The 144179-nt window shown below is 42.6% G+C and overlaps 1 protein-coding gene and 1 pseudogene across 2 annotated transcripts; one reads left to right on the forward strand and one right to left on the reverse strand.

Moving 5' to 3' along the window:
• Positions 1-45253: 45253 nt before the first annotated feature.
• On the reverse strand, positions 45254-107857 carry LRIG2 (leucine rich repeats and immunoglobulin like domains 2). Its single transcript, XM_080802747.1, has 18 exons — positions 107384-107857; positions 76480-76545; positions 74807-74881; positions 74513-74647; positions 73843-73986; positions 73588-73731; positions 72785-72928; positions 72436-72579; positions 69791-69871; positions 69008-69079; positions 68801-68869; positions 63506-63669; positions 56657-56977; positions 55346-55627; positions 53086-53535; positions 52090-52239; positions 50189-50479; positions 45254-48019 (listed from the first exon to the last, which is right to left on the reverse strand). Exons 1-18 carry the CDS (start codon positions 107620-107622, stop codon positions 47793-47795), a joined length of 3198 nt encoding a protein of 1065 aa, XP_080658873.1. The 5' UTR covers positions 107623-107857; the 3' UTR covers positions 45254-47792.
• Positions 76943-79357, forward strand: LOC308340708 (small ribosomal subunit protein eS27-like; annotated as a pseudogene). Its single transcript has 2 exons — positions 76943-76950; positions 79043-79357. The product of its transcript is annotated as a small ribosomal subunit protein eS27-like (transcript).
• Positions 107858-144179: the final 36322 nt, after the last annotated feature.

The following is a 144179-nucleotide window of genomic DNA, read 5'->3' on the forward strand; positions in this document are numbered from 1 at the left end:
CAGCACAGACTACACCTGCCCAGAGGGGGCTTCTTTTCCTGGCTGGCCCAGCATCTGCCACAGACCCCAGCGAGCACTAAATAAAGCTGCATAAAAGAAGAAAGAATTAAGACTGAGGACAAAGGGCAGACAGGTCCTCAAGATGAGAAAGCAGCCCAGGGCAGATCTGTGTTCAAATCCCCACCCAAGCAGGTCATGTGGGGAAAAAAAGGAGCCACATGTGACTCCCAAGACATATCCATGCACTAAAGCAAAAAGAAAGATGAACAGTGTCAGGATATGGGGAAATCTAAGCAGGATTTTCAAGAACACACACCACACTGCTTTGCACTCTGGTTGCCCCCAGCCTCATTTCTTCTGTGACGGAACTAGGGAGTCTAATCTGATAAAGCAAATCCCTATGGATGGAAAGGCAGCACCACTGCCTCCTCCCACGCTGACAAGGAGCATCATCATGAGTTGACCCGAATCTCTTTACACAGGCAAACTCTTGGGCCTGGGCACTGGCCACACCCTGCAGCAGACCTCCCAGGTGAGCTCAGGATTACGGTGTTACTCTACTTACTTCCCTTTGGCCAGTCTGCTTCTGACTCTTAGGAATTCTGCAGCTGAAGAGAATGGAAATCGGATTCTATAAAGCTACAAGACTCTCAAAGCTGAAAAATTAGGATTAGTGAAAATCCCTAACCCTCCCACGCCTGGGCCCTCCACACTGGCTTCCTTATACTTGGCAAAACAATCAAAAGGGCTTTTGCTTTAGGATCTAAGAGTCAAAACTGCAAGTGTATCTCACTCCTGCTGACGAACATTCTATTGATCTGCTGATAACTCAGATCTATTCAAGAATTTAACTCACGGTAGCACTAGGAAAGGATTGCAACCTCTGTTTACCAGCCCAAGGGGTTCAGATGAAGAATTTTATAAGTATTTTGCTTTGTTCAGTGTAATGCCTGGGAATAACTATTACAATAAACCAGAGGATAGATTTTTACTTCAGGCCCACTGCTCGTAAGACACATGGACACAAAATTATATTAACAAATGCAATCAACAAAAACTACCCAATCTAACATAAACTAAGCAGGTGTTTCCAGAAGCTGATACAGCCCCTCAACTGCCACCCACTGGGGACGGCAGCTGACTTTATGGGTGAGCTGTCACTCCAGGGATAGCTGGGGACTAGCAAGCTTCTCACACAGGCCACCTTCCTCATGTTCCTTCTCTGGGTTAGCTAGAATCCGGGAAGCTAAAGCAGAGAGCAGACGTCTTCTCACTGGATCCTAGTGGCTGCACAGGAACTCAGGCCTGTGTACTCAACACTTGGAGCGAAGACTGCTTCGTATTCACATCACTGGGGCCTGGAGGCTGGACATAGACTGGAGAAAGGTACCAGCTCTTGACCCACAGAAGCAGGTGAGGCTCTTGGAATAGCAGATCTTCATCAATAATAAAAAGCTTTTTATACAGATAGGGCAAAAGATATGTAGCCACTTTTTTTTTTTTTTTTATCTGCTTCAAAGAAAGGACAAGAAGCAACCTTTACGGAAGGTGCAATTTGTCAATAACACAAACAAAAACATTAAAGGAAGAATAGCTGGGTTTTTGTCCAAACCCTCATGATATGTCACAGAGCAGGGAGAGAACCCCAAGTTGTCCAAGTACCCCGTGCAAAACGAAACAGAGGATCCCGCAGATCGAATGTTCAAGGGGCGACTCTGTTTATTACCTCTGAAAATTGAGTTAGAAAAGCTTCATTAAGGCTTTGGAGTCAGAACTCTCTCTCATTTTGCAAACCTAAGTGAAAGTGAAAATTGGAGAAGCCATTGCCCTCCGCGGATCTGGAGCCCCAGTCGCAAACCAAACCCAAATATAAACTGTCCTTGTCAATGGTGAGATAATGCTGGGGTGAATTTGGTCTCCATACTCGGCCCATAATTGGTTTTATAAGAGTCAGGGCTCCAGCCAAAGGGAAACACGATAGGCTGATATCTCCGAGGAGGCTTGGTACAAATCCTGCCCCACCAGCCAGGATTCATCCCTTTGCCAAGTGCCAGCAACCCAGCCCTAAGGAGTGTAAGCAGACGAGGAGATACATTGTCTCTAAGGTTTCCTTTAGCGTTCCATCTTTCAGCTCAGTTTCTCTTTCACTTCGGCTTCATTTACTCCAGGGAGGAGATTTCCTCTGTGACTCTGTATCTTGGGGGAGAGGACTCCATGCAGCTCCAAAATTCCCCAAAGGGTTCGTTAGCCCAGAAGAAGGCAGAGCGCCCCTCCCCCTGCTTCCATAGCAACGCCTGAGGCGGACTCTGATTGGCAGTGCTTCAGTGACAATACTAACTCTGCACCAATCGCTGTATCAAACACAAGGGGGCTATTGTCATTGGCCAGACTGAGGACAAGTACAGGAAGGGGAGGTCAGCTCTGCCCTGACCACATGGAATGGGTTCCTCAAAGGAAAGTGCGATTTTATTTCCAGGAGCAGCAGGAGGGAAGCTGGGTAGGTGAAAACAACAGAGGTCCGCTACTTCGGGGCAGGAGGAGAGCTCCGGTTGATGCAGTGGGAAGTTGATACGAGTAGATCCTTTTCTAGAATAAATCTAGATATTTGGAAAGAGGGCATATCTATGGGCCTTAAATTGGAATCCTGATTTCCATGAAGAGTGCTAAACTCCCTCCCCACCCCCAGCACCTTGGAAGACCAACGTGATTGCATGTTGGGATGGGCTGCTGGGCCACTAAGAGTCAGCAGGCTGGTAAACTGGGCACATTCACAAAAACAAAACAAAACAAAACAAAACAAAGATAATGTGGCAGGCCCAGACAGCCTAATTTACTGACAGAGGCCCTCCTCCACTTTACCTGCAGTTCCTGAATTCCCAGCTCCGGCTGCTGCAGGCTCTCTGCCCTCCTTCAGGATCAGGCAATGTCTGTGTTTACTACATAGGCCATACATTCATTCCATTCCCCTGCACAGCCCCAGGCACCAAGGAAGTCCTCACAGATGTTTGTTGAGGCCCTTTCTGGCAGCTGAAGTAAATACTTCGGGAAGAATTTGGAGGAAAGGTGACCGACCGGGCCTCCCTTATTGGTAGTTCATCCTTCAGCTGATGAGAGCTCCTCATAGGACCTGGATGGGATGTTCCAAAAGACACGCACACCTGTTTCCCCCTGTGTTGGTAGCTGTTAAGAACTGACAATTCGTTTGCTACACAAAAGCATTTCAAACCCAAAAGGAAGACAGGTTTATTTGCTGAACAAGACTGAAGGCAGAACAGCCTCCTCAGAAGATTCCAGCCCCTCAGCAGCAGGAAATAAGCTCAGAGGTTTTGGCAGGTATCTCTTCTGCCTCTTGATGCTATAATGGAAAACAGTCAACAAGGCTGTTTCTTACTGTGTCCTAAATGCCCGTCATGCGTGGTGCTGAGTAAGTCCAGAAAAACACATATGCTGTTATGGGCTGAATCTGCCCCAGATTCCTATGTCAAAGTCCTAAACACAGTACTTCAGGATGTGACTATTTGGAGATAGGGTTTAAAGAGATAATCAAGTTAAAATGAGGTAATTAAGGTGGACCCTAAACCAAATGGTGGCTGTCCCTCAAGAGATAAGGACACAATGGAAAGATTATTTGAATACGCAGAGAGAAGGTGGCCATCAATAAGCCAAGGACAGGCCTCTGAAGAAATCAGTGCTCGATCTGATGCCTTAAACTCGGATTTCCAGCCTCGGGAATTATGAGAAAATAAATTTCTGTTGTTTAAACCACCCAGTCCATGGTCTCTTGTTTGGGCAGCCCTTAGGCAAGTAGTACATAGCTGAATGTTGACCAAGGTGGTTTTCATACCTGAGCTGCCTTAATCTTCACAACAATCCAGTTGAGTAAAGTGTTTTCCTCATCTTATTGATGAGGGAACGAAAACGCTATTAGCCTCAAGTGGTAATGAGTGGTAGAGCCATGGCCTGAACCCAAACTTCCCGACTCCAGATCTGGCGTTCTTTCCAACACACTTGCTTCCTATTTGCAAAGCGCTGGATGCCACTGTTGTCATTCATCTCCCCACCCTCAGTATCTAGAGGCGGGTTACAATGGGTCCCCTTCGTCTGGAGAGTTGGCTGAGTGATTCCCTCTGCTTTACACAATGGCTTGGTGGCAGGAATGGTATTAAAGTGGCTCCTGAAATTCTGGGTCATTGTTAAGTGGTGATTTTTTATTTCTCCCATTCACTCATCAAATCCAAAGTGTCAAGAGCTTTTGAGCTGGCAGCTTTGTTCCAGGGTGAAACAGTAACGGGCCCCACCTCTCATGCCTGCATCAGGTGAGTCCGGAATTCAGATGTTGAGCACCTGAAGGTTCCTACGGTGTTTACAGCCACAGTGCAAGGGTGGGATTGATTTGGCCCTGAAGGAACTGCTTTCATCAGTCACCACCCGCTGGGAGGTGAATTGAACAGGGAACCCAGTTCATCTGGGGTTTACTTTCAACCTAAAATAGTCCTTTCTTTTCCTAAGAATGTTGATTGAAAAGTTGATATCAAAATAAGCACAGGAGGGGCACCTGGGTGGCTCAGTGGGTTAAGCCTCTACCTTTGGCTCAGGTCATGATCCCAGGATCCTAGTATCGAGCCCCGCATCAGGCTCTCTGCTCAGCAGGGAGCCTGCTTCTCTCTCTCTCTGCCTGCTTTTCTGCCTACTTGTGATCTCTATCAAATAAATAAAATATTTAAAAAAAAAAAAAAAAAAGCACAGGAGCCAGACGAGCAAACTCCAGTGGTTCGGCTTCTTTTTCCTTTTTTGGGGTGGGATGGAAGTACCACGATTAGGGCAGCAAGCAAGATTTTAAAATAAGTCTCTTATTTAGTGTGCCAACAGAAATCGATAGAATACATTTTTAGAAAGGAAAAATTGTATCCACAATCTTATCAGCCCATTTTTTTCCTCTTTTGGTGTTCCTTTCTGTCCTTCTCCAGATGCATAGATAATCTTTACAGTTCTACTTACGGCAAAGATGAGATTTCATATTTCCCTTTATCATGGTATAAGCGTTTTTCCGGGTCACCGCATAATTTTTGTGATTATATTAAATGGCCACTTGTTATCCCTTGAAGGGATAGAACCTTCATCTGCTCAACCATTCTCCTCTTAGCCATTTAGGTTGTTTCCAGTTTTTCACTTCAAGTGATACACTCCCTTATCGACTGCCAAAAAGCAGCAGAGCTTCATTTTGCTGGCAGTTTTCTGGTTTCAAGCAGGGGCTCCATTTACAGGTGGGTACGCAGGAGCCGCCCTGCAGCCATGGTAACTGATGGAGGGGTCATCCTGGAGGGAAGGCTGAGCACGAAGAGCCCTTGGGAGCCAGCAGGCGAGAGCAGGGCCAGGATCATCCACTTTCCCACCCAGTCTTTGTGGCCTCGCAGGGACCCCTGGCAGATACTCAGCTGGGTATCTGGGTATCAGCTGGGTATCAGACACCCAGGTGGGAAGCAGCTGGTGAACGCAGAGGGTAACAAAGGGTCCCGATTCAGCGCCTGCAAGAAGCAGAACCAACCACAAGCTACCTGGGGAGGCTGTGTGCCTTGCAACCTTCCCACTCCTTGAGCGCTGGGTCTTCTGAGAATAAACACACGGGATCCTCGAGGGACCTAACCACTAATCCCAGGAGACTGAGCAGAAGAAAAATGGTGTGTTTTGCTCATTTTATCAAGCTGCAGTCTGTCTGGCCTGATCCTGGCATATTTTCTGCCTCCCCTGCAACTTCTGCCCGAGGGGACAGAAGTCCCAGCCCAAATACAGCCGCAGCACAGCCCCGTGGGTCCTGCTGGGGCCAGAAATTATTTCTTGGGAACTCCTCATCCTGGAGCTTCTCACCTGACCCCTTTGGGGAAAACGGCCTGTAGATGAGAGCTGCTGACTGCTTTGGGAAATGAAAATAAGCAGGAAGGCAGATGATGTTCCCGTTGCACTTAAAGTCAGCTCCATTTGGAGACAATTCAAAATGCAAACGTACTAATGCAGGCACTGTAGCCCAAATTAATTATTGCCTCTTGTGTTACAAAATCGGTCCCACCCCCTTGGAATGAGTTGCATTTGGGGCAGAAGCCTGTTATCCTCTTCATGGCCGAACTCAAGGTCACTCAGGGCTTGCCTTGACTGGTAATAACAGAAGAAGCCAACAGTGACAGAGAATTTATTGCTAGGTACTGTGCTAACTGCCTTACATAAAATATGTAAATCCTCACAACAACCCTATGAAGAGTTATTATTAGTCCCTTTCCACAGGTGAGAAAACCAAGGCTCAGAAAGGTCAAGTAACTAACCCCAAGTCACAGAGCAGGTAAGCAGTACTGGTTAAGACAGACTCAGGGGGCGCCTGGGTGGCTCAGTGGGTTAAAGCCTCTGCTTTCGGCTCGGGTCATGATCCCGGGATCCCGGGATCAAGCCCTGCATCGGGCTCTCTGCTCAGCAGGGAGCCCGCTTCCTCCTCTCTCTCTCTCTACCTGCTTCTCTGCCTACTTGTGATCTCCCTCTGTCAAATAAATAAATAAATAAAATCTTAAAAAAAAAAAAAAAGACTAGGGCAGGCTGACTTGAGAGCTCAGCTCCAAGCTGGGGACACCTCCCCCTGCTGGCCTAGCCCCACTAGTAATAGCAATAACCGAACACTTAGTAAATGCCAGGCACTTTGCTAAGATATTTGCTTGCATTCCTTTAACTCTTGAATGAGGAGACTGAGAATCAGCTTAATTCACTTCCCCAAAGTCACAGAGTAAGTGAATATGGCAGAGACTGTTTTTCTCTAAAATCCAATTTCTCCTTCTTAGAGAATAATAGACTCTCATTACTAGCTGAGCACATGGCCTTCTAGAATTAAAACTATATTCTCCAGGGGTGCCTGGGTGGCTCCATCAGTTAAGCATCCAATTCTGGATTTCGGCTCAGGTCATGATCTTAGGGTCACAGGATAGAGCTCTGTGCTCAGCAGCAGGGAATCTATTACTCTCCCTCTCCCTTGCCCCGCCCCCACTCACACATGCGCATGTGCTTTCCCACTCTCTCTTTCAAATAAATAAATCTTAACAACAACAACAACAACAAAAAAGACTACATTCTCCAGACTCTACTGAAGCTAGGCGTGTCCATGTGACTAAATTGTGGGGAACAGGATCTAAACAAAAGCAACTTCCTGGACTTGTGAGCATCCTCCCCTTTCCTCCTTCCCGCCTCTGGGCCACAAGGTAGAAGGAGCCTGGGCCCCCCAAAGACTCCCTGGGAGTCAACTCAGCCATCTTGAGGTGACCACTTCTAGACTTCTGACATGAAAGAGAAATAAGAGAAGTGAACACCCAGCTTGTTTAAGCCATCATTGTTTGGGGTTTTCTGTCATTTACAGCCAAACCTAATCCTAATTAACATAGTGGTGGAGCTGGAATTTAAACCAGTTTGACTCCAAAGGCCACACTTAACCCCTTGGCCTGCTATTTCTACCATAAAACTTTATGTTGCCTCATCTTAATATTTCCAACATCTCCCATTCCCTTCATCTGCAGAGTCATTCAATAGATACTTGACAAGTGCCAGGTTCTGTGCTAGCGCATACACCAAGAATATAAATACAAGTAAGATTTGGTCAGTGCCCTCGAGGAGCTGGCAGTCCATCTTGGAAGACAGATGGCTCGGCAAATAAATAAAATACAGTGCAGTGAGTCCTGTAATAGAGACACGAGCCAAAAGCTGTGGAGCACGGAGAGGAGTGACTCACTGCCTGAGGGTCAGGAAGGCTTCACCGGGATGCAGCAGAGAAGCTGGACATGCTAAGTGGCTGCAAGAAAGCGTGAGGTACACTCGGCGATCCTACACCACTTTTGGTCTAGAAATGCAGCCCACCCTCCTTACCTGGAATTTCCGACGAAATCTCCAGCACTCTCTAGCCCTCTGGGAATCTGGACGGCTTCTGCTTGCTGCACCCAAGGTCATGAAGGAAAATGGACGTGGGACCCGGAATGCCAACAGCCATCACGACAAGGAAGAAAATGGAGGCGGGAAACCAGAAGGCCCCAGCGGCAGGGCCGGATAGATAAAGATTCCTCAGCATAGCCACGAAAGCCAGAAGGAGTTCTGTCTGTAATTACTCTGTGCTTGGAAATACTGTTTCCAACGTGACCTTTCTACCTGCAATTCTAACGGCAGAGCTGCTGTCACTGTTAATAAAGCCCAGGCCCGGCTCTTCCTGATTGGAGCCAATTAGAGTTACCTGGAGAGGGCAGCCAGGGCTCCTCGAGGCTAATGAGGGCAGCTGAGGTGCTGGCGTTGGCTTATTTGCCCAGCGATGAGGGGATAGAAAGCTTATCCCACCGAGTGGTCCCTCCACCCCCACCCCCCTGGCATTCAATAACTCTTCTCAACTATTCCATGCGCACCAGCCTTAAATCAAAGCAATGAGATCTACTCAAAGGCTCTCTCCTGAATGAGGCCAAGCAACGCTTTCCCTCACTGAGCATCTGTTTAGTAAGCAACTACTATGTGCCCAGAGCGGTGCCAGGGGCAGCATGTCGTAGTGAATAAGATATAGACAGAGGCAAACTTACCATGAGGTTGAAGAAGCTCAAGTTTCAGGGCCTCCCATTGGCACAAGTTCCAAAAGGGGCCCTGGCAATGTGGTCAGTCGCACGTTTTTGTAAACTCTGCAAAAGCGAACTATTTTCACCACACTGAGTAGAGAATGCTGTCTCTTTCCACTCAGGCTTCCCCTCTGTCACATTCCCCCCCAGGGTGGGATGGCACTGAAGAGACCAGGGGCATTTGTGGGATCTGGCAAAGGGGAAGTAAAATTAGGGATATAACTGGGTTTGTGTTTTGTGGTTTGTATTTAGGGGGTTGGCAGTCACTTTTGTGTATAATAATTTTTAGGTTAGTCCTCTCGGTGTGGAAATGGCTTCCAGGAATCCTCCTTACTGCTCATGGTGCCGACTCACTTGGCATTGTGTCACTAAGGAGCGCGGCCAAAGATCCTATCAGATTGGAGAGTGTCCTATGGAACTTGGCACTGGGAAGCATGGGGGTAGTGGAGGAGAAACAAAATTTGCATTGTATAGCGCCAAATGCTAGTCTATGGGAGTTTCTTCCAATCATCCGATGTGCACAGTTCTACGTGCAAGATTCAGTTCTCACGGATATCTCCTCAGATATACTCAGGATATTCAATAATACAGTGATACAACTCTGTGCTATACTGGTTTTTCTTTTCTGATGGGAATTATGTCAAATGGGATTTATCAGAATTCCTGTGTTTGTAGGGTACAAACTATAGCAGTCCTTCCTACAAACAGCAAGTATGTCTGGTTGTGAACTCACATGCTTTATGCATCCCAACTATTAATAATACATAAAAATTTTTTGTTATTCTGGAGGAAAGACTTCATTCTTTCCTTTCTCTACATAGAAAATGTTACAAAATTTTTGTCATGTGAAAAGTATTCAGATTAGAGTATTCAGCCAAAAAATGCAGAGGAAGAAAGATTACAGCAGTGTGCTAGGGTGCTAATTAATAACAACACGGTAGGAGCACCTGGCTGGCTCAGTCGGTGGAGTGTGCAACACTTGATCTTGGTCTTGTGAGTTTGAGCCCCACACTGGGTGTTGAGATTACTCAGAATAATAAAATCTTTAAAAATAATAATAAAAAGGGATGCCTGGGTGGCTCAGTCAGTTGAGTACCTGACTCTTGATTTTGGCTCAGGTCATGATCTCAGAGTCATGGGATAGAGTCCTGTGACAGAATCCGTGCTCCATGCAGAGTCTGCTTGAGATTCTTTCCCTTTCCCTCTCCCCTTCCCTGCTGACATGTACATGGTCTCCAAACTAAATAAAATCTTTAAAAAAAATAAAATAACAAATGCATTGTATTATTTTTCTGTATTTGTGATACTTTTGGTAATTTCAGCTTTGCAAGTCTTACAATTTGTTATCATTTCTTTTCACAATCTAATAAAGATCCACTTTCATGCTGAATTTTGTTTTTATAATTTTGTATTTTACTTAAAGAGTAAAATTTACTTTGCAGTCCCTTATTCTTTGCCATGGTCTAATGGGAGAACACTATTGCTTTCCTCTCCTCATCACATATGTGATCAGAGCTCACTGCATGCCAGTCTCTAAGCTAGGGATGGGCACACAGGGGTGGGTGAAAGAGATCGGGCCCCTTCGCACATGGAGAGGGGGACACAGACATCAGATAAACCAAATCACATAGGATGCTGTTCAGGAGAATAAAAGGGAAGAACTTTTTTTTTAAAGATTTTATTTGTTTGTTTGACAGAGAGCACAAGCATGCACAGGGGCAGGGAGGTGGCATTGGAAAGGGAGAAGCAGATTCCCTGCAGAGCAGGGAGACCAAGGCGGGGCTCAACCCCAGGACCCTGAGATCATGACCTGAGCCAAAGGTAAACGCTTAAGCAACTGAGCCACCCAAGCATAAGGGGACAACTTCTTGTAGGAAATAACATTTCAGCTGAGGCCCAAAGGGTAAGAGTTAGTCAGATGAAGAATTAAAATATATGTCAAGCAGAAAGAACATCGTAAGTGAAGGCCCTGAGGTGGTAAGAGCTTAACGCGTTACAGGTATTCGGTAAACATCTATTGAATTTTAAAAATAAATATGGTTTGGGCAGGGCTAGGGTATTATAGGAACATATGAGGAATAAGAAAAAGTTAGGTCAAAATTGACTTCCTGGGGCACCCAGATGGCTGAGTCGGTTGGGTGTCTGCCTTCCACTGGGGTCATGATCCTAGGGTCCTGGGATCGAGCCCCAACATGAGGGTCCCTGCAGGGGACTCTGCTTCTCCCTCTCCTGCTCCCCCTGCTCGTGCCCTCTCTTTCTCTCTCTCTCAAATAAATAAAAAAACCTTTAAAAAAAATTTGACTTCCTGACTTTTAGGGAAAAAAGGAGCATGTGCCACGCCCTGGGGTCAGAGAGAGATCAGAAAGTAGTTCTATATCACAGTGCACGTGATTTGGAGAGAAAGCTTTGGCTGAGGGGAGGTTGAAAGTAGAAAGGGAGGAGAACTGGGGTAGAACTGGCAAGAAATGAGGCCAGACCATGAAAATCCTCACAAGCCATGTTAAGATGTTTGCACTTCCTGTTGGCTGCTATGGTCACGTGGCTTTAGGAAAGGCAATGACGTGTTGAGATCAGCATGTTGGAGGCAATGACGTGTTGAGATCAACATGTTAGAAAGACTGGTTGCAGGACAGAGAGGACTGCCTTACGCAGCCAGGCGGGAAGACCAGTCCAGAAGCTGTTAGAGAAATACAGTCACAAGAAGGTAGGGGCCAGAGGTAGAGGCAGTGGGGATGGGAACAAGAGGACAGAAGCAGAGAAGAAAATTATGGTACTTGATGACATCAGGCAGGCAAAATAAAGGAATGACATCAGGGGGTTGGTACCAGGCTGCTTTGTAGTTCCTCCACCTTCTGAAGCCAGCCAATCTCGAGGGACACAGGCACATGGTACTTGTTTACAAGGGATGGATTCTTTCCAGGAAGAGGATTGCCTGCGTCCTTGGCCACGGGTCACTCTGTGCTGTGTGTCTTCTGTTCGCCCCTCAAACCTTCTATCCTCTCACTTCTCACTGGGTTTGGCCAAGGGGGAACCGATAGAAGACCGGAGAGCAAGGAAGTAAGGTGAGAGTGTTCCCCATTGCCTCCTTGTGAGGACGCCCCAGTGTCTCTCAAAACAACCTTTTCATCTCTACCTTTCCCTAAGCGATTCTTCTTCCTGGTTTCCCATCCACTCCCCCACCCTTCACTTAGGGCTGACCAGGAGCAGAATCACCCCAACAACCCCGTGGTTCCCCGACTCCTCACCCACACCTTTGTCACTTCCTCTTCTTGGGTTATTCTAATGAAGATGTCATCTGTTTCCTGTTGGGACGCCTCCGGAGTCACGGGCCTCCGCTCCCCTCCTGACACAAGGCTGCGGTTGAGGGAACACCACCTCGTGCTCTTAATGTCAGGCCACGCCCCCTCGAACCCGACAGCCAATGAGGCAAAGACCACGCCCATCAGCCCTCTCCTAGCAGCCAACCAGGACTTCCCTGCGCCCCTTCTCTCCAGCTGCTCGGCGGTTACCCCTAGACTGGAGTTAGTCGCCTTGGGGCTTTCCTTCCGCCCGGGTGAGACCTGAGCAACCAGTTCTCAAGTGACCAGTGACCAAGATGCCCACCTGCCCCTCCCGAGAGCGCTGGATAAACCTCCCGAATTGTTGTTCTCAGACCTAGGCTCCCTTGCTGACCTGTAATCAGCTTCCTTATGCCTGTCTGGATACACGCGTGTGACCTATGGCAGTAGCATTTTGCTGTTGCCTCATTCCCCACCCTGAGGACAGGGACATCGCCATGTTCATGCTGTATCCCAGTGCCCAGCCCAGGGCCTGGAACACGGTAATTACTATTTGCCAACCAACGGTCCGACCAGCTGGCCTCCCGTCGTCTGTCACAGTCTGCCCCCAGGCAAGATAGGGCACCATTAATTAGGCTTCAGGTCTCCTCGTTACAGTCCCTTCTAGTCTTGCCTCCCTAAGACCAGCCTCTTCATCATCACGACTATTTCCAGCCACTGCTCCGACACACACGGGTAGTATTCTTCTGGAACACTTCCAGGGCCCAATTAATGTCTTTATCAGCCCTAACCCCTGACAAGTTTACAGGGACTGACTTCACATGAAATTCAAAATAAAATTTTATTTTTTGATCTAACAAGAAACATTAATTTATGCTAAATTTTTTTTTAAAAACCAGCTTTCTGGGCTCAGTTGTTCAAGCATCTGCTTTCAGCTAATGTTATGATCCCAGAGTCCTGGGATCAAGCCCCAAATCAGGCTCCTCGCTCAGCGGGTAGCCTGCTTCTCCCTCTGCCTGCCACTCCCTCTCCTGTGCTCTCTCTCTTGCTATCTCTTTCTGTGTCAAATAAATAAAATCTTTAAAAAGAAAAAACTTTCTAGATTTTGCAAAATTTGCCTGCAAAATTGTGAGTAATCTCAACGCAGCTGAACTTACCCTTCTTGCTGGCTGGTGCCCTGTGCTTTGAGTCTGCCCTTGGGCACTAGTTACTGTGACACAAGACTAATTCCATTCACTATGTGTGTATCGTACTGGTTTGACTTGGCAAAGTCAAGCCAAGGTGGGGTTGGGGAAAGATGACCCCGGTTTTCAATTTCTTGGGAAGATGGAGATGGCAAGGAGGAATCAATTACCACATATGTTTTTCAACCTTGGTGCTACAGTCTGGACAATTCTTTGCATGAGACTAACCTCGTCATTGAAAGATATTTATCATTTCTGATTTCCGGGCACTAAATGCTAATAGCACTCCTCAGTCATTGTGACAACAAAAAAACCTCCAAAATCTCCTAGGAGAGCAAGGTGAAAAAAACGTGAGAAAGTGTCATGACCTGTGTGCTTGAGCACAGGTTGAAAGAATATTCTTCGAATGGTTCTGTCTTACCCTGTTTTTGTCTGGAATGAACACCCCTTTCTGCCCCTGCATGTGCTGATGCATGTTCCACAAGACCTTCCCTGGGCAAGAGGGTGCCCAGCTTCTCCTCACGCCGAGCAGGCAATGGTATTGGTAAACCCACTCCCTCATTTAACATTTTGTCATGTGATATGACTCTTGTTACATCACCACCTTTAATTTTAATTAAGTCTCTGGATTTGTTCCAGAACATTTCAGAACCAGTGTGCGTGTCTCTCTGACTAAAATATAAACTCCCTAAGGGCAGAAACCCTGTTTCATGCCCTCTCTGTTGTGGGAGGAGATGAACAGGCATTAGGTGGAAAGTGACCCAGATGGAAGCATCCGGTGAGCCACTTGGACTGTGGGCTGAGGGCGAAAGGGAGCTTGGAGCTGCCCACAGGGATAGCCTACAGGATGGCAGGAGAAGGCATGCCGTTGGCCCACAGGCACTACTTGGAGGAATGACCAAGGGTGTGGGGGAAGAAAATAAAGCCAGCAAAGGAAAGAGGTTGTGGGAGGTGACGGGAATGTTGCAGAGTCACAAGTCATGAGAGAGGGGACTGGTCATCAGGACCAGACTAGGCAGGAGGAAAGCTGAGAAGTTCACGGTGGCCTTCTGGCCCCACACAGTGCAGTGGGGAGGGTGGGCCATGCCATAGGGGCTGACCAGCAAGGAAACTAAAGCCGAGAAGGCAGTTTTCAAGAATTCCAGAACTGAAGGGAAGGGAGGGCGCCACATGAAAGGACAACTTGGCACATACGAGGCATTCCACAAACATGTCCGTTTATGTAAATGTGTAATCGATATGTATATTTATTTTCATAACTTTCTGAATAGTATAGAAGAGACAAACAGTGTTTGTGGGCAGAGGTGGAAGTGGAGTGTTAGCAGATGGAGCCCTCAGGTCTGGGAGGGAGAACTTGGGATCCAGAGAGCATGGGGGCCTTGGCCTTGGGAAGGAAAAGGGCGTTCCTGGAAGACAGGAAGGAAGGCATGTTGGAAGGATTATTTTGAAAAATGGGTATTTTAACGGGAATGAGTTGCTTTCCTAGTAATTTTACGAAAAACATGAAGTAACTGACCCTTTCTTATTTAGGCAGAAGCATTTTTGGTGGATCCCAGCAGCTCCTGAGCCTTGCACAGAATGCAGAATTTCTGTCACCGGCTTTAAAATACCTTTTCTTCATACCTGATCACTCTAGCTTGGATAGGTCATGTGAGGGCATCTCAGAAAAAGGAGGTAACATTACCGAAGTGTCCAGAAAACCAAAATGCCTCTTCCATTCCAAGCATGGAGTTCAGTAATAAAAAAGCGTTTCTCATAGATTTATCCACAGCCTGAACACAAAGTTTACATTGGGGGGGGGGGGAGAGAAACCCTAACCTAGATGACATGCACTCTTCCTTGTTACAACCCTGGCAAAAACAAGCAAGAGACAAATCCTATTTACAAGGACAGCAAAGCCCAGTCTCCTCTTTGACCCAGGCCCTCTCCATGCATCATAAATATTTCCATAGTCATAAATATCACTGATGAGGAAGCAGAAGGCTCTTAATTGGCTTCAAGTCATTTCATGGTGGAGGAAGCTAGGAAGAATGCATTGAATAAGAATAAGACAGGGTGAGAGATCTCCCAGGAGGAAACTAAAATTGATTCTTCCATCGACATGATGCTGTCTCTATGCACTGACTTCAGCCAGGAAAGAGCCGGCTGAGCTGAGAAGAACCTTCTCCCACCGGCTCAGGGCCTTCCTGTCTCAGACCTGCCGGAATGATTCCTTCAGGTCAAGTTTTGCAGTGGTTGGTGTCATTGATGATGAGCTACTGTAAGGAAAGTAGGGAAACAACTAGAATTTATTAAAAATGAGTTGCAGGGGGTGCCTGGGTGGCTCAGTGGGTTAAAGCCTCTGCCTTCGGCTCAGGTCACGATCCCAGCATCCTGGGATCGAGCCCCGCATGGGGCTCTCTGCTCAGCAGGGAGCCTGTTTCCTTCTCTTTCTGCCTGCCTCTCTGCCTACTTGTGATCTCTGTCTGTCAAATAAATAAATAAAATCTTTAAAAAAAATAAATATAAATAAAAATAAAAATGAGTTGCAGGATAATGGATCAACAAAAGAGGGTGTGTTCATCCAATGGAATCCTGCCCAGCAGTAAAAAAGAGGGACCATTAATCTCACATCATGGATAAGCTTCAAAAACATGCTGAGGGAAGGGAGCCCTGCAGAGAATTCATACTATATGAATCCATGTATACAACTTTCTGTAATAGATGATCTAGGCCAAGGGCAAAAACCCAAATGATGGTTGCCCCTAGGAGTGGGGGAGGGATGAATAGGGAAGGGGTTCGGGGGAACTTTCTGTGGTGATGGAGATGCTCTGTCTGTCCCGATGGGGGTTTGGATTACACAGGTGTTTGCATTTGTTAAAACTCAGTAAATGTACACTTAAGATTCATGCATTTCATTATAACTAAATTTTACATCAGATGAAAAACTAAACAAATATTGAACCCTAGTTAATGATATGCACGCTGAAGTATTCAGGAGAAAGTGTTCTGATGTCTGCAATTTACTTTGAAATGCATCACTTAAAATAAAATAGACTCATGGATGGATAGAGGGATGGAGAGATGGATGGGTATGTGGAAAAGCGGTGTTCGATGTTAATGATGGAATTTCGGTGGTTAGTAACAGCTGTTCTCTGTGCAATTCTTTCTTCTTTGTTCTGTGTTTGAAAATCTTCACAATAAAATGGAAGAGATAAGAATATGGGGCCTCTGGGTGGCTCAGCCGGCTGAGCATCAGACTCTTGGTTTCTGCTCAGGTCATGATCTGGGGCCGTGAATGGAGCCCCACGTTGGCTCCTCCCTTCTCCGGGAGTCTGCTTCCTCTCTCCCTCTCCTCTGCCCCTCCCCTGGGTATACACACTCTATCTCTCAAATAAATAAAGAAATCATTATATATATACACATATATATACACATATATATGATTTTTTTTAAAAAAAGAAGAGAAAAACAACCACTGATGGAATGTCTACATCTACCAAGTGCTGTGAGTCCATTTCCCCAATCCTCTTATGAACCCAATTTTGCAGACCAGAAGGTTAACATTCAGAGAAACACAGGTTCGAAATGGAGGGATGTTTCTTGACCCTTCTTTTCCGAATGCCGTCCAGAGGCAGGGTCTGGGGGTGGCCAGTCCCCGGCACCTGTATTTTGGGTAACAAACGTTCTCTTCCAGAGCTGCTCCCTCTGGGCCTTCATCTCTGCCCTGGCTTCTGGATTAACCTCAAAAGTGAAGAGCAGTCCTCAACACCAACCAACCAGTGACTCCACAAACACTGACTGAACACCTACTGTGTGGCGGAAATTCAAAGGACTGTAAAACACAGTCTCTGTCTTCACGGAGCAACCATAATATGAAACCCAGCCTGGGGTTTCTAGAGATCTGGCCCCGAGGTGGGTGACTTTGATCCTGAGCAAGTTACGTCACCCCTAAGGCTTCTATCTCCTGTCCTGTCCTCTGAAATAAGGGTTTGAACTAGCCCATCTCTCCGGTCCCTGGCAACTCTCATGTGTTTGTGACTTTTGATCCATGGGAATTTTAAGGGTCAGTGACTGGTCCAGGTGGAGTTTGCTAATGGAAGACTGAGGAGGAGAAGTCCCTTGGGCAGGGAGTTGCCTCACAGGGAGTGGGATCTAAGTGTGCCTAGTGGATGGGAGGAGCAGATGGTGTTCCAGGTAGAGGAGATGCAAATGCCGGGCCTAGAAGGGGGGGACACTTGGGGGCAGTAAGGAGAAAGTGACTGGAGAAAGTGACATGTCCATGTCCGGGGAGCAGAGAGAACCCTGGGAAAGACGCTTTGACATTAACTTCTGAGAAGCAGCATCTTGTGGGGGATGGTGAGCACAGGAAGAGCGAGATGAGACGGTATCTAAGGAAAATTAATCTAGTCACTTGCAGTCGTGGAGGAAAATAGCAGCGCCAACAATCCCAAATGACAGATTATTATAATACAATGTGGCAGACTCCGGAACGTTCTTCATCAGTGGTCTTCAAGCTATGATCTTCAGAATGTGAGGGCGGCTGGGAAGGGCCGCAGGGACAGTGAGTGGGGCAAGGGCGGGCCGAGGGAAGGCAGGGCCCGGCATCCTCTCTCGTTCCTGCCCGAACTGCAATAGCACGACATGTACCAGATGGCTTCCTGGGAGTTCCAGATCAAATTTATTTTGAAACAAGAATTCAACAGACCTCATTTGAACCATATCAATTAATTACAGAAATAAGTAGCCAAACAAATGTGTCAGGAGGGGGTTGTTTGAGGATAATTTGCTGGGCATGCGCCTCACACCTCTAACCGAGATGACAACATTTTCACCTGTGAGACGCCGGCTCTGACAAAGGCGGGTAGTGCCGGGAAGAGGGCAGAGCCCTCAGCCTCCCAGAGGATGGCTGAGCCTCACGCCCCAAGAAGTTACCAACATGGTCTCACTCCCCGAATCATCCAGATGCGATGGGCTTTTGACTATCAGGCCCCGAGGACCTGCCAAGGGCCCTGCCAGGCTCTCGGTCCTGACATGATTCCCTCCACACCTGCTCACCTCCCCTCCTGGTAAACTCCACCGAAGTAGCTTCGGGTGGGGCACTGTCTCTCCCCGACTCCTCGTTGTTTATCACTCTAACCAAACATTCAAGAGCATTTCACTCTGTAAAACTGGACCAGTGTCACCAAAACAGCCAAGTTGGGGAAGTTACACAGGTTCTAGATTTTGGCTGATATTTTGGCTGAATCCCCTGGCTCCTGGCTCCTTCCCAGGAGGGAACTGCCAGACTCTGCCCTCCACATTTAGTCTTCAGTCATCTCATCAATGGTCTCTTCTGACCACCTGCTCTCCGCTGCCCTAAAGGCAGCGCAACGGCCCGCCCCTTGCCTCAGGCGTCCCTCACCCTCTGTTCCACAAGGCAGGGCTCCCTTTGAGGACTTCCTCATGGTTGTGCTTCCACCCGTACCACATGCGTGACCTTCTGCTAGGCGTTCTGGTTATCTGTTACTGCCTAACATATCAATGGCTTAAAAAAAACAATCCTTTGTTCCCTCTGTTGGTGTCTGTCGGTCAGGAATCAGAGGAGGACTCGGCTGGATGAGTCTGGAGCAGGGACAGTTACAGTCATATGCCCCTCCTAGTGCAGGAGGGCCCACTTCTGAGGTGGCTCCCCTCACCCGACTGGCAAGTTGTTGCTGGCTCTTGGTGGGGGACTCAGTTCCTTTCCAGGTGGGCCTCTCCATAGTGCTGCTTGAGTGTCGCATGGTGTGGTAGGTGGCCTCCCTCCCCCACAGTCAGGAAGCCACGATGACTTTCATGGCCTACCTTGAGGGTCATACACTCTGCCTTCTCCCTTATGTTCCTGCTCACCTGGGACAAGTTCAGATTCAGTGTGAAAGGAGATACACAAGAGGGCAAGGGTCATTGGAGGCTGGCCCAGCACACAATAGAAGGGTCAGAAGAAGAGGGGTCCCTGCTTGAGACATTAAGTGGCTTGTGACTTATCTATAGGGAGAAATCTTACATACTTGTACCTATAATACTAAATATTATATTAAATACTTGTACAAAATTATATTGTGTTAAATGTTGTACTAAATACTAAATAGTGACAAGGCAGACAGCACATGTCCTGGAACGCCACCTACGTATTGAGTGAGCAAGACAGATAGAGACTCTGCCCTCTTAGAGCTTATAATCTAGCAGGAACAGGAATGACAGGTTTCACATAAATAATTGCACTTGAAATAAACTCCTATCCCCTCAACCTTGCCCATCTACTCTTTCCTTCTACTACTCATCTCCTTTGTTACTGGAGCTTCAACCAGTCACCTTTTCTCCAGTGCTCCAACAGACTAAGTAATCCCCTCCCTGTCTCAGGGCCTTTGCACTTGCTGTTCCCTGGAACGCCCTCCAGGTCTTCTCGCCACTCAGGTCTGTGCACTTAGTTGCCATCTGATCTTTTCTTGCGTGCTTATCATACACCTCCCCCGGCTAGAGCTGCATAAGAACAGAGACTGTGAAGTCTCCCTTGCTGCTGTGTGTCCAGACCCACATGGCTAGCACTCGTGGGAGAGTAAGTGGTAGACCAAATGGCTAGCACTCGTGGGAGAGTAAGTGGTGAATACATGTTGTAATGAGTGAATGAAGTACCCACTTTCTGGGCCATGTATGAGATCCTCCCTCGAGGATCTCATTGAAAACATAAGTGCCAGCCCTGCCACCTGGCCATCTCCTAGTCCAAACCGAGGCCGGAGAATTGCTGACTCCTTGACCCAGAGCGAACAGTGTACTTCTGCCCCACCTGAGTTTTCACCCACTTCTGGATTCAGTTGATCCAGCTCTGGCTGACTGTGTTCTTCCTACTTCTCCTCAGGGACGGTCCTCAACCTCTGACCACCTTCGCTCGGCTTCCTGGACAACTTCCCTCTCCTCCAGAGAACTTCCCTCTCCTCCAGCTTTCCTGGGCAATGGGAATATTAAAAATGGTTGCTCATTCACATCCCAGCTTTCCTGCTTTTCAGGAGAAAGAACATGACAAACGGGAGACCCACACATATTTATTTTGAAAATATGTTTTGTAATTTGCAAGCAAATGGACGCTGCTGGTCTGCAGGTCATTTCACCTGCTGTGACGTGCAATTAGCGAGGCCTTTTCTCTCTGGGTGGTGAGGCCAGCTAATGGTCTCACGCTCCCTGTGTATGTTTATCTTCAGTTAATTACAATTTTGCCAAGTCTTCCTCACAGCCCCTGTGCCCAGCAAGGCTGAGCCTTGGTTTTTGGCAATGATCTGGGCTGGCAGCCTGGGAGGGGGCGGTCATCCTATCAAATATTAATCCAAAAGGGCAATCAGGCCTGTGGGCTTCCACCCCTGACGTTCTCTCCCCAGGAAGTCACAAACTGATGGCAAAACACAATGCCTGTGACAACTCTTCCTGCCAGCCCTGAGTCAGCATCAGGTACAATTTTTCAGAACTGTTATTTGACAATAAATCCGAGCAGGACTCTGGGAGATCACTCTTAAAAACGGGAATGAATTACACGCACATCCACCTTTGAAGGGGGTGTTAACCATCGTGTGAAACATTATAAATGATGAACAGGCCAATTTGCCAGCATTAATTTCAAAGTTACAGGTCAGGGTAAGACTAGCTCTTCAGATGTTGGTTTTGAAAACCTGACTTCACCAGGAATGGGGGAGGCTAGTAAGGACTGAGCTGGCACTTAAGGGATCCATTGCCCCATTTTTGACAATGTGGAAGTTGCTCCCCACAACTTCACCTTCCCATCCCCCTCCCCTTCCTTCAAGCACTGTTAGTTAGGTCCTAACTATGGAATCATTTCTGCAGACACCTTTGCCAGCAAACTTGGAAGAGAAGAAGAGCACTCTGTCGCGGGTTGAATTGTGTCTCCCAAAACAGTAAGTTGAAGTTCTAATCCCCAGGACCAGGGGGGCTGTGACCTTATTTGGAAATAGAATCTTTGCAGGTGTGATTAGTTAAGGTGAGGCCATCCTGGATTGGGTGGACCTGATCCAACAGTTGGTATCCTCATAAGAAGAGATTAACAGTGATAAAGAGACACACAGGGAGACCACCACGTGATGTCAGAGACTGGAGTGGTATATCTACCAGCCAAGGACACACCAAGGGTTGCTGACAATACCAGCAACTAGGAAGAGGCAAGGAAAGATCTTCCCCTAGAGCCTTCAGAGAGAGCATGGCCCTGCCAGTGCCTTGATTTTTTTACTTCCAGTCTCTAGAAATGAGATGATAAATGTGAGTTGTTGTTTTGGTGTTTGTTTGTTTTTAATAATTTTTTATGATGTTATGCTAGTTTTAAAGCACCACGTGTCTGGTACTGTGCTCCAGCAGCTCTGGGAAACTAATACACACTCAATCCGGGCCCTACTGCTAACAGCCTCCACTGCCTTGCCTGCTAACCCCACTGATGGGCTTGCTCACCCCAACTCGCTTCCCTGCCTGGGAGGTTAGCCACAATGAAGACCCAACTTGCTGGAAGGCTTAGGAAGTGGGACATCAGGCTAAAAAGAAAATCTCCTCATATCTTACAGCTTGCAGATGAAATTAGAAACATCTCAGTCCACATTCTTGCCTGAGCGGAAGTCAGTGTACATAATAAGACGGCTTTTTGATGATGGAGGGTGCCACTTGGCCTCAAGGGTCATCACTCCAAATTCAAGTTTCCCTGGCTGGCATCACAGATGCACAGAGAGTGAGACTTTGGTGTGACTTCATACGATCCCAGCACGGACTCTGGAAATTGAATTCTTACCATCACAGTCCTGACTAACTGAATGTAACGACGACGACAAAACCAGCAACCAAGATTCTACAAAATTCTGTTGGCTTAAGAGAACTGTGGGAAGGGCTATTGAACTTGAGGTCACAAAACTTGGACCTGAGTTCCAGCTCTGCTCATCCTCACAATGGGCTTGCCAGGTGAGCATGATCATCCCCCATTCCCTGTGGCAGGAGGACTGAGGCCATCCTGTCCACCTGCAGACAGACACAGTCAAGGAGAGGAGCTTGGGCTTGGTCTTTGTTTGGCCTAGTGGGGCACACCTGCTGAGGGGTAGGCATGAACTGCTCTGGACAACAAAAGGGGTTTTTAAAAAGTCCTAGAGGTGAATCAAAGGAAAGGGAGAAAAGATGATTGGCAGGTAAGAGGAATTTGGGAGATGCCTGATGGAGAATTTGATTTAATTTCTATGGTGTGGTGTGTGATCTGTATCTTCTTCCCCACACCACCCCCCAAAAGATTTCTAGATGGAATTGGATCTGCTTTGGGAGGTGGGCATCAGACAAGGAACAAAGACCACCCAAGAGGATCCAATCAGCCGATGAGGGGCTGACTAGGACATTGAGTTCCTTGCTCAGGGTGATGCATGATGCAGCCTTGGGTTGCAAAGTCAGATCTGTGTGACTCCACACTTGAGGTCTTTCCTCTAACATAGGGTGAACTCACCACCTGATTTCAAGCCCGGGGGTAGTCCAGATTGAAAATTAAAATATCCCAAAATTAGGGGTGCCTGGGTGGCTCAGTCGGTTAATCGTCTGTCTTTGGCTCAGGTTATGATCTTAGGGTCCTCAGATCAAGCCCCAGGTCATGCTCAGCAGGGAGCCTGCTTCTCCATTTCCCTTTGCCTCTCCCCCTCTTGTGCTCTCTCTCTCTCTCTCTCAAACAGCCATCTTTAAAAAATAAATAAAATGAAATATGCCAAAATTATTTGTATAAGAGCCCTGAACAACAAAAATAATAATTTACTAATTGCAGTTTTTATACGGCTAGAGCTTTGCAGTCTGGAGAAATACCTTCTGTTTATTGAGCATTTACTAAATGTAAAGCTCTTTCATTTGCATGATGTGATCTAATCTTCTGAGTAGACCTGAGAGGCAGACATTTTTATCATCATTTCACAGATGAGGAAACATTCAAGAGTGGCTAGCCCAGGTCGCTGTTGGGAAGCAGTGGACCCAAGACCTAAATGCCAAAAACCGTTTCGTTTATTTACTTTCTGAGTAGGTAATACACACACATACTATGATGTTTACCAAGGAAAAGGCCAACAGTGTCTTCCTCTCCCCAGTGACCAGACTCCCTTTGCTGCCACACTCAGATCACCCACTATGACCAGTTCTTGAGTGTCTTTCCAAGATATCCTTGGTATTCACAAATATGACCACGTTCTTCTGAGAGCACAGTTGCCTCACTTGGGGGAAAAAGAACATTTGAAGTTGACCCAAGGAGACAATGCCTTCCCTCAGCCCTCCTGGTAAGCTTCTCTTTAACCTCTGGAGCTCAAATACCAAATGGAGTATGTTTTTGTGTTTCCCTGGGAGCTGGTGGGTGTACTGAAAAAGCATGGGGTCGGGAATCTCAGGATACCAAGTTCAAGTTCACAGCCAGAGCAGATGACTCCACCTCTTGGAACCACTTCCCTGTCTCAGAAATGAGGCACATGTCCCACCTACCTGCTGTGAGGATACTAGAAGACAGAAGAAAGGGAAAACATCTGGCACATCTGGCATCCTCCTTCCCTCTCCTCCTGAAGGAGAGCCTACAGTTTCCCCCATGCTCCTTTCAGAACACAGAGAAAAGGAAAAGCAAACTCCCCCAGATCTACACACTGTTTAATGATCAGCTTTGACCTAATTCTACTTCAAAGCATTTCTGTCTCCTTCCTACCTCCCACTACCTCCCACCCAGCTGCCAAGTATAGAGAACACATGAAAACTTGGGCCAAATGGGAACCTGGAATGTTCAAGCCTTTGAGAAAGCAGCTGTTTGTTTGTTCGTGTATTACCCTGTTTTTGCCCCTGTCTTGTTTGATTACAAGAGCCCGCGGGGAGGACGAATCCTTGGCGCTTTGGTCTACACAGTTCTCTCCCACCCTTCATTTCACTCCCCAAAAAAGCTGTGAAAACAGCGAAACTGGTTCAGGGGTTCATGCTTCGGCTGGGAGGCACGAGGCAGAAATGGGGCTAGAACCCAGGTCTCCCCCCGATCGCCTTGCCTCCCACTGTCCCTAGTAGTTCTTCATGTGTCCTCGCTAATGCACTGGGCTGCCAGCGACAGAAAATCCAAGCCACACCTGCTCAGGTAACTGGAAACCTAGAGGTTGGACGACTTCAGGATCAGCAAGATAGCAGCTCTGTGCTCTTTCTCTGTTCGCCTCTTGCTTTTCCCCTCCTCTGTGTGTTGGCTTCATTTCCAGGCTGGCTTCCCTCATGCCGGAATGATTTATTGTACTCCAGACGCCACATCAACACGTCACAGTGTGCAGAGAAAAGAGATTCTCTTCTTGTGTCCCTTTTATAAATAAGGACAATTCTTTATAAGAAGTCCCAACAAACAACCCCCTTGCGCCTCACATTCTCAAACTGGAACAAATCTTGTGGTAGACATCTGTCATACCTGTGGTCACTCGGGCTCTTTTGAACACTCATCCTTTGTTAGGACAAGTTCAAAATTATAAGTTCCACCTCTCTGAGGTAGAAGCCAGATTTCGCTCTTCCTCTGTTAGGACAAGTTTGAAAGTATAAGTCCCACCTCCCCAAAGTAGGGGCCAGACTTTGCTCTCCTGACACAGACGTGGGTCTTTTACTCAAGAGTGAGTGATGCAAGAAGAAAAGCATGGAGTATGCCTTCTCCTAGTCCTCCCCTCTACTCCTCCCTGCATGCCTGCCCGCCACACACACACACACACACACACACACACACACACACACACAGTGGAGGTATTAGTGGTGCAGAGTAAAGTCAAAGCACAGAAGCAGCTGGAAGGCAGGCAGTCTGTAGCATGGGCATCCAGATCGTGGTGACTGGGGCCGTTTTCTTGTCAGCTCTGACCCGTGGAACGGTTTGGGCCAGCTTGGTCCGGAGCCTGGCTTTCCAGCTCTCCCTATGATCTTACAAGCCACCCATTGTCCTTTCTATAAACGTTGAAAGTGCTGAATCACCCAGACTCGGCTTCTGTTGCTGGGCACATGGCCGGGGCTGGACCCGTGCCCTCTGCTGACCAGTATACACCTGAATTCCTGAGCCAGTGGGCGGCAAGAAAGTCGGGATTTCCCTTATGCCAGTCAAGACCAGCTCTGAAGTTCAGGGTGCAGCCAGCTTTCCAGGAAGCTCAGGGGGACATACGGGAAACCTAAATAGAAACTGGGATTATGTGAGAAAGGGGCACTAGCCATTTCAAGGGCAGCCCACAACATCGCCGAGCCCTGCTGTGTGAGATGCTCTGTGGCCGACCACCTTCACCCTCAAGCAACTCTAAAGGTAGGGGTCGCCCCCACTTTACAGTCGTGGAAACAGTCATGGAAACATCAAATAACAAGATGATAGAATTCATAGGATGGAATTCAAACCAGGCCCATTTGACTCCAAAGGCACTTGTACACTTATACACAGAGTCTTTTTCCTCACGGGTCTGTGGCTCAGCTGTGGCTCTCTCGCATTTGGCTCCAGCTGCCAGTTGGGTTCAGGCTGGCTCTAGGAGCCTCGTCATTTTTCTTGGACCCGTGGCTACTCAGTGGCCACCCAGATTCTCAAGGTGGCAAGGAATTGTTCTGAAATGTGCTATTGGTCACACAAATCTATGAATCTACTAAAACCCACTTAATGATACACTCTCGAAGGGTTGAATTTTATGGTATGTGAGTTACATCTCAATAAAACTTTTCTTTAATCATAAAAGAACCCTAATCAAAGCATCTTCTAGTGGAGGGAGCCCAGCAAAGGCAGGTAGCCCAGGCTGCTCAGAGAAACTCCACCTGGAGATCCCAAAGATCTGGTTGTAATCCTGGTCTGTTTCTTGCCATCCTTAAATGTCATCATTTCGGACCTCAGCTCCATCATCACTGATGTGAAGAGGCTTTATTAGATCAGTGTTTCCCAAATTTTTGTCATTTGTGAGCCCACTGCATGATTTAAAAAAAAATTTTTTAATTAACATATAATGTATTATCGCTTTCAGAGGTACAGCTCTGTGATTCATCAGTCTTCTATAATACCCGGTGCTCATTACATCACATGCCCTCCCCAGTGTTCATTACCCAGTTACCCCATCCCTCCAAACACCTCCCCTCCAGCAACCCTCAGTTTGCTTCCTATGATTAAGAGTCTCTGATGGTTTGTCTCCCTCCCTGTGTTCATCTTGTTTCATTTTTTCCTCTCTTCCCCTATGATCCTCTACCTTGTTTCTTAAATTCCACATATCAGTGATTGACATATTTCGCTTAGCATAATACTCTCTAGTTCATCCACATTGTTGTAAATGGCAGGATTTCATTTTTTTTTATGATGGCTTCATAGTATTCCATTGTATGTATGTGTGTACCACATCTTCTTTTTCATCCATTCACCTTCATGATTTTTGCTCTGTCACCACACCAACCAACCAAATGATTATTTACTCATTTTTTAATTCACCTTTTCTTTTAAAACCTAACATCACTCTAAACAAAAATATTCATAAAATCATGGGTTTGCTGGGCTGCTTGTATTTTCCCCAAACACATTAAAATCAACGAATAGATAGCAAACTTAGAAATGCACATCCACTCCCCATGGCACCAGTCTTATTCCTCCCATTTGGGAACCCTGATCGAAGGGTCTCCAAGCCGTGTCTACAAACTAGCCCACTGGAGGGAGGACAAGCTCTGACCTTGCTCCTCCATCAACCAACCAATGTGGACATTTAATCATCGCTTCTTAGGACTTGGCCTTGCCTGTGGCCTAACATTGCTCTGGGTGTGGGGCTTCCTGGTCTGATCCAAGAGGAGGACTGTCCCAAGGCTAACTCTGTTTAGTAACCCAACCGTGAGTTCTAGGAGGTGCTTGCTGAGTAAGTAAGTAAACGGAGTCAACCATGCTAGGGATGGTTATTGTTATTCCCATCTTACAGACTGGGAAGATGATCTCAGAAACACGAACATCCCAGAAGAGGAAGAGGCAAGATTGGAAACTAGATCTTTTCTTAATTCCTAGAATTTTGTAACTGTCTCATAATACGCCCTGGGGCTGGACATTTTGGGGTGGATATACTTGGAGTCTCCATGAAATCAGTCAATGCCCCATAACTCCCACCTTTGCCTGTGGGCGGCATCTGCCTGGAGGAAGGGGACACAAGGGCGGCTTCTAAGATAAAAATTGTATCCACTGAATATCTAGTATTTCTATGTATCAGCAACAAACAGTAACAATCTCCCGGACTTCCTCCACTACACATCCCACTTGTAGCTGCTAGTGCAAAATCTCTCTTCCTGCTAGTCAGGGACCATGTCTTTCTCATTAATTGCTGTGTCTGCCACACTCAGCACTGTATTTGGCACAGAGCAGGCCCCTGAGAAGTCTGAGTATAATTCACTAACAGCCCCTTGCCCCAGAGATCCTCTAGCCTGGGGAGGTGGAACGGGGTAGGCTGAGTCAAGCCCACAGACAGGGGACAGGATTCACTGCTGTGTCCAGGCACCTGCTCTGCAGGCAGGAGGACACCGGTAAACCCATCAGCCGTGTACCCCACATGATCGACATGTATCTGCTTCCCTTTCCCTGGAGCAGGCCGCAGCCACCACCTGAGTCCATCTGTGGAGGTGGTTTCGATCTGTCCAGACAGGAGAGCAGAGCAGAGCAGGGATGCCCCTATTCCATCCAACAAATAACTACTGACGAGCAGCCCCATGCAGAGCCATGTGCCAGGCACCACGGAGGAGACGAATGTAACTCAGGCCTGCAGTGAGCCCCACGCAGGGCTCCTGAGTACAGAAACCACCAGGCAAGGCCTGCCAATTCCTTGGGCGGTGTTCTTCCACAAGAGCACAGCCTTCCAGAGGAGATGCCCTCGCTGCCAGGAAGGAGGTTTCTTCTAGCAGCTCGCTCTAGAAGGCTGCAACTGAGATTTCTGGATGAGGGGCCTGCAATGGGTTAGGTGCGAGGCTACAATGGAAACAGGACTCATCCCACCCTACGTCACTATCTAGATAAGATGGGGGATAAGAAGGACCTGCTCACAGACATCTGGACCAGGCGGATGCAGAGTTAGTGTCTGGGAACCTGGCAGAAAGGAAGCCACAGGCAGAGGGAGGGAGGAGCAGATGTGCAGGGGCACAGAGAGCACTCCGTCTGGGGCTTCAGTAACCTCAGGCTTTCTGGGTGGTCCTTGTCATGGAATGGGGCACTGCTCCCTAACAAGGCAGCAGCTCCTCCTACAGCCCCTGCCCCTCACTGGACCTGCAATAACAATGGACCGGAAGGCTTTCTGGGTTTTGCTTCCTGCCTTCAGAAATCTGTCCCCATGAGGTTTATACTCTTTGGGGAACCCAAGCACCAGAGTGTGCCCTCTAGAATGCCTATGCTCCCTCGAGCGGACTGTGCCACTATGGCTACGGTCACCCAGCCCATCCCATTTTCAGTTATCCGGGCAGATCAAGGACAGAGAACCAGGTTAAAGAGCTTTGGGGAAGCCTAAGGAAATGATCCATTGGTAATGGTTGGTCTACCAACCTCTGTGGGTATGTCTCAGCATGATGAACGTTTGGCCAGATCATCCTTTGTTGGGGAGGGAGAAGGGCTGTCCTTTGTGCTGTAGGATGTTTAGCAGTGTCCCTGGCCTTGACTCATTACATAATAGAAGCAACTCCCCAGTGGTAACAACCAAAAATGGCTCCAGACATTTCCTATGTCCCCTGGGGGTAAAAATCGCACCTTGTTAAGAACCACTGGTGTACAGGCTTGGAGTCTGCATCCCGGCTCTACCGTCCGGTTGCTGTGTCGGCACAGCAAGTTCGTTAGCTACTAACCTGGGCCTCAGTTTTCCTGTCCGTTAAAATGGGGATGATAATAGTAACTTCCTTGTAAGACTGTTGTGAAATAAGTTAATACATGTAAGGAACAGTGTCTAGCACATAATAAGCACTCGCTAGATGCCAGCTATTGTTCTTACCATAGAGACTAAATTGCATCATCCAAGTGTGATAATCCAAGCTGCACTTTTTTGGACTTTTGCTCGCCTGTTTTATCTCCCTCGTATGATTGTGATTTTTTTTTTTCAGAAGTTGGTTTTAAACACTATTCTAGTCTGTCCTTCATCTGAACTATTAGTTGTAATTAAAATTCACTGCTAATGAAAAAAAAGAAAAGGAAAAAGGAACCAAACTGCAGATAAAGTGGATGGTCAGAAGGACTGCTCCATAAATACTCGTTGAGTACATAAATAAGAAATTTATTTTTTTTTAAGATTTTATTTATTTATTTGTCAGAGAGAGAGAGGGAGAGAGAGAGAGCGAGCACAGGTAGAGGCAGAGGGAGAAGTAGGCTCTCTGCCAAGCAAGGAGCCCGATGTGGGACTCGATCCCAGGACGCGGGGATCATGACCTGAGCCGAAGGCAGCTGCTTAACCAACTGAGCCACCCAGGCGTCCCAAGAAATTTAATTCAATCATTCATTTTCTGCCCTGCTTATTTCTGGTAAACTATTTGAGGCAGCTTAAAATAAAAGCACAGGGTACCTGGGTGGCTCAGTCAGTTAAGTGTCTGCCTTCTGCTCAGGTCATAATCCCAGGGTCTTGGGATCAAGCTTTACATCTGGCTCCCTGCTCAGTGGGGAGCCTGCTTCTCCCTCTCCCTCTGTCACTCCCCCTGCCTGTAGTCTCTCACTCTCTGTCAAGTAAATAAATAAAATCTTTTAAAAATAAAATAAAATAAAAGCCTACACTAACAGGCAATTAAAAAAAATTTTATAACCCAAGGGTAAATAATTTTAATACTTGAAAATTCATATAGGTCAAGAAATGAATCATTAATATCACCTAGATTAATAAGGACAGGAGTTTATAAAAGTTTATAGGAGAAAATATAGGAGAAAAAAGTTTATAGGAGAAAATAACATGGAAAAACGCTCAACAAAGACATAAGAATTTAAATAGCAACCAAAAATAACCTATTAAAAATGTCAATTAGAGGATGGTAAACTGGCACTCTCATATATTATAGTTAGAAACGTGGCAAATTAAAATTAATTCAGAGATCAATAACCATTAAAACGGGAGGAAAAACTGAAGGGAGGAAGTTAATTTCATCACAAACTCAAAAATCAGACGGAGTGTTCGCTTAAGCGACAAATAGAACCCTGAGCTTCCTAGCAGCCACTGAGAAAATAAAAACAAGAGAACTTCTGGCCAGGACCTCTAGGAGAGATCAAATTTGTTCACTATGCTGAAAAAGAACTGTGAGTCCTAACACAAGGGCCTTGAATAACAAAATTAGACAAAGTTTCAACAGGGATATAACAGGCAGCTCAGTGGCAACATAAATAACATACTTTATGTTTAAGACACCATACATCTCTGCACCCCCTAGACTGTGCCCTCACCCACCCACTCCCAGCAAAGAATGAATTCCCTGAAAATGCCGTCCCTCCAACAGCAACAGAGGGCTGGCGGGAGAAGCAGCCTCCTCCCCCTGCCTGCCTGGCTCCGGGTGACCAGCACATGCTGCAGCCCCTCAGTAAAGGGAGATCCATAGTGGAGCTTGGCACCGGGGAGATACTGCAGCCAACCCTCCCCCGCCTTCCCCTGGCTCAGTTCTGAATGGCGCCCTGGGCTGGAGAAGGAGGCAGTGTGGAGGGGAAGAGGCCAGCTCTATATGAGCAGAATAAAGGAAGCAGGAGCTCTGAGCACCCCAAGGAGAGGAAAACAATCACCTGAACATGACATGGTGAAAGCAGCTCCTTGCCCCTGTAACTTCCCTGTGCCTCCATTTCCTCTTCCGTAAAATGGGGAGAATATTCACCTCACAGATTGTTGAAAGGTTTAAAAGAGCTCTCCATGTAAAGTGCTTAGAGCAATGACCAGCACACAGTACATGTTAGCCGCTATTATTGGTATAATTCTTGCCCTGGGTGCACCTGTGTGTATTTTCCAGACTTAAGCAACATGTCTCCGGGGGCGCTCAGAGGGCACGGGGTGGGACAGGAGAACTTTCTGAACTTTTTCATTGCTGTGTAACCCTCAGCCTAAAGCCAAGCAATGGGACCAGGTATTAGTTCATGATGGACTGATTAGAGGAGCTCTAGCTGGAGGTACTAGTCCCGGCCCTGCCACTAACTCCTGCCCTCTTGCGAGGGTCTGGTGCAAGCCCTTGCTCCAATCTGGGCCTCAGTTTACTCATCTATAAAATGAAGTGATGGGACGAAATAATTCCTAAATTTGACTAACCCTCAGAACCACTTCAGGACATCATAAAATGCAGATCCCCAGGCTCTGGAAACGGAGACTGAGAATCTGCATTTTAATGAGCTTTTTGAAGGTTCCTGATGTTCAGTCAGATTTGAAAGCCACTGACTAGATGAGCTCTGAGGCCCCCCTCCAACATTTACACACTCATACTTAAAGGACTCATGGAGAAGAAAGGGGCTGGGCATGGCCATAAGCCTGGCGGTCCAGGGCAATGGCCGTAGCCTGTGAGTGAGCTCCTGAAGTCATGCTAGTGTTCTCGGTACTCTACTAGGGGTTAATCATTCTCAGAAACCAGAGACAAGAAGTTATACTTCCTGTCTAATCAAATACTCCATCTCAGCATTCTACCTCCCACTCTGTGGGTTTTGCTCTTGGGTTGTAGGAAAGAGCTGGTCGGTGCCTTACAGCACAAGCCCTCATGAACAGCCTGGTCCTGCCAATACTCCTAGTGAGAGAGCTCTTGACCTTGGCCCTTCTCTTCTGTTCCCATTGCTACCTCCCTAATGCAGGCTGTTAAAACTTCTTGTTTGGACCATATAACAGTTTCCTAGCTAATCTCCTGCCCTCCAGTCTCTCTCCTCTCCAAGCTTTTCTTCATGGTATCAACAGTTATTTCTGATTGCGTTATGTCCCTAGCACACAGCCCTCCACATCTGCGCACCCAAACCTAACTACTCAGACTGTCACTCAAGGCCTTTCAGAGCCTAAACCAACCCACATTTTTGCTTTCATATTTACATTTCTCTTCCATAACCCCCTCTGGCCAAGAGCCACCTTGGGCTAGTTAACTCTCTTGAATTTTTTTTTTTAAGATTTTATTTATTTATTTGACAGAGATCACAAGTAGGCAGAGAGGCAGGCAGAGAGAGAGAGGAGGAAGCAGGCTCCCTGCTCAGCAGAGAGCCTGACGCAGGGCTCGATCCCGGGATCCTGGGATCATGACCTGAGCCGAAGGCGGAGGCTTTAACCCACTGAGCTACCCAGGTGCCCCTCTTGAATTTTTTTGATAGAGGATTTCCCAAGCTTGTATACCGTGGAACTCTACCTCTGTCTATATTTTTTTTAAATTTATTTTGGGAGAGAGAGAGCATGAGCGCAGGGAGGTAGGGGGAAAGGGAGAAAGTCTTAAGCAGACTCCACATGGAGCACTGAGCATGGAGCCCAACGCAGGGCTTGATCTCGGGACCCTGAGACTATGACCTGAGCTGAAACCAAGAGTTGGAGGCTTAACCGACAGCACCACCCAGGAGCCCCTACCCCTGCATATTTATCACGGCAAAATACCCGTAACATTTCATGGATACTAAGTGATTCATGGTACTCAGTTTGGGAAACACTCTCTATGCTTTTCCATTTGTTTGTCAACGGCTTGACTCTCTATTCTAGAATCTGCTCAGGTCTCAAACTCCAACTGAGAACAACCATCTAATGTTGTCATGCCTGCTCTCTCTCCATCTGACTGTTTCTGAAGACCATCAGGGATCTACAGGGGCGTGGAAGCCAGAACACTGACCCATCCACCCCCCTTAACCCTTCTTTGCCTTCCTTCCCGAGCTGGTACCACATTTCTCCTAAAAGCTGAACTGCTCAAGGTCTGTCCTGATAGACTTAAATGAACATAGTTGACCATTCCACCATATTCGTTTTACCAACTTCCAAAAAAACAGCCTGTGCTTCTCCTTAGCAACTCAAGCAATTAAGTCTCTACCTCTCCCGGGGCTACTCCCTTTCCTGCATCCTTGACAGCCATTGTTGACTGATCACAGCACTTGCTCCTGAGTCCCAGATGTGGGGTATAGATTCAGAATCCTCCTCTGACACCACTCCCCAGGCACGTATTCTCCATCAATCAGAGTTGGCATGCCAGTTGAGACAGTCCTACTTACATCAATGACCTAATTGATTAAATAGCAAATGTGTTTACTAGAAAAGCTCTGTTGAGTTTCAGTTTCAACTCCCTTATGAAACCTCAGACTACAGTGGTCTCCAGTTACACTCCATCTACTCCAAGCTTTCTAGGCTAGAGGATCTGGGCTGTGGGCGAGGATCTATTAGGAGTCTAATTTGACATGAGAACTGGAATAAGACTGCTAAGGTCAGACGGGCTTTCACTAGCATTGTCCATCTCCCATCTTTCTCTCATGCCAGACCCCACAGAAGTGCCTGGTGAGCTGGCTGGTCTCTAGACATAAAGAAGAGCACTTGAGAGGCTACAAAACAAATGACCAACTACCCCTAGAAAAACAACTCTCTGGGGCAGGCAGCAATTGGAGACTCCTTCAATGTCTCAGAGCAGCAGCCAGGTTTTCAAGTTGGCCTGAGCTGATGCAACCATCAGCAATGGAACCATGTACAGTAGAAGGACTGGTATCTTTGGTCCGATAACAGGCTGCTCCAGTTTCTTCTCTCTCCTCTTCCCCCTCCTTCTCTTCCAAGCTGATCACATTTCCTTGGTGATTTTCATGCTTAGTCAGTAGATCTTAGGGGACAAGTGTGAATTCCACAGGGACCTTGTCTGTATAAAGTACTCTGTACTAATGTTATCATCTGTCTTCCTTCCTCCCTTCCTGCCATGAACATTTATTAAACACCTACTAAGTGCTATGTGGCAAGCACCACTATAGAAAAGAAAGCCCTTGAACTTGGACCGGAGCCACCAGGAGAGGCTATATATTAAGCAAAGATAATGCCACTGCTCTGATCAGCAGAAAAATGCATTTCAAGTTGCTTCCTCTCATTTTAGACCTCAAAAGAGCTATAACTGTGGGAGAAAACTGAGAGCCTGGAAGCTACAATGCAGGAATGCTAAAAAATCATGAAGAGCCCCCACAGGGTAAACACAAGCCAGTTCTCAAATCCTGGATACTATAAGGAGAGAGGTGTGGAAAACTTCTTCGCCTTGAGTTATTGTCAGGGACTGTTTTAATTGTTATATAGTTATCCCCTAAGTCCCTAAAATATCACTATGAATTAAATACTCTATGGTCATCACTTAAAAGATGAAAAATCGAGGTGTGAAGAGGTTAAAGGTCTTGCCCAAGGCAGCAGCTAAGAAGTGGCGGAGCTGGGATTTAAACTTATATGGTCTCCTTGCAGAATCCTAAACTATCTGAAAAATGTACATTTAAATCAACAGAGTGCTAATTCATGGATCAGAGTGGGGTGGGATGGATCACTGGATGAGCTTTTTACCCCCAGACTTCCTAAAGCTAGAGACAGGAAGGTTTTGATAGATGGGAGCACAGAGTGCCTAGCATCCCCATCCCTCACACTTTTAAGGCAGGCTTCCGAAAGGATAGCCACGCCCCCAGACCCACCCACATCTCCTAGTGTCCGCCTGACAGCAAACTGGTGCTCCAGGGTCTGACCTGAAGTTAAGTCTTCATGTTCTGGATTGTCACACATGGAGAAGATCTGCATGGGTCCCTTTATGTACTTGGAAACTCTATTTCTGCCTGGAAAAACACATGATGTAACTGGTACCCAGAGCAGCAATGTCACTGCTCCTAGAAGTCCGAAGCCCTAACTTTTAGACTGCACTCTACCACCTACTGTCCCTTGATTAGGTTTTTTTTCACCCATAAATATACATTCATTCAGCAAACCATTTTGAGCATTTCCACCGTGCCAAGCACCCCAGCCCTAGCCTCTGAAACCACTAAGTAGAAATCAGTAGCTGCCCCTAAGGAACTCAGGATTTGCTGGTAGAGACAGACCAGGAAGGGGATCTTTCTGTTGCACTGTGCACTGCATCCTCCCAGGGCTCCTGAAAGCAAGGGAGGGGCCCACCTGCCCCTCCCCCCAATGAGATCACACAGGGGAAAGCGCTTTGTAAACAGGAGAGGGTGAGAATGAGGTTCATGGGGAGGGAGAGGGAGAGGATTTCAACCCAGATGCTGTCCGCCATGTTTGCAGACCTTGGGCAGGCAGGCAGCTGACCAAGCTAAGTGCTTGGCCTGGGGCTGTGAGCCTGGGCATAGCATCCTGGGCAGAGCCTCCTGGATGAGTGAGGACAAAGCCTGAAGCTCTGGACTCATTATCCCAAAAGGCCAAGCCCAAACCTTGCTACGGAGGCCAAGCTCCTCTGGGCTCTGTCCTGGCAGGAACCTAAACCTATGGATGTTATTTTGCTTGGGGCTAGAAGGTTTTGTCACCCCACCCCACCTCACCCTGTTCCCTGACCTCTCCAGGGTCCCAGCTTGAACAGTGACAAAGGCTAGATCTTCCCTCCATTGTGTAGCTGGAGAAGCCCGATTTCCATGAATCCCTTTATATAACAAGATGCCGAGAAACAGTGGCCAGAAGTGACGCCAGCCACTGTCGTTCGCTGTGTTGAAGCGCCACCTGGAGGCCAGTCCTAGTTCAAACGAATGGGTAGGTGTGCTTACCAATCTGCCTCAGCAGGGGAAACAGGAGGAAAAAGAGATGCTCAAGCAAGAAAATGGCAGAGGACCCCTAAAAGGACCCTATCAGTCCCTTCACCAGCTCCGCATCATTCACCGGTGAGACAGTCGAGAGCTGATATGTCTCAGCTTTTCACTGAGACAGGCTCTCCTCCATGGCCAGGAACCAGCGTGAGACTGCCACTGTTTCTCACAGATTCTAAAATCTGGATCCAAACAGCAAACATGCAAGAAAACCCTCCAGTTTGCCCTACAGCCCAGACCCCCCCCACCCCCCACCGTCCATCTGATCTCCTATCCCACACTTCAGACTCTCCGGCTAGCTTGTCAGAAGGGACTTTCAGTGGATGAGGTCTCCTTTGGGGGAGAGTTTGTTGATTCTCCTTATATTTCTGGAATTGCCTGCCCTACACCAAGGAGGAACACACATTTATTACAAGCCATTTTTTCAGCAGTAGCTGGATGAGTCTATAAAGACATCAACAATAAGCCAATAGTTCAAAATCAGCATGGAGTTATTTTTGCCTGAAGAAAATCCAAGCCAGATGGTAGCAGAGGATCAAGAAAAGTAAGCCAAGCTCCCAAACTGAGCAAGGACTTTTTTTTTTTTTTAAATCATCCTCCTTTAGGTTTTTCTGCTCAATCTTTTGCCAGACCAACAAGTTTGCGTCCTACCAACTGTGTTTATTGAACTCTTCAGTATCATTGGAAAACAAGATACATAAAGTATTTAAGCTCTCGTTGTCCATCAGAGCTGTTGGGGACAGCCGCTGTGCGCAGTATCTAAGGAGTACCCTCAGAGGCGACAATATGTCTTTGTCTGCAAGCAGCTGCTGTTCCCTCTTCAGACCAGCGACAATTCAAACAAGGGGCACCCTTGAGAGTAAACCCTGAGGAGACTTGGGGGGAACCAGAAAGGTGTTTGAATCTATTAAAAAGCTACTGCTGTCCCTCATGGGTAGCTTGTAGTCCACTGACCAGCCAAAGGGCCCAGAGGAAGTGAGGTTGCTGTTTCCTTTAGCCATACTCCCAAATAAGTCAGATTTACTGAAGCTGGAAGGGTTTGCTTCTCCACAGTAGAAACAATTCCACTTGGTGCTCACAGCAGTCTTGACGTAAGACCTTGAGGTGAATATGATCATTGCTGTCTTGCAGAGGCCAAAAGAAGTTGAGTAATTTTCCTGTAAGCCAAGTAGCCAAGATCTGAACCAAGTGTTCTGCTTTCAGTTCTTCCAATGCCATCATCTACCATGGCATGAAGCCAACATATTAAGTACTGAAGAGAATATTCTGAAAAGCAATCCAGTTTGCCACAGATTGTTGCAAGAATTCTTACACAATCATGAGAACTATGTTACAGGGTGAAATTTGTAGACCAATGAAGACCCCCATGGAGAAATAATGCTCACTGGAGGTCAGCTCACACAATATACTTCCTGGGAGGCTCAGAACTTCTGGACTGAACAACAAAAAATTCTCCTCTGTTTCCCACTTCCTTCCTTTCATTTAAACCAGACAGGCTCTTTGTCCCCTCTAAAGTCTCATGCACATGTTTATAATTCTTCTTCTTCTGATAAAGTGAGTTCCCTCTCCAGAGAGTTAAGAACTGCTAAACAAGTGCAAGAAACAGGCACAACAGGGATAGTGATGAGGGTGGGTCTATGCCCCTGGAAAAACCATAGTGAAATTCAGAACTGGAAGGGGCTGCTGAGAGCACCTGATAACAGTCCAAATTCTCTTTTGGCAGAAGACATTGAGACCCAGAAGACAAGTGAGTGGCAGAGCCTGTCAGAATCCCAGTCCCACTGACTCCTACCTGAAGGCACTTTTCACTTAATCATCGTTTAGGAGACTATGTCTTGTTTCTAAATAAAATCCAGCTAGCAATCCAGCTCTCCAGCATTACCCCTAAAAAGACTCTTTGGGGAAACTGTTGACATTCCCCATCTTGAGCTGTCCTAGATAGGGAAAGGAAGAGAAGAGTAAAGAAAGAAAGGGAAAAAGAAGAAGCAGCTTTCCATCCGGAGTCCCCATAACAATAACTAACAGCAGCCAAAATTTATTGGGCACTGTGCTGGGCACTGTGCTTAGTATTTTATATGTATTAGTTCATCTAATCTTCTCAACAACCATATCAGGTATGATTATTTCCACTTTACAGATAAGGAGAATGCGGCCCAAAGGACCTAAGGAAGCTGCTTAAGCTCCCACAACTGGTAAGAGTAAGGACTGGAGGGTCGTAGTCCAGCTCTGTTCTGTATTAAAGCCAGTACTCTGAACCACTGACTTTTAAAACCATATGGTAAGGCAGGGCCCAGGGAGACCCAAATTAAATTTTGGCTAACCACAGAGAATCCTGATGCATTGGCCAGCTATCCCTGCCAAAAACTGCAGCCCCCGCCTAGCTAAAAGGGGGAACTTCCACCCCAGTGGCAGATTTGGGACTTGAGTTTCTTCCTTTTTCTGCCCAGACTCTCTAACTGGGAGGCGGGGGAAGAGTAAGATGGGCAGTGAGGAAGTAAACCTTCAAGACTGGAGGTTTTAGTAGGGAGAGAAAGAAAACAGACAGGTTTGTTTTCTAAACCAAAGGTATTCTAAAAGCCACACCCTGCCTTCAAGAGCTACAGAAGAAATTCGATGCCATTCTGAAAGTCTCCCACCACCGTCAGCCACATTTCTCTAACAAGTCTTGCATCCTCTAGAACTTAAGACACAAGAAAAGGACTTCAGGTCAAAAGGAACCAGTCTTCTCTCAACTGGACTTCTCTTTTTTTTTTTTTTTTTTTAAGATTTTATTTATTTATTTGACAGACAGAGATCACAAGTAGGCAGAGAGGCAGGCAGAGAGAGAGGAAGGGAAGCAGGCTCCCCGCTGAGAACAGAGCCTAATGCGGGGCTTGATCCCAGGACCCTGGAATCATGACCCGAACCGAAGGCAGAGGCTTTAACCCACTGAGCCACCCAGGCGCCCCTAGAATTTCTCTTTATAAAACCCCTTTCCCCGAGTGAAGAAAGTAACATACCCGGCCAGCTCTCAGGTCTTCTCAAAATGGAGGCTGCCCAAAGGAAGGAGCACTGAGACTTTCCGCGGGGTAGATCAGGAGGTAGGTACTCTGCAAACTTCTTACTTCACTGGGTATTAGTCTTTCGAGCTCAAGGAACCTTTAGGAAACGGTACACCTTTGGCAGGTGAGACAGGCAAGTAAGGTCTACAAAAGGTGTGAGAAAATGCCGGTGCTTGAGGTGGAGTGGGCCCAGGAGGCAAAACTCCCGCCAACATGATGCATCACTTTTTCTCCAAATCTGGTATTTATTGCGATTTTGTGCTTCTCCAAAATTCTCAGCACCACACACTTGAATCTTAACCTTAAAAGTTCCTTTTCAGTGAAAGCGTATCAGTGTGGTCCCCGAGCCACCCCCAGGTTACAGGTATAAAGAACAGGGCCCTGGAAGCAGTAGGAATTTACTGTTTGACAATAACAGTGTTTCTTCTCTGCACGGTTTCTGGCATAGAGCATATACTCACACACTTGTCTCTGGAGCTCGCCCAGAAGTATAAATAATTCAAGCTAGCCTCCATCACAGCCGACCTTAACCACATGCCTATTGTTTTTGAGACAGAGGAATTCGCATCGGCTTTGATGGAGCGTTTAAAAGGTACACAAAATTAAACTACTTGATCCGGCATATAACTCCAGAGCTACCAGTCATTCCACACACAGGATTCTACTTACAGATGTAAAAACCTGGTTTCTTCTTGAGAGAAAAGAATAAAATAGGAGCTTAAAGGCACTTACTTTTGAATGCTCCAAACAGCCTGCTTCTTTGTTCCCAGATGCACTCAACTTGAGGGTATGCTGTGAACATGTGCGGCTTCTGGCGCTCTGGCAAGCATGGCTCAGAGCTGCCGTTGGTGAGGCTCACGATGTGCGTGCCCGGCGTTGGAACTACAAGCATGCCGGCCAGGGTTCATCAGTTTCATCTCCAGTTTCTCTACAGGGCTTTTCAGGCTAGAAAGCACCAACTGGGGCAGAAGACAACGTGGCTCAGTACAAAGAACATGGGCTTTGGAGTACGTGGTTGTAGGCAAATCACGCAGCCTGTGTTCTAAGAAAATTCTGCCAACCTGGCTCGGTTACTGGAAGTCTGTGTTCATCTGTTCGGGCTGTCATAACAAGATACCACAGATGGGGTGGCTTACACAACAGCTCTTTGCACAGTTCTAGAGGCTCGAAGTCCACGATCAGTATGCCAGCAGGCTTGATTACTTCAGAACTCTCCCCTGTTGGCCTGCAGAGGGCTGCCTTCTTGCTGTGTCCTCACATGGGCTTTCCTCTGTGAACATGCGTGTCTGCTGATTAAATTTCTTCTTATAAGGACACCAGTCATATTGGATTAGGGCCCACCCTGGAGATCTCATTTTAACATCATTACCTCCCTACGACATTATCCAGTCACATTCTGAGGTACTGGAGATTAGGGCTGCAACATCTGAATTCAGGGGACACCCAATTCAGGCTGTAACAAAGACTAAGGGACAAAGGTGATAAAAGTTCACATTCTTCCTGTCTTTGGCATAAGGAAAAAACTTGTGCTTGGAAATCATAAAGCATTACTTTTGGGCATCTTGGTGGCTTAGTCAGTTAAGCATCTGCCTTCGGCTCAGGTCATGACCTTGGGGTCCTGGGATCTAGTCCCCCATCGGGCTCCCAGCTCAACAGGGAGCTTGCTTCTCCCTCTACCCTTCCCCCTGCTCATGATCTCTCTCTCAAATAAATAAATATGTTTAAAAAAATAATAAAGCATTACTTTCAGCTCCTGGTTCTATTGCTTGCTAATTATATAAATTTGGGCAAGCTGGTTTCATCATCTGTACAATGGGAGTAAGAGTATCTCCCTCAAAGGGATTGTTGTGAAGATCAAATGCTGAAGTGCTTAACATACTGGAAGGAGTAGGCAGAATGTATCTGCTCTTACTGCATTATTTCATCCTAGCAATAATTGTGTACTAATGCTTCCTATTTGCCTCTTTTTGTCAAAGTGCTTTGGCAGCTAGCCTTGGTGATGACCAGTGAACCAAATAAAGAAAGTGAGAAATTTCTTTCCTAGGGATTTCGAGAACCGTTTCTTGAATAAAGACAACAGCGGAGGTGGCAGCTGAAATTTCCCCAAGGGAGCCTTACTACAGGGATTACACAAGTCCACATCAGCCCCCAGCATCAGACCATGTCCCTCCCAGTATGACGACCCATGCTCTTCCTCTTCCCTTCCCCTTGTGATGACACATGCTCTTCCTCTCCCCCTTAACTAGCTCATGACAGTTTCCCTTGTAACAAAAGTCACAGAGCTCTAGCCAGAAAGACAGCAGGACTAGAAAACAAGCCACATGCTACCAAAAACTCCAACATGCAAGCGAGGAGCTTCAGGGTAGGGGTTGGTGGCTGAGCTGAAAAGGTGTTTTAAATCATTGCTTCCAGTCAGGATGGGCTCAAGGGTCAGAAGGGTCAGAAGCCCAGTTCTCCAAACCTGCAAGAATAAAAGGAACCTCCAGAAATAAGTAAGATGATCCCCATCATGACACATTACACGGTTACAACTCCTGTGGTCTGCAGATCTGTGGCTATCAATAAACTATTTGCTGCTGGTCCATGACAAAGCACAGAAATCAAGAGTAACATTTAGAAACTTTAACAGCAGTTTGACAGTAATTTTATGTCCGTTAAATCGAAAATAAAAATTTATGGTTGTATTTTGCCTTTTTATTTCATTTTTCTAGAAATTCATTCTCACTGTCCTTTACAAAAGCATTGGGGGGGTGGGGGGAGAGCATTGGTCCACGGCCACTAGTCTGGCAGCAGACAGCTTCAGTGCTGGGTTACAAGCGTCTAAATAGCTGAGTGGGTACAAATCTCTCTCCTCATTCAGCAGGATGTGGCTACTTGGGCTATATCCCCCTCCAGATCAAAAATACAGTAAAACCATAGCATTTTTCTTCATTCCACCCATTAGAAAATGATAGTCTGTTTTCTTATCAGGACTGTAATAAAAATCAGCTTCCAATATACAATCCAGTCCAAACTTCACCACAATGGAAGTCATCAATGCCCAGAGGGCTTTTTCTTCAAGCGTTTCTGAAAACCACAGACACAATACTCTATTCAGAACTAGAAGATATCAGTGGGGGAAATTCTGAATGTGAGACAGAAAATCTGGCTTTACTGCCTAAAGACTTAACATTGTGTTAAGTGATCATCTCACTGAGCAATTTCATTAACTACAAAAAAATGGAGATTAAAATCATCTACCCAATCTATATCTTAGGAGACTCAAATAGATAATGTCTGTGGAATGCGCCCCATAAAGTACATGATGGGAAAGGGACTGTGGGCCCAGCCAGAGTAAAACAGGAGCTTCTGACAGTCTCAAAAGAAATAGTTCTGGGGCACCTGGATGTCGGTTAAGGGTCTGCCTTCAGCTCAGGCCGTGATGCCGGGGTCGTAGGATCAAGCCCTGAGTCGGGCTCCCTGCTCAGTGGGGAGTCTGCTTCTCCTTCCCTCTCTGTTGCTCTCCCTGCTTGTGCTCTCATGCTCTGTCAAATAAAACCTTAAAAAAAGAAAAGTCTCTAATATAGTAGAGTGAGAAAGTTGATCAGAATATTGACATTCTTCAAGTATTTTCTTAATTTTGAATTAGAAAATGATGCCTTCAAATCCTTCCCTATTTAGAAAGCACTCTTATTTTCTAAAGATTTTATTTATTTATTTGACAGACAGATCACAAGGAGGCAGAGAGGCAGGCAGAGAGAGAGAAGGGAGGAAGCAGGCTCCCTGCTGAGCAGAGAGCCCGATGTGGGGCTTGATCCCAGGACCCCGAGACCATGACCTGAGCCGAAAGCAGAGGATTTAACCCACTGAGCCACCCAGGCACCCCACTCTTATTTTCTAATGAACTATTAAGTGTGTTTGTTTCCATCCATACTGCCAGGCATCTAACACCACAGTGGACACGATGACAGGCAAAGGGCACATGGCGCAGGCCCTTGGGAAGCACAGGGCTGCAGGGTGTTCCGATGGCAGGCTCCAGACAGTATGTGACTCAAACACAGCAGAAACGAGAGAGGGGCCATAACTTGTACAACTCTTTGGCGACCCTCTCAAAGGACCAGAAACTTAAAAATACACCACTTCACTCCTATAAGTCAGGCGACAGAAAACCAGAAAATCATAATGTATTTTAGCTTTATTGGAGACATATTACAGTAGACAAACAAGTAGACAAACACATGCCTTATAAAATATACATTCTCATGTGTGAGAAAATATAAATAGATACTAGGAAAGGACCACACTGAAAAACAACTTGGCTTAGAACTCTCTTTCGGTACATCTGGTATCAGGGCTACTCAGAATAACATCCTCTGATGGGAAGAAGAGGGAACAGGAGAGGGTAGAAATAGTCTCTCTATGGATCAAGAGGCCACTTTAAGTAGCCAAGAGATATACTCCAAGAGCACTTGACCACCTGATGATCAATTTCTCTTTCAAGACGGTTTAGTTGATAAAGGATCACTTTACTCTTTCTAATCTAAAAACAGGCTCAAATCAAGTTTTTTTTTCCACCCTCACCCCACTCACTGGTGGAGATTATTGGGACCGCTAAGAAACACTCAACACACAACCTGAAGGGAGCAGGTCCAAATATTACTCTTCACACACACATACACACACACCAACACATGCACGTACGTGCACACAGACACACACACGTCCCTACCTCTTATTACCGACAACATCTTCAGATGATTCATGGGCTTGCAGGTGTTATTTTGTAAAGAGCAGCTTGTAATATATCTCTTAATTCAGAGCTTGTTATTTTTATCAACAAACCAGGCAGTTGTCCGGAAAAGAAAAAAAAAAATTTAAGGCTAACTGATATTGGTTGAGATGGCACTCTAAACAAAAAAGTTCTAAGTTAGAAGCAGAAGGGAAAAACATCTGCCAGACTGAACTGGGAAAGAGGACACGTCAGAGAAGAATGAGACATTCCTTGCAGGTTGCCAAAAATCTCAGCTCAACCTTGGAAGGCCCAAGTACTTCACATTACCTCTGCAATCGGCATTAAGAAGCAAACTCAAAAATGGAGCACATAGCATGAAATGGCAGTAAATTTACCTCTGTTGCTCCATTACCTCCTGGTATTCCTGTGAATATTAAAATGATTGGAAAGGCTCCAACACCCTTAGGTAAAATACTGGGTGTAAAGCCGAACACCGCAATTCCAACCCCATTCCAACTGGAGTCCTGCTGATAAGAAGAAACAGGCATAAAAATTAAAGAGTAAAAAGGAGGGTCATAATACATTACATAGGCTCTTTTATTATGGTAATGCCATTTCTGTTACTAACCAGTTATAGATTTCTTCAGAAGCGTAAGCCCAGACTTTCATGTTTTTAGCCATTAACAGAAAAGTCTCCTTTTGTCAACCAAACACCAAAACTCTTGAACTGAAAAAAATTTAAGTACTCTATACTTACTGTATATAAAGGATTTTGAAAGGAAAAGTTTTAAGACTGTCAGATTGCTTCTGGAAATTTCCAATGATAAAATTGAAAGAGACCCGAAAGTCATCTTGCCCATATTCCATTCTAAGTGCAGAAATTTCTTCAACGCTATTAACAGATGATTATCTGGCTTCCACTGTGACTTTTCCCACAAAACAGATTATTCCAATTACTGGGCAAAACTAATTGTAGAGAATTAGTTTATACAGAATTACTAGCAAGCGTTTACTGTACCTCCCTTTTAACTTCTGCCCCACAGAATGGGAGCAGACATGACCTCTGTCCTCAAGAATAAAAACAGTGAGTTTAATCCTAATTCATGGCAACACTTCAAGGTATTAAAGACTTTTATCATATCTCCCATCTCTTAGGAAAATGGATAAGAGCCCAAGTTGCTAGACATCTTAATGTTGCCTTTACAACCCCACAATGGGCAGTGTGAAGGCAACTATTTTTAAATAGGAAAGTTACCTTTCAGAAAAATACACATAAAACACCCGGAGATGGCACATTAGAGGGTTCCTGATACTTCGTATCCCACAGAGTAACTTGCACAACTAGGGAGAGCAATTCAGAAGCTGCCGAATGACAGAAAGCCAATGGCTTATATAGAGACCACGTGCCAGTGCGGAGTTAAAGGAAGATGCTATTTCTTCTTCCAAGTAAGACTTGAAGAATCAGTGTAAGAGGGGCACAACTTAAAGAGAATTTATATATCTCTACTGATACAAGGTGGTAACTGGATGAGGGGCAGAGAGTATTTCTCCTGGCATTTTAGTTTGCCTTGCTTAACAACAATCCTGATTAAAAGAGACATTAGGCAGACATCACACTGCAGGGAAAGAACACTGATGAGCCACTAACCCTGTTTACAGTAGACGGATAAATCACTACTCGGTCAAAAACACGCAATAACAAAATATTTCAGGAAGCCCTTCTCCTAAGATTAGAATTTATTAAATTTATTTTTTTTTAAGGCCAGTTTTGTTAAACTTCACGTTTAAACAAATTCCTGACTAGTTCTTTAGTTACTTTGGCAAGCTAGGAGCATGTGGGAAGGCGTCTCACCATTGGTGCTGACGGAAGGGAGAACCTGGCCATTCAGGAGACCAGACTCTGACAGTCCTAAGAGGAAGAGGACCACCATATTTTAAGTTTTCTAGAACACTGGTTCGCACCCTGGTTTTCGGTCCTGTCACCCATAAGAGCTGATACTCACCTGTAGCCTCGCTCTAACTACCCCTTTTCACTCAAGAGAAGTCTGTCAGAATTTGAGTGAGAGTATCAGATAGTTACAGGATCACCTGCATGAATGAAGACATCTGAAAGGTAAGGGAGTCACAAACTAGCTACAGATCAGCTGCAGCGCACCTCTCAACTGATTCCATGCTCTGGCGTGCGGCAGCACTGGCATTCAGACCCACTGCCCCAGAGCGCAACTGGTGGCTTCCATCGAGTCAACAGTCTTCCTTTACTGAGCCGGTTTCAAAGCAGAAGAGCTCTTCTCACAAATACATCTTACACTGTCCCTCCTGCTAAGGAGGAAGTGAATCTGGCTCAAGTCAGAGTAAGCAGCATCACTCTTGTTACTCTAACAAATGTTTCATGAAAGCAGCTTTGTATTAGAGTAGCATAATCCTCCCTGGTCCTTGGAGGGATCACAAATTCACAGAACGTTACAGTTGGAAAGGGCTTTGGAGCATCTAGGAGAATGCCCTCATTTCAGAAATGAGAAAATCAGGCTGCGAAGCAGAAACTTGCCCCTGACTGCACAGCCACTAAGGGGCAGAGCTAGGTCTCCTGATTCTACGTGAGCCCTGTACAGATTAAAGTACAACCTAGTAAGGAAGAAGAGGAATCACAAATTGAAAGGATGGGAAAATAGTGATATTTAAGAAGTTCGAAGTAAAAATGAACCGAGGCTGACAGTTCAAAAAAGGAAACAGAGAATGGCTTGATGGTACAAAACCATTAGAGACACTACTGCCTATGGGAGAAAAAAACTAGGACTGAGAACTAGATGCAATTCAACTTTCTGGCAAAATATGAGTTTAGAACCCTTGAAATGCACAATAACTTAGAAATAGATATTTTCATTTAAGTGATGGATGTTATCCAGCACGTAACTAGTACTCACTAGACTGAGAGGACAGAATCTGACAGCCTAGGTAAGGAAATCTGAAAGCACAAAGAAAAAAAGAACTTTAGTTCACTACATTCCATTACAAAGTCCTTTGTTCACATAAAGCTTTTTGCAATCAAAAATTCAAGAGAACTTTTTGGCTTAAATAATCACTTGCATAAAACAAGGAAAACACTCTAAAGCTTTGTAAGAATTTGTGCACATTCAACTTATTGCCAAAAGCACTCTTCCCTTCTTAAGATACACTGTGCATTGGTAGTAGAGATTTAAAAAAAAAAAAAAAAAAAAAACCAGAAAAGAAGCAATCTTTGGTTTCCTCATCTCCTAAGTACTTTGCTGAAAGAAGATATTCCCAAAAGAAATTTTCCTTTGTCTATGTGCACATGACTATGATAAGACTGACTGCTAGTCTTTTGAGTCTTTTTATGCTAGAAACGTAATACTACCTGGCACTTGTAAACAGATGTTAAATGATTAGACGTATGAACTTTTAGGTCTGAGTAAAGTAGCTAATTATACCAAGACTGTGTTTGTGTGTATGCAATCACTAGGTTCCCTGCCTCTATACATACACTTCTTAACAAACATATTTTTAAAACTTCAAACAAAGTCTTTAGGTTCACTAAACCAAGTCATACAAAATCTGTGGTCTGAGACGCTGCTGTCAATATTATTAACTGGATATTATATATAATTTTGGCATATCAAAAATATTTACAATGCAGCCAACACATATGGTCAATGAATACAAAAATTATTTATAAATGCACATATATTTACAATGAGATCCCTGGGTGATAGGGACCAAAAAAAAAAAAAAAGATTCACAAGAATACAAAACCCTTTGATGTGGTAACAATTGGTCAAGCCTGGGATTCTTGTCAAAGACCTTGAATATCAAAGCCCTGGTCTCAACTAGATGCTTAAAACCACTGAAGAATCCCAGACACACTTCCCAGAGGGCTCCAAAGTTATTTCTGTTCCTCGAAGACACACCAGAACAGTGATGTTTTCTCAGAATCATTCTGCAGGTTGAGACAATCCAGCATGTTAAGCAGCAATGAGACTCTCCCTAACAGGCAGTGCACAGCTGGGCACATCCCCATGGAACCATCAGCAAGCACGTTTGTCTTGTATTTTCCTCTGCCAGTGTTGCACAGGTTTTATTAGATGTACCCATTTCTGTCAGCCGTTTCCCCTTCTTCATCAGGAATAAGCCCAAACAAATGCCTGGCGTACCTCGGTGGGGTCAGATGTAATTGCAGACAGGGTAAAGCAAATGCTGACTTTGGGGTTTCTTCTGAACTGAGGTAGTAAATACAAAATGAAGTAACTTGAGTCTCTGCCCACATCTCCTTCTGGAGTGAGTTTCATGTGCCCTCACTACCATCTTGAATGTTCCGAGTCCTACCAAAATCAAAAGCATGGTCGTGCAACCTGTGACAAGGCGTGGGGGAGGCAGAACAGTCTGGGCCACTCTCTGCCAGACCCTCATTTTGATGGACTTGTGGTGGCTCAAGGACTGGCTGCTGGGAAAAGGGAGGATGAGGCAGGCCTAGCTCTTTGCTTATGTTCCACAGAGGCCGCGGCAACGTTTCTGAAAACGAAAGACAACAATCAGTGGTGAATGGAAGTTCAAAATTAATGGTTTAAAACTTCATTTTCTTTTATCCAAATTCTCCCAGAAATAAAGATACCCAGTATTCCTGAATAAGGACACTGAGAGCAAATGTACACGTGCCATCTTCTTAGCAACAGCTAACAAAAGAAAACAAAATAGAAACTAGAACCATGGTCTTTCAACAAGCTTAACCAATTATTTACTGAAACCATATGATATGTCCTCTGCTTTCATCTACGATTAGTGCTTCTGCTGCTACAAAAATTTAAAAATACAATTCTTTAGACACATGGAAAAAGACTAAAATAGTATCCTTACTGTAGTGAAAGTTGCATGATACAAAAATCACTGATTTAACACAGCCATTACATCTTTAAATAACAAATGAGCATGTTAAAAAAATTGTTTTAAAAATAAACCATTTCCCTCCAGCTTCTAGCATGCCAGTAATCCTAACAATAAAATAATAACGAAAAGCAGCAATTTTAAATGAGATTATTATACTTTCGTTTCAAAGATCTACATCTCTCATTCACCTTACTTACTGCAGTGGTGAGCTCTTTCCCCAAAGAATATTTGCTGAAAGCTATATTAACTTCATGGGGATACATTTCGGAAAAAGTCAGGCAAACGTTCTGGAAACAAACACTCAGAAATAAAAACAAAACCCATGTGTTAAAGTAAGCTAAGGCAGGGTTTCTTAAGCTCTGACATGCATACAAATAACCCAGGGATCTTGTTAAAATAAAGACTCTGGTTCACTGGGTCCGGGGTGGGAACCTTAGTCTGCATTTCTAACAAGCTCTAGGTAATGCTGAAGCTGAGACCACACTGTGAGTAGCAAGGAGTGAGAGAGCCCCAGGTAGGAATGAGCAATGCACCAAAGCACTCATTTGCTGATCTCCTCACTTACAGACCAAGGCAACAATTAAGACCTCTCCAAAATGAAGAAAAAGGTGCACTGCATTTTTCGTTCTACTTAAAGCCTTTTTAGGTGTGTAACTCTTTTAGGATGGGAACACAGAATTAATGTTGGTGCCCTTCTTTCATGGACAATGAACTTTAAAACCAAGAGACTAGCTTCAGTGAGTGACAGTACACTTTTCTCTGACTTGTACCGTCTTTGGAAATCTTTGGAGCTGGTCTCTGAATTAAGAACAACAGAACAGGGGCGCCAGGGTGGCTCAGTGGGTTAAAGCCTCTGCCTTCAGCTCAGGTCATGATCCCGGGGTCCTGGGATCGAGCCCCATGTTGGGCTCTCTGCTCAGTGGGAAGCCTGCTTCCTCCTCTCTCTCTCTCTCTCTGCCTACTTGTGATCTCTCTCTGTCAAATAAATAAATAAAATCTTTAAAAACAAAACAAAACAAAAAAAAGAACAACAGAACACATCTTAAAAGTCCCAAGTCAGATCATTCCCTCCTACCAGAAGCACCCCTGGAAGCACCTGCAGGCCTCAGGCCCACCCAATTTCCTGTGCTCTTCCATTTTAGGCTGACAAGAGGGTGACAGCTGATGAAAAACCTGGACGGCCAGAAAGAAATGCTCAGCAGTGCCCTTCATGATCTAGAAAGAGTTCCGTTTTACTGACCAAGTTGTTACCAAATGCCTTCTCTGCACAATGTGACATGTGTTTCTTTTCCTGGGTCATCCCACAACTGCTTCCCCACTTTGGGACCTGGATCATAAGGCCTCACAGATGAAATCAAACACTGGCTAAGTGATACTGTCATTCAGTATTTACCCTCTAGAACAGCAACCAAATCATTTTTAAATCTTCTCAGGAAAAATCTCCACCAAATTATATCCTCAGCATTTCCAATCTCCATTATTTAAATAAAGATGGAAGAAAAAATTAAACCTATATGAAACTTTTTTAAAGCTTTTTCTAGATGGCTTCTGAATTTTTAGAAGTGTGATCTTGATACTCTCACAGAAGCTGTTTCCATCCTACTGATGCAGACGTCTCTAATTCTAATCTCTGAAAATCTATGGCCCTAGTTTATACCAGCTAGCTGTAGCTAATTACTCTATTATTCCAATTTGTTTGCTTCCTGTCAAATCAGAATGCTACTTATATGACAGAAGGAAAAATCAAGTAGGTGAGAGAAAAAACAAAGTAAACAAAAAAGACTGTGTGTCCCTTACCACTGTTCATCTGTGTGGAGGGAAGTTTCTTCTCATTTATCCTCTCATGGTTGGTGGGAAAGGCAGCCATCTCTTTGTCTGCTGATGACACCAGGCTCTCCAGGGTAGGGGCATCTGGGGGAGGATGTGCCAAATACGTCTCTTTGGGCATCTGGACCATGAGGCTGGACAGTGTCTGATCTAGAACATCTTCCTCAGCAATATACGTGTACGGACAATATTCTCGGGTCCTGGAGTAGATGTTGGCATTGTCATAACAATCTGAGCAAATAACCCGGGTACCAGGACCACCTGAGGATGACACAGGAAAGAATCCTTCAGTTAAGGAGTCAGCTTTGCCAATTACCAGTTTTCTGCACCAGCCATCCCCATTTTCACCACAGCTGGCATCGACTGAGCACTTACTTGATAAACCAGGTAAAGTCTCAAGGTCCTTATGTGCATTAACTAATTTAATCCTCATGGCATCCCTATGAGGTGGGTACTGTTATTACCCCCATTTTGCAGACGGGGTAACTACAACACAGAGACATGAGGGAACTTGCTCCAAAACAGGGCTGAAATCTAAACTTGGGCACTCTGGCTCTGGGGCCCATGCTCTTGAACGCTACAGTAAACCACTTCTGTCCAGCCTGGATAAGGTGATGCCCAATTCAAGGGAATGAAGATGCGGCTACACTGTGCTACAAGACACAGGTCTGGCTGAAGCGAACTAAAGCAGAGAACAAGGACTTAGGAGGACTTCACTTCATAAAGCCTGCATTACTTTCATGAGTCAAGGAATTAAGCAACACTCATGGCTTAAAGTACCCCTAGAGAAAGCCTCTGATGGTCAAGAGTCCTGTCTGACACATGTGCATGTCTGGCAGAGGTAAAGTTTAATAACGAGCTCCCCAGACTGTTATGTGCTTTGAAAACTGTTCAAAGAGAAAAAAGAGAGTGAGAAATAAAGAGCAAGTAACTTCCTGATCAAGCAACAGTGTTACAACTGGAAGTTAGTTTGGCCCAGAAAGCAGTGTTATTTCCCACCAATTTCAAAGAGCAGAGGCATTTAAAGATTCTTTTAAATGCTAGAAGTACCCCTCTTTCCATGGAAAGCCAAAATAAAATCCAATTTAGTGATGAAACCGATAAATTCTGTTAACGCTCAGACTAAAAAAATCTCCGTATGAACAGAAAAGGCCTTTCATTTGTACAGTGCTGGAAGGACTACACCTATTTGTTGAAAGGCTCTGTGAGAATCCTGAGGGAAGTGCTTTATAAAATATCGCTTCTTTACTTTAAAAATGAGAAAGTTAAAGCTCAGATTTCAGTAACTTGTTCATGGTCCCAGAGCTGGAAAAAAGGAACTAGGAATCAAACCCAATTATTCTATCCCTTAATTCACCTCCTTGAGTTCTGTCACTCCCTGAGGGAAGGGGGGAGTGGGGAAGAGAAGTAGTACTGAGAAGCCAAGTTAATTAGGGAACATCTTGTATCTTTCTGATTTCTCCAACATATGCTGAGAATCATCACTGTCCTTTAAACTTCAGCGACTATCAACCTGTCAGCAGGAGACACAAACCTCCCCTGGATATGGTCTGAAGAATGCTCATGCCTTAAAAAGATAAGACACCTCAAAAAAGTTTCTAGAACACCTCCTTCTCATAATAATACTTTGGTTTGGGAGACTTTGCTGGGTAAGCCAATCCCTTGTTTTGGGATGTGTTTCTTCTGTCAGATGATTTTCTTCTCTGGTACGATTTCAGTCAATTTCCATCCTATTTTGCATGCAGTCAAATGTTTTCACTGAGTATCTTACTTGAAAATGTTGTGTCAGGTTAATGGGAAAACTATACGCTGACAAATAAACTCAACAAAATGGGCCAAAATTGTAAGCATATACAACAAAGAGTCAGTACCATCAGCGCCTTTGTGTAAATATCCATTGGCAGGAGGCATAAGTTGCTGATGACTGCCTGCCTCAGAGTTGCTGTAGCCTTCCTGCGGCTCTGACAGTGTTCCTTGGGAAGACAAGTAGCTGGGAATGTCTGCAGGCAGATTAAGCTCCTCTGTAAAAGAGACATCTGTAACTTTCAAATAACATTAGGCAACACTCAGAAGACTATAGTGCAAATGTGCTCCACTTTGATATATCCACTGGCCAGGAAAATGTTATCTAACTAGGAACAGGTCTTAAGATTTTCCCCCAAAACTCTTTCTTGCTAAAATTCTTTTCACAGATTCATTTTAAAAGTATTACTAAAAGAGGCAAATCCTAAAGTCTAAAATCTAATCCATAGGCGTACTTTCACTGTCTGACTGAGCCTCTTCTCTTTCAGGGTTTTGGGGAAGGGGGGTGAAAGGCCAATCCTAGTTAGAAGGGCTCCACTCTTCCCCCACAGAGAAGCTTCAACAGAAATGAGCCTTAGGCATTAACGAAAGAAGGTGCACCTGTAACATGTTTATAAAAAGTTTGTTTATAAATGTTTAGCAAAGTTTGGGGGAACTGTCTCAAAATTCTTAAAATTATTCATCGGAGGGGTGCCTGGGTGGCTCAGTGGGTTAAGCCTCTGCCTTCAGCTCAGGTCATGATCCCAGGACCCTGGGACTGAGCCCCGCTTTGGGCTCTCTGCTCAGCAGGGAGCCTCCTTCCCAAACACCCTCCCCCCACCCCAGCCTGCCTCTCTGCCTACTTGTGATCTCTGTCAAATAAATACATAAAATCTTTAAAAAAAAAAAAAATTCATTGGAGACATTCCATTATTTCAACAAAGTTGGACATTTTAACAAAAAAACTCTTCCTTCTACCATACATAAAGGATCAAAGCTCCATAGCTTTTTCTATTTTATAATAAATTGTATACTACATTCCTGACTCAAGTACAAGCTGTAGGTATCAACTGGGTACCACTCACCTGTGTTTGTGATACTATAGTCTTCATTCTTCCTTCTCATGTGGTAAATAACAATGACCCAGATCAAAGAGGTGCCCACAACACAGCAGACCACAACAATGATGACAATGCCAACTGTGGTCCAGCCATCATCTTCATGCCCAATGCTACTCTGGGAAGAGTCACAATTGGGAGATGAAATGACATTTAGGTAAATGTGACCACGTTCTGTCCCAAGGGTGTTAGACATAATGCAGGTGTATTTCCCAGCATCTTCCAGGCCAGCATCGACAATGATGAGAAGCTGGTTGGCTGCCGCAAAGAAGTGCCGTTCTGTCACCAGCAGTGGTCCGTCATCTTTGGTCCAGTTGAGACGAGGGGCAGGACTCCCTCCAGCTATGCACTGTAATACTGCAGTCTCACCTCGGGTTACTGTCTTATCCTCCAGGGGTCTGATAAATGAGGGTGTCTCTAACAGAAAGATTGTATAAAAAATCATGTTAAACAATTTTATTTCTTAAATCCTACTGAATTAGATGAATGAGGTAATGATGCAATAAGTAAGCAATTTCAGGGGCGCCTGGGTGGCTCAGTGGGTTAAGCAGCCAACTCTTGATTTCAGCTCAGGTCATAATCTATAGATCCTGGGATCAAGCCCTGCATCGGGATCCGCACTCAGCATGCAGTCTGCTTGAGATTCTCTCTCTCCCTCTCCCTCTCTTACCCCCTAGGATAAATAAATAATCTTAAAAAAAAAAAAGTAAGTAGGGGTGCCTGGGTGGCTCAGTGGGTTAAAGCCTCTGCCTTCAGCTCAGGTCATGATCCCAGGGTCCTGGGATCGAGCCCCACGTCGGGCTCTCTGCTTGGCAGGGAGCCTGCTTCCCTTCCTCTCTCTCTCTCTGCGTGCCTCTCTGCCTATTGTGATCTCTATCAAATGAATAAATAAAAAAATCTTTAAAAAAAAAAGTAAGCACTTTCATATACTCATGGAAAGATTAGAAGTTAGTGTTCAGAAAAGCAAAAGCCTCAAAAATCTTATCTTACTAATTCCACCTTAGGCAAGCTATCCTAAGCAAGGAAGTCAAAAAGATTTATACACAAACAGGTTTATTATGAAATTAGTTGTAATTTTTAAAAATAAAGGAAAAGATCTTTAAATCTAGCAGGAAAGGTTGTTAAATAAACCATAATACAAATACATGATATTTTTTGAAGACTTAATGACAGAGTAACCCTTGTGATACAGTATTTAAGAGGAAAAAAGTAGGTACAAAACTTCATGAAAATGTGTTTTTAAAAAAGTCCAGCATATGCCAAAATCTTAAACAGTGTTTTAGTGATTTTCCCTTTTTCTAATTTTCTATATATCCTAAGTTTTTAAAACAATATACTTATTTTTCTGATTACACAAGGAAATAACACAAACCAACAAACTTTTAAAAAACCTAACATCAGGAGCACCTGGGTGGCTCAGCAGGTTAAAGCCTCTGCCTTAGGCTCAGGTCATGATCCCAAGGTCCTGGGATCCAGCCCCGCATCGGGCTCTCTGCTCACCAGGGAGCCTGCTTCCCCCTCTCTCTCTGCCTACTTGTGATCTCTATCTGTCGAATAAATAAATAAAATCCTTTAAAAAAAATAAAAATTAAAAAAAATTAAAAATTAAAAACCTAACATCAAGGGGAAACAGAGAACTAGAAAGCAGAATCTGCCTTTGGGTTGCATATGAAGAAAAGTATTCTCATAAGAGAAAAAAAAATAGGTTTGTCAGAAAAACTTAGGAAAAAGACATTTTATTTTACCCTAACACAGAATCAAGAGGAGTACACTGGAAGGAGAAGAGGAAATTTAACCAAAAGATGGTAATTTTTATGCATTAAATTTTTTTTCAAAAATGAGCTAGAGGAGAAACAAATTGTCTTGAGTGGTCTGTGAAGCAACTGCAAACCCACTGGTGAATACTAGAAAAAATATGTATGAATTAGAAACCTCCAGAGGGCAAGGTAACAGGATAAGGGCAAGGTAACAGGATAAGTTGAATTTTCAACTCATGTGATGAAGATCTCTAATTCTGCCCTCACTGCTTCTGCAGATTTCAGTTCTCTGATCCACTAATATCCTAGGCTGACATGACCCAGCCATGTATTGGCAAAACACGGTGACCAAGATATAAGGATCACTATTAAAATCTCAAAGTTGGATCTTCTTTGCCATTAAGACCAGAGTAGACCCTTAAATATAAAGGCTCCAGCCAAACCAAGGACCCATGGGGCAGTACACATACCTAATACTGTGAGAGAGGCATTTGCTGAGAGGCCTCCGGCTATATTTTGTGCCATGCAGCTATAGATTCCCATGTCTTCTATTTTCACGTTGGCAATGAAGAAGACATCATCCTCAGGCATGACATGCATGCGTCTTTCTCGAGCTGCAGGAAAGTCGGTGCCACCATCTTTCTGCCAAGAAATCTGAGGTGCAGGGTGCCCCTCTGCAGCACACTCTAATCTGGCCATGGCACCAGTGCGGATAGTGAGATCCATTGGAGTCTTCAGGAAAGATGGCATCTCTGTTTCAAGAAAGATTACCGAAACAAAGTGGGTGGAGTGGTGGTGGTGGGAACACACACACACACACACACACACACACACACACACACACACAGTACCAACTTGTAATATTCTATTTCTTTCAGAAGGCATGCTCTCTGGATTGACAGAGCCCATCTTTTCTCTTTGAACCTCAGAATACTTAGAGTACAGTGATGAATAAATTCTTCTAGAATGCATGACACATCTACTACCTGATCTCTCTGATGGGGACAGGAAAGGCAGAAGGCCACAAACCTTTTAGAACTCCGTACATTTATTATGACTCCCTTACTTAAGAGACTAAATGGTGCTTTCCAAGCTAACATCTACAAAGCTGACATGGCAAATGCATGTTAAAAAAATTTAAACCAAAAAATAAATAAAATAAAGAATACAAAAAATGTATGCCTTCAAAAATTTCATAAAACAACCTTGAAGTAAGAAACAAATATGTCCTTTGGTTGCACAAAACCTAAACTGTTTTAGTGATTCAATCCGATAAGTGACTGATTAATCAAACTGTTTTGGAGAAGTTCTTTTTTTACAACCACAGTGAAAAAGAGCATTAATTTAAAAAATGATTCTGTGTGACTACATTTAGACAATGATAACAATCACTGCACCCAGAAATGTCCTAAATACTTCATTATTATAAAGTCCTGTGAACAGTGGCAGGAATACATTTCAGTTTTCAGAACAGAATTATGGTTCTAGAAAGAATAGAGAATTTCAAAAGAATTTTTTCAAAAGCAGAAACAACAAGAAAAGCAGCCTATCTCCTGGGGCCATGAAACTCCCCCCATCGCTTCCAACCAAGGACCAATTAGGGACATAACTGGACAAAACGGTAACCCAGTCTATGTATTATCAAAACCTTAATTAATACAAAACACTAAAATCTCCCCTCAAATATCAGGCTTAGCCTCATTTTCTTGTCCAAGTGGTTCAAAAACTGAACATGAAAAATCCTTCTAACTATAGAACCATCAGGGACCAGAACTCCTTACCATTCACAGTCAGTTTGGCTTTTTGAGAATAATTAGATCCAAAGTGATTAGTAACGATACACTGATATCTTCCTTCATCTGTGAAATTCACATTGAAAAGATGTAAGACACTCGTATATTCTAGAGCTTCTCCAGCTTGCTGCTGATAACGAACAAAATTCTCAACGTCGATGTCATTCAGGATTTCACTGTCTTTGCGCCACATGGTAGACATGGGTGAGTCACTGCTGCTCACTGCGGTGCACCTCAGAGTCACATTCATGCCTCTTAGAGCAACTGTATTTTCAGGATGCATTTTTATCTGTGGCTTGAGAAAATCATCTAAGAGAAAAAAATGGGGCAGGAGCCAAATCATTCATTTTTAATTCTACACATTTTGAAACAAATAATGTAAAATTACTTGTTCTGTTTATAAAATGGCATATTAAGATTGACAAGAGACTACAGGGCTAGAATTCAATTCCTTTCTGTTCAAAGATGTGGGAAATGAGGCCCAGAGGGTCAAACAACTTGTTCAGAGACAAAGCATGGATGGGGAACCCAGGTTTTCAGACTTCAGGGTTTAGCATACTTTCTACTACCACTCATGACCACTTATGCTTAGAATGTATTTCTTAAGTACTACCAGTTACTAGGAAAAAAGAAAAACCTAAATTCAAATCTCAAGACAAGTTCTAATCCTGTTAGCTCTTGTGAATATGTAGAGGTTTCATATACAAACATATATATGATAAGACCCATTATCTTTTCCTTGCCAATAAAGAAAATGGGGATTACAAATTACATTTTACAGTGTGTACCTACTAATAAAACATTATTTGTGAGCACGTGGGTGGCTTGGCTGGTTAAGTGTCTGACTCTTGGTTTCAGCTCAGGTCATGATCTCGGGGTCCTGAGATCAGGCCCCGCATTAAGGGTTACACTCATACGGAGTCTGCCTGTCTCTCTCCCTCTGCTCCTTCCCCTACACACTCTCTCTCTCTGAATTAAAATCTTTTTTAAAAAATTAAGCATTACTGGAACATACATCATATATGCATAACTCTCCCTTCAAATAGTGAGAAATTCCAAATAGGCTTAGGAATGGCTAATAAACTACAGATTCATAAATAATAGTATATTGTTAATATGTAAAAAACAACATAAGTATTTTGTGGGCCTGAGCTTCCAAGTGTTCTAAGTATCTTTAAGTAGATTATAAAAATAGATCTGGCAATATATGGGTATCTAAATAATCAGATACTAGTGACATGCAAGACAACTACGCTGATGTAAAAGTTCTAGTGCCTAAAGCTAGGAATCAGTTATTCTACTTTAAAGGAAATTTAAGGGGCACCTGGGTGGCTCAGTGGGTTAAAGCCTCTGCCTTCAGCTCGGGTCATGATCTCAGGGTCCTGGGATCGAGCCCTGCATCGGGCTCTCTGCTCAGCGGGGAGTCTGCTTCCTCCTCCCTCTCTCTCTCTCTGCCTACTTGTGATCCCTGTCTGTCAAATAAATAAAATCTTTAAAAAAAATAATAAATAAAGGAAATTTAAGTGTAAAGGAAAAATGCCCAAGTTGAGAAAGAACGATATAGATACATACTTCAAATTATGAGTACTGGAATCATGACAAAAATTTTTTTTTTAAAGATTTTATTTATTTTTTTAAAATATTTTTTATTTATTTATTTGACAGACAGAGATCACAAGTAGGCAGAGAGGCAGGCACAGAGAGAGGAGGAAGCAGGCTCCCTGTTGAGCAGAGAGCCCGATGCGGGACTTGATCCCAGAACCCTGGGATCATGACCTGAGCCGAAAGCAGAGGCTTTAACCCACTGAGCCACCCAGGCTTCCAAAGATTTTATTTATTTATTTGACAGAGATCACAAGTAGTCAGAGAGGCAGGCAGAGAGAGAGGGGGAAGCAGGCTCTCTGCCGAGCAGAGAGTCCAAGGCGGGGCTCGATCCCAGGACCCTGAGATCATGACCACAGCCGAAGGCAGACGCTTTAACCCACTGAGCCACCCAGGCGCCCCTGGAATCATGACAACTTTTTTTTTTTCTTAAATTTGACAGACAGAGATCAAAAGTAGGCAGAGAGGCAGGCAGAGAGAGAGGGGGAAGCAGGCTCCCTGCGGAGCAGAGAGCCCGATGCGGGGCTCGATCCCAGGGCCCTGGGATCATGACCTGAGCCGAAGGCAGAGGCTTTAACCCACTGGGCCACCCAGGCGCCCCAATCATGACAACTTTTACATGGTAGTCCTTCTTCCCCCCAAAAAACTCTAAAACCCTGCCACCACTTTAGTCTTAAGAAACTGCATCAAAAATAGAAACAATGTGAAACTGTACATTCATACATTGCTGGTGACAACATAAACAAGTGCTATCTTTCTGGAAAACAGCTGGTAGTACTTTTTAAGATCTACTTTAAAAAAAATCATTTTTGATTCAGGAATCTTACTACTGGATATTTATATTCAAGGTTAACAACCCGGGGCACCTGGCTGGCTCAGTGGGTTAAAGCCTCTGCCTTCCGCTCAGGACATGATCCCGGGGTCCTGGGATTGAGCCCCGCATCGGGCTCTCTGTTCGGGAGGGAGCCTGCTTTGACCTCTCTCTCTGCCTGCTTCTCTGCCTACTTGTGATCTCTGTCAAATAAATAAATAAAGTCTTTAAAAAAAACAAACAGGGGCGCCTGGGTGGCTCAGTTGGTTGAGCGACTGCCTTCGGCTCAGGTCATAATCCCAGAGTCCTGGGTTCGAGTCCCACATCGGGCTCCCTGCTCCTTGAAGAATCTGCTTCTCCCTCTGACTTTCTCCCCTCTCATGCTCTCTCTCACTGTCTCTCTCTCAAATAAATAAATAAAATCTTTAAAACAAACAAACAAACAATGAATGGGTCAACCAAGAAATCAAAGAAGAAATAAAGAATTACATGAAAATGAAAACAAAAGTGCATAATCTGTGGGATACAACAAAAGTAGTTCTAAGAGGGAAGTTTACAGCAATACAGACTTACCTCAAGAAGCAAGAAAAACCTTTAATAAACAACCTAATCTTACACCTAAAGGAGCTAGAAAAAGAAAACCCAAACCCAGCAAAAGACAGGAAATAATAAATATAAGAGCAGAAATAAATGACACAGAAACTAAAAAAACAACAGATCAATGAAACTAGGAGCTGGTTCTCTGAAAAGATCAAGAAAAAATTGATAAACCTCTAGGCAAGATTCATTTAAAAAGAGAGAGAGAGAAAGAGAGAAAGGACCCAAACAAATAAGATTACTAATGAAAGAAGAGAAATAACAACCAAAACCATAGAAATATAAATAATTTTAAGAGTATTATGAAAAGCTACATATCAACAAATTCAACAACTTAGAAGAAATAGGTAAATTTCTAGAAAATATAACCTGCCAAAACTAAAGCAGGAAGAAATTTTTAAAAGGTTTGAACAGACCAATTACCAGCAATGAAATTGAATCAATAATCAAAAAATTCTCAAAAAACACCAGTCCAGGACCAGATGAATTCATAGTTGAATTCTACCAAACATTTAAAGAAGAGTTAATACCCATCCTTCTGAAACTATTCCAAAGAACACAAGAGGAAGGAAAACTTCCAAATTCATTCTATGAAGCCATTACCCCAATACCAAAACCAGATAAAGACATTACAAAAAAGAGAACAGACCAATATCTCTTATGAATATAGATGCAAAATCCTCAACAAAATATTAGCAAACCAAATCCAATAAAATATTTTTTAAAATCATATACTGCAATCAACAGGGATTTATTCCTGGAATGCAAGGATGGTTTTAATATGCACAGAACAATCAATGTGAGGCATCACATCAGTAAGAGAAAGGAAAACAACCATATGATCATTTCAACAAATGCAGAAAAAGCATCTGACAAAAGTACAACATCCACTCATGATAAAAACCCTCTACCAAGTAGGTCTAAAGGGAACATATCTCAACATACTAAAGGTCTTAGATGAAAAACCCACAGCCAACATCATACTCAACGGTGAAAAACTGAGAGCTTTTCCCCTAAGGTCAAGAACAAGACAAGATGTCCACTCTCAACATTGTTATTCAACAGAGTACTAGAAGTCCTAGCCACAGCAACCAGACAACATAAAGAAATAAAAAGCATCTGAATCAATAAGGAAGAAGTAAAACTTCCAGTATCTCCAGATGACATGATATTATATATAGAAAACCTTAAGACTCTACCAAAAAAATACCCACTAGAACCTTTATATTCAGTAAGGTTGCAAAACACAAAATCAATGTACAGATATCTGTTGTATTCCTATACACTAATAATGAAGCAGCAGAAAGTGAAATTAAAAAAACAATCCCATTCACAATTAAACCAAAACCAATAAAATGTCTAGGAATAAATTTAACCAAAGAGGTGAAAGCCCTGTACTCTAAAACTATAAAACATCGATGAAAGAAGTTAAAGATGATACAAAGAAATGGAAAGACATTCCACATTCATAGATTAGAAGAGCAAATACTGTTAAAATGTTTACCCTTCCCTAAGCAATCTACACATTTAATGCAATCCCTATCAAAATATCAACAGCATTTTCAAAGAACTAGAACAATCCTAAAATTTGCATGGAACCACAAAAGATCTCGAGTAGGCAAAGCCATCTTGACACAGAAAAACAAAACTGGAGATACCACAATTCCAGATTGCAAGTTATACTACAAAGTGGTAGTAATTAATATGGCATAAAAACAGACACACAGATCAACGGAATAGAACAGAAAACCCAAAAATAAGCCTACAACTATATGGTCAATTAATCTTCAACAAAAAGGAATGAATATACAATGGGAAAAAGTTGCTTCAACAAATGGTGCTGGGAATACTGGTCAGCTACATGTGAAAGAATGAAACTGGACCACTTTCTTTCACCATACACAAACATCAACTCAGAATGGATTAAACACCTAAATGTGAGACCTGAAACCATAAAAATCCTAGAAGACAGGCAGCAATTTCTCTGACATAAGCAGTAGCCAACACTTTTCTAGATTTGTTTCTACAGAAACAAAAGCAAAAATAAACTATTGGGACTACACCAATATAAAAAATTTCTGCACAGGGGCACCTGGGTGACTCAGTCTGTTAAGCATCTGCCTTCAGCTCAGTCATGACCTCAGGGTCCTGGGATCAAGTCCTGCATCAAGCTCCTTGCTCCATGGAAAGCCTGCTTCTCCCTCTCCCTCTGCCTGCCACTCCCTCTGCTTGTGTGTGTGTTCTCGTTCTCTAATAAATAAAATAAAATCTAAACAACAACAAAAAAATTCTGCCACAGCAAAGGAAACAACCAACAAAACTAAAAGGCAACCTACTTAATGGGAGAAGATGTTTGCAAATGACATATCCAATAAAGGGTTAATATCCAAAATATAAAAAGAACTGATACAACACAATACCCCAAACCAAATAATCCAATTTAAGAATGGGCAGGGGTGCCTGGGTGGCACAGTCAGTTGAGCATCTGACTTGGTTTTGGCTCAAGCCATGATCTGAGGGTCATGAGATTGAGCCCTGCATTGGGCTACATACTCAGTGCAGAGTCTACTTGAGATTCTCTCTCCCTCTGCCCCTCCCACTCATGCACTCTCTCTAAAGTAAATAAATAAATCCTTAAAAAAAAAAATAGGCAGAAGACACAAACAGACATATCTCCAAAAAGACAGACAGATGGCCAACAGACACATGAAAAGATGCTCAAGAGCACTCATCATCAGGGAAATGCAAATCATAACCACAATGAGATATCACCCCTACATGTGACAGAATAGCTAAAATCATGGGGGGTGGGAGGGTGGGGGAACCAGGTGGTGGGTATCGAGGAGGGCACAGATTGCATGGAGCACTGGGTGTGGCGAAAAAACAATGAATACTGTTACGCTGAAAATAAATAAAAAATTTAATTAAAAAAAAAAAGAATAGCTAAAATCAAAAACACAAGAAACAACAAGTGCTGGCAAGGATGTGGACAAAAGGGAACCCTCCTACACTGTTGGTGGGAATGCAAATTGATGCAGCCACTACAGAAAAAACAGTACGGAGGTTCCTCAAAAAATTAAAAATAGAACTACCCTACAACCCAGGAGCCACACTACCCAAAGAATACAAAAACATCGGGCGCCTGGGTGGCTCAGTGGGTTAAGCCGCTGCCTTCGGCTCAGGTCATGATCTCAGGGTCCTGGGATCGAGTCCCGCATCGGACTCTCTGCTCAGCAGGGAGCCTGCTCCCCTCTCCCTCTCTCTGCCTACCTCTCTGCCTACTTGTGATCTCTCTCTGTCAAATAAATAAATAAAATCTTAAAAAAAAAAAGAATACAAAAACATGAACTGAAAGAGATACATGGACCCCTGTGTTTTTTATTTATAGAGTTATAGATGAATGGATAAAGATGTGGTATATACATACAATGGAATATTACTTAGGCATAAAAAAGAAAGAAAAGTTACCATCTGCAGTGACACAAACGGAGCTAGAGAGCATAACACTAAGTGAAATAAGTCAGACAGCAAAAGACAAGTATCACAAGATTTCACTGATATGCAGAATTTCAGAAACAAAACAAACAAGCAAAGGGAAAAATAAAGAGAGAGAGAGACAAACCAAGAAATGACTCTTAGCCATAAAGAACAAACTGATGGTTACCAGGGGTGGGGGTGGTCAGAGGAGATGGAGATTAAAGAGTACACTTATCATGATGAAAAATCAGTAATAATAAAATAAATAACAAATTAATAATAAAATAAAAAGACAGCGTGTTTTAAAAAGACAGCGTGTAGTATAAAAAATTTTAAAACAAAATACAAACCACAGACAAAGTCTTTCAGGTCCACATTCAGGATGCTCTGCCCTGCTAGCCATTCAGGGTGTGCACAGCTTACGTTCACAGAATGCTGAAAGTTATTATCGACCAGCCACTGAAGCAACCACTTCAAATGGCAGTCACAGAGTAAACTGCTTGTGTTCAGAATCCTGCAGAAGCCAAGAAGAAAAGAAAGACCCTTTACTTTTCATTCTGTTTCTTCACCATTAAAAGCTTACTGCACACCCATGCATTTTTGTCTCCAAAAAGTGCTCAACCTGAATCAAACCACAAGAACACAAATTCAGACCGTCAGCCTCAATTCCCCAAATACGTCAGTGTCATCCAAGACATTAAGAAAAGGGGCAAAACAACAGTAAGAGACCTATTTTAGATTAAAGGAGACTAAAGGCTCATCACCAAATGCAGTGCATGATTCTAGACTGGAAGAAATATCTACAAAGAACATTTTTTGGCACTGGGGAAATGAGTATGGACTTCATATCAGTTACTATTATTTTATCGATGTTAATTTAATTGAATGAGATACTAGTGCTGTGGCTATATGTAGGAAAACACTGTTGTTCTTGGGACATACGTGCTGAGATATTTAGGGGTAAAGTGTCATGATGCCTGCAACTTACTATCAAATGGTTAAGCAAAGTAGTCGTGTGTGCGGAGAGGAGAGAGGGATAGAAAGAGATGGGAGAAGGAAAGAGAGATGGGAGGAGGAAGGGAGGGAAACAGATCACAAATTTAGCAAAAAGGTAACAAGCAGTAAATCTAGGTAAAGGGAATATGGATGTTAACTGTACCTTCCTTTCAGTTTTTGAGGTTTAAGATTTTTCCCAGAAAAGTCTGGGGGAAAGTTTACCATATACATTGCAGCAGAGAGACATGTTTGTTGTGGAGAAGATATTTTCCAGAAGAATATTCCACAATAATTCCACAAGGATTATTTTCAAATTATTTCATTAAGACTGAAAACATTGGGACGCCTTGGTGGCTCAGTGGGTTAAGCGCCTGCCTTCAGCTCGGGTCGTGATCCCAGGGTGCTGGGATTGAGTCCCACATCGGGCTCCCTGCTCAGCGGGGAGTCTGCTTCTCCCTCTGTCTGCTGCTCCCCCTGCTTGTGCTCTGCCTCTCTCTCTCTGACAAATAAATAAAATCTTAAAAAAAAAAGAAAAGACTGAAAACATTTCAGCCCTGTGGCAATGTGTAATGCAACTTAAACTAGGAAACAGTGAAATTTTATTTGTTGTCTATGATAGGGCTATAAAACATAATTGGAAAAATATGATAGGTTTTCTCTTAAGACCCCATAAATGTCCCATCCACCTGGAAGTAGTGAGAGCAAATGATTTGGAGAAGATTGTGACTTGCTTTGTGGGCATCACCCAAATCCTCATTTAGTCTTAAAGTATCTAAGATCTGATTCCGAAGACGTTTCAATCAGTCTTCAATGGTATCTCAAAAGCCTTACTTGACTAAGGGTTATTTTAATTAATCGGGCCAAAAGTTACCTTTTGCATTTCAGAGTTCTTAGGTTATATTCATTCACTGATAGACAAACATTTGAGTCTCCTCTATGCGAGGGACCATTCTAGGCTGTGCGGATACAAGCCTCACAGAACTTACGTATTCATTAGAGACAAGCAGTGAACAAATAAAGGCAAAGCACAATGTCAGAAAGGTAGTGCTATCAAGAAAAACAAAGCTAGGCAAAGGTAGAGAGGGCAGCTACTAATTTAGATCAAGCGGTCAGGGAAAAATACTTTGAAGAGATGGCATTTAGGCGAAGACCTGAAAGCAGCAAGAGAGCAAATCCCACAAAGACCTGAGGTGAAAGTGTCGCATACATAGGAAACTGTATGCAAAGACCTTGAGGCAGACAGGCCCAGTGCTCGGGAGGAAAAGCAAGGCCACTGAGGCTAGAGCACAGTGAGGGAGGGGGCAGTGACAAGGACAAGATCAGGGAGCTGGGCAGGGAAGAGCAGACCATGCAGGTGCTTTGCAAACTAAGAAAAGAATTTGAGGTGTTTTCTCCCTATGTGCTGTACAGGAAGCCACTGGAAGGTTAAAAACAGAGGAGTGACGTGGTCTGATTTATGCTTTCTTGGGTATAAGCTGGATTCATGAGACCTGGACTTACTCCTATTCTGCTACTTACCTTAGGCAAAATACTTAATGTCTCTAAAATCTCAGTTTCTATTTCTGGAAGATGGGTTAGAGAATGTCTACCTCAAAAAAAATTTTAAATAAAGCATTTAGCACAATGTCTGTACACAGATGCCACTGAATTCACATTAATTCCCTTTAGTTATGTTTCTTTTGCATCTTTCCACCCCCAGTGCTAACCAACCTGCCCCCAAGGACCTCACAGAATACTCCGCATTCTCTCAAAAAGTGTGTAGACAGATATACACCGAAATATTAAGAGTGATTGTCTCAAGAGTAGTGGGGATCTAGGGACTTACTCTCCTTCTTGCTTTAACTATATGTTTTCTACTGTTTTTTCTACCATGATTAAGTTTAACGCAAAATATTTTTTAATTTACATATGACTTTCCCATCTCCCCCTAATATTTATGCAAAGCACTGTGAAGGATACCAGAAAGCATAAGGATACATTTTAATAAATCTTGATGTAACAGTATTGTAAATATGACTTAAAGTAAACCAAAAGCAACCAAAATTTCTCAGTAAAAAAGGTATGTTACAGTTTACTCCATTAGCAGTTTGTTCAAACCAATTCTCAAATTACCAAATGACTAAAGACTGAAACTACACTATCCGCTTTCATTTACTACCTAAATTACATTTTACACTTAGCTCTCATTAACAAGAGTTAAAACCTTATTGGTGGCCCTCAGATTATCATGGACAAAAAATGGGTAATACTGAAATGCACTAAGTTGTGCCCTTAAAAGTTAAACTGAGGGTTGCTGGAGGGGAGGGGGATGGGGGATGGGCATTAAGGACAACACATAATATAATGAGTAATAGGTATAAGACTGATGAATCACAGATCTCTACCTCTGAAACCAATAATACATTGTTATATGTTAATGAGTTGAATTTAAATTTTTTAAAAAAGAAAAAAAAAGTTAAGCCTAGGAGAAATAAATCAAAATATGCTGACCAGGAAAAAAAAAAAAGGCCACTTAAAAGTCTGGCAGAAAATAACTAATAATGATTCCCATAACATTTTTATTTTATTAGCATTAGTTATTCAACTTTCACTACGTGCCAGCCTCTGTGCTTAGCACCTTCTCAAAACCTTCCAAAGTTTCCTAATGAATTTAGAGGAAAAAAAAATCCAAAGTCCTCATGACTCATTAGGCCCTGGGTGGTCTGGTTCCTGATTAACTCTCTGACCTCACCTCCTACCCCCCTCTTCTTCCTCTTGCTCTCTTCCAGCTACCCTGTTGTCTCTGCTGTTCTTCAAGCATAAAATGCAAGCTCCTACCTCAGCGCCTTTTCACTTGCTGTTTTCTGTGCCTGGAATGCTCTTCACCCAGTATTCAAGGCTTTGCCACTAAGGTCCTGACTCAAATGTTATTATCTTCCCCCCCCTCCAAAAAAAAAAAAAAAAAAAAAGCCTTCCTTCACTACTTTATCCAAAATCGTGGTCACTCTCCATACCTGTGACCCACCTTTACTTTCCTTCAGAACTCTTATTACCTAATGAGATACTATGTACCTACTGATTTATTCTTTGATTCCCTTACTAGAATTCATTGTAATATGCTATGAGGATAGAGATTTTGTCTTGTTCACTCCTGTGTTTTTAGCATCTAGGACAGTACCTTACATAGCAGACGACAATAAATATTTCTTGAATAAACAAATCGTCTAATTTTATCCTCACATAAACTCTTAGGGAGGTATGTACAACTTCCATTTTGAGAAGGGTAATTGAGTCTTAGGCTAAATTTTCCCAATGTCACACAGGTGTAAAGAATGAAGCAGAAATCTGAAATCAAGGGAGGTTGACTTCACACACTTCAGTGCATCTCAAACTACCCGTGATCTGTGATGAAGGACCAGTTTTATAAATTTCCAATCTGTTGTAGATTAATACTGTAATATTCAACAAAAGTGTCAGAGTAATGTCAAATTGTTTAAAAGTTTCTAAACACTATGAATTTCTTTTTTTTTTTTTTAAGATTTTATTTATTTGACAGGGATCACAAGTAGGCAGAGAGGCAGGCAGAGAGAGAGAGGAAGGGAAGCAGGCTCCCTGCTGAGCAGAGAGCCCGATGCGGGACTCGATCCCAGGACCCTGAGATCATGACCTGAGCCAAAGGCAGAGGCTTTAACCCACTGAGCCACCCAGGTGCCCCAACACTATGAATTTCTATCCTTATCTCTTCATGAACCAGTTCTGGTCCACAGTCCTTCTTTTGAGTGGTTTTAAAGCAAAGCCACTGATTCTTTTTTTTTTTTTTTTTTTTTAAAGATTTTATTTATTTATTTGACAGAGAGAGATCACAAGTAGCCAGAGAGGCAGGCAGAGAGAGAGAGAGGGAAGCAGGCTCCCTGCTGAGCAGAGAGCCCGATGCGGGGCTCGATCCCAGGACCCTGAGATCATGACCTGAGCCGAAGGCAGCGGCTTAACCCACTGAGCCACCCAGGCGCCCCAAGCCACTGATTCTTAACACTGGCTCAACAGTCAAGTCACCAGAGTTTAAAATTAATAAAATTAATACCAGTGCCCAACTAACCACCCTCCCCATCCCCCGGGGGAAATCTCTAAATCAGTAAGAGCAATTTCTTAAAAATCATAAATGAAAAAGGGTATGAAGTAATATGTGTTTTTCTATTACAACTATTGAATAGTGTTTGACCATTTTAGTAATTTGGAAAAACAGATTAGAGACATTCCTTCTGACAATACTGAATGTGCTAAATTATCTCTAACAAATTACCTAATACCTTAACTGTAATCCACCCTAAGGTTCCCACCTAAGGATACTAGGAACACATTTTTCCAATAATCCAAAAACAAACAGGGGGAAGAAAAGGAACAGGAAGATATACCTAAAGCACAAGGAGCCATGCTAAGGCCTCTTTAACTAAAAGCACATGAAAACAGTTTGGTGCCATAAATTCTAGGCTTTTCGATCTTGGGTTATTTTAAAATTATATCCAGTCACTAAAATAACTGAATATTAACATTTTTTTTCCTGCCTAAATTGTGTGTTTTTGGAAACACATGGGTCACATTCATCTCACTTTAAGAGCAAAAGTATGGATAATGATCTAATGATCGGTGACAAAAAAACTTAAGTTACGTACAGTTCTTTCAAGCGAGTCTGAGAAAAAGCATTTTCTTGGATAGACATTATAGCATTGTTGTTCAAATCTCTGAAATGAAGAGAAATAAAACATTACCGGTCACCATTTCTACAATTAAATTATATAAACACTTTAAATGGTCATGAGAACCTCTGCTAATAGCAAAGATTATTTATATACTGAGCAAAATGGATGCAAAATACTTACAGATGCTCAAGGGATTCAAGACCAATGAATGCTTTCTTTGTAATTGACTTAATTTGATTTCCTTGTAAGATTCTGAAATATAAACAGACCTTTCTAGTAAAGTTCTCCACTAAGCAAAATTTAATTCATTAAATCAAACATTTACCTATAAAAAGTGAAAATAAGCTTAACATGCATTTTTAAGAAAGTTGTGAACCTTTATTACCAACTAATGCAAAGCACAGAATGAAGGCCTCTATTAAGAGGTTGGAGCTCAACGAGGTGCCTGTGAACAGCGGTGAGGACCAGTGACGCCCTGAGAAACTGGACTGGAGTCCCAATCTCTCCCTTCTTGGCAAAAGAGCACGTCAAAGAAATTCAGACAAGTGTGAAGCTTTGGAGAAATTCTCAGGAGAGAAGATCTAAAATCTTACTTGAGAGAATTCCTCTCTTTCTAGATAAATTACCCATAAATTTCATATGATTAAAAAGAATACTGATTCAACTCTGGTTTCTCAGTGCATTTCTTTTACGTGACTCGTTAAGTCTACTTCTATGAATAACCTCTTTGAGTGCCCATTGGAAAGCTTTTTTCAATAGAAAGTGTCCCAACACTAACTAAATAAATAAAACTTAAAGCCACCAATAAACAAAAAACTTAGTAAACAAAAAGGTTCTTCCTTTAGTGGGTGAGTCAAAAGGCTGACTTTCCAGCCATAGCAAAAAGACATAATGCAATCACATATACAACTGGTTCTTGAAAATACACCTTTATAGGCATACATAAATATTATAAATACATACAATTTAGTGAGACTTGTGAGTCCAGCAAAAGCTTCACTAGCATCTTCTATGGCCCATGAAATTTCATTGTTCCTTAAGTTTCTAAAAACATATCAAAGACAGGTTATGTTAGTTCACATGGCCATGACAACGCTGGGCATCATCCTGGCACGGCAATACTAATTTTCATCCTTATTTTAACAGTTATTTATGAAGATGACTTGACTCTTTTTTTTAGAGAATATCTGCAATAAGCATATAAGAACCAATTCTCATAAGCAAAGGGTTAAGCTGGCCTTGATAAATAAATAAAGCAACCTGCTAAGAGTATTAATCTTACTACCTAATAGCCCCTAATTTTGTTAGCATATTAAAAATTATAGTCAGGGTCCTGCAAAAAGCAGGATTTCAAGACGCAGGGGATATGGCTTACAAATGTGATTTTAGACTAATGGGATTTCTGGGTGACCCAGGTCTTCCCGTGGGCCCTGAAACCTAAAATGGCTAACAAAGAACAATGTCAGTATAAAGCTTCACAGCCCGACAGCAATTAAACATGCCCCCCTGGGAAGCAAGACAGACACACCCTTGCACTAGAGTGATCACTCTGTTATTTTTAAAAGGAAAAGTATGGATCTTTTAAAATCCACTGCTGCAGGGGCGCCTGGGTGGCTCAGTTGGTTAAAATCCACTGCTGCATTCTCAGAGGAAATGCAATTGCATCATGCGGTGTCCTGCTGGAAGAAGTATCAGTTAAAGATATTTAATCACTGTTACTTCCTTAAGTCATCTCATAATAAAACACAAAGCTCTTTTCTTCATAATACATTTTTAGGTTATGTAACAGTACGGCGATAGAAGATCACTCTTCCCCTTTAGCTCTGTCTTTACTTGAAGTGAAAGCTAACAGATTCATTTTATTTTACTAAGGAATAAACACTGAAACAACTCAACCTTCCAGGACTTTCCCCCACCTCCAGAGTACAGCATAAATAGAACTCACTGACCAAAGGGAGTAAGAAGTATACACTGTGGCAGGAGTACTGGCCTCAAGAAAGATTTTCTGATCTTATCCTAATTCTGCCTTAACCTTCTTTGTGGCATTAAACCACGACTTATTTCTGCAATTACTTTCCTAACTTTAAAACTAAAAGGAATAATCAGCTGAAAGGACCTGCTTGCCATTCTTTGAATTGCCAAAAGGCTGCAGCTGCATCTGAGAGAAGCTCCTGGGTTTGAACTGTTCTAGGCTCACCTCTAATAATGTAGATAAAAGAAAAAAAAATCACTTTAAATATTTCAAGGCCAAATCTGAAGGAAGACTGCCTCATTAAGTTAAAAAAAAAAATCAAACAAACTTGTACAGGTATACACACCTTCACAAAATTATCATGTTTTCTTTCTCACTGACGGCTAGGTCCCAAAGTTAAGAACTTGCCTCTTTTCAGACCAGAAATCCCCTATTCAAAGACTGTAAGAATCTACAAATTCTACTAACTAGGCTTTTTCTCTTATTCTCCTCTATGTTTAAAATCACTGTATTTCATTTAAAATACCTCTTTGTTCAATTACATTTCATGACAAGGGTAAAACATCCAACTTACAGAACCCCAGAATTTTAGAGTTGAAATTGCCTGTAGCGATCATTTATTCCTGTGTCCATCCTCTGCTGGATGAAGACATATGCAAAATGACACCTAGGGAAGGCTAAGTGATTCTGTTCATCTGGCAGTGGTAAGAAGCACCTGAACTTTAGTGTCAAACAGACCTGGGTTCTACTTCTGGTTCAAACGTTTATGAGCTATGTGACTTTATGCTGCATGTGCCCAATTTTGTCTGATCTCTGAAACTAAGCTGGGTCCGGCCTGGTTAGTACTTGGATGAAAGACCAGCTGGAAATACAAATTGTGTTATTTTAAACCATCATTTTAATCTCTCTGAACCTCAGCCTCCTGATATGGAAAAGAACAGTAATATCCTAGTATTCTGAAAGCACCTAGCACACATCAGATCACTGATAAATGTTAAGTTTTTTCTGTTCAAAGTCATGCAGCAAATTAGCAACAATGAACAGTGCTCCTGCCAGAGCTCCTCCCACTACACACCCTTATCCTGCTGAATAAGTGTTTTCTGGTAGTAGTTCAAGTTCAGAGGAACAAAAAAATGTGCATTCTTGATTAGCAGACTGTGTTTTATTCCACAGTAACTGGCACAATAAGAGATGCCTTGTTGTTTAGTTGGTTAAATTCAGAATTAAAGCACAAACTGAACTGGCTAAAGATAAATAAGATTTATGAATGGGGACAGACACAATTAAGATTGTCTTGTCCCAAGGTATAAAAGAGAAGAAGAACTGCAAAATATTAACATAAACATAAACATGTAGCTTGATTAGCTGTTTTATTTTGCTTTACTATTTTTTTTTTAAAGATTGTATTTATTTATTTGAGAGAGAGAAAGGGCACAAGCAAGGGGAGGGGCAGAGGGACAAGCAGATTCCCCAATGTGCAGGGAGCCCAATTCAGGGCCCGATCCCAGGACCATGAGATCATGACCAGCACCAAAGTTAGACACTTAACCAACTGAGCACCCAGGTGTCCCTATTTACTTTACTGTTTTTAAAAAATTAGCAAAAAAAAAAAAAAAAAAAAGACAGATGTACTTACAGTGTCTGAAGATTGGAAAGAAACCGAAATACACCATCAGCAATGTGAGTGACTCTGTTGTCCCCTAAATTCAGTCTCTCCAGTAAGCTCAGACCCACAAAGGCAGATTCATCCAGGCGGGTCAACTGGTTATAGGACAAATCACTAAGAACAGGAAACATGAAAGATAAGGAATTAGTTGTATTTTAATTCAACTTTCCTATTCTCATTCTATTTACATGACAAATTTAGAGTTTTCAACAAACTTCTAATAAAGAGGGATGTTAGATCTCATTACTGGCCATGAGAGTGATTTATTCCAACGTACTCTAGTCTCACAGCCTCCACTGAAATGCCATCCAACACTCACAGTTCAGATAGTCTTTGGCAGAACTCCCACGCATCAGGGCTGATTCTTTCAACAGCATTCTGGCTCACATAGAGCTGTTGTAACATTCGCAAGCCATACAACCATCCCTTGTTCACTTCTGTAAGGTTATTATGCTCTAGCTCTCTGCAGAATTAGAGAAAAAAAGGAGAAAATATGTTTCAAAACAAGGCACTGCAATGAGAAGATTCCAAAACCCTCCATTAGGTCTTGTTCAGAGAGGCATATACTTTTTGCTCAATTCAAGTGAGCCAACAAATTCTATTCAAGAAATATTAATATTTTACTTACAATTTACTGCTAAAAGGTAGTAAGACTATCTAAAACATCAGATCTATAAAATCAACACACTAAGAACTTTGATACACCTGTTCAAGGTAAATCCTGATCATTTTCATCAGCTCCAAACATTAAGAAAAACATAAGCTTTCTAGACAAATTTTTTTTTAAGTAGGCTCCAGCCCAGCGTGAATCCCAACATGGGGCTTGAACTTACAACCCTGAGTTCAAGACCTGCACTGAAATCAAGAGCTGGACACTTAACTGACTATGCCACCCAGGTGCCCCTAGATGAAATGTTTTTAAGAATGATGAAAAAAACACCAAATAACAGCATCAATAACAAAGCTTAAAGAGCTTTGTATACAATTATTTCACATCAGGGTAGGGAGAAAGAACTAGTGAACTTGGGTATAATTAAATCAACTATCCTAGCCATTTGGCACTAACGACTCCCTGCCAGACCCCTTTCCAAACAATATTCTATTCTAGTTCATAGTACTTACAATTCTTCCATGTTATCCAAGCCAAAAAACGCTCCGTCCTTAAGTTTGCTAATACCATTCCGCTGCATCTTCAAAGATCTTAAGGAGTCAAGCCCTTGGAATGTCAGACCTTCCACCACTTTAATCCTGTTTCTTTTAAGTTCCCTTAACAAAAATGGTTTTACAGTCAGAAATTTGCCTATTTGCTCTAATAATAATTAAAATAATTTAAAAGAAAAAACAATCTTTTTAAAATCCATCTATTTAGTTACTCACAAGAACTGGAGGTGAGGTAGCTTGAAAATCTTAGGTGGAATCATGCTGATTCTGTTCCTGTTTAACTTTACCACTAGTAGGGAACTGGATAAATTATCAAAGCAACCAGCCTCCAAGATGGTTATCCTATTATTACTCAAATTTCTAAAATGAGCAAGATAACAAAAAAATTTAGTGAAACACTCTACCACTTGACAGCTACCCAAAGTCTATGAGTGAGCCCCCCGCTCTACCACTTAGCAATGACACCCAACTTTACAAATCATTTAACTGCTTTGTTTTCTTCAACTACAAAATAAGGATAATACCTACTTCATTTAGTACATTCATCTAGTATATTCATACATTAAATATGGATATGATTGGTAAACCGTAAAACACTAGCACACATGTTGATTATCATTATATAGGATAAGCCACTGTTTAACAAACCAATCTTATTTACCTTTTACAAAACTGCTAGTAAAACACACCCAGAATTAAACCTCAAAAATTACCCTGGATACTTAATATTTTCTGACAACAGGAGAGAAAAAACAGCCCAAAAAACTGGCTCCAGATTTGTTTTTCATAAGCATATCAATATCACAATAATAACAGACATTTCTGAGAAGATAAGTATCAATAAATAAACATGAACTTTAAAATAAATCTAGATTAAACTACTTACAGGTATTTAAGCTGCATTCGAGGAAATGAAGAGGTCTTGATTTCTGATATTATATTTGAACTGAGATCTAAATTCTCAAGAGCAGGGTAAAACTGAAACGCCTCTGCATTTATTTCTGGAATTATATTATGGACTCTATAAAAAAAAAGATTGTAATGAATCTATTGCCAGAGACCCACCCCAGGCCATGAGGATGTTAAAAGTCAAGATCAACAATAAGGGTACCGAAAACAAAAATTTTTTAAAAAACTGTACTATTCATAATTTAAAAGATCTGAAATCTGATTTACTTACAATGAGAGCAGAGTAATATTAGAGGTTGGTTCTCCAAAATATGGGATTTCTGTTAGCTCATTATAATTCATTTTCCTAGGCAAAGGGGAAAAACAGATTTCAAACTTTAGAAGGGGAAATGTTGCCTCCTGAGTTCTGGTTTCTGGACAATAATTATTTTTTAGGATTGGTGCCAAATTTGAAAAAGGCAGATGACTCAGAATGAATCAGACTAAATGCATTATACTGAGAAATTGAAGATTTTAATAAGAAATGTTTTTTCATGATGTAGATTTATGACTGACATCACTATTTTGCACATCAAGTATTTTTAATCCCAGCAAGGTTCTTGAAGGTACTTTTCTGACAGCTAATACCAGTCCTTCTTAAAGAATTAACCTACCCATAACTCTTTATACATTTATAGTAAATAAGATTAAGAAATTATAAATTAAGTAAATTTTTAAAACACACAAACATTTTTTAAGTTACTCAAAGTTAGAGAGGGTTGCTTGAGTCCACAAATGAATCTGCCCGAGAGATGGAGCCTATGATTAATTTTACAGATGACATGACATGTCACCATCTGATCTTAGCAGCTCTTTAAACATAGTGTCTCCAATGTTTTACCAGCAAATCCAACATAATCACATTTCATTAACCTGGTTTTCAATCACTGAACAACCTCAATTACCTAGACTACAGAAAAGAAACCAGAAGTAAAAGGCCTCCAAGAAACCAACCGAAGTTACAAAGTCCATGTCATAAAGCTCATGCATTTCCCACTGAAGCATTTTTCAGGACTTTCTTCAGTGCCTAGTCTTTAAGCCAAATAAGCTTGTCAATTGTTTATTCAGTGCAAAGCAGATCAAAACCAGTCAATTTGGAGCAGAGACAGAGGGAATTCAAGGACAATGAGAGCATGAAGAAGTTAACCCCATCAGCAAGAAATCAAAACAGAAAAATAAGTCCAAAGGTTCTGGCATTTTAGCATAGAGGCAAAAAGGCTCAATACTTGTGCCTCCAGAAACATCACAATGCAATAACTGATATTAATAGTATTTTAGAAAATTTCCTCCAAAAAATACATAGTAATACATCTCAGTATTAAAGGAAAAACTTCAGTGAAGTGGAAAACTAAACTATATTAACCACCACACTACAGACAATACAAAAATACTCTATTTCAGGTAACTCTTTTTTTTTTTTAAGTAGGTTCCATGTTGGGGCTAGATAATGATAATTACCTGAGATCAAAAGTCAAGATGCTTAACCAACTTGAGCCGCCCAGGCACCCCCACGTAACTCTACTTTAGACATGATGCTTGTATCTCAAGACAAGTCAAGACATGAAAAAGTTTAAACAACAGAGAATTTCACTGGCTGAAACCAGCAAGAAACATGCAAAATATATTTATTCTGAAAAGGGGGGGGGACCTTAAATTTTAGCCCCAAGAAAGTAGATAGAATAATATTTCTACACAGTTTGCAACTAATCACCAACCTAATAGTACAACACCCAGAGAGCCTGTAATGGTAGCAAAGCCAAAGACAAGTTTAGATTAAAAAATGTCTTTTAAATTTTTTCCATCAATTTCAGACAGCATTTCTGATTGAACATCCTCAAATTCATAATACCATCAAATCCACCTCTAAGAGTTTAATTTAAATTTAAACAAATAAAAGTAACTTACACTTCTTGTAAGGTTTGAGATTCCAAACTGATGTTCCAGTTAGACAACCGATTATGACTCAGATCCCTAATGGAGGACAAAAGATCATTCTTAGCTCACTGTTGGAAAAGAGATTTAACAGGAAAAAAAACTAAACTAAACTAAAACATAATCTAAAGGCCCCATCAAATGTGAATTTGAGTAGTACACACAAAAAGAAATGTTTATAAAGAATAAAATATCTAGATTTCAAAACAGCTATTTTACTTTTTCCTCATTTTTATGAGGTCTTTTTTCAAAAACTAACTAGGGAATACAGTCACATGATTCAATAATCAAAAAGTGTAAAAGGAAATACAGTTAAGTCTCCCACCCTGTCACCAGCCATTATGATTTCCATCCCCAACAGCAACAAATGAAAATATACCATTTCTTGAGCAGCCTGCCAGATATTTTATGCACACACCAGCAAATTTTTACAAAAATGGTAGAGTAATTTATGCACTAATTTGCCTTAGTCTTTTCACTTAACAGTACATCTGGTAGACCATTCCACAGCAATATTATAAGGTTCTTTCATCCTTTTTGTGATTATCTTCTACTTTTATTGTAATGAACTACACTTTACATATTTTTGAAAGAAAATACACTTTTTAAAGTAACATATTGAATAATTTTTAAAGTATTGTATGTACTTTAAAGTATTTACATATTGTAAAATAATATTGTAATGTACTGCATTATACTTTAGCAGTAGATAGAAGAAGATCGATTTCACAAGTCAAAATAATGAGCTTCTATATTAGAACTAAGGTTGACCATATCCTTAATAGAGATACGGTCTTCCTAAAAAAGGCAACCCAGCTTCGGGGAAGAGAAATCCATCTCCAAAATTATGTTAATGATGATGATTGGTGGTAGTGGTGGTTAGCTAACTTTCATTAAGCATCAGGCACTCCTCTATGCACTTTATACATACACGTTAACTGCCTAAATCCACCCAACAACCTTACCAGGCAAATACTTTCACAATCCTTGCTTGCCTAAGACAGAAACAGGCAGAGAGCAGTAATTTGTCAATCCAAGGTCATACAGCTAATAAGTGAGGAAGCCATAAACTTGAAAATCCATCTCACTTTTGGCAAGTAAGTTTGTTAGATATAGCAGAGATTTCACTGAAATTAGTCATGAGTCTAAATATTTAAATAGGCTTTAAAAATTCACCTTGAAAAAAAAAAAAAATTCACCTTGATGCTTCCTGGCATCTTTACAAGGCTGAGTGGAATCAGCCCACACAAGCTGTCTGCCCAAGAGATGTATTATACATTACAATATGGCTAGCAATAGGGATACACTAGAGAAACATTACAGATCACTTCATCTCACTGTGCCACCACAGGCAGTTGACAGATGCACGCAAATCTAAATGATGTCTCTATCACAGCAGAACAATTTGTTCTCAGCTAGATTCATGTCTGTCCTTCTATAAAATTTAGCCACTTTCATTTAGAAGCTTAATTTACACCGTAAGATAATTAAGGCTAGATGAAACCATCCCTTTTCCGCAACAGTTCTAACACCTTTATTCTAAGATACCTGGCACCAGATATCAGCTCAAGGACACTCATGACTAGGTGTATGTGCTGGGAAATGCTAGAGATAAAAATAGGAATTTACTCCACATAAAAATCTTATATTCAGATACTTTCATCCAACTCACAGTTGCTACTAAACACTGGATTTTATACAAGTGAAAAGATATTTTTTGTGGCATGTCAACTAAAGAGGAAATTCAGCTCTTCTAATTTAAGTTAGGTAGTCCACATTCTGCTCCAAGGTGGCCGGTCTGGCAACCATCACCTGTGTAGCAGGCTAGCACAGTATGATTTAATTCCATATCTAATGCTTGCTAAAAATTTATTTTTCCCCCTTTCACAGATTAAGAGCTTTCATTTTAATCGTAACAGTGCTTCTAATGCCTTCCCAAACCCTAATCTCTCTGGCAATGTAACTCTTGACTATACTCATTTCCTACAGTTCTCTCGTGGATGTCAATGACCAGATAATCACTTTTTTTTTTAAAGATTTTATTTATTTATTTTACACAGAGAGAGAAATATCACAAGCAGGCAGAGAGGCAGGCAGAGAGAGAGGGAAAAGCAGGCTCCCGCTGAGCAAAGAGCCCAATGCAGGGCTTGATCCCAGGACCCCAAGACCATGACCTGAACCAAAGGCAGAGGCTTAACCCTCTGAGCCACCCAGACACCCCCCCTTTTTTTTTAAAGCAATAATCACTTTTAGAGAAAACTATTATTAAAGAAATCTAAAACAAGTTAACTCAACTCACACATGGTATAAACCACTTTGTATTAAGTATCAGTGAAAACTGTCCAGTGTCTCTACTGGGGGTAAGGAGTGATTTTCTCTATCTCTTTGAAGAACTTCTAAAGGCTTTTTGATGGAACTCAAAGGATACCGGAAATACTTTGGAGCCTCTCTACAAGATAATGCTGTCTTAAGAATATATGCCTCAGATGCTGCAAGCCCAATCTCGTGCTGCTCACAAGGGGTGTCAACGTTAGAGATCAGACTGTCTGGGCTCACGAAAGATCAACAGGCTTTTGGCTAGAGATTTACTATACCCGTCCTTGGAAAAGAAAAAGAAAAAAAAAAAAACATAAAAAGAAACAGCTAGTTCAAAGCCCACATTCCTATTTTATGGATGTAAAAGGTCCAGGTTGCTATAAGATTACCAAGATTACCACGGTTTTCAGCCATGCTCAGCCATGCTCAGATGGTCGTTATTTGTGGGGGCTGTTCAACAGTGTTGCTGTGCAAGCCAACAGAAGGAAAGGCCAGACTCACAGGGTGTTCTTCACTTAGAAGAAAGCAACACTAACGATCCACACAACCTCCTGAACTTGTGTTATATGGCAGAAAGCCTAATCAGTTCAGTAATTCCAGTTATCTACCAAAATAATGTAATTATGTTTAATTTTGTAAGGTACACAATGGTGATCTATTTTGGTCTCAGGTGTTTTTTTTTTTTTTAAGATTTTATTTATTTATTTGACAGCGAGAGACGGGACACAAATAGGGGGTGTGGGAGAGGGAGAAGCAGGCTCCCTGCAGAGCAAGGAGTCGGACGTGGGGCTCGATCCCAGGACCCTGGGATCATGACCTGAGCAGAAGGCAGACACTTAACAACTAAGCCATCCAGGCACCCCTTGTCTGTTTTTCAATAAAGTTTTGATTACGGATGGATTTAAAAAAAAAATAAGACTATATGCCTCAGAGGTCAGAACCCCATAATGAGGCTCTCTGGACCCTCTGTGACAAATCTGCATTAGGTGGGATTTTAAAACACTTAACAGTGAACTAAAATACACTCCCAAAGTAGTACTATCATAGAAAGCAACCACAGTAGTTCCCCCACTCCCCATTATCCGCAGTTTGGCTTTCCATGGTTTCAGTTGCTCACAACTGTGCTCTGGAAGCAGATGACCCTAACACTAGCTCTCATTCACTTTACTTCATCTCATCACATGGGCATTTAATCATTCCACATCATCACAAGAAGGGTGAGTACAGTAAGGTGTTTTGAGAGATCACTTTCATATAACTATTATAGTGTATGGTTAGAATTGTTTTTTATTATTGCTGTTACTGTTTTATATGGTGCCTAATTTATATATTAAACTTTATCATAGGTATGTATAAGAAAAAACAGAGTATATAGGGTTCAGTGCTATCTACAGCTTCAGGTATCCACTGGGAGTCTCAGAATGTATCTCCCATCAATATGGGGGAAGGGAGACTACTGCAGTATAAATCCATATAGCTGTTTGAGTTATCAAAATACCAGGTGTTGGGGCGCCTGGGTGGATCAGTCAGTTGTTTCTCCCTCTCCGACTTCCCCTGCTTGTGTTACCTCTCTCGCTATTTCTCTGTCAAATAAATAAAATCTTAAAAAAAAATACCAGGTGTCTAAAATTATATGGATTGATCTGATCATCAGGTATTCATGCAATAAATATTTATTGAACCATGTGCCAGGCACTGTGCTAAGTACTAGGGTTACAAACTATCAACTATAGTAACCTTTTTGTCTTTTTTGAAAGCAACATTTACAATACTCAGGTGGCATCACTGGAAAACTAAAGATAGACTGAACATCAGCTCAACCATTCCCCTTCTTCCCTAGTAATGTATGCATTCCTTCATACCTAAATTTCCCTCTGGAATTTAATCACAACATGTGCATATGAGAGTGCACAGATACATCCTTGCTTTCCATAACCATGCTCTTCCTATTTCTTTTTTAAAAGTACTTCAAGGGGCTCCTGGGTGCCTCAATTGGTTAAGCATTTGCCTTCAGCTCAGGTTGTGATCTCAGGGTCCTAGGACTGAGGCCCACATCGGGCTCCCTGGTCAGCAGGGAGCCTGCTTCTCTCTCTCCCATTGCTGCTTCCCCTTCTTGTGCTCTCACATGCGCTAAAATCTTTAAAAAGCAAATAATAAAATCTTTAAAAAGCAAATAATAAAAAATAAAGTACTTCAAAAAGGCTGAAGAAGACTAAAATTGGAAGACTTGGATTATGAGATGTAAAACTCTTAAAGATTAAGAATTTGGAGGGCTGTTTGGATGGCTCAGTCGGTTAAACAGCTGCCCTCAGCTCAGGTCATAATCCCGGAGTTCTGGGATGGAGCTCCGAATCAGGCTCCTTGCTCAATAGGAAGCCTGCTTCTTCCTCTGCCTCTGCGGCTCCTCCTGTTTGTGTTTTCGCTCTCTCTTCTGCTTGCTGTCAAATAAACAAAATCTTTAAAAAAAAAAAAAAAAGTATTTGGATACTTAAAGTCGCTCGCCATTCTTCCCAGGTGCAAATCATTAATTCCATTTTGTTTGCATAAGTTAATACAGGTTTGTCAGGGTTGTTTTTGTTTTTGTTTTTAAGCAAAAGTCCTGAAATGGAGAACTGTCCTGCAAATATTTTCACCCTGAATATCCCTAAAATGTACTTGAAAACTTTAAGTAGGGGCACCTGGGTGGCTCAGTCGCTAAGCGTCTGCCTTCTGCCCCAGTCACAGTCCCAGGGTCCTGGGCTCAAGCCCCACATCCGGCTCCCCGATCAGCAAGAAGCCTGTTTCACCCTCTTCCACTCCCCCTGCTTGTATTCCCTCTGTGTGTGTGTGTGTCTCTGTCAGAAAAAAAGAAAAAAAAAAAAGTCTTAAAAAAAAAAACTTGAAGGGGCGCCTGGGTGGCTCAGTGGGTTAAGCCTCTGCCTTCAGCTCAGGTCATGATCCTGGGGTCCTGGGATCGAGCCCCGCATCGGGCTCTCTGCTCAGCAGGGAGCCTGCTTCCCCCTCTGTCTGTCTCTCTGCTTACTTGTGATCTCTCTCTCTGTCAAATAATTAAATAAAATCTTAAAAAAAAAAACAAAACACTTGTAGTCTAACGCTTGATAAACAAAACCTAAAGAGTCTAGCTTTGTAATAGTCAATAATCTTTGTTTTTTTCTTTTTTTTTCTTTCCTTTATTTTTAAACATTGCTAATATCTGAATATTTATGGATATGATGCTTAGAGAGTAAAGATCTCAGAGAAGGCCTTATCTCAATGTTGTAAACTCAGCTCCCACTCATGCTAATTTACAGGGATGTAGCTGTAATAAGTAATGAATTATTAAAGTTCTTGATATCATGTGGAGCCAGAGGTGCCATTAATGTAGTCGTTTAGTACCATCAGGGTGTAAATAATTTATAGAATGTACAGAGCAATCACAACACTCAGAGGAAGGGAATCAAAATCTGCAAGCTAATTGCAAAAAAGTCCTACAGCAACACAGATGCAGAGGTTTTCTTCTGCCCAGTCACATGTGTGCACTTTTTGAGTCATCATCAATCTTTTTTGAGAATCTGCAGCACTAATAGACTATGCTGAGAATTTCAACAATACTTTACTGAGAAGGGTACCCCCCCAAAAGTTAAGAATACATCATATCCAACGTTTAGGTATGTCAATGCTGTATGTATTTATCCAGCATAATTTGCCCTTTTGTTTAGCTTTTAGAGAGAGAGAGAGCACACACCCATGCAAGCTAGGGGACCACAGATGGTAAGAGAGAGAATCTCCAGCACACCCTGCACTGAGCATGGAGCCTGGCGTGAGGCTTCATCCCACAATCAAGATCATGACCTGAGCCGAAATCAAGAGTTGGCCAGTTAACAGACTGAGCAACCCAGGCATCCAAGACAGGGATTTCTGTTCACAAAAGAAAGGTCAGGGGCCCCTGGGTGGCTCAGACAGCTAGATGGCCAACTCCTGATTTCGGTTCAGGTCATGATCTCAGCATGGTGGGACAGAACCCCACACCAGCCTCCAGGCTCAGCACAGGGTCTGCAGGAGAGTCTCTCTCTCTCCCTCTCCCTTTGCCCCTCCCCCTGCCCAAACGCAGGCAAGGCAGGCAGGCAGGCAAGCAGGCAGGCGCTTGCGCGCGCGTGCACGCACATGTGCACGCACATGTACACACACACGCACACACACAGTTCTAATAAATAAAATCTTAAAAAAAATTTTAAAAAGAAATAAATCCCTGTCTTATTAAAGTGTATCTAGCATAATTTACTTTTAAAAATAATACTCAGGATTATCATTACAAGGAGTTGTAATACTGTAATTTAGACAAGTTGATGACCTTGGGTACTCCTGAAATATACTAAAGATAAGGATTCAAAACAAATCTTTTTTTCTTTTTTAAAGATTTTATTTATTTATTTGTCAGAGAGAGGGAGAGAGAACACGTGCACAAGCAGGCAGATAGGCAGGGAGAGGCAGAGAGAGGCGGAGAGAGAAGCAGGCTCCCTGCCAAGCAAGGAGCCCAACACAGGCCTCGATCCCAGGACCCTGGGACCATGACCTGAGCTGAAGGCAACGGCTTAACTGACTGAGCCACCCAGGTGTCCCCCAAGAGAACTCTTAAAATCCTTTTAGGTTTGATTTTCTTGTACCACTACCAGCTTTACACCAAAAGCTATTCCTTCTTAGAACTGTCAGTGAAGATTTCACTACCTGAAATTTTTCTAATTTGTTGCTTCTATTTTTTTTTTAAGATTTTATTTATGTGACAGAGATTACAAGTAGGTGGAGAGGCAGGCAGAGAGAGGGGGAAGCAGGCTCCCCGCTGAGCAGAGAGCCCGATTTGGGGCTCGATCCCAGGATCCTGAGATCATAACCTGAGCCGAAGGCAGAGGCTTTAACCCACTAAGCCACCCAGGCACCCCCTAATTTGTTGCTTCTAATCAACTGCCATAAGCTAGGAAACCCCAGTGCTTGAATTGTCTGAAGTAGGAGTAAATGAGATCTGAGTGAGAGTCTGAGCAGCTCCTTTATGAAGAAATGCTTTGACTAGAGATATTGGGTAAATTATCTTTAGGATAAATGAGATTTTATTATAGCATGAAGCATAGTGTGATTCCAAATTAAATCTTCTATCCTTCATTTACTCTATTTATTTGTAATACACCGTACAACACTTTTTATACTCCAAAAAGTTGGAGGTGGTAGGAAGATGGCAGCACTCATTTCAAGAATCAGAGAGAGGTTTTCTTTTCTTCCATTTTATTTCACTGGGTTCTTAAGGACAGAAACTACTGCTTCACTAGAAGGAATACAATGACAAAACAGGAAATACGAATTCTACACTTATATATTTTTTTAAATTTAAATTCAATTAGCCAACATATAGTACACCATCAGTTTTTGATGTGGTGCTCAATGTACAGTTACATTTAAGAATAGTTTCCACGTGACCAGTTTTGGGGCCTTGGGCAAAGCATCCAATGTCTCTAATCTTCAGTCTCTTCTAACGTTAAATAAGAACACTATACTGATCTCACTCAACTGCTCAGGAGATTAAAGATTATATACCAAATGCTTAGCATACAAATGAGTAGGTATATAGTAAGTTATTACTGGACTGAAATAAAATGATGGTCAAGCACTGTCACTTTTTCTGAGTATTTATCTATTATATATGCAGACACAATCCACTTTCCAAGATAAAACCTTAATTAATTGGAACTACTCCCCTACATTAACTTAAAAGTAGTAAACTAAATATTGCTTGTGAATTCCAATTTTATAAGATTCCAAAAATAAAGCAATCTACCAAACATTTAGTCAAGTTATTGAAGTACATACCTATACCACAAGATCTGATGTTTTAGAGTAACCCAGTTGTACCTCTACAGATCTATTCTATATATGGTCACCTAATTATGAAGAGGTATCTACCAGGAATTTACTGGAATTGCAAAATCATAAAATAAAAAGAAATCTAATTGTTTATTAAAATGGGATCACTTAAATAACTTAGGAAAGTTCCATACAACAGAAATCTCTGCAGTCAGTAAAAAAGAGTAACAAATTTCTTTTAAGATTTTATTTATTTGAGAGAAAGAAAGAGCACAAACAGGGGGAGGAGCAGAGCGAAAGAGAAGCAGACTACCCACTGAGCAGGGAGCCCAATGTGGGACTTGATCCTGGGACTCTAGGATCATGACCTGAGCTGAAAGCAGTCACTCCACTGACTGAGCTACTTCCAAGCATCCCAAAAATAACACCTTTACTTATGTATGGTACATAGTATGGTTTCATGTGTGTGCAGGCACATGTGCATTTCAAAGAAAAGAAAAAAGATATATATATGTGTGTGTGTAGAACTTCAAGAAGTATACCCAAGAAACATTTAATGGTGGGTTTTCCTTAGGTGGAACAAAGGAACTGTTATTTTTGCACTTTATATGCTCCTGTACTGTTTCAATAGTATACCATGGGAAAATATTATCTAAAAATAATAATAAACTCACATATAAGATCTATCTTCAACTAAGAATGTGACTAGAAAAGGTTTTTTTTAAAGATTTTATTTATTTATTTGACAGAGAAGGAGATCACAAGTAGGCACAGAGGCAGGCAGAGAGAGGGGGGGAAGCAGGCTCCCTGCGGAGCAGAGAGCCCCATTCGGGGCTCTATCCCAGGACCCTGAGATCCAGACCTGAGCCGAAGGCAGAGGCTTAACCCACTGAGCCACCCTGGCGCCCCTAGAAAAGATTTTAATTCAATTACTTTTCTAAGAGATTAGAATTCTGGGGCACCTGGGTGGCTCAATCGTTAAGCATCTGCCTTCAGCTCAAGTCATGACCTCAGGGTCCTGGGATCAAGCCCTGTATCAGGCTCCTTGCTCAGGGGGAAGCCTGTTTCTCCCTCTCCCACTCCCCCTGCTTGTGTTCCCTCTCTTACTGTGTCTCTATCAAATAAATAAAACCTTTTTTAAAAAGGGCGGGTAAGGGGATTAGAATTCTTCCTACAGAATGTTTGCAGAATAATTCCCTAAACTGACCAAATCAGGTTAATTATGAACTGGACAAAAGGGAAAAAAAGGTAACTAGATGGTTCTCTTATATTCCTAATCAGTAATATGCCTCAGAAAGTGGAAAATGTAAACATACTAGACTGTTTTTAGACTGATTTATGAAACAGTAAACTCCATTTTAGAACCTACTGTCTGGCCTTCAAATTTCAAGCCAGTGAAGAGAGTTGAAATTTTAGCAAGCAGTACAAAACCATAGCATACTAATAAAATAATTCAGCAATAGCAAAACAAATGCTGCTGCTTATACATGAAAATATACAAAAAACTATGCATTTTCCATCATTATTAAAATAATCATTTTAATGATTATTAAAAAATAATCATTTTCTGCATATCAATTGAATTCACATCTTTGTATCAGACTATATTTTTAGATTATAAAGATTTTTAGGAGTGGATATTAAAACAAGTTATCTTATCATCTACATTACTGGTAGAAAAGGAAGGTCTAATCAAAGCCAAGCTCAGTTGGGTTTCTCATTATTAATGTAATCCATCATTCCTCAATATCCACATAGTTTAACTTGGCACAAATAAGCATACTTATGCTCACAGTCGGTTATGCTTTTCCTGCAGCAACCTGCCAAGACTGATTATACAAGCAAGATAAAATAGTGATCCTGAAAATAGATAGGTAAAAAATAAAAATATGTACAAGGAACCCAAAGAAGTATTGTTACAAACTTACTTATAACACACTTCACTGATATTGCATTATTTATGATTTAACTTTAAAACTGCTAATCACCACTAGTTATTCTGACAGTTATTCCTGCAGTTAACTTTGTTACAAATAACATAATTTCTTCTTTGGGGAAAAGCTGGGGAAGGACAAGGAAAAGAGAAAGGTAAGGAATATATACACTTTTTTTTTAAAAGGCTGAGAGCAAAGTAAAGGTTGCATTAACTATTCTGTTCCATTGTTTTTTGTCCCAAACATGAAATTAATAATTTAGATAGGATGTAGTTACTTAAATTGCTTTTATTTTTTATTCGCATCAGCTGAACATATTAATATTTTTGATGACTGGAATATTACAGAATAAACAAGTTGAGTCACTTACTTTGGCACAGAAAAAGTACTGGATAAAAATTTCAGATAGTTTTCAAAAAAAATTTTTTTTTTATAAAGATTATATTTATTTACTTGTCAGAGAGAGAGAGAGTGCAGGCAGACAGAGTGGCAGGCAGAGGGAGAAGCAGGCTCCCTGCTGAGAAAGGAGCCTTGATGTGGGACTCAATCCCAGGACGCTGGGATCATGACCTGAGCCAAAGGCAGCCACTTAACCGACTGAGCCACCCAGGCATCCCTTTTCAAAAATATTTTTGCTAAACTGTTAATATGATGTGTTTTTCTCTACTGCTAAATGCCCATCTTCCATTAGGATTGAAGAACCTTTAAAAAATAAAATATACCATATGAACTGTCATGGACCAAAGATGAGGGAAATGTATTTTCTAGCATCAGGAAGAAATGATTATCTTAATATACAAGTAAGTCCTGAATATCCGTGTGCTGACTATATATGTTGTAGATCAAGAAATGCAAAATATTTTTAATATAATGAAACATAAGGACAATATTCTCTATAAAAGTAAGTGTCCTTCAAAGCATAAAGGACTTTCAAAGAATTAAGAGAAACACAGATCTCAATTAGCATTCAATAAGCAACAATTGTCTGTGGTTCAGTGGTTCTCCATCACTGTTGCAGCATCATCAGGGAAGACTCGAACATACTGATGCTGGGGTCTCACCCCAAACCAATCAAATCAGAATCACTGGAGTGTGGAGCCCAAGCATTGGTATTCTGTAAAAGTTCTCCAGGTGACAGTCTATTGTGCAGTGAGCACTGAGAATAACTGCGCTCATCCAGAAATCGAATAACCCAAAGCCTGTGGCCAGAGGATGTTCTGTTAAGATTCTCTCAATTCTTTTCCTTTGCTTGCCCTACAATAAACCTGTCAACAAAGACTTGACACCTATCATTTGCCAGGCAACACACTAAGCAGACATGAACAAAACAGACATTTTTGGAGTTTACATGCTCCCTCTCGTAGTTTACAGAATCACCCTAAACTAAAGCCTCACCAGCACCAAGATGCAACTAAATTCTATTCACTATCAAGATGAAATTCCTATAAAGTAAATTCCTGGGGCACCTGGGTGGCTCAGTTGGTTGAGCACTGGATTCTTGATTTTGTCTCAGGTCATCATCTCAGCGTCATGGGATTGACTGAGCCCCACATGGGCTCCACACTCAACACACGGAGTCTGCTTGGGATTCTCTCCTCCTCTCTCTGCCACTCCCCTGGCACACACACACTCTCTTAAAAAAAAAAAAAAAAAATTTCCAGGGGCACTTAGGTGGCACCGATGTCAGGTGAGCATCTAACTCTTGGTTTCAGCTGGGGTCTGGTCTCAGCATCATGAGATCAAGCACCACATCTGGCTCCGCACTCAGTGGGGAGTCAGCTTGGGTTTCTCTCTCTCTCTTCCTCTGCCTCCCATAAGGCTGCATGCCCGCATGTGCTCTCTCTCACTGAAAAAATTTATTTTTTAAATTCCTATTTGTACCACAGGAGGGTGGGATAAAAGGGTAAAGGAAGAAATGGATGCTTTTATTTCTATTTAATACATTTCTGTCTTGCTTTTTTAAAATGAGAATATATGCCCTTTCATAACTTATATATGATTTTTGAAATAAGATTTTTATTTGTTTTCAAGATTTTATTTTTAAGTAATCTCTACACCCAACATGGCACTCACCCTTACAACCCTGAGATGGAGAGCTGTATGTTCTCCTGACCAAGCCAGCCAGGCACCCCAAAATGAGATTTTTAAAATGCATTTGTAGATAAATGCAGCAAGACATATTAGTTGATTCTTTGGTAATCCTTGGCTACATATTTCACTGGGGACAAGTGGGATTTGGGTTTGGGTAAGAGAGTCCATAGCAAAGTTAATGACCCTAGGCGTCTTTAATTTACAGTTACAGGCTTGTTTTTTCTAATCCCTTAACTATTGTTTCCACACCCAGCAAGTTCTTATCAGAAAGGGCAAAGGTTGAAGGTAAACTCCTTCGGGATATGAAGAGCACACTACTGCTCTTCTTTCCCAGTGGTTCTAACATCTAAAATTAAGAGCCACTGGGGCAAGGCAATCCCTAGAGGTAAAGTTAATTAAAAGAACCAAATAGACTGCTCAAACAAAAGCAATTAAAACACTTTCCTTCTACCAAATTATCAAAGGCAAAATTTTTAACAATAATCAGTGCTAGGTGAAGTATGGTAAGACAGGCACTCTCAAGGGTGCCTAAAGAAGTTTAATTTGTTAACTTGTGCTGAGTTCCACGTAAAATACCAAGGTAATTCAGGGTAGACCTGTGTTAATAACCAGCCCTGTATGATCTGTAGCAAATAATGTATTAGTTCAGATTTCTTAAGGCTCTCTCACTGTAGGCTTTCTTCTTAGGTATCTTCTGAACTAATGCCTTGAAGATTGCATAAGATTTCAGGGGATCACATCTTCTGTATACCACTTCCCTAGATAGACCAGGATAAAGAGGAAATATGTTAAATCTTTAATGTGATGAAAGAAAAGCACACTGTATATGTCTGAAATGATTCTGGAAGTGAAGAGTTTCATTTTAACAGTTGTATGCAAGCCAAGGACAATATATATTGGATTCTGGAAACACTATGGTAGTTTCCCCTTTCCCCTCAATGTACTTTAGGAATTTACCAGTAGGTCTGTGTCTTCTGAAAAATAAAATTGGTGTTTCTCCTAGCGCCTGGAAAGATAAGGTATGTGAAAGATGAAACACCTTTTGAAGTACCCCAACTCTAGAAACAGATGGCCGCTGTACAAGTTGAAATGAAGTTGTGCGGGCTATTAAAAACTCCACAAACCATAGCTGCAAGCCATGATGACACTGTGTGTGCAACTGATTATTCACTAATATTTAGTAACTACCTCACAGATGCTGCAAAGCCCTATAAGAACAAAGATGATCAGAATAAATGAAAGATTATTTGTGCATGGAAAAGTTTCTGGGTATACTCAGACAAAATATCCCAGAGTAAGATGAGAACCAGAGTTAGCTTAATTTAATATGCCTATATTTAGAAATTTTTTTTGTAAAAAAAAATTTTTTTGACCTTAAAATACAAATAATTAGCTAATACCCTAATTCATTCACAGTGTTTACTATGGAAAATGAGGTGCCCTGAAAAGAAACCATCTAATAAAATATATAAAAGATTAGAGAGGCAAATAAGAAAAGACTGCTTTGAACTTGTCTTGATCTCTCCCTCCTCAGAAGACACGACCATACGTTTATTTACTACATTCATTCAACAAATACAAACTTTTGAGTACTTACTGCTGATCACTGTCTACAGCAATGGACAAAAATCCATTCCCTCATGGTAGTTACAAATCTACTGAAAAGAAGACAAAGTAAAATATGCAGCACATCAGAAAACGATGCCTACTAAAGACAAAAAGAGAGCCAAGGAGTTGCGATTGTCTCTGGGAGGGGAGAGATAAGCTGAAAGTCCGAGATTCTTGTGGAGACTGGTATAAATAAGAATCAAGGGCACTGGGGCACCTGGGTGGCTCAGGGAGTTAAGCCTCTGCCTTTGGCTTAGGTCGTGATCTCAAGGTCCTGGGATGGAGCACCACATCAGGCTCTCCGCTCAGAAGGGAGCCTGCTTCCCTCTCTCTCTCTCTGCCTGCCTCTCTGCCTACTAGTGATCTGTCAAATAAATCAAATGAAAATCTTAAAAAAAAAAAAGAATCAAGGGCATAATGACACTGGTGCTGATGGTCTCATGGCAGGTGCTGATTGGTAGAGAGAATGTGAAAGGTGAGAGGAATGAAGATGTAGGGCATCTTTCCAGTTCTTTACTCTGAAAAGTGGACTTAGAACAGGGTAATATTATCCAGAGCACAAAGAGTTTCCTCTGATTTCTACCTTATGGAAGCCCAGAGACCAAGAGAAGGAAATCCTACTAGGTTTGATCAAAGAGAACCAGCTTTCTAAACGCACTGTATACTCAGTTCCATACAGTCAATCTTACTTCTCTGTAATAAGTACGCTGAAAATAACACAAACACAACAAATGGATGGAGAAAGTAGAAAATAAAGGTAGATAATAATAAATGATAGTAATAAATAAATGAAGTAAATGAGGGACCTTAGTAGAAAGGAAATGACATCAGTATTGTTTTTAAAAGGACTCATTTAGGGGGCACCTGGGTGGCTCAGTGGGTTAAAGCCTCTGCCTTCGGCCTAGGTCATGATCCCAGGGTCCTGGGATCAAGCCCCATATCGGGCTCTCTGCTCAGCGGGGAGCCTGCTTCTCCCTCTCTCTGTCTGCTACTCTGCCTACTTGTGATTTCTCTCTGTCAAATAAATAAATAAAAATCTTTAAAAAAAAAAAAAAAAAAAAAGGACTCATTTACAGTTCACCACCTTGTGAAAGTTCTTTTCACATTCCAGCTAGATTGTTCAACTAAAGAGTATCAAATTATGTCAATGTTATTTTTTTGCCTCTCACAGTTTTCTTCACAACATACAATGGAAGGTTGAGAGTTCATTTTCAGAAAAATATACATACATCTGCAGTGAACTTAAGGCCCTCAAATCAACTTCCCTAACACATGCATCACTTTCTAAAACCCAAGAATGTTTTCCAAAGCGTATTTTAATCCTTGCCAGTATCACTGTAAGTGTAGAAAGGAAGGACACTACAAATTAACTGTCCCTTTATTTTTTTTTTTTTTAGAGATTTTATTTGAAAGAGAGAGTGCACACAAGCAGGGGGAGTAGAAGGAGAGGGAGAAGCAGACTCCCCACTGAGCAGGGAGCCCGACCCAGGGCTTGATCCCAGGACTCCAGGATCATGATCTGAGCTAAAGGCAGACACTTAACCAACTGAGCCACCCGGTACCTGACCCAGGTACCATGACCCAGGAACCCCTATCTGCCCCTTTAGAAAGGAAATACAAAGTATTGACAAAGCTATATAATTTTTACTTGCTATCACACTGGTAGTGAGCTCTGGACCTTTGAAAGGATAAAGGGTGACTCCACCTGTTAACTAACAGTGAAAACATTCTGCCAATGTTACTGACCAAGAGCAGCAGCTAAAGAGGTTGAAGCTCAAGTCACCTGCAAATTTGGACTTTCTTAAGAGTTATCCAGTATAAATCAATGTCCTCTCTGTAAGCTAAAGAACTCATCTGTTCACAACTATTCTAAAAGAACAAATGCAAACAACTCTTAAAGTTATCATCATGAGAACAGAAGTGACAGAAACTAGAAATAAATACATATGAAATTTAATTAATCAAACATAGCAGTGATTCCCAATACTGATCCATGATGAAGCTTTTACCAGTTCACCGTGAAATAAAGATAGGAAGGACAAGATTACAAGTTTTCCATAAAGCTAAATATATTTAATCTACAGAATGCCTTTATTGCTGTAATTATGCACTTCCTAATTTTTGGTTCTGTCATGAAATGACCATGACAACAAATAACTGGAGGATAGGGATTCTAATGGTGTCACTTGATAAATCAAGAAGTTGACTGATACATGTGGGCCTCCAATTCCTGCATGCAGTTTGTGTGTGTGTGTGTAGTATCAGAATAATGTGATACAGAGCTTAGCACCCATGGACAATCCAGTCAAATTTTGAATAACCAAATAAAATTTGAGTTTCTGATACACAGAAGCACAAAGAATCTAAACAGGTTTCTGTCTCGCAAAAATTCCATTTCTTCCTACCTTTATTCCTATACACAACACTCCTGACACCAGATGTATGACTTCCCACTCACACAACCAATTCTCCACCACCAACTGGATGTCCCACAATTCAGTTCTGACATTAATGGGAGTTACAGCAGACCCCACAAGTTAAGAGCTCAGTCCCAGAAGACTACCCCCCAATTCAGGCCCACAGCCCATCTCACTTCTCTGTAAGAAGTATGGTAAGGACACCTGGTGGCTCAGTCACTTAGGCATCTGCCTTCAACTCAGGCTATAATCTCAGGGTCCTGGGATCAAACCTGGCATTGAGCTCCCTGCTCAGCAGGAAATCTTCTCCCTCTCCCTTTGTCCTTCCACTGCCACCTCTCCCCCCAACCCCACCTTCCTCATGCTCGTTCACTATTTTTTTTTTAAAGATTTTATTTATTTATTTGACAGACAGAGATCACAAGTAGGCAGAGAGGCAGGCAGAGAGAGAGGAGGAAGCAGACTCCCTGCTGAGCAGAGAGCCCGATGTGGGGCTCGATCCCAGGACCCTGGGATCATGACCTGAGCCGAAGGCAGAGGCTTTAACCCACTGAGCCACCCAGGCGCCCCGCACTCTTTATTTTTTTAAAGATTTTATTTATTTATTTGAGAGAAAGCACGAAGAGTGAGAAGCAGACCTCCTGCCGAGAAGAAAGCCCAAAACGGGGCTCAGTCCCAGGATCCCGAGATCACAACCTGAGCCAAAGGCAGACGTCCAACCAACTGAGCCACTCAGGCACCCCTCTCTCTAATAAATAAATAAAAATCGGGGGCACCTGGGTGGCTCAGTTGTTCAGCATCTGCGTTCCACTCAGGTCATGATCCCAGGGTCCTGGGATCGGGCCCGTACCCAGCTCCCTACTCAGCGGGAAGTCTGCTTCTCCCTCTCCCACTCCCTCTGCTTCTGGTTCCCTCTCTCACTGTGTCTCACTCTCTCAAATAAGTAAAATCTTAAAAAAAATATAAAAACAAACAAATAAAAAAATAAAAGAAGCATGCTGAAAATATCACAGACACAAACGGTAACGCTAAGTAGTAGGTGCTGTGTCAGGAGTCAAAGACCAAGTATTAGAGCACAAGATATTTCCAATGCTCTCATCACTTGGAATTTTCAAGGATTTCAGCTCTGTGCCACCAACCAGGGTCAGAGACCAGTATATACTTTTTCTATTATTTCACAGCCCACCTTGGTCTCTGGCCACAGACCCCCTTAAAGCAAAAAGATACACAAGTCAAAAGATACACATTAGAATCCCATTCAGTCACTAATAATCGCACTCATCCATCATCATCTCACATGAAATTGCTTTCCAGCCAAGGCCACTCAGGTTCACAGGCTTCTAATCTTGTGAGGTCACAAAAGCAGAAGTGGTATAAGCAAAGTTTCAGCAAGGCATCTGAGATAACGAAGAGATGATTATCAACTCTTACTCTGAGCCCCTTTTGAGGTGCTAACTGTAAGGGCCTGGAACTTAGTTACAGGCCCCAGATGTAGGGGCGGGCCAGGCCGAATGGAGACGGCCAATTAGTGGGGCGCGCATATATTTGCTGTGGTGGGCTGAAGTCCCACTGGCCGCCTGTGTGTGGGCCGGGCTCAGCCACCTCTATAAAGGTTAGTTTGTGAGGCTGGGAGAGGGGAGTAAGGGGAGTAGGGGGTGTAGCGGGAGTTAGTCAGGGAGAACCATTAGTCAGGGAGAGCCGGTAGGATAGCTGTCCTAGGGTAGTCGTGGGGAACAGCCTCAACGCCCAGAGCCGCGGCCCCGACACTAGCAGCCCCGCCGGCCGGAGCCGCGGCCCCGACGCCAGTGGCCCCACCGCCCGGAGCCGCGGCCAGCAGCCCCGCCGCCCGGAGCCATGGCCCCGCCGCCCCTAGCCGGGGCCCCGGTCCGCCAGCGGCCCCGCCGCCAGTGGCCCCGACGCCCCGACGCCAGCTGCCTCGCCAGAGCGGCGTCCTTCCGGGGAGCGGCCTCGTCCGGGGAGCGGCCTCTTGTTCCTCTGATCATGGATCCTAACAGCCTCTTCGTAAGAGACGGCCCCTACCGGTCGGTTTGGTTTCTGATGCTGGCACGAAATAAAGCTTTGCTTGACTTTCGCTTTGCATCAGTCTCGTTCCTTTGGTCACGGACCCTAACACTAACATTGGATTTCCCTCATTATACAACCCATTTATTAATCCCTCTACCCTCAGCTACTATTGCTCCTTCTCTCCACTTAACACGCACTCTTTCCCCTTTGGAAGAGACATCCGGTCTGGCTACTGTGACCTAGATTGCAAACAGCAGTAACAGTCTAGCAGGAACCACCTCCCCCTCAGTCCACTCCATTAAGTTGGGGAAAGGTTATACAGATGTAGAACCACTAGGCTCTTCTTACCGCCAAGCAACAGGAGTGGCATTCACTATTAACCTCAATTTTGCCAGATGAGGCGAAGGCACAACCCACCCCATCAGGCCCTTAGGATTCCAACTCAAGCTTAAAAATACAGTTTCTTGCTACAGAATCACCTCTGTTTTCAGCACTTTGTATCTGCAGCCCTGGTCCTAGGACTGGTGTACCAAGCACAAAGGAAAAAAGTTGAGGTGATGTGAAGGAGAAAAAGTACAGTCATAACACGAGGATAGTCCTCTCTGGGAAAGAACTACAGTCATCCCAGCATCCTTTGCCACCTCCTCTTCCCCAGATCCACCCGAAAAAAAGAGGACTCTGCCTGTGGGGCCACTCCTTTAGCCCCACCTCTCAATGAATGAGCATACACTCTCATGAACATGGGTAAGCCATACGTTCAGGTCTTTACCTCCCATTTTACACAACCAATGTTTTCATTACCTGTTCAATTCTCTATTAAACTAGTACTCTGAGGACATCTCTCTGCCCATTTGTTGGACACTATGAGCTGTATATTCCTTGGTCTGAAGAAATTAGGGTTGGCCACCCAAATTGTTATAATTAACTTCTGTTCCAGTTCTTCTGTAGTAATTTGAGTATTTGCATCTACTGTCAGATAGCCAAAGCCCAGTCCAGACTCAGTGTCTACTCCTGTCAGGACCCATCTGTAACCTACCAGAATTAACAGCATCAGTCTCATTTGCCACCAATATGTAGGATTCCTAACAGGAATCTGCCACCTAGCCATGTACAATCTCTATTTTGCTTGCCGATAAAACGGTTCTTACCGGCATTTTGTGCCTCAGAAGGTAAAGAGGATTACGTCTAAATTTGGTCATCTTTACATTGCCCCATTATCCACTCATGTCCGCCCAGGTGGCCACCTCAAGCAAGCACACAGGAGTATTTGCTTGACTCCAATTGCCTTACGAACCTGAAAACGGGTTCTTCTGATGAACACTGAGACGCCCTACTTTAACGCACACTTCAAATTCCCACAGCGATTTCCATAGGGCTGTGTCCTATGTGGGCATCCTTCTAATAGGCCAGGTAGGTTTCCACTGTTCTTCTGCCTAACTATATGGCCAAGCCACTGGCCACTGCCTGTGAATCAGTTAAAAATCCAAACACAGGGGCTTTTACCACTGTTCAATTTATCCGTGCTTCTAGGAAAACAGCATGCAATTCAATCCACCAAGCTAATTTGTCTTTACCTTCTCCAATCAGAGTGGTGGCCTTCTAAACAGGAAGTTCACCTTGGAACTGCCATCCACAAACCAAGTAGCTCCTCACTGGTCAGTTATGAACTGTTTATAGGACACTGCCCAAGTGACAACAGAATCCAGCAGCTCCTCATAGTTCCCTAGTCGTCCTAAGGGGAAAGAGCCTTCCTGCTCTTGAGTATCTCCTCCTCACATTTCCATTTTGTTACAGAACTCTGCCGGGCACTGCCCTACCTACTGAAGTGTTATCCAACATTGTGCAAGACATCATGAGTATTTCAGTTTGCAAGATTATTTTTATGATTTTTAGTCACAGTGGCTGTTTCAATTACTGGTCAATAGCAAGGCAATAATTGCCCTTCAAGCGGGAATTCTCTAGTCCAAAGTCCAGAAAGTCATTGCTGGGAGGCACTCAGAGGCTTTTGCCATAAGCCACAGTCTGTATGGTACACTACTACAGTAGACTAACGCAGAAACTTTGTCCATACAAGCACCTGGACTTCTATTCTACATTGTCTGGACTTGGGCAATCTTACAGGTTCCCCTTTAGTGTATCCAATTAATGTTGAAAGATGGCTTTACCTGACTTCGGTTTTACAGTAATAGGTAAAGGAAATATTCCCTAGTCAGATATAAGGTCCATCTCCCTAAATACAATCAGGTAAAAACTTGTTCAAATACACCCACTCTCTCAAAAACTTTCACCTTATATTCCTAACTATAGCCTCCAGCAGAAACTTATGAATACATCTTGGTTCTACAATACTAGGAAATCTGATCCCCAAGCCAGATATAATTCATTTTCATAAAATATTCAGGTAAAGGAGACACTTCTTTACATACAGCCTTGTTTAAACATTCCAACTTTCAAAATCCTATCAATCCTTATATGTTTCTGTTCCCTCAACTGCATTAGGGCTTTATCAATGGATTCTGGTATTAGAGTGCAAATACCACAGCGCAAGAGACTCCCATATCAAGGAATCCTGGGAACTTTCCTTCTCCACCTCCTGATTATTTTACCCACTCTTGTACAAAAGGCTTTGGGTCTTCCCAGGGATGAAGACAAGGGACCCCGGCCCTCCATCAATTTTTAGCTCACTTCATTAATCTACCCAATGCCCCAAGCAATTACTAGTCACATTACTCATTGTAATCTCTGCCTTTAGATTTTTTTAATTTCTCCAAACTGGGATAAATAGAATATACTTATTTGAGGCCCTTTATTGGGGGGGGGGGCAGAAAAAGGTCTCTGTGGACTGCCCAACCTTAAGTAGTGTTGTACTAAAATCTCTGTCTTAACCCCATCAATATCTATCTTATTCATCCAATTTTTTTAAAAGATTTATTTATCAGGGAGAGAGCACACACAAGCAGGGAGAACAGCAGCCAGAGGGAGAAACAGGCTCCCCACTGAGCAAGGACACAGCGGGAAGCCTGCTTCTCCCTCTCCCACTGCTTCTGTTCTGTGTGTCTCTCTCTGTCAAATAATAAAATCTTTAAAAATAAATAAATGAATAAAATAAAAATTTCCACTTTGCTAAGACTAGTCCCTTGATTCTCTCCTTTGCCTTTCCTTGTTCTCTTGCTAATTAACCTGATACTTTTATTAAGGGCTATAAAACCTGGGAGGGGAAGCTGAGACAGCAAGTATGTAAGGCTTCCCCTACTGTCCCTAGGTTTTGCAGCACTTAAGGTTATATGGGGTGTTCCTGCAAAAGAGCTCCCCTTAACCACAGCATTTACTATCAATAGAGTAACAGACATACTCAGCAGATGAATATCCCAATTATCATAAAGATAATCCCACTGAGCTTATATATGAAGCATACCATCTGCTCCATTGAGGGTGTTCCACTTGGCATTTACAGGGCCAGGTGGGTAGACCCCAATATCAGGGTAAAGAGACCTTAGAGTGGCTTTTATCCAGTCCATGTGGCTGGCTGTTCCCTCGGGAATAACCTGCCTTGGGTCTGTACCACATATAGCCACCTGTGATTGCTCCATAGTGAGCCGTGCATCCTGCACCAATCCAAACGTGGTCTCCCGCACTACAACATTTAAAACTAGATAATTCTCCTAAGTTACTCTCCAAATCCATTTTAATAAAGGTTCTTCAGGAAACTACTACTACTATTGATTCCCAAAATGAAAACAACTCCTTCACACAATATTCCCTGGTTTCAGTAGTTTCTCGGTTTTGCCCTCCCCCTTACACCAATGGTCTTCTTGGTGACCAGAGGTTCTAGAGGTAACTTTCTGTTGTCTCTGCATAATTTTCCCCTTGAGGGAGGCCAGCTTTGGGGCCAGTAGTCAAAACTGACTCAGTGAAATCTGATCTCAGTCTAGCATCAAAGTCAGACCCAGAACTCTATTTCAATTTCATTTTAACTATCACACATAATAATAGCCAAAGGACTTAACATTTCACCTTTTCCTTATTAGTTTCCATTTCCTTACATATCCAGTGAACCAAAATGCTGGAAACTGGATCCATCTCTAAATTCCATTTGTAACTTTTATCTTCAGTAACTGAGAGCAGCACAGCTGCTGCTCCAAACCAGAGGTGAACACATGCCTCCCAGGATCAATGGCTCCACATTCCCCATCCTCTACCCTCTCTTCCCAAACCATGTTTCTATAAGCCAGGGCCACTCTAGTAAATCTCACTTCTGTGACACCTGTGTTAAAAGGAAAAAATATTCAATGACACCTGTTAAAACCTCATGAGAAAACTTTATTCAAGGTGGTACAGGTTTTCTCTTCAGGTATAGGAACCACTGTGGTGACATTTTGCAATGAAGGGGAGACTGGGCTCAACTCCAAATACTACACGGGCAGGTGGGAATTTATAGCCAAGGAGCAGGGTGGTCAGCCAAAATCTGTGTTAAAAGGAAAAAATATTCAATGACACCTGTTAAAACCTCATGAGAAAACTTTATTCAACTCTTGATCTCAGCTCAGGTCTTGATCTCAGGGTCATGAGTTCAAGCCCTGCACACTGGGCTCCATACTGGGAGTAAAGCCTACTTTAAAAAAAAAAAAAAAATCCATTTAGAATTTGATTTGGGGAAGCTGTCAAAAATGTCAAATGGTTTAAACGCCTAAGTATGGGGCACTTGGGTGGCTCAGTCTGTTAAGTGTCTGATTTCAGCTCAGGTCATGATCTCCACATCCTAGGACTGAGCCCTGTGAAGGGCTCTGCACTCAGCAGGAAATCTCCATCTCTCTCTGCCACTCCCCCTGCTCATGCTCATTATCTCTCAAATAAATAAAATCTTTATTAAAAAAAATTAACTTAAGATAACAAGTCACTATGAAACAATACCTACTCATTTAAAAAAAAATGACAAAAGATTTCAAAGGCAAATACAGAAATCTATATGGCTGAAAAAAAATCTTAGCTTTTATAATATGGAAAAGACTCAATTCTTTAAAGTAATGAAAGACCTGGGGCACCTGTATGGCTCAGTTGGATAAACGTCCAACTCAAGATTTTGGCTGGACTCGTGATTTCAGGGTCATGAAATTGAGCCCAGTAGTCAGGCTCCTCACTCAGTAGCAAATCTACTTCTCTCCTTTTCCCTCTCCCTCTCCTCTGCAACCCCCAACCCCACACACTGCACAAACGCTCTCTCTAAAATAAATGAATCTTTTTAAAAAAGAAATTATCAAAGAACTGATGAACACAAAAAGCACAGGAAATTATTTTAATCAGACACAAAATCTTTGTTTCCTAGGCAAATTACATAAAAGGTAAAGGAAAATCTTTTTACAGTTTCTTAATAAAAGCAGATAAATAATCCAAGAAAACTGTGACATTCTAGTTTTGCATCAGGTACATTTTTGATATTAAAGTTAAATTTTTTTAATTTATAAATAAATCTACTAAACCTTAGCAACTTGACCACACATATAATTACTGTTCTGCACATCTATAACCATTTTTCTAACATCCATTCAGTTTTTGTCTTGTATTTTTGATTCTTTCTCATTCGGAACAACCAGTCAGTCTGCCTTAGAAAATTATTTTTTTTCCCTGCACAAAAACACATACTTCATGCCTTGCACACTCTGCATATAAAATTGTTTCATATTATTTTTTTTCAATTTATTTATTTGACACAGAGAGAGAGATCACAAGTAGGCAGAGAGAGGGGGGAAGCAGGCTCTCCGCTGAACAGACAGCCCGATGAGATCCCAGGATCCTGAGATCATGACCTGAGCTGAAGGCAGAGGCTTAACCCACTGAGCCACCCAGGAGCTCCATTATGCTACTTTCTATAGATGGGGTAAAAAAATAATAAAATCTCCTAAGAAACACTGGCAAAGCAATCAACTTGTAAGCGGTCCATTACAACGCTACACAGAAGTTAAATCTTTATGAGAAGGAAGTTTAAGCCTGTATTTAACCCAGGTGCCCCAAATTGTTTCATATTATTTTTACGGTTTCTAATAGTTCTACCTACATATACTGATTACAATTTTTTTAAAGATTTTATTTATTTGACAGAGAAAGAGTCAGAGAGGAAACACAAGCAGGGGGAGTGGGAGAGGGAGGAGCAGGCTTCCTGCAAAGCAGGGAGCCTGACATGGGACTCGATCCCAGGACCTTGGGATCATGACCTGAGCCGAAGGCAGATGCTTAACGACTGAGCCACCCAGGTGCCCCTACAATTTTTAAAAGCATTAATAAACTTTCTTTTATAGAGAATATTATGACATAGACAATTGCCTTCTGTCATATATCAGCATTCTGTAGATTAGTAAACTTATGAATATGCAATTTCACAATTTCTAGAGACATATAATTCCTCACAAAATGATTTTTCAATGTGGTAAATGACATGTTTACTAAGAGATTCAAATTATCTTTAGATTTTCTATACCACATAAAAACAAGACACCAAAAATACATAAACCCAAACTTAGATTCAGTAGCCAATGTTTCAGCAGTTTACCCTGCTTAGAAATGACCTACATTTCAGGTGCCTGGGTGGCTCATTTGGTTAGGCACCTGACTTGTGATTTCAGCTCAGGTCACGATCTCAAGGCCATGAGATCAAGCCTCACATCAGGCTCTGTACTGGTGTGGAGTCTACTTAAGATTCTCTCCCTTTCTCTTTGCCCCTGCCCTCACGCATAAACATGCACACACTTGTGCTCTCTCTCTCTTAAAAAAAAAAAAAAAAAGATAGAAAAACTTTTAAAAAATGGTCTACCTTTTTATTTTAGGCAGATATTAACACCAAACTATGCTAGCCATCATCTCAAGTTATTTTCCTATTAACTATTTATTTATTTACTTATTTAGATTTTATTTATTTATTCGAGAGAGAGAGACAGCACAAGCAGGGGGAGTGGGAGAGGGAGAAGCAGGGTGATGTGGGAGTCTATCCCAGGATGCTGGGATCATGACCTGAGCCAAAGGCTTAACCAACTGAGCCTCCCAGGCACCCACCCTATTAACTATTTTTTAAATTGTATTTATTTGAGAGAGAAAAAGAGAGAGAGCAAGAGCAGGAGAAGAGGCAGAGGGAGAAGCAGACTCCCCACCAAGCAGGGAGCCAGATACAGGGCCTAAATCCAGGACTCCGAGATCATGAACTGAGCCGAAGGCAGATACCCAACTGACTGAGCCACCCAGATGCCCCACTCCCATTAGCTATTTTTATAACATATATATGACAGGGAAGTATCACAAAAGTAAAAACCCAGGAAGATTAAATACATGGTCTCCCCACTGTCTTTTTTTTTTTTTTACTATAGTGCTTGACATACATCAAGCAATTCATTTTTATTTTATGTTTTAGTCTTATTTGGATTTATAGTTTTATAATCTTAAAGTCTAATAGAGATTATACAAGCTTGACTAGTAAGCTTAGGTAGAAGAAAAATTCTATGTCCGCATGATATTTAATGCCGACAACTCTAAAGACATACTTGTTTTTATTTTACCATCAATTTTCAAAATAGCTTTATTTACAAATGTAAACTTAAAATACTGGATTAGTTTTGGAGTGCCTGGGTGGCTCAGTCAGTCAATCTTCCTTCAGCTCAGGTCATGATCTCGGGGTCCTGAGACAGAGCCCTACAATGGGCTCCCTGATCAGCAGGTAGTCTGCTTCTCCCTCTCCCTCCTACCAGCTCATGTACAAGCCGCACTCTCTCTCAAATAAATGAAATCTTTAAAAAAAGGGGGCGGGGGGGCAAGACAAAACATTGGGTTAGTTTCTCTATTTCTGAGAGTTTCAGGAATATTTAATTTATGTAAGTGCTCACTTATCTCTAAGACAGCTTGAATGAAATTCCTTTAAGGGATTTTATAAATTAATTTGATAATATTATCCAGAGGTAGAAAAATATCACACCTTTACAACATGCATACACACACACACACACACACACACACAAATAGAGAGCTACTGTTTTCATTCTAAAATTTCAGTCTTAAGTTAGTAAAATATAGTAATACAAATTCACTGGTTTATACAAAATAATTCGTTCCTGTCTTTTCTCCACTTTTCTATTTTTATACAAACTGTTTCTAGGGGTGCCTGGGTGGCTCAGTATGCTAAGCATCTGCCTTCACCTCAGGTCATGATCCCGGAGTCCTGGGATCCAGCCCTGAGTTGGGCTCCCTGCTCAGCAGGGAGTCTGCTTCTCCCTCTTCCTCTGACTCTTCTTTTCCTGCTTGTAGGCACATGCACACACGTGCATGCTCTCTCTTAAATAAATAAATAAATATCTTTTTTTTTTTTTAATTGTGTTTCTAGGAAATGTCAGGCCAAGTTAATGTATTTGTTTACCAATTATATAAAGACCATCTTCAAGACTTTCCCTTGCCCTGATAATGTCAAATTTCAAGTGAGTGACCAAGGAGACATCTAGCCAACTGCCTCGGTATCTCCAAAGCCCATCCGACCGGCCAAAACATCCAGTCTGTTTCCAATTAGCCTTCTCCTTTTCAGGTCAAATAGTTGCTTATGGGGGTCCCTAAGTCCCCTAACAGCCCCCAGTGGAGGGCAGGGGGCCCAAAATTCAAGTGACTATAAAGACTGTGGTGGAAAAAGGCCTGGCAGAGGTAGAGAGGAGAAAAGAATTTGGAGGCAGACATAAGAAAAGATTCAATGGAACTGGAAGTTTTAAGGCAGTAAGAGGAAGGAGGAGGAAAAGCAGCAATGGGAAGGGAGAGCTCTTCAAGGAGCGAGATTGGGGAGATCTCAAGTTTCTCAAAGAAGCCAATGAAATTCTCCATTATTCTCAGCAAAAACATGCCAACACAAATGGATGTAGACACAGCTGGCAGCAAACATAGTTAGCAGCGGTTCAAGATGGGTATTTTGAGTCAACTGAAAACTTCCCATGGAAAAAGCAGGATCCAACACAGAAAACTAAGAGGTATTATAGAAAGCCAGGAAGCTAAACTTCAAGTACAAGGAGACAGGGGGAAAAATAAAAACAGATTTCCAATCCAGAGAGTCAGAAAATAATCCCCACTCCAAAAAAAAAAAAAAAAAAAGAGTCAAGAAGAAGAGATTTCCAGTCTGGTAAGTAGCTTTCAAAGAAAGAAGCCTAGGACTCTAACCCAGCTTCTTACAAACAGCTGTTTGCCTAGCACTCTGACTGAGCTTCTTACAGAAAAACATGGGACTCCAACCCAACCTGTGTTTATCTAAGACTCTATCTCATCTTCTGGAGTATACTCAAGACTCTTAAGAATCAAAATCTGTCCTTACCAGCTTCCACGTACGTTTGTCCGGAGCAATGGTTCAGGAGTCGGACTCACCAATGGATCCCCGATCAATCAGTCAGGAGTGAAGATAAAGTCTTCAAAGGTATGCACTTAGGGTCCTGGGTGAGAGGTCCGGGGGTCCAATGATGAATCTGATCCTATCCAAGTTGAGGGATCATAACTAGTAAAAGGGAAAAAATTATACTTGTTAAAGCATGGTAAGGAAGACTTTGGGGGGTGGTGAAGCTATGAAATTTTGTAGTGGAGGAAAGAGAGGGGGCTCAATTCCAGATAATGCATGGACAAGACGGACTTTATAGCAAAGCAGAAGTGAGGTCAACGAATGGAAAATTATTGAGAGGAAACTCGGGGGGCAGGGGGTAAGCACTGACTAAACAGCCTAAAGGATTCTTGCTAAAAACAGGAAAGGGCAATAAGACATCACTTTCTGGATGTTCTAGGAGGAGGAACCCAATCAGATACTGAGCGGGGGCACTTCTTGCTAAACTGACTTAGCAAGCTTCTTGCTATAACTAAATTTTACAAAGATGTATACATATGGCCCAGAAAAGTTCAGAAGTCTAACTAACGTGTGCCCAAGCAAAGAGTCTTTGTCACCTGTTACTTCCTTTTACTCCACACATAATACTGCTGATATCAGACACGTGAGGGTCTTCCTCCCACACCAACCAATTCTCCAACACCAGCTACAATTCAATTCAATTCTAACACTACTGGAGTTACAGCAGACCTCATAACAGAAGATCTCAGTCTCATAAGTCTGCCCCCCACTTCAGACACTAATCACAAGTAGTGGATCCCCACATTACCTACAACTTCTGTCTGCTTGGCTAAAAACTGGAGGAACCCCTCACTGGATTCAATCACTTGCTAGAACAGCTCACAGAACTCAGCAAAACACTTAACTTATGTTTACTGGCTTATTACATAAGGATATGGTAGAGAACAGAGATAAACCACCAGGCGAAGACATACACAGGGTGAGATCTGGAAAGGTGTGGTGCTAGAGTTTCCGTCCCAGTAAAGTTGAGGTGTGCCACTCTCAGGGTGAAGGTATGTTTACCCTAGAAGCTCTTCAAGTCCATACTTTTGGGGATTTTTTGGAAGGTAATCATATAGGCATGATCAATTATTAACTCAATCTCTAGTCCCTCCCCTTCCAGGAGAATAGGGACAGGGCTGAAAGTTCCAAGCTTCCAACAATGGCTTGGTCTTTCTGGTGAGGGACTCCCATTCTGAAGCTCTTCAAGAGCCTATCAAGAGTCTCCTCTTTAGATCAAAACACACTCCCATCACCCAGGAAATACCAAGGGATTTAGGAGCTTCTGTGTCAGGAATCTTTCAAAGACTGAATGTTAGAACACAATATGCTCCTAGTGCTCTTATCATTTAGGAAATTACAAAGGTTTCAGGAGCTCTGTACCAAGAACTCAGTACAGATATACATACATACATATTTCAAAAACCAAGATTAACGGATTTGATCTATAATCTTTTTGATGATGGCCACAAGTTTCAGTATTTAGTTTGAATCACTAGTGTATTTAGAGCATGACATCTACTTTAAACATTCAAAATTACATTTAAAAACCAATGTGTACCTGGTGGTTTTATAACTGAAGGCAATGACTGAAAAATGTTACATTTCTCAGTTTATAAAAGTGCAATGTTTTATTACTCTAAAACTTCTTCTGCTAATGTAAGACTTCCATCCAATTACATTTCTACAACAGAATTACTCTCCAAGGCATTTTACTTCAACTGAAAATGTCAATTTCATTATAGGACATTTAGAATTTGGGGATGTCATTTGGCTTTAGGAAATCTGTCTAGATAAAATCAAACGCAGACACAAAATAATTGTATCTTACATAAAATTATTCCTAATTACTGTTTACCTACCAATGGAGGATCTTAAAAAAGTAAGCCACATTTACCTCGAATACAGCTAAATAAAGTGTTGGTTTTAAACCTGCATTAGATTCATTCCATCATAATCAAGAAGCTGTTCCAAGAATTTCTTAGAAAAAGGCACTTGCTGCATTACAAAGATTTTGTGCTAGGTTCAATACAGACTATGCTGATCAATGATACCAATTTTTATATTTAATCTGGGTCAGCAGAACCAGAATTAGCTACAGGTGTCACTACCATAAAACAACAGAAAACATTTTATTGCCGATCTATGCTATGACATTTGGTTATGTAAGTTACCTTAATTTTCTCAAAGAACTTCTGAAGTTGCTTTCTTCCCATCTATCTTAACCTATGTGTAAACGTTTAAATACCTTAACCTCTGCGGCACAGAGAATTTCTACTTGTAATTTACTCGCAAGGAAAATCCAAGCAGCCCCTCATATTTTAATGGCACCTCAAACTATTCTTTTTTGTGACACTCTTCTTAGAGAAGACTCTATTAGAAGACTGTCAATTAATAAATGCGATGCTCAGTTAGCAACAGAGGAATAACTGTTAGTGGTTAAGAAACCCCATAATTGCAGCATTTAACGCCTACTGTTGCTCCTAATGCCACCAGGCTGATTCAGACTAACGAGCTCTCCAGGTGACACTAACACAGGCCTGTCAAGATGAACATTCAGCAGTAGTCTCCAGAAGAATTCCTCCAATCACTGTACTTGCTTCTCACACATAAACAAAGAGAACTGATTTTTAGGTTCTTCGCACAAGGAAATGCACCGAAAACAATTAAAGCAACACATGATCTGGGAAAGAATACTCCCTCCTTTCTTTACAGTGAATCCTTAGAATTTTTTTTTAAATGACACTTATAAAGGTAATTCCTCAGGTTAGTACTAGATCTCCTAACACATGCTGTTTCAACCGTGTAGTTCAAGTATCAAAACTACAGCACCCAATGTGCCAAAACGCGAACTAGAGACAAAAGGACCGCTCTTGTGTCACTGGCGATCGTGGTTATAAAATCACGTACCTGCGGAGCATTCGGGTTGAGTTACATCTGGATGAGGCAGCCCAAAGTGGGCGAGGATCTCCAGCCATCCAGAGTCAAGGCCAGTGCCCGGGTCCAGAGCGGCGTTAACAAGATTCCCGTCCCAACTCTCCCCAGCCCCGGAATCACAAACTCCCTGGCCTCTAGAACCTTAACCCTGGTTGTCATACGAGCCTCCAGAACCTTAACTCCAGGTTGTTTAGGCTCCCACCCCACCCCCCAAAAAGTTCACAACATTGTAACGGCATATCCCTTCAGAACTTATGCTCCCGACCGCGACCTCCGACCAAGCGTGCCCTGGGAGCGGGAGCTCCCTTTCTTTTGGACCCCCTCCCGGCAACTCTACTCACAAGCTGGCAGCGTCGGGGGGCAGCGGGCTCGACAGCGCCCTCCAGCTCGGCGCTGGTAGTTTCCTGCGACTGCAGTCCAGCAGAGGGATGCGGCAGGAGCAGGGCGCGGGGCACAGGCCCGCCCGAGCAGCCGGCAACAAGAGGAGAGCAGCCTGGGCGAGGAAAAGAAGCCGGGAGAGTGCTCTGGACCGATAATCCAGCCGCGGCTCCTCCCGGACGCCTTGGGGCGCCGGCGCCATTTTCCAACCCCCGATCTGGACCCAGCCGAGAAGAGCCGCCAACTAGCAAAGACAACTCGGCGGAGACGTTTGGTGGCTGCGCTGCCACCCCAGGGCCCGGCTGTCGCCAGTACCCTCGAAAGGGAGGAGAGGGGCGGATACGCACAGCAGCGGGGGCGGCGGCCGAGGACACACGGCTGAGGCCCTACGGACAACGCTCCTCCGCCCCGCCCCGCGACGCAACGTCTTCACGCACAAGAACCAACCAATCGGTGCCACAGAACAAGGTCGCGCCGGGGGCGGGACTCCGTGAGGAGGCGGGGCCAGTGATTGGTAGTTTCTTAAGGAGGATTTTAAGGTGTCCGGCACGTTTGCGGCGCCCGTTTGCGGTTCTACCGCCAAATCTCCGCTGGAGGGCGCAGTAGCTTCTTAAGAGGAATAGTGGCTAAATTTCGTAGTCCGAAGTCTGGATTTGGGGGCTATTTCCTATAATAGTAGAGAAAGATCTTTCTTCTGTGCTCCCAGGAAGGGGAATGATAGAAGGGCTACCTTCCCAATCGAGGACTCCGAAGGTATGTTACCTGGCGTGGGGCCCCAGGGCCGAGCTGGAGCCGCCTCTGCCCCCTCCTTGCTTGTCTGCGGCGGCTCGGGCAGTCCTGCATGTGGGCGGCAACTCCCACTCTCTTAACAGGAAGCATGTTACCACTCTCAGTCGATGGACTGCTGTCAGTGGATCAGCTCCTGAAGGAAGGGGCCCTCTTTACTCAGCTGTGTACCTCCTGCTTCTATTCGAGCTTGGAGCTTAATAAATGTGGATGGGACTCCACCTCCAAGGCACGTCTCTAAAGAAAATACCCTGCTTTCCTCTGTTTCAGGGAAGCTGTCCTTTTGCTCACACTCAGAAAAGCAAGTGGGACCTATAATGAAGGCCGGCGGTGACAAAATTTTTTATTTATCCTGAAGTAGAGGCTATGAAGAACCTACGGAAGAGGAAGAGGAAAGTCTGGCCTCCTTATGCTCACTCAGCCATATCTTATATCCGAGTTAATTAATAAGACTTTGAGAATAAGATTGGTAGCTCACTTATACGTACTGCTTTTATGCTTTTCAAAGAGCATTTGCATCTGTTACCTTGTTTGGTCTCTCAGTGACTGTGAAACTGATAGGACAATTGTTGGTGATGAGAAAACAAGCCCAGAGAGGTTAAAGTGTTAGAAACCAATTCAGCTGAGTAAATTTGAAGATCTAGTTGGCTTTACATGACTTTCATGAACCAAGTCACATCCCATCCAGCAAGTAAAAAGGAGCTCTGAGGAACTGTACAAAATGGAAGGCTTTTGTAGGCAGAAGTGGGCGGGAAAATGAAGTTTCTAGGAAAAAGTCACCTCCTTTGGTGGAAAGGGGGGCGTCTATCAGGCACATTACCTTACCAGTACAGACCAGGTAATTCCAGACTGAACTGATTAAAGGTCACATTCCTGGGAGTGTGGGAAACTGCACTTAGGTTAGGTATTTAATCTTGGTTTGCTGTTGTGGGGCTTAGCACAGGTGACTCCATTTTGGACCTGCTGTTTCTGTTTCAACAAATTACCTGGAGCAGAGGCAGACTTGCATCACTATGAGTTTTCTGACTCTGGCGAATTGAAAGACTGAGCATGTTAAAGAAAAGTGATAATGCCTAGGTCATATGGTTGTCCTGGAAAGTAACTGAAAGCAATCATTCCATGACAGATTGGGAGTCACAATTATGCTTTTAAAACCCTTTTTCCATTTTTAAGATTGAAATATTGCTTGGATATCCAACGACCTATCCAATGAGCCAATCTTAACCAAACTTTAAAAGCCAAGACAGCAGGGTGAAACTTACTCTTAATCTCCCTTCCCTGGCTATTAAGCATGCTTAATAACCTCCACTAAGAAACTGGGCATAGGCAGGAGTATCTTAGTACCTCTCTGAATTATGGTTTCAGAGCTTCCCTATGGGCACAATAGAAATTCATGCTGTCTATCCTGTGTCCTCCCCGATAAGTTGTGCACGTCACACCAGCTAGGAGCCCCCCCACCGCCAGTTCTTAATTCCTTCTGCACATTATTTTTTTACCATTTTGATAGCACTTAATATGCATCTTATCTATCTCTGTATTCCCCTTACAGGCTAGCACAGTACCTGGCATATAACAGACAATACATGTTTGATGAATGAAAAGATGATGAGATTTTACTCTCTATTTGATAAAACTACCTAAAATGTTTTCTTTTAAACTTTCAGTATGAAACTTTTATTTCATAGCGATAAAAAGAATCATAGAATAACCTCCATATGTCCGACTAGCTAATACATGTTATTAACAAGTTTACTGATAAATTTCTCATTAAAAATGGAATAAAGAGTTTTTACATTCATTGTCCTAAACTTGTCTTATTAAGCCTTGAGTGCCAAGTACATGGGCTGAGTTTCTAGAGTTCAATGTAGCCCATAAGCTGAGACTACCCCAACTACAGACTCCCAAAGAAAACTGCTCACTTTCGATTCCTTGTTGCAGACCCTTCTAGAAACACCAGACCTTTATATAAACACCATCTCCTTAAAATTTAGCTGCCCCATCTTCCATTATCTCAGGACTTTGCTCTTTGCTAAGGCATAGCTGACTGATACGGCCAATTCTAGTCTCCTAAACTAGATACCCGAAGGTCACTCACACTTCCCCCTTTTCTTTCCTCCCAAATCCACTCAGTCACTGGGCTCTAGTGATTTCCCCTAAGAAATGCCTGAAATCTTTCCCCACTTCTCATCCCCAGTGCTACTGTCTTTGTTCAGACTTTCTTCTCTCATGGTTATTAATGCAATAACCTCTCAGCCCATCTCCTGTCCTCCATCTCTCCTCTCTGCCAGAATATTTTTCCAAAGCATACTGATATAAATATGTTGTTAGCTTCTCCCTGCATGAAAATATTTGAGAGGTGCCTGGCTGGCTCAGTCAGTAGAGCATGTGATTCTTGAGCTTGAGGCTTTGAGTTCAAGCCCCACATTGTGTGGTGTTCCCAGTGGTTTTTATTCTGGTTTTGGTGTATTCCCCAACATTTCATAATGAATATGGATTATTTTGGAAAACAGTAAAAAGAATATTTTTTATTAATGACTTCCCTATTGCCTGTAATATCAAATTCCAAATTCCCTGTTCTACCTTTGAAGATTCCACAGTTAGGGCCCAGCCCAGCTACCTCTCACATTTCCCATTATCTCCTCATCATTCTCTCCATATTCCAGCAGGAATTTATTTGCCTTTCATAAATTGGTCCATGCATGTCTATACTTATTTGTACATGTTATTCCTTCTATAGGTTGCCCCTCCCCACCTTCTCTGGCCAGACATTTCTTACTCTTCTAGGTTCTTCCTCTTTAAAGGTTTCTCTGACTCTTCCAGGCATTTTGTGGTTTCCACTTTCATTTTTCTACCATAGTTGTCAACTCCATCCCATTGTGTTGAAATAACTTTTTCCAGCTGTTCTCCCACTAAGTAAGATATCTCCATTCTCATTTTATATCCCCGGTGCTAAGTGCAGTGTCTGAGAGATAGTAGATGAATAGACAGATAGTAAATATAATAGTAATAGATAGTAAATCTAAGAGATAGTAAATGAATGTTTGTGACTGAATAAAGGATTGTTAATTTCACTATTTCTTGCTATTTACAATAGCCAGATTATGGAAGCAGCCCAAGTGTCAACCCAGAGATGAATGGATAAGGAAGATACCAGGGTGTGTGTGTGTGTGTGTGTGTGTGTATTTATTTAATGGAATATTATTTATCCCTAAAAAAGAATAAAATCTTGCCATTTGCAACAACATGGATGGAGCTAAAGAGTATAATGATAAGTAAGTTAGTCAGAGAAAGGCAAATACCATATGATTTCACACATATGTGGAATTTAAAAAAACAAAACAAATGAGCAAAGGAAAAAAAAGAGAGACAAACCAAGAAACAGACTCTTAACTACAGAGAACAAACTGATGATTACCAACGGGGAGATGGGTAGAGGATTAGGGAACTAGGTGATGGGGATTAAGGAGTACACTCACAATGAGCACCGGTTGTTTCATGGAAGTGTTGAATCATCATATTGTACACCTGAAATTAATATTACACTAATATTACACTAATATTAACATATGTTAACTATACTGAATTAAAATGAAAAGCTTAATGGGGAGCCTGGGTGGCACAGTCTGTTAAGAGTCCAACTCTTAAAAAAAAAAAAGAGTCCAACTCTTGGTTTCAGCTCAGGTCATGATGTCCAGGTCGTGAGATCAAGTCCCACATCAGGCTCCAATTTCAGTGCAGAGTCTGCTTGAGATTCTCTCCATCTCCCACTCATGCTCTTTCTCTCTCTCTCTCTAAAATAAATAAATGAATCTTAAATAAAAAGCTTAATTTTAAAAAAAGAAACAAAAAACTTCACTGCCTCTTACTGAATAAACACAGATGTATTTAGAATACATTTCATCTCCTTCCCTCTCTTCCTTCCTCTATCTCCTTTTCACACTAAAGTGAAGAAATAGTAATAATAATTACTACTCAATGAAGCAAAATCTAAAGCCAGGAAAAAAAAAAAACCCAACAAACTAGACTTCATCAAAATTAAAAATTTCAGTGCAGTTGGGGCACCTGGGTGTTAAAGCCTCTGCCTTCAGCTCAGGTCATGATCTCAAGGTCCTGGGATCAAGCCCCACATAGGGCTCTCTGCTCAGCAGGGAGCCTGCTTCCTCCTCTCTCTTGCTCTGCCTGCCTGCCTACCTATGAACTCTGTCTGTCAAATAAATAAATAAAATCTTAAAAAAAAAATTTTAGTGCAACAAAGGATCCTATCAAGATACTGAAAAGACAACCCATAAAATGGGAGAAAATATTTGTAAATCATCTGTCTCATAAAGACATAAAGAAGTCCTACAACATGGTTCACTTAAGCGGCTCAATTGATTGGGCATCAGACTCTTGGTTTTGGCTCAGGTCGTGATATCAGGGTTGTGGGATTGAGCCCCAATTCGGGCTCTTCACTTGGTTCAGAGTTGGCTTGAGAATATTCTCCCCCACCTCTCTCCCCCTCTGCTCCTCCCCCCTCCCCCCAAGCATGTACAAACTATCTCTCTCTCAAATAAGTAAATAAATAATCTTTAAAAAAAAAAAAAAAAAAGAGCAGGGCGCCTGGGTGCTCAGTGCGTTAAGCCTCTACCTTCCACTCATGTCATGATCTCAGAGTCCTGGGATCAAGCTCAACATCGGGCTCTCTGCTCAGCAGGGAGCCTGCTTCCCCCTCTCTCTGCCTGCCTCTCTGCCTACTTGTGATCTCTCTCTGTCAAATAAATAAATAAAATCTTTAATTAAAAAAAAAAGAGCTCCTACAACTCAATAATTTTAAAAAAAGTGAAGAATGGCAAAGGACTTAGACATTTTTCCAAAGAAGATATACGATGGTCAATAAGCACATGAAAAATGCTCAATATCTTTCATCATTAAGGAAATGCAAATCAAAACCACAGTAAGATAGCACTTTACACCCATCAGGATGAGTATTATTGAAAAAAAACCCCACAAAACAAAAAAATAAGGGGTGTTGTAAGGTTGTGAAATTGGAACTCTTGTGCATTGTTGGTGGGAATGTAAAATGGGGCAACTACTGTGGAAAATGGTATGGCATTTCCTCAAAAATGTAAACATAGAATTATCCTGTGACTCAGCAATTCCGCATATGGGTATATACCCAAAAGAATTAAAAGCAAGGACTTGAAGAGATATTTGCATACCCAGGTTTGTAGCAGCATTACTCACAGTCAGCCAAAAGGTGGAAGCAAACCAAGTGTCCATCAACAGATGAATGGATAAAGAAATTGTGGAATATACACTCAGTGGAGTATTATTCACCCTTGAAAAGGAAGGGAATTCTGTCACATGTTACAACATGGATGAAACTTGAGGACATTATACTAAGTGAAATAAACTAGTCACAAAAAGACAAAATTGTTAATTCCATTTACATGAGGTACCTAAAGTAGTGAAATTCATAGGGACAGAAAATAGAATGGTGGTTGCCAGGGATGGGGGGAGGAGGAGATAGGGAGTTATCATTTAATGGATACTAAGTTTCAGTTGGGATGATGAAAAAAGTTCTGAAGATGGATAGTGCGGATAATTGCAAAACAACGTAAGTGTACTTAATGATGCTGAACTGTAACTTAAAAATGGTTGAAAGTCCAGAAGAGACTCTTAATCTCACAAAACAAACAGAGGGTTGCCGGGGGGAGTGGGGGTAAGGAGAGGGTGGTGGGTTATGTACATTGGGGAGGGTATGTGCTATGGTTGAGTGCTGTGAAGTGTGTAAATCTGGCGATTCACAGACCTGTACCCCTGGGGCTAATAATACATTATATGTTAACAAATTTTTTAAAAAATGAAAAAAAATGGTTGAAAGGGTAAATTTTATGTTATGTATATTTTACCACATTTTTTTTTTTACAAAAAACTTAAAACCAGAAATCTAGGACTCTTTCTCAAGACTTCCTTTCCCTTTATTCTCCATCTGCTCCCAACTGTTTCCCCACATCCAGTCCATCAACATATCCAAAATACACCTTAAAACTGACTGCTTCTTTCCATCTCTGTTACCACCACACCAGCTCAAGACATAATCATCTCTCACATACACCACTTCAGTAGCCTCCTAACCGAACTCGTTTTTCTAATCTTGTTTCCCTCAAAACCATCCACACAGCAAACAGCATGAAGGTACTCCTTGACAGGAAAATCAGAGAGTGCCAGCCATTCACTACGTTATCAGCAATTGACTACATTATGAGATAATACCAACAATTTACAACATTACCAGACATAATACGTGTGTATATTCATGTTATATATATCACATATATCATATAAATATACTGTATATCGTATATTTTTTCATATACTGAAATAGTAAGGTTTTTTAACACATATATATGTATACACCATATAATATATAATATAGGTCTCATATACTGTAAGAAACATGCAAATATCATATATATAATATATCTTATGTGTGTATTTAACAAAACATTCCAGATATATTCATTACAAAAACTTTTTGCCAACTTGGAACACAATAAACTTGCTTAAACTGATAAAGGATATTTACCAAAACCTGTAGCAAACTTGATACTTAATATTAACACTAAAATTACAATATAATAGAGGCACCTGGCTGGCTTAGTCAGTAGACCAAGTGACTCTTGATCTCAGGGTCATGAGTTCAAGCTCCATGTTGGGTATAGAGATAACTTAAAAAAAAAAAAACTCAGAAAAATACAATACAATACAAACATTAAAAATAGTCATCTTGGGCTCAGTAAGTTAAGAGTCTGCTTTCAGCTCAGGTCATGATCCTGGGCTCTGGGCTTGCCAACCCCCCAACCGTAGGGCTCCCTGCTCACTGGGGAGCCTGCTTCTCCCTCTCCCTCTTCTCCCTCCCTGCTCCCACTCATGGCTCATGCTCTTTCTCTGGCTTGCTCTCTCTCTCAAATAAATAAATGAATAAAATCTTTAAAAAATTCATATATTCATCTTATATTAGGATCAAAACAAAGATGGCTATTACTGCTTCCATACAATAAGTACTTGAGGTTGTAACCAGTGCAAGCAAATATATAAAAGGTATAAGGAGTTTTTTTTAAAGATTTTATGTATTTATTTGAGGGGGCAGGGGATAGCACAAGCAGATGGAGTGGCAGGCAGAGGGAGAAGGAGAAGCAGGCTCCCCACCGAGCAGGGAGCCTAATGCAGGGCTCCATCCAAAGACAGACCCCTAACTAACTTAGCCACCCAGGTGCCCCAAAGGAATATGGATTTTAAGACATAAAAGTACCCTTAATCATACAGGATATGATTGTCTGGAAGAAAAACCCAAAAGAATCTTCAAGTAAACTACTGGAGTTAGTAAAAAGGTTCAATAAGTTTCTGACTATAGGATTGACAAACTAAAATCAATGACTAATAAATTAGCAATTATAAAATACAATTTTTAAAAGACAGCTCATGCAATAGCAATAAAAACCAAAAGGCACCTAGGACAGAACTAAAAGACACCTTGATCAAACAAAGAAGTGCAAGAGAAAAAGTATATGGAGAACATTATAAGATATTATTGAAAAGTATTTCTTAAAAGGTCTAAGTAAATGGAGAGTTCTACTCTGCTTTTAGATTGGAAAAATCATCATTATAAAGATGTCAATTCTCCCAGATTGATTTGTAGACTTAATGCAATCGTAGTAAAAATCTCAAATGTACATGGTATTGCAATGTACAATGTAGATGGAGCACCTGGGTGGCTCAGATGGTTAAGCGTCTGCCTTCAGCTCGGGTGATGATTTCCAGGTTCTGGGATCCAGCCCCATGTCAGGCTCCCAGCTCAGCAGGGAGTCTCCTTCTCCCTCTCCTCTGCCTCTCCCCCTGCTTGTGCTCTCTCTGTCTCTGTCTGTCTGTCTGTCTCTCTCTCTCTCAAATGAATAAATAAAATCTTTTTTTAAAAACTGTAGATGAATTTGCCTTATCAAATATCAGGATAGATGTTGAGCAAGTGCCTGACTGGCTCAGCTGGAAGAGCATGTGACTCTTGATCTCAGGGTTCTGAGTGCAAGCCCCATGTCGGGTGCAGAGATTACTAAGCAAATATGAATAAATAAATTTTAAAAAAAGATAGGTGCTAAAGCTATAGGGATTAAAAAGTGTAGTATTGCCACAGGAAAAGCTAAATAGACTTTTGGTACATATCAGTGTCTTAGTTGGACATTTGATTTATGACCCAGGTAGAACTTCAGATCGTTGGACAAAGGACAGACTTTTCAATAAATGGAGCTGAGGTCATTAAATAATCACACAGGGGAAAAAATGAAACTAGATCCTTTTTCTTTTTCTTTTTCTTTTTTTTTTTTAAGATTTTATTTATTTATTTAACAGAGAGAGACACAGCGGAAGAGGGAACACAAGCAGGGGGAGTGGGAGAGGGAGAGGAAGGCATCCTGCTGAGCAGGGAGCCCGATATGGGGCTCGATCCCAGGACCCTGGGATAATGACCTGAGCAGAAGGCAGATGCTTAACAACTGAGCCACCCAGGCCCTCCAAAACTAGATCCTTTTTCACACCACATACAAAAAATCAGTTCAAAACCTAAAAATGAAAAGTAAAACCATAAAGCTTTTAGAAGAGAGTAGTAAACACTATCTTTCTCATTTTTGAATAGAAAAGGATATCTTAAAACAGAAAAAGATCATTCATCATAAAAAAAGAAAGGAATGATAATATGTAGACATCAAAATAAACTTTCATTCACAAAAGATACCAGTAAAAGATATTTACAACGTACATAATCAACAAAGTATACCAAATTTGCAAAGATTTCCTGCAAATCAATGGGATAAAGGCAAACAACCTAAAAGAAAAATGGGCATAAAATTTTAAGGTATACTTCAAAAGGAAAAGAAAAAAACAAATAGCCAAAAAGCACATGAGACATTGTTTAATCTCATTATGCATTGGGGATGTGGAATATTAAAGCCACAATGAAATACCTCTACACATATCAGATGGATAAAAATTACAAAACCTGAAAATCCTGAGTGTTGATAAGAAAATGGAGCAATGAGGGGCGCCTGGGTGCCTCAGTGGGTTAAAGCCTCTGCCTTCGGCTCAGGTCATGATCTCGGGGTCCTGGGATTGAGCCCCTCATCGGGCTCTCTGCTCAGCAGGGAGCCTGCTTCCTCGCTCTCTCTCTCTGCCTGCCTGTCTGCCTATTTGTGATCTCTGTCTGTCAAGTAAATAAATAAAATCTTTAAAAAAAAAATGGAGCAATGAGATGTCTCATCAAAACTAATGGGGATGGGAATTAGTGTAACCACTTTGGAAAACAACATGGGATTAATCTACTAAAGCTGAAAATGTATATGTATCACAATGCAACAATCCCACTTTTAGGTATACTCCTTAGAGACAGGCATGCTTATGCATTGAATACGTGCACCAAAATGTAGACAGCAGCCTTAGTATAATTGCCAAAAACTGGAAACAACCTAAACACAATTTTGAGCCAAAAATCCAAGTTACAAGAGTGCATCCTATATTATTTCTTCATATAAAGCTTAAAAACAAAGAAATATTTATGTAGAGATACAGACACAAAACTATAAAGAAAAGCAAGGCAATTATTCCTATAAAAGCCAAGAGTGGTGACCTCTACCTAGGAAGAGGACAATTGTGACTAACACGGAACACACAGGGAACTTCTGCAGTTACCACGGTATTCTGTTTCTTAGACCTGGAGAGTGGTTACACGGGTTTTGCTTTACAACCAAAATGTAGATTTCTTTTTTTTTTTACACTTTTCTATATGTTATATTTTACAAGAGAAAGATTAAAACTGACAACTCTGCCAAGATGAATCCAGAGGTGCAGCACGACTCCAAAAAAGAATCTTATGAAACTTGACAAGTTGATTCTAAAATCACAAAGAGCAGAGGGCCAAGAAAAACCAAGATGATTTTTATAAAAAAATCATTAAGTCAAGGGGTTCATATTTACAGATCATAAGACTTGTAATAATACTCTAATTATTAAGAGACTGGAGAAGAGACATAGGGATAAACAATAAGGACAGAATACAAAGGGGCACCTGGGTGGCTCCATCGGTTGAACGCCCAAGTCTTGATTTTGGCTCTGGTCATGATCTCAGGGTCATGAGATGGAACCCCACATTGGGCTCCACACTCAGCCCAGAGTCTGCTTGAGATACTCTCTCTCCCTCTCCCTCTGCCCTCCCCCCTGCTCACACACTCACCCTCTCTCTAAATAAATAAGTAAAATATTTTAAATAAATAAATAAAGTGAATAAAATTTAAAATTTTTAAGGAAAAGAACAGCATAGACAGTCCAGAAATCAGGTCATGCCCACAGGGAATCAAGTCATGCCCACAGGGGAACTTGACGGAGGTCCCATCACGAGTCAACAAATATACCGGAATGTAAGAAATAAAGGAAAATGGACCCCCAACTCACATTATAACGAAAATAAAACCCTAATAGAATAAAGACCTCGGGGTAGAGAAGGTAGAGAGAAACTACTCTTTGTCCACCAAATCTACTCTCCCATTCTTCCAGAATAATTCTTCCAGAATAATCACATTGTAGCTGGGCATGTTCTCCAGCCTCGCCTGGAGATGGACCTGGTAATGGGTTGTAAGCAGAAATGCTGACTGCGCCTTGCAGCTCTGGAACTTGACATTAGGTAGGCCTCCTCCATGCTTTCCTTTTCTTTCCTGTGAGTTGGAATTTGAATATGGCAGCAATCCAGCTGTAGCTGTACAACATGGCAATATGCCCAAGGGGATGGCAAACTCATGGGATGGCATGACCTTGGCTCCCAAATGTGTACGTACAGCAAAGCCACATCAGCAATCGGGACTACTCATCTTGGGACTGTTTTGTGAGAGAATGAATGTCCCTATTCTTTTTTTAAAAAGATTTTATTTATTGGGCGCCTGGGTGGCTCAGTGAGTTAAGCCTCTGCCTTCGGCTCAGGTCATGATCTCAGGGTCCTGGGATCAAGCCCCACATTGGGCTCTCTGCTCAGCAGGGAGCCTGCTTCCCCCTCTCTCTCTGCCTGCCTGTCTGCCTACTTGTGATCTCTCTCTCTGTCAAATAAATAAATAAAATCTTTTTAAAATTTTTTAAAAAAAGAAGCTATAAATGAAAGCAGAGATTTATAATGCATACCCAGGTTATATTAAAAAATGCCTCAGGTCAGTGGAGAAAAGATAACCTAACAGAAGCACAAAGGAAATAAACATGAAATCACAGAAGAAACCAAAAGGCCAAGGAAACATTGTAAAAAAATTTCAACTTCAGTAGTAATCAGATAAATGTAAACTTAAACTACCCCCCCAAAATACCATTCACATCCAAAAATTGGAAAATTCAAAATAAATATTAAAGTCCAACAATACCAAATGTTGGCCATGAGCAACAGGAATTCCCTGTTTTTGTTGTGGCTTAAATTAATAGAACCACTTTGAAGAATAACTTGGAAAGATCTAGTAAAGTTGACAGTGCATCTTACTATAATAGAGTAATTCCACTCTCAGGTATATATCCCAGAGAAACTCTTGTGCGTTGATATACAAGAGTATTAACTGCAGCATTATTTATAATAGTTGAAAACTGGAATCGACCTGAAAGTCCACCAGCAAGAAAACAGATAGAGGTAGCAGCACCAAAAATAAATCTCAAACCTTAACGGCAAATGGAAAAAAGCAATCTGCCAGCAGATATGTCTGGTATGTCCAAAATACAGTTTAAACTATGCAAAAAATACTATGTAGTAAATATGTAGTAAAAGCATGTGAATGATAAACACCAAATATGAATTTGTTGAGAATGTTGTGGCCTCTGTGGCCAGAAGGTGGGGAATGAGTGTGTGTGTGAGAGCAAATGCTTTAGATTGTTTTTATACTGGCAGAAATCAACCTCTGCATGTGGGTCTTCAGGAAGAGAAGCAAAACTCCAGGTGCGCCTGGGTGGCTCAGTGGGTTAAAGCCTCTGCCTTTAGCTCAGGTCATGATCCCAGAGTCCTGGGATTGAGACCTGTGTCAGGCTCTCTGCTCAGTGGGGAGCCTGCTTCCCCCTCTCTCTGTGCCTTCCTCTCTGCCTACTTGTGATCTTCTCTCTGTCAAATAAATAAATAAAATCTTTATTTAAAAAAAAAAAGAAGCAAAACTCCATCAAGGACACTTTGTATATTCCTAGAGGCTTTGAAACTGTCCTATTTACAATTCTGTTTGAATTTAGTCCCCTTCCCTCTGTCGTAGTTTTTTTCAAGTTGTCCTCAAACAGACAGCAACAGTCTTTAAATTTCAGCAAGTGTCAGCGTCGCTCAGTGGGCTTGTTAATACACAGACTGTTGGGCTGGCTCCCCGAGTTTTGGATTCTGTAAGTCTGGGGTAAAACTGGAGAATCCGCACTTCTAAGGAGTTCCCAGGTGACGCTGGCACGGCAGGCCCAGGACCACCCTTTAAGAACCACACCCTTGAGACCTACAGGGAAGTCTATTACAGGAAGCCCATGTGTTTCTGTGGTTGTGGGGAATTAGACTAAGCAGTGAGAGAAAATGGGGCACTCTCTACCTTCACCTTGGGCTGCGGCCAGCTTGGAAGCTCATAATTCTAGGGGCAAAGAGAAGGGCCAACATTGCAGCAGGTGGGGGACGGGTGTCAGGGAAGCGAGTTTGATAGGAACCCCCTTTTCCCTAAACACGTGCCTGAACAGGTCTCTATGGTGTAACTGTCTAGGGAAATAACTTCCCATCACAGCATGCCCCCTCCCCTTCCCCTCCCCTGTCCTCAGCAGATAGGCCAGGTTTACACCCCATGGTTGCGGGAGAAGGAGGTTGAAAATGCTGACTCCATCATGTACCCAAACAACCAACCTTCCCTGGGCTTCGGGAGCCTCTGAGCTAGCCTGTTAGTCCCATTGTCTTGTTTTCAGTGGGCTGGGCCGCTCCCCAGGCTTGCTCCTTTATCCTCTCCAGGTTGGGCAGTGGGGGAGAACCTGCTGTCACTGTGGATGAGACACTTGCGATGGCTGAATGGGCCCTTGGGAACCTCAGGGTCTGATTATTCTCAGTAATCAGCAGGAGCAGTCATGCGTTTCTGGGCCCTGGAGCTTCACCCTGCTCACCAAGCTTTCCAGGCCTGGAACAGACCCCACTCTTTCGCTGACTAAAAGCCCAGAGAACTTGGAACTTGTGTGCGTGCCTGCATGGGTGTGTGTGTGTGTGTGTGTACGTTCAACGGGGAGGTGAAAGCTAGAGCACAGAGGAAAGCCAGAGGCTCAGCCTGATCATTATCTCCAGGCCCTAAATGGGACCCTGGTATTCTGCCAAAAACCAGACTCTCACTCTGTATAATGAAGTTCTCATTGATTATCCTGTTGATGTCCCAAGAGTTGGGGGCCCAGGGAGGTCCATCTGCTGCCAAGCCTTCCTTGTTCCACTCCCCTGTGGAAACGAGGGTGCCCCCTTCATGAGGGTGCCGCCCATCGCCTCACTTCCCCAGCATAACGGCACATCCACAAGGGACCCTGGTCCTGGGGTTGAAGTGAAGTGACAGCAACCGTTTATTAATTGGACTAATGAGAGGCCTCGGCAGGGAGACAAAGAGAAGAGCGAGAAAGAAGGGGATGCAGACAGGAACATCACACAGCCCAGGAGCTCAGATTGGAACAGGCAGCTCATTCCCTGAGCTTTCAGGGGGTGGGCAGGAAGGGATTTGGAATTGGTTTTGCAAAGCTCCTGTGTTTTACAGGAAATGTGCTAATTTTTCATCAGCTAATCATAATGGCTCCCGTTTCCTGAATACCTGTGTTTGGGGACTTTGCTGTTCTGTGTGCGTGATCCAAGTTCATCTTTACTAGAGCCATTGGAGAAGGGACTCCTTCTATTCGTTTGGCCCATGACAAACTGAACCTCAAAGAGGTTTGCCCAAAGTCATACATGTAATAAATAACAGAGCCCAATCTCTGAACCACTGTTACTGTGGGAAGTGAAAGCTAATGAGGACACACACACACACACACACACACACACACAGCACTTACTAATCATTTCTCTTTTCAGGCAGAGAGCATTAAGCCCTCTGTGGGCAGCCGCACCTCCAACCCTATTGGTATAAGGCGGGTAGGTTTATTTTCGTGGATAAGGAAACTTAGGCTCAGAGAGGTGAAGTAATCTGCCTTCCGCCACACAGCGAGGAAGAGTCAGAGCAGGGATTCGCTATCCATCTACCAGAAATTCTGACCTTATTTCCCTGCCTCCCTTCATCTCTCTTTGCCCAGAGCATGGCATCCTGCATAAGAGAAGGTGAGCTGCAGGGAGGGTGGGACGGTTTATTTGGCTATACAGGAGGTTCTAGATGCATGGAGGGGATCAGGATCACCATGAGGTTTAGCCCGTGGAACTGAAGCCCCTAGCAAGTGCGAGTGGTCAGGACTGGGGTCCGGAGGCTTGTAATGTGTGACGGGCAAGGTTTCCTCGGGGCAACCTAACACCGCCTCGCTCCCCTCTCCAGGCAGAGGCTTGAGGGAGTTATTAATAGCATGACGATCTCCTCAATGTTTTAGGACTTAAATATTTTGTCTGTCAATGAGGCCAACAGGGTAAGCCTCACCAGCAGCTGCGTCCTTCCTGTTTGTCCTCGTGAAGCAGTTCCAGCTGACCGGCCACTGGGAACCTGCTGCTTAAGCAGCTGGTAATGAACTACAAACAGCACGGGATGAGGAGGGCCTGCCAGGCAGGGGTCAGCGCCCTCCTGGGACTGAGGGCCTGCCTTGCCAAGAGGAGCCAAGGACTAAGAACACAGGAGCACAGCTGATGTGTGCACATTTAGCCAGCCTCTGCTCTGGACTTCTCCTGGTTTTTATTGGTTTTTTTGCTAAATAAATAAATAAACACTTGTAGGCAAGTTCAAATCACACAGAAGAATATAAAGTAAAAACTGAAACCTCCCCTCCCAGACACTCCCAGTTAGCCATGGCTATCCCTGGTGGGTCTATCTTTTCACGCCTTTTTCTGCTAAATCTTGGTATAAAGATGAGCTTACATTTTTAAATTTTTTTTTATTACAAAGTGGGATGGCTATACTGATCTTCAGTGTAATACCTAGCTCTCCAAAATGTTGTAGCAATTTACATGCCATCAACAATGTACAAAAAAGCTCATTTCCTCCCATCCGAGCCAACAGAGACTTGTTGTGGAGTAAAACAAGATGCCACTGTGTAAATTGCAAAACTTGTAAAAATGCCTCTCCTATGCTTTCCCTTTCCCTGTGCTTTTCCCTGCTTTCTATTAACTTTGCAACCTCTGACCCATGTATATTACACAGAATCCAGAGGTTTGTCAGTAGATGAGAAAGCAAGGGGAGGGGCACCTGGGTGTCTCAGTCGGTTCTCCCTTCGGCTCAGGTCATGATCCCGGGGTCCTGGGTTGGAGCCCTGCATGGCATCAGGCTCCCTGCTCAGATGGGAAGCCTGCTCCTCCTTCTGCCCCTCCCTTGCTCCTGCTCTCTCTCTCTCTCTCAAATAAATAAATAAAATCTTTTAAAAAATGTTTTAAAAAGCAAGATGAGGGAGTACTTAGGGGTCATCAACTGGGATACACAGAGATGTAACATTATTCTGTAAAAGGTGACGTGAACACATTATATGTATGTATAAGCTCATTAGCCAGCAAAACATAATGCTCAAGACTCCCTGCTAGGTTTGGGCTCTTATTTGATCCTCAGATATTCATGTGGTTAGAAAAAGCAAGCCATACTTTCCCATTTTAGGGATGATGAAAAGGAATTGACAGGGGCGCCTGGGTGGCTCAGTGGGTTGGGTCTCTGCCTTCCTCTCAGGTCATGATCTCGGGGTCCTGGGATGGAACCCGCATCAGGCTCCCACTCGGCGGGGAGCCTGCTTCCCCCTCTCTCTCTGATCTCTCTCTCTGTCAAATAAATAATTTTTTTAAAGATTTTATTTATTTATTTGACAGACAGAAATCACAAGCAGGCAGAGGCAGGCAGAGAGAGGAGGAAGCAGGCTCCCTGCTGAGCAGAGAGCCTGATGCGGGGCTTGACCCCAGGACCCTGGGATCATGACCTGAGCCGAAGGCAGAGGCTTAACCCACTGAGCCACCCAGGTGCCCCTAAATAAAATCTTTAAAAAAAAAAAAGAAATAGAAAAGGAATTAACAAATTTGGGTGATTGCCTAAGGTCACAGTGCTAGTCTATGTTCTCTCCCTTATACGACACCCACAACTTTTATGTGTGTGTAAAATAAAGGTGTGTGTGTGTATAGATATAAATGCTAAATGCGCAATGCATAATTTCTGAACACATATTTAGGTCACACCCCATTTTATACCTACAGATATATACTAGGTGTAATCTCTGTATGTATAATACAGTGTACATAAAATGTCATAGATGGTGCAAGAGACACTAAGAACCCCACCTAAATGTCACTGGCAGGCCCTGATAAAAGTGTACTAGGGATTAAAAAGGGTTGGGCCATGAACCATAAATGAGGTCTCTCTTTTTTTTTTTTTAAGATTTTATTTACTTGGCAGAGAGAGGTCACAAGTAGGCAGAGAGGCAGGCGGGGCGGGGCAGAAGCAGGCTCCCCGCTGAGCAAAGAACCCGATGTGGGGCTCGATCCCAGGACCCTGAGATCATGACCTGAGCCAAAGGCAGAGGCCTAACCCACTGAGCCACCTAGGCGCCCCATAAATGAGGTCTCTTAAAGTCATTGTTCTGGAACCATGTATAGCAGGTTAAGTGCACGGGAATTTGGAGTCAGATATACTGGGGATATGGACATTGGGGAGGGTATGTGCTATGATGAGTGCTGTGAAATGTGTAAACCTGGCGATTCACAGACCTGTACCCCTGGGGATAAAAATACATTATATGTTTATTAAAATAAATAAATAAATTTTTTTAAAAAGTAACACTATTGGAAAAAAAAATGGAGTCAGATATACCTGGGTTTAAGTCGTATTTGAACCACATTCTAGATGCATGACTGTGGACAACTGAGCTAAGTTCTCTGGGCCTCAGTTTTTTCACCTGTCAAAAAGAGATACTATTCTCTATCTCATAAGATGTTTGAGTGGGTGAAATGAGCTAATGGGTGCAAAACACCCATGAAACATGTAGGTCTCAATTAGTGTTAGTTAGTACTAATTTGTATTATATGTTTGCCTATGTTCCTTTTTTTTTTTTTTCCAAGATTCATTTAATTGAGAGTCAGAGACAGAGGGAGAGAGCTTATGGGGGAAGGAGAGAATCTCCAAGCCGACGGCCTGCTGGGCATGGAACCCGATGTGGGGCTTGATCCTGAGCCAGAATCAAGAGTCCGCTGCTTAACTGACCAAGCCACCCAGGCACCCCTATTCTTACTTGTTTAGATTCAACATAGTTGAGCTGTACATAAAATTGCACCTGTGGCCCAAGAAGTGGCATTAAGGCAAGACAAAAGCAACGGTTCTCGGCCCCAGCTGCCCACAAGAAACCTCCCGTGAGCTGAAAACACAATGCTGATGTCCAGGCCTAGGAAATCAGAGTCTCTGAGGGTGTTAAGAATCACTGATTAAATGGAGGCTGCCAGGGGCATGAAGTTTGCGTGGACCGCTAACAACAGTGAATGAGGTTATGTGCAAATCAAGGCTTTAATTGATGGAGTCCTCCATAGCTCTGACACCTGAGTGCAGAGCATGGCAATTTGGTGACCCCTTTTCACTTTCCCAGTAGCCCTGTTTTATTTACATCTGGAGGTCTGTGTAGCCCTAGGGAAGACGACTCTTTTCCTGACCCCCAAGGTCAAGCAGCAGACCCTGAGAGCTAAGGTAATCATTGCATTTTATCAGCTGCCATTGGGGATGGTTTAAAGGATGCCGTGAGGGGCGCGTGGGTGGCTCAGTGGGTTAAGCCTCTGCCTTCGGCTCAGGTCATGATCTCAGGGTCCTGGGATCGAGCCCCACATCAGGCTCTCTGCTCAGCAGGGAGCTTGCTTCCTCCTCTCTCTCTCTCTCTCTCTCTGCCTGCCTCTCTGCCTACTTGTGATCTCTGTCAAAAAAAATAAATAAATAAATAAAATCTTTAAAAAAAAAAAAAAAGGATGCCGTAACCAAAGGTGTTGCAGACACCTGCGGACAAAGACAAAGACGCTGTCTTTCCTGGTGAGCATGAATGAGAAAGCAGGTAGCCTGGGGTAGCTGGGTTTAGCCAGCTTGGGACCCCCAAAGGGAGTCAGCTTTAGTAAGAAGAGAGCAGAGAGGAAGGAAAGGCATTGTTTTTTCTGCTAGATGCAGTCGCACCTTAAACTAGCGCCCCCTGGACTTCCTACCCTCATGAGCAGATAAATTCCTTACGCAACTCAATTTTTCTATTTTTCTACCAACAGGGTACTCTTGATGTGGGCAGCAATAACCACGGGCAAGTTTCCTTCTATCTCACAGGAAAATGGCAAGTCTTTTGCTAGGGCCTCTTCCTGCCCCTTCTAGAACCAACAGCCTGAGCTGAAGCAAATAAACAACAAACAGAGCAAGAACTCCTCAGCTTGTGGCAGAAGTCTTGGGTTCTCCTTGTTAACTTGTTGAGGCAGTTAAAGCAGCATCGCTGTCCCAGCTCTCCCCCTGTTACTCTGCTCACCCACTTCCTGTGGCACGCCCGCTCACGCGGAGGCCTCTTGAGGCTGCCTCCGTGCTCACCACCCACTGCACCCCCTCTCATTTCAAACTACTTGCTCTTCTCCAAATCTCATCTGCTGTCATGTTTCTTTTTTTTTCTTTTTTTTTTTTTTAAGCTTTTGTTGATTTGTTTGACAGAGAGCACAAGCAGGGGGAGCAACAGAGGGAGAGGGAGAAGCCGACTCCCCGCTGAGCAGGGAGCCCAACGCCGGCCTACATCCCAGGATCCCCGGATCACGACCTGAGCCCAAGGCGGACCCCCAACTGACTGAGCCACCCGGGTGCCCCTCATGTTTCATTTTCCATTGCCTTTTGTACATGCAGTTCCCTTTGCCGGCGGTGCTCCTTCCCCCTTTTCTCCACAGCAGATCCCAGATATCCTCCAAGGTCCAGCTTCAATGCCACTCCCCCCATTTTCCACCCAGGCAGGGCAGGGGCCCTTCCTCAGGCCTTTCAGGGTAGCTCATACACAGTACACACCCTCCTTAGAGCGTTTATCACATGCTGGGCTCACTGTGTCCCTGTGCTGTCCCCGTGCCTGCCTCCTGCACCAGATCACAGGTGCTTCTAGAGCAGAAACTCTTTCTTTTTCTTTTTTTTTTTTCCTTCTAAAGATTTTTATTTATTTATTTGACAGAGAGAGACAGTGAGAGAAGGAACACCAGCAGGGGGAGTGGGAGAGAGAGAAGCAGGCTTCCCGCTGACCTGGGAGACCAATGTGGGCTCGATCCCAGGACCTTGGGATTGTGACCTGAGCAGAAGGCAGCTGCTTAAAGGCTGAGCCACCCAGGTGCCCCAGTTCTTACATTTTTCATTTCAGGATCCCGAGCGAGGCGATAGAAAGGGATGGTTAAGTACACTAGTTCCGGAGGAAGGCTGCCTAGATTAAAATCATCGCTCTCCCCTTATTACCTCTATCACCTTGGTGAAGATATCTCACGTCTCCCGGCCTCAATTTCCTTCACTGTAAAATGAGGATTAAACATAACTTCCACATCGTAGAGGGCTGTCAGGATTAAAGAAGATACTGCCTCTAAAGTCTGCCGGCAGAGTGCTTTGCCCAAGTTAGCTGAACAGAGATGATCATAACTGACAGCAAAGACAATTAACACCCATCCCAGTGCCTTGCACGTTCCAAGGACTAAGTACATATTGTTAAAACTGAACAATAACCAGATTTCTTAACCCAGAGACCTCTAACTTGATCCCAGAGTGGCAGAAGGCTATTTTCTGGTTACTGCTGAGTCCTGAAAACTTTGACCCCAAGGGAAGAGGACCATGAGGAAAGCTTTGAGAGAGCTTACAACTCAGCCTTGAGGTTCTCAGTAACTAGGCCACCTCGGGGCAACTCCTTAAAGCAGCCTTTTTTGTTCTCTATGCAAGCATTTTGAGCATTTTTTCCAAATCCATTAATTTCTGGGCTCAAACAGCCCGGATTTTTTTGTCCGTGTGAATAATTAAATAGTCAAGAGCACAACGGGAGCTCTTTGTCTATGTACCTTTCCCACACAATAGAATTATTTTGAGGACCATCCTATTGTTGTGTATATGCACATTTCATTCCTTTTTATTGCTGAGCAATATTCCATGATAGGGAGATACCTCCTGTTTATCCATTCATCACTGTTAGACATTTGAACCATTGCCAGGGTTGATCAAGCTCTGAATGTTTGTGCCCAAGTCCGTGAAGACATCTAACCCAGTCCGATTTGAAGAACAGTTAATAGATCAAGAGCAGGTGCCTGGGTGGCTCAGTGGGTTAAAGCCTCGCCTTCAGCTCAGGTCATGATCCCAGGGTCCTGGGATCGAGCCCCACATCGGGCTCTCTGCTCAGCGGGGAGCCTGCTTCCCCCTCTCTCTCTCTCTGCCTGCCTCTCTGCCTACTTGTAATTTCTGCCTGTCAAATATATAAATAAACTCTTAAAAAAAAAAAAACAAAAAAAAAACACCACCACCAAGAGCAACAGCTATGAGTGACCAAGGAGGGGAGGTGGATAGAATGACAGCAGTTGCGAGCTCTTTCTTTTTAGTATGTGTTGCTAACGTGGGTCTAAAATCTCAAATATCAAATTATCCAAATATTTACAAATAGGAATCACTGGGTTTACTGCAAACTTAGATTTCCCAGTGCAAATCCCTACCTGGTATAGACCCAACTCAAATATCCCTCCGGGCAGGAATCCAGCGAGAATCACTAGCTATCTTGAACACATTTTGCCAGAAACTGAAACACTGACAAGAACTCCTGGGCGCCTGGGTGGCTCAATCATTAAACGTGTGCCTTGGGCTCAGGTCTTGATCCCAGGGTCCTGGGACAGAGCCCTACATCAGGCTCCCCGCTCAGCGAGGAGTCTGTTTCTCCCTCTCCTTCTCCCCCTGCTTGTGTTGCCTCTCTAGCGGTGTGTCTCTCTATCAAATAATAAATAAAATTTTTTTAAAAAAATAATTAAAAAAAAGAACTCCCTGAGCACAGAAACTTGTCTGTGCCATGTTCTAGCACCCAGAGTCTGGACACACACACACATACATACACACACACTTTTTTTTTTTTTTTAAGCAGCTTTTTCCACTTTTGGAAAGTTCTAATGATTACAAAGTCTTTCTTTATGTGTAGCAGATACTGATACTGATACTTAATTTCACAAGAAATTAAGAATATGTGAAAATACAGACCCACGCTCCTTAACCATTTCCTCTAAGGCACAGTTTAACTTGGGACCATACTGACGTGGTCATTCTTCTGAAAGGTAGCATGCACAGCAGCTAGGCATAAGGGTGGGGAAGTCTGCCAGACTTTGGTCAAATCCTAATTACAGCTGTATGATTTGGGGCAAATGCTTAATCTTATAAGGCCCTTGTTTCTCTATTTGTGAAATGAGGATAGTAATAGCTATCACACAGGACTGTTGAAAGAACAAACAAGAAAATGTTTACCAAAGGCTCTTGCTCAGTGTTACTATCATTGAGTATCTGCCGGTTTTTTAAGGATCCTGCTAAAGAATGGTACACCAAACCATAGACAGAGCTCCAGGTGTGGCCACCCAGGGAAGAGTTCTTTAATTTTTTGTTTTTGTTGGTTTGTTTGTTTTTAGCAGTTACACTTAAAATAATAAAGACCACTCTGCCACCCCACCTGTTTTCATAGGATTTTCCATCAACCCATTATCCAAAAGCTCATACCTATTCAATCTAGTCCTAGGCCTGATTGGAGGATTCAATAATGTTCTTGGGTTTGGGGTTGGTTTGGGGTAATTATTCCAAAAAAGCAAGATCATTTTGAATCCTGACTCTGTTCTCTAATTCATTAAATACTGCTCCCAGATTTCTAGATGTAGAAATTTAATAAAAATGCTTTCTTAAGGGGGTACCTGGGTGGCTCAGTCAGTTAAGCATCTGCCTTTGGCTCAGGTTGTGATCTTGAGGATCCTGGGATCGAGCCTCTGCCTTGAGCTCCCTGCTCAGCAGGGACTCTGCTTGTCCCTCTGCTCCTCCCCACCCCACCACCCCCACCCACCACCACACCCCACCACTAGTGCATCCTCTTTCTCTTGCTTTCTCTATCAAATAAATAAATAAGATCTTTTCAAAAAATGCATTCTTAAGTCCCTAATAAAAACACCATGCTGGACAGGATCAAAGGCCCTGAATCAGTTCTTGCTGACATGGGCGATTTAACCCATGTAACCCAGCAAACCGTATTAGAATCTTGTCATATTTTTCATGATTTCCATAATGACATCAATAGACTCTGTAAACGTCTTGCTAAAATCCAGATGCAAGTGTAACTATTACATCTCCCTAATTTACATATCTGATAATGTTATCATAAAGTAAAATACAGATTATTTGACCTGAAATATTCTTAGAAAATGCAAACTCATTCCAGGTGTCAACAAAACAATTATTTAATACACTATTCTGGGATTTTTCTTTTCCTGTGAACAAAATCCTACTTCCTGATATGAGGTTCTGGAATCTGCCCTTCTCCTATTTATGAAATTTATGGTGTTTTCCAGCCTCTTGACACCCTTTTATTTTCACCACAACTTCCCAAGAATATTTAAAATTAAAATCTATATAACTTTATGCTCAAAGATAGAAAATTGCTGGTGGATCCATGATCCCATCTGCAAATCATTTTTCTACTATGGAACGTAACTGTATGGGCCCAGAGATTTGGCAGGGAGGTGGGGGGATTTATTTATTTGTTTGTTTGTTTAAAGTAGGCTCTATGCCCAACCTGGGGCTTAAACGCACTACCCCAAGATCAAGAGCGGCTGCTCTACCAACTGAGCCAGCCCAGGACCCCTTGGGAGGCATTTTTAAAAAGCTTATTTATCATCTTATTCTAATTCCAATTTCTTCTTAGCATTGTTCTTTGCCTTTAATCTTGCTATGCTTTCCACTTGCTATGCTAAGCCCTTTTAACTTTGAAGTGGCCAGAGTTTTGACCTTACTGATTTGTTAGCTTGCAAAAGAAAAATGGAAAGCAAACAAATAAAAATCAGTCCTGGCCCACGTTCCTTCTTGTCATATCTCTCCATTAATTTTAAACTTGAGAACTTAAAATTTATTCATCAGGTATTTGATGTATAACTTTTTGAAACTTTTGAATTATAGGAATTTAAATAAATAATAGCATGTTAATATCTAGTGATATTTCAAAATATATTAACCATGAATGACTATAGGCAACTTAATTACTCTCTCTGCCTCTTGTTTCTGCATCCATAAAAATGGAATAAAAACCTTCATGCACTGTTGGTAGAAATGTTAATTGGTTCATCAATTATGGAAACCAGTATAAATGTTCTTCAAAAAATTAAGAGTAAGAATACCATACAATCCAGGAATCCCACTTCTGGGTACTTACCTTGAAGAAAACAAAAACACTAATGCAAAAAGATAGATGTACCCCTATGATTATTGCAGAATTACTTACAATAGCAAGATGTGGAAGCAATCCAAGTGTTCATCAATAGATGAATAAATAAAGAAGATGTGATATACAAAAGTAGACACCTAGATCAATATCACAGAATAAAGAGCCCAGAAATAAACCCCGATTGTATGGTCAATTAATTTACAACAAAGGAGGCAAGAGTACCCAATGGGAAAAAGTCTCTTCAACAAATGGTGTTGAGAAAACTGATCAGCTACATGCAGAAGAATGAAACTGGACTACTTGCTTATACTATACCCAAAAATAAACTCAAAATGGGTTGAAGACTTAAATGTGAGACCTGAAACCATAAAATTCCTAGAAGAAAAAATAAATAAATAAAATATATAAAAATAAAATTCCTGAGGGCGCCTGGGTGGCTCAGTGGGTTAAAGCCTCTGCCTTTGGCTCAGGTCATGATCTCAGAGTCCTGGGATCGAGCCCCGCATTGGGCTCTCTGCTCTGGCGGGGAGCCTGCTTCCCCCTCTCTCTCTGCCTGCCTCTCTGCCTACTTGGGATCTCTCTCTCTCTGTCAAATAAATAAATAAAATGTTTAAAAAAATAAAATAAAATAAGATTCCTAGAAGAAAACACAGGCAGTGATCTCTTTGACATCAGTCACAGAAACATTTTTCTAGATATGCCTCCTTTGGCAAGGGAAACAAAAGCAAAAACAAACTATTGGGACTACATCAAAATAAAAAGCTTTTGCACAGCAAAGGAAACCATCAACAAAACAAAAAGGCAACCTACCAAATGGGAGAATATATTTGCAAATTAAATCAGATAAGGGGTGAATATCCAAAATAATAAAGGAGATATACAACTCAACACCAAAAAATCATCATCATCATCATCATCCTCATCATCATCCAACTAAAAATGGGCAGAAGGCCTGAACAGACATTTCTCCAAAGAAGACATCCAGATGGCCAAAAGACACATGAAAAGCTGCTCCACGTCACTCATCATCAGAGAAATGCAAATCAAAACCACAGTGACAGGGGTGCCTGGGTGGCTCAGTGGGTTGAGCCTCTGCCTTCGGCTTAGGTCATGATCTCAGGGTCCTGGGATTGAGCCCCGCATCGGGCTCTCTGCTCAGCAGGGAGCCTGCTTCCCCCTCTCTCTCTCTGCCTGCCTCTCTGCCTACTTGTGATCTCTGTCTGTCAAATAAATGAATAAAATCTTAAAAAAAAACACACACACAGTGAGATATCACCTCCCACCTGTCAGAACGGTTAAAATAAGAAACACAAGAAATAAGAATTGTTGGCAAAGATGCAGAGAGAAAGGAACCCTCATGCATTGTTGGTGGAAATGCAAGCTGGTGCAGCCACTGTGAAAAACAGTATGGAGATTCCCCCCAGAATTGAAAATAGAATTACTATATGATGCAATAATTCCACTACTGGGTATTTACCCAAAGAAAATGAAAATACTAATTAGAAAAGATATATGCACCGCTATGTTTACTGCAGCATTATTTACAATAGGCAAGACATGGAAGCAGGCCAAGTATCCATCCAAAGATGAATGGATAAAGAAGACATATGGGGGGGGTATAGATATGCAGATATACACTGATATATAGACAGCCATAAAAAAGAACAAAATCTTGCCATTTGCCTCAAAATGGATGGATCTAGAGGGTACTATGCTAAGTGAAATAAGTCAGAGAAAAACAAATACCATATAATTTCACTTATATGTAGAATCTAAAAAACAAGACAAACGAAAAAACAAAATAGAAACAGAGTCATAAATACAGAGAAGAAATTAATGATTGTGAAAGGGGTGAGGGGGCTGCCCCTGGGTGGTTGGTTAAGCATCTGCCTTCAGCTCAGTTGTGATCTCACAGTCCTGTGACTGAGCCCCGCATTGGGCTCCTTGCTCGGTGGAGAACCTGCTTCTCCCTCTCCCTCTACCTGTTACTCTGCCTGCTTGTGCTCTCTCTTTCTCTTCCTCTGTCAAATAAATAAATAACATTTCTTAAAAAAAAAAAAAAAGAAAAGAAAGAAAGAAAGGGGAGTGGGATGGGGTGGCAGACTAAATAGGTGAAAGGTATTAAAGGGTATGAACTTTCAATTATATAATAAATCAGAGAGATGAAAAGTACGGCATAGGGAATACAGTCAATAATACTGTAATAGCATTGTATGGTGACAGATGTTGACACTTATCATGGAAAGCATTTTGTAATGTACACAAATGTCAAGTCACCATGTTGTAACCTGAACTAATACATTGTATATCAACTACACTTCAGTTAAAAATTAAAAGGAATCACAGTACCAACTTCATAAGGTTACTATGAGGATTAAAGAAATTTGTGTATGTGAAGTTCTTACAATAGTATATGATACCCAGCATATATTATATGTTGTTTTATTAATTGCAGGCCCAAGGTACCTGTGTGTTCAGACTTTACTGAAGATGTGAGGACAGGAAGGGATTTATATCACAGAAACACAACACAAACTAAATTTGATCATCATTTCTTCCCCAAAGCCTCCTTGCTTATTTAATTTTCAGGCTCCCCTTTTCTTTGACCTCTGGGAAACTGAGTTCCCCCTCACCTTATTAAACAAACAATTGACCTCTTCACCCCCTTCTCAACCCCAGCTTTTCTCTTCAGACTGTGCTTAGCTAACCTGTAAGCATTTTCCCCAGAGTCAACCCCTCAGGGCCACTTTGAAATCTTTTTCTTTCTCCTTCCTCCATAGTCCCTGGGAGGATCAGGGACCAAGAGAGAGATTTCTTTCCATATCAAAGTGCATTTCATCACCTCCCTTAGCAGGAAGAAACAGCAATGATCAATTCTTGTCTTAAATAGCAATTTTAATTACTGAAACTTAGAAATAAACATTTCAAACACATATTTTATTTTATTTTTTGTTTTTTTTTTAAAGATTTTATTTTTATTTATTTATTTGACAGACAGAGATCACAAGTAGGCATAGAGGCAGGCAGAGAGAGAGGAGGAAGCAGGTTCCCCGCTCAGCAGAGAGCCCGACGCAGGGCCTGATCCCAGGACGCTGAGACCATGACCTGAGCCAAAGGCAGAGGCTTTAAACCACTGAGCCACCCAGGCGCCCCTCAAACACATATTTTAAACACATTTAAAAATACACAGTTTATGGGGCGCCTGGGTGGCTCAGTTGGGTTAAAGCCTCTGCCTTCAGCTCAGGTCATGATCCCAGGGTCCTGGGATGGAGCCCGGCATTGGGCTCCCTGCTCGGTGGGAGGCCTGCTTCCTCCTCTCTCTGCCTGCCTCTCTGCCTACTTGTGATCTCTGTCTGTCAAATAAATAAATAAAAATCTTTAAAAAAAATACACAGTTTAAACATATTTAAATATGCTTTTATTATCTTCCTTAATATTTAATTTCATCAGGGTGTTGCCCTGGTCTTGATGTTTTATGACTGAGGTCTATGAAAAGTGAGATTTGAATGCTAAGCAGGGCTTCATAATTCTAAGAAAGAAATCAGGAAGGATGTAGTTGGGTTATTCAGGCACAAATATAGCACTGATTCTGCCCAGCAGGGGAAGGAAGTAAAGTAAAACTTGAGGGGAGCTGCTTTCTCAACCTCGGGGAACACCCGACAACGTCATTTCCTCCTCTGCTCTCTGAGTTACTAACTGCTACTGTTTCTCCTCCCAAGCAAGGATCCATTCAGATCTGCAGAAGCTCCCTGTTCTTGGATAATTCAGGGGTGAGGGGGGGTGAAGGGGGGTACACCTGGCTGGCTCAGTCAATAGAGCACACGACTCTTGATCTCAGGGTTGTGAGTTCAAGCCCCACACCGGGGGTAGAGATTACCTTAAAACATAATTTTAAAAATAAAGACAGACAGTTGGGGGCTCAAGTGCTTAAGGAAAAATTAAAAGAAGACTATATTCATATCCCAAGCCACAAAGCATGTCATACCAGTTTATGCCTGATTATGCAACCAAGTGTCCCAAGACTTCATTAGCCCAAGATTACAGAATCAGGTCACTTTTCTTCCATCAACACATTTCAGTGACCTCAAGTTGTCTTCTCTGGAATATGAGAAGCTGATTCTCAGTGTAAGCCTCATTGGATTCCCCCTTTCCTTTGGTTTTTTTTTTTTTTTTTTTTTTGGCGGGGGGAAGAAAGCCAACATGATGCTGGCATTTACAGGATTTCTCCCCAAGTACATTTGCCACCCCTGGTACTTCTCCACAGCTCTGAGGCCATCTATGCCATCTGGGTACTGGCTCCTCCCCAGTACCACTGCTGCTCTCCCCCAGCTGTGTCTCCCCAACTTGAACACAGGCTCCATCCTTCCCATCCCAAAGCACAGCTAGGATCAGAAAGTGGGTGTTGAAAAAACCCTGCCAGATGCCTTGAGGATGGCAAAAGGAAGGACACCGAAATGGGGGGAACTTAAACTAGAGGAGATATATCACTGCTCCTTGAATCTGTTAGTCCATACCCTCCCTATGGGAGCTCAATGGAGCTCAATGGGAGCTCTACTGGAGCTCCCTACTGGAGCTCAATGGGCCACATGCAATCACACAGTTCCCCGTGCTTACAAGGGCCCCATATTTAATGTTCTGGTGTCGCCATCTTGAAATTCTTAATTTTTGAACAAGAAGCTCTCCATTTTCACTTTGCATTGTGCCCAGCAAATTATGTAGCTACTCACACCCTCTTTTTTATTGAGATACAATCAACATATAATATTATATTAGTTTCAGGTGTACAACATAATGATTTGATATTTGTATGTATTGCAAAACGATCATTACAATAAGTCCAATTAACATCTGTCACCATACTTTGTCACAAACACACCCTCCATTAAATACCATTCTTCTCTGGGACACCTGGGTAGCTCAGTCATTAAGCATTTCCTTTCGGCTCAGGTCATGATCCCAGGGTCCTGGGATGGAGCCCCCGCATCGGTCTCCCTGCTGGGCAGGAAGCCTCTTCTTCCTCTCCCACCCCCCTGCTTGTGTTCCCTCTCTTGTTATCTCTCTCTCTGTCAAATAAATAAACAAAATATTTAAAAATAAATAAATAACTTCTTCTTAAACTTTGGCCTGCCTGTGTCTGCATCCAAAGTACCTATGATTATGTCCCTTCTTCTTGGAGTTCTGATTCAATTCCAGGCACAAAATTGCTCCAGAGATGCAACTCTCCTCACAATGAACACAATCAAGTAGGTTAGTTATGACAGTTGGAACTGTCTTCCAAGTATCATAATCACAAGGCAGTGTAAAGGTGCTTTGATTATTTTTTAAAAATTTTTAAAAAGATTTTACTTATTTATTTGACAGAAACACAGCGAGAGAGGGAACACAAGCAGGGGGAGTGGGAGACAGAGAAGCAGGCTCCCTGCTGAGCAGGGAGACCAATGCAGGACTCGATCCCAGGGGACCATGACCTGAGCTGAAGGCAGACGCTTAACGACTGAGTCCCCTAGGCGCCCCGGTGCTTTGATTAAAAAAAAAAAAAAAAATTGAAGTGTAGTTGACATATAATATTATATCAATTTCATGTGTGTGACATAGTAATTCATCATTTACATACATTAGGAACTGATCATCACACTAAATCTAGCTACCATCTGTCATCATACAAAGTTATTACATATTATTAACTGTATTCACTGTGCTGTATATTGTATCTCCAGGTCTTATTTATTTTATAACTGTAAGTAAGGGTGCTTTGATTTGATTTTATTTTTTCAAAGATTTAATTTATTTGTTTTGGAGATAGAGAGCATAGGCAGGGGGAGGGGCAGAGGGAGAGAATCCTAAACCCCGGTGTGGGGCTCAATCTCGTGACCCAGAGATCATGACCTGAGCAAAACCCATGACTCAGATACTTAACCAACTGAGCTACCCAGGTACCCCAAAGGTGCTTTGATTTAATTTTTTTTTTTTTTTTAGATTTTATTTATTTATTTATTTATTTGACAGAGAGAGAGAGACAGCGAGAAGGACTGGAGAGGGAGAAGCAGACTCCCCACAGAGCAGAGAGCCTGATGCAGGACTCAATCCCAGGACCCTGAGATCATGACCTGAGCCAAAGACAGACGCTTAACAACTGAGCCACCCAGGCACCCCAACTTCGATTTTAATACAAATATACAACAGGCATGTATCTGTGGCTATATACATAAAATTATCTAAATGTGGTTTTCTAAAGATCCAGGTATTTGGTCCCATGCCAAAGGGCAAGCAAACAACCAAATTTTTATCTAAAAATATCTGTTTTGGTTAAGGGGCTTGGCATCACATTGATAGCCTTATTCTGTACATGAAGATGTTTTGGGGAGAGGCTAGAGTATTTTATCATGACACCAGAACATTCTGAAAAACTGAACCACTGCTCTTATCTCCTCCCCACCTGCCCTTCCATCTCCACCCCTACTCTTCATCTCCCCAGTCTCCCATCCACTCTTCCCTTCCCTTCCTCAACTCCATCTGAGTCTTTTTAGGGCAGTTTAAGTAATTTTCCAGACCTGACTCTAAAGGTATCTCCCCAGCAGGAGTCCTACACTCTACAGAAGTCCCAGGGTGGGGGGTGACGGGGTGACAGCCAGCCAGAGGCCGGCCTCCGACAGAGCCGAGAAGGGGCAAAAGCGAGAACCAGGAGGAAATGGGTCACTGCCCCGTGGTTGGCAGGAGCAACCGCTGTGCCTGAGCTTTGATTCTGGGAACAAATCTTTGCTCTCTCCATCAGTGACCCACATGAACCATAATTCCCAACAGCAATAAAGTGGGGCAATAAAGAAGGGCTGACTCCACAACTGTGGGGTAAGAGTTCCCCGGCAAGGGAATAAAGACAGAAAGACATAGTGCTTTTCTGGAGACAAAGGAAACTAAGGGATTCGGAAAATGAGATTTTAAAAAGGGTCTGAGCCACAGCAAAAAATTCCATCTTGTTTCATATTCTTCTGATTCTAAACACCCCTTCTTTTCAAGGTGAGGTAGGGGTGAGGAAGAGGGGGGAAAGCAGCTGCAGAGCCAAATCAAGCTGGGAGCTTGGAATCATGGGAGCCGCTGGAGAGCTTGGCAGAACCCCACTGTTTGTTGGATGGATCCTGGAAACACCCACTGAATTGGCTACTTCTTCCTTCCCTGCAAACAAGATCGTAACAAGGTTCTTCTAGCCTGAAGTGGTGACTTTGTGACCTCTTGGCCTTAGTCACGTCCTCTCTCCCACCCCAGCCCCAGAGACTCTTCCCTTTTCCTTGGCACTTCCAGAGTCCGGGAGTGTCATTTATTGGTAGGCAGCAGAGGGCGATCTGGCCCCAGAGAATGACCGGGTCAACTCCTGCCCTGTGCCTGGATTGCTAATGACTCGCAGCTCCATCAACATAAAGCTAACTCTTGACAAAGGAACATTGTCACCAAGCGTTTTCCTTTTCATTCTTGAAAGCTCCACTGCCTTAGCTAACCTCTTGCCCCTCCCTTCTGCCTTCATTCTCGCTCTCTTTCCTCTCCCAACCTCTTGGAAGCAGCAGGAAATGAACAAGGTCCACGGTGGAGAAAAACAAACCCCAGGGCCTTGCTGAGTGCAGCCACAGGGAAACGACCAAGTGTCATCAGCAGCCACAGGAGCTGTAGGCAGCCCTGCGTGTGTGTGTGTGTGTGTGTGTGTGTGTGTGTGTGTGTACTTATACATAAAAATGACCTTGAGCGATTATTAAAACTCCTGGCCTCACCCAGGAGTTCTGATTTAGTAGGTCTGGAGAAGGGCCCAAGAATTTGCATTCTTAACACTCCTAAGATAGTTTAAAGCTGTCAGGGGTGGCTACGTTTTCAGTAGCACTGTTGTACACCAAATGCAGTGAATACTGTTTGGTTTGCTTGGATAAAATCCTGTTAAAATAAATTCCCCCTAGGTTTAAGCAGCTGCCTTCAGCTTGGGTCATGATCCCGGGGTCCTGCAATGGAGCCCCACATTGGGCTCCCTGCTCAGCAGAGAGCCTGCTTTTCCCTCGTCCTCTGCCTGCTGCTCCCCTCTGCTTGTACTCTCTTTCTCTGTCAAATAAATAAAATCTTAAAAAAAAAAAAAAAAGATGAATTCTGCTTCGAAGTCCAGATCCTTCTAAGTCCGGGCCAGAAGATCTCATAGATCACCCTACTGTTGTTCCCTCCCCTTGGACAAGAGCAGAGAGTGTATCAACCAGCGCATTGTTTGGAGGGGGCTGAGTTCAGATAATAAGCTGGTTCTCCATTGACTGTTTCTTTCATCCCAACTGGCAGGAGAAACGCAGAAGGCTCCTCCTTCACCCCTGGTCAGGAGGTGGAGAACCCGGCTGTGTCTAACAGCTTGTGTCCAAAGACCTCTGTCCCCTCGTCAGCATCCTCCAGACTCCAGAGCTTCTAGATCACTGGGCCCCATGGGATGAGCTGGTTGTCCTCAAGAGAGGTGGGCACCCGAAGGCATGTCTGGTCATTGAAAGAGAGCCACTTAACTTCTGTGTGTGCACCAGAACATAACAAGACAGAGAAAAGTATCAATGAACACTTCCTGTCCTCTACTCATCCCCATTTATGACATAGGCCCAAATCAGTGAGGTGTTTTACTGTCCTTTCCCCCCTCTTAGTTTGTCCAAATGGGGGATGGGTGAGCCTGGTGGCAGGTATTAAGGAGGTCACATATTGCATGGAGCACTGGGTGTGGTGCATAAACAATGAATCTTGGAACACTGAAAAACTAAAATAAAAAAATTTTTAAATGGGCAGAGGATCTGAATTTTTCCAAGGAAAACATACAAATGGTGATCAGGTCAAGGAAAATATGCTCAACATCATTGATCATAATAGAATTGCAAATGAAAACCACAATGAGGGGCGCCTGGGTGGCTCAGGGGGTTAAGCCTCTGCCTTTGGCTCAGGTCATGATCCCAGGGTCCTGGGATCGAGCCCCGCATCAGGCTCTCTGCTCAGCGAGGAGCCTGCTTCCCCCCCTCTCTCTGTCTGCCTCTCTGCCTACTTGTGATCTCTGTCAAATAAATAAATAAAATCTTAAAAAAAAAACCACAATGAGGTCTGCTCCTGCTAGAATAGCTATTACCAAAAAGACAAGACACAAGTGTTGGTAAAAGTGTAGAGAAAAAGGAACACTTGTGCACTGTTGGTGGAAATGTAAATTGGTGTAGTCACTATGCAAAACAGTACAAGGGCCCTCAAAATACTAAAAATAAAACTACCATGTGAGCCAGCAATTCCACCTCTGGGTACTTACGCAAAGAAAATGAAAATAAGGGTGCCTGCGTGGTTCAGTCAAACACCTGCCTTCAGGTCCAGTCATGATCCCAGAGTAGTTGGATCCAGCCCCACATCAGGCTCTCTACTCAGTGGGGAGCCTGCTTCTCCCTCTCCCTCCATCTATTTGTGATCTCTTTCTGTCAAATAAATAAATAAAATCTTTTTAAAAAAAGAAATAAAATGAAAATAAACTCAGAAAAGTATGTTCACACGGCATTGTTTATAATAGCCAAGACACAGAAACAACCTAAGTGTTGATGATTGAATGGATAAAGAAGATGTGATATATATATATATATATATATACACAACGGATATAATCCAGTCATAAAAATAAATCTCAAAAAAAAAAAAACCTCACCACTTGCAACAATATGGATGGACCTCAAGAGCATTATGCTAAGTAAAGTAAGTCAAACTAAGAAAGACAAATACCATATGATATCTCTTATGTGTGGGAATTTTTAAAAAGAGTTCCTACTTATAGAGAACTGATTGATGGTTGCCAGGGGTGGTAGATGGGAGAAATGGGGCTCAAAATGTAAAAAGAAAAAATAATCAATATCTCATTAGTTTTTTTATATTGATTACATGCTGAAATAACATTTTGGATACACTACGTTAAGTAAAGTATATTAACATTTAAAAAAAATGAACCCGTGTTTACTAATCATAAAAATTTGTAATAAATCTGGGTTTTTTTGAAAGTTTTTTTTTTTATATTATTTGAGTGAGAAAGCAAACAAGAGAGCACAAGCAGGGAGAGGGGGAAGAGGGAGAAGCAGGCTCCCCACTGAGCAGGGAGCCTGCTGCAGGATTTGATCCAAAGGCCTGAGCCAAAGATTGATGTTTCACCAACTGAGCCCCTCAGGCGCCCCACAAATCTGTTGCTTTGATAAATATTACTAATCATGATATTTTTAAACAATTAGAACCTCTGTCACTGGAAAGATTTTTTTCAATGAGTTTCAATGTGTGCATTTTTGTTGCAGAAAATTATGTATAACAGAGGACCAATAAAATGCTTTCAGTCACTAAATTATTTTAAGATTACATGGAAGAGGAATCGAAATACGATTTCAAAGAAAAAAAGAAACAATATGACCCTTTCAATTTAGGGAGTTCCATCCTGAATTAGCTAAATTCATGAGGATAATATCAAGTAACTGATACCAATATGAATCCTTTAGATGCATTTTAAAGAGTGATTTACAAAATGCCAATCACTGTATTTTACAACTTTTATAACTCTTGAAGCTGATGAGCAAAAAAATGTTGGGTCCCAGCTTTCAATGTACTCTGAAGAGGGCACATGGCTTTTCAAAACTCTTCTTAAAGATGCAGGAGCAAACAATGTTTGAGGACTATAGCGGCAGCGAATGTCATTTCCGCAGGGGGCCCTCACAGGGCTGTGACTCAGCATCACTTCCAGGCTCCTTCAGGAAGGGTCAGACCAGTCTTCCCCTCCAGCAACTTCCACCGCGGTTCCCAGCAACCAACACCAGTTACTCACCTCCCAGTCATATCGCCTCTGGCTGTTGCAGACTCAGTCACGTACACCAATACCTGGGGAGCCTAAGGCAAGGTACTTAACCCCTCTGTGCCTCCATTCTCTAAGTTACAGAAAGGCAGTAAGAGTTACTGCTTCTTCTATTTCTACTTCTTTATCTACTACCACCACTACCTTGAACTTATGTACATTACCTTAAGAAATGTTTGGCAATGGAAGCCATTGTTATTGATCTGAATACTCCACAGAAAAGGAAGAATGAGAAACTGAGAGGTCAAGCCAGATGTCAAAGGTCATTTGATAGGTCATTTGCCAAGGTCCTGGACCCTGGAATGCTAGCATTTAGCCTCCTGAACTCTGCTTTCTGGCGGTGACTCAGAGGTGCCTAACATCTTTCCCAACATGGGCCTCGAGAACAGTCCATTCTTTGACAGGTTTGTGTTAACCACCATCCAAGAGCATGTGCGGCCAGAGCAAGGGGCCTACGCTTGTCCCTGAAGGTCTTTTGTCTCCTGGTCCTCAGGCCAGATTCCCCCAATAACAGAAGTGTACATACCCGCTAACATCCCCTACCACTTCTCATTTGTCCATTAAATCATAAAAATCTTAGATTTTAAGAATCTGATAACTGGAAGGGACTGAAGAAATCGGACTGTGCCGGCTCTGAGGCCCAAACCTTTCCCATTAGTCACTCTGTAGCAGAGTTTCAGAGAAGTATTTCCATTTTTCTCCCCCATTCTGCTGACCTTGCCGCCTTGAAGCACAGACAGGTGATTGGAGTCAGTGTTTAAAGCTCAGGGTCTTATGCCTTCTTCTTATGTAAATTGAAACAATGTTTGAGATGAAAATATATGTTCTTAATTCTTTTTTTTTTTAAGATTTTTATTATTTATTTGACAGACAGAGATCACAAGCAGGCAGAGAGGCAGGCAGAGAGAGAGAGAAAGGGAAAAAGGCTCCCTGCTGAGCAGAGAGCCCGATGTGGGGTTCGATCCCAGCACCCTGGGATCATGACCTGAGCCGAAGGCAGAGGCCTCAACCCACAGAGATACCCAGGTGCTCCTATGTTCTTAATTCTTAATTAAAATATATGTTCTTAATTTATACTGATCTGCCTCCTTGGGAAGATTTGGGCTCCTGCAAAGAAACATTCCACCCCTTTATTCACACCCCCCAGACCCCACGTTCCAACACACACTTCTTGGCTCCAAGAGTGTGTAGGATACTTGCAGAAGACCACCAAAGATGAACAAAAAGTGGTGTGAGCCAGACGCCCAGCGGTGATTAGGCCCAGCGCCTGTGGGCACAGGGGGATGGGGTTAGGAGGAAGCGCACAGGGGAGTTGTACATTACCAGGGGAGAAGGGTAGGGGTGGGGCTGGAGGGAATGACTCGAGAAAATGCCAATGTTCTTCCCAACTAACAAAAATAAAGGCAACAGACAGGTCAGAAGGAGACTTAAGCCCCCAAAGGAAGGTGGGGGAAGAGCCAAGCTTCACGGCTCCCTGAAGGATTTCTATTTGGCACCTTCCCGGTGCTCTGTGTCTGACTGCAGTTTGCCTACTGCTT

The sequence above is a fragment of the Martes martes genome (assembly GCF_963455335.1).
Source record: "Martes martes genome assembly, chromosome: 4".
Classification (NCBI taxonomy): domain Eukaryota; kingdom Metazoa; phylum Chordata; class Mammalia; order Carnivora; family Mustelidae; genus Martes; species Martes martes.

Bases quoted from the DNA above. Each gene is read 5' to 3' on its own strand.
- LRIG2 (XM_080802747.1), bottom strand. From the start codon at position 107,622: ATGGCGCCGGCGCCCCAAGGCGTCCGGGAGGAGCCGCGGCTGGATTAT. The intron at 69,080-69,790 runs GTATGTATTTAT...TTTATATTTCAG, and splicing joins CTCACAAGTCTCACTAAATT to AATCTTACAAGGAAATCAAA. The intron at 52,240-53,085 runs GTGAGTGGTACC...TCTCTTTTACAG, and splicing joins CTATAGTATCACAAACACAG to AGGAGCTTAATCTGCCTGCA.